Raw genomic sequence first — 107,394 nt, 5'->3', positions numbered from 1 at the left:
TGTGCTTTTTTTTAATGTTTATTTTTGAGAGAGAGAGAGAGAAAGAGAGAGAGATCGTGAGTGGGGAAGGGGCAGAGAGAGACAGAGACATAGAATCCCAAGCAGGCTCCAGGCTCTGAGCTATCAGCACAGAGCCCGACGCGGGGCTTGAACTCAGGAGCTGTGAGATCATGACCTGAGCCGAAGGTGAACACTCAACCAACCGAGCCACCCAGGTGCCCCAAAGTCCCCGTACTTTAATAAAACCACCTTTATGCACTGATGACATCTTTTTTTTTTTTTTTTAATGTTTATTTATTTTTGAGAGACACAGAGTGTGAGTGGGGAAGGGGCAGAGAGAGAGGGAGACACAGAATCCGAGGCAGGCTCCAGGCTCGGAGCTGTCAGCACAGAGCCCCATGCAGGGCTCAAACTCACAAATCGTGAGATCATGACCTGAGCCGAAGCCGGACGCTCGACCGACTGAGCCACGCAGGCGTCCCTCGTTGATTGTTGGTTTGCGAACTGGCCCTGTACACAGAGGACAAGGGGAGACCAAAGAAAGAGGCGGACCAGTCCAGATGGGTAGGTGGCAGGTTTAATAAGCAAGGGAACTCACTTACAAGCCTTGTCTTGGGCGCCACAAGAGGAGTGGGTCTCCCCACCCACCCACCAACATCTTAAACTGGACTCAGTCACGTATACCATCCACATGGTGGCAACAACACCTTACTCTGTCAAGGCTACGTCCTTGGAACAGCTCCCACTGTGGGAACAGCGGACAGAAGTACATTCCGTGGGGGGTGGGGGGTGGGGGGGAGGGAGGGAGGAGCCTCTGATTGGCTGAGTCCAGATCATGGGTCAACCAGCGGTCGTGTCCTCTTGATGACATCCTGGAACAGGCCTGCAAGCCACGAAGCATTAGCCACGATCATCTTGGGGCAGCCAGAGAATCTATAGGCAGAGCACAGGATGTTCTTCAATGGGGCGTGATGCGGTGGCTCATTGTGATTTTGATTTGCATTCCCCGAAAGATTGGTGAGAAACAGCATTCCCTCGTGTGCCTATTAGCCATTCGGGTATCTTCTTTGGAAAAATATCTATTTGAGTCCTTTGCCCGTTCTTAAATGGAGTGTCTGTTGCCGACTTTTAGGGATCCTGTGTGTATTCTGGATATTAACCCCGTGTGATTTGCAAATATCTTCTCCCATACAATGGGCTGCCTTTTCACTCTGTTGATTGTTTCTTCGGACGCACAGATGTTTCTAATATTACAGTCTTTGTTTTGTTTTAATTTCTTTCTTTCTTTTTTTTTTTTTTAAGTAATCTCTACCCCCAGCGTGGGGTTCGAACTCACCACCCCGGGATCCGGAGCTGCATGCTTCCCCGGACTGAGCCAGCCAGGCTCCCCACGCTTTTCACTTTGCTGTCGTCCAATTTTGTTTTTCTTTTGTTGCCTGGTCTTTTGGTGTCATATCCAAGAAATCATTGCCAAATCCTTTGTCATGAAGCTTTCCCCCTATTTGGTTCTTCTCAGGGTCTTCTAGTTTGAGTTCTTACATTTAGGTCTTTGGTTCATTTTAGGTTCATTTTTGTTTGTGGTGTTAGCTAAGGGGCCTCCTTCACACCTTCTCATGGGAAAAGGCTGTTCTTTTCCCATCAAATGAGCTGGGCACCCTTGTCAAAAATCGTTTGACCTTATATGCAAGGGTGTATTTTTAGAATTTGTGCTTTTAACAAGTTGCTGCCGGAGAACCGCTGATATGCATCTATAGTATCAGATTAAAAGTAAAACAGGAAGGGAGGTTATACTTTTTGAGAAGTCACAGACAGGGTGACCCCTCAACAAAACTTTGCCAGAAGCAAGAGAGTCAGAGGCTCGCATCTGGGGAAGATGTTCCAGGCAGAGAAGATAGCCACGCAAAGGTCCTGGGGTGGGTGCGTGCCTGGCAGGTGCGGGGAACAGCGAGGAGGCCTATTACAAGGAGTTACGTTTTCCTCCCAGGTTAAAATTTCCTCCCACCATGGTCAGACGCGGGCTCCAGTTAGATATCAAAAAATAAAAAATTAAAAAAAAATAAAAAGCTGTGTCTCTCACAAACCTAAATTTTGGCTTGAGAGGTGAACCTGTGATTTATTTTTAAAATTTCCTTCTGGCTGCCATGTGGGTGGGAATCGGAGGGGATCCTCTGGACTAGGAGCCCGGAGACAGTGGAGGCTGGGCTAGACCAGGATGGGGGGCCATGGAAGGGGAGGATGGGGTGCACGGGAGGGGGAGAGGGAGGTGTCCAGGATGAGGATCCGGGCTCTAGTCTAGGGACTGGGGGATCATGAGGGCCCCCTGTAATGGGGACTAGGAGGAGGAGCTGTTTTGGGGGAGATGCTGTGGCCGGTTTGGGACATCGTGGGAGTGGAACCCCAAGAGGAGGCGTCCAGCCCAAAGCCCAGAGCTCCAGAATGAACCAGACGCGGGGTGTGCCTCCACAGCCCTCCAGCAGGGGTACCCCAAACATCCACCACTTGCGTTTCACGTTCGCAAACGCTGCCACGTATCCACGCATCACCCACGGACTTCGTTACGGGGTAATTTTCTTGAAATCAGCTCAGATTTCTTGTTGTTGTTGTTGTTAATTCAACACATTTATTTAAACGGGAAATGTCAGGGGGCGCCTGGCGGGCTCAGTTGGGACAACACGTGACTCTTGATCTCAGGGTTGTGAGTTTGAGCCCCATGTTGGGTATGGAGGTTACTTAAAAATAAGATTTAGAGGGGCGCCTGGGTGGCGCAGTCAGTTAAGCGTCCGACTTCAGCCAGGTCACGATCTCGCGGTCCCTGAGTTCGAGCCCCGCGTCAGGCTCTGGGCTGATGGCTCAGAGCCTGGAGCCTGTTTCCGATTCTGTGTCTCCCTCTCTCTCTGCCCCTCCCCCGTTCATGCTCTGTCTCTCTCTGTCCCAAAAATAAATAAACGTTGAAAAAAAAATTAAAAAAAAAATAAGATTTAGAAAAATAAATAAAATAAAATAATAAGCAGGAAATGCAGGAAATGTCATTTAAATCTAGGAGGTGCAAAGTCAGTATCATCTGTCATAAATAGAATATGGCAGCACAAATACCCCAGTGACTCAGCAAGGACCAAGAAGAGGTACCGAAAGCATTGGGTGAAGGGCTGCTGGGGACAGATTCGTCACAGGGTCTCAAAGTATCACCCACAGGTGACATCATTCAAAGGGGGGCGGAGATCTGGCAGTCACTTCCTGTTGTGGGCAGAATTATGACCCCCCCCTCCATTCGTATTTTTTTTTAATTTTTTAAGTTTATTTATTTTGAGAGAGAGAGAGAGGGAGCACAAGTGAGGGAAGGACAGAGAGAGAGGGAGAGAGAGACAGAATCCGAAGCAGGCTCTGTACGGCCAGTGCAGAGCCGGATGCGGGGCTCCAACTCACAAGCCGTGAGATTGTGACCTGGGCCGAGATCAAGCATCAGATGCTTAACTGATGGAGCCACCAAGGCGCCCAGGAAATTCCTATGTTGGAGTCCAAACCCTCAGTTCCTCAGAATATGACTGTGTTTGGAGCAAGGATCTGCAGAGAGCTCATTAAGTTAAAATGAAGTCACACAGGTGGCCGTAATGCGCTATGAATGGTGTCCTTATAAGAAGACATGGACAGGGCGCCTGGGTTGCTCAGTTAATCGTCCTACTTCGGCTCAGGTCATGATGTCACAGTTTGTGAGTTCGAGCCCCGCGTCGGGCTCTGTGCTGACAGCTCGGAGCCTGGAGCCTGCTTCGGATTCTGTGTCTCCCTCTCTCCGCCCCCCCCCCCCGCCCCCCACTCATGTCTCTCCCTCTCTCTCTCAAAAATAAACATTAAAAATTAAAAAAAAAAAAAAAAGAAGAGACTGGGAACTAATGTAACATTGTGTATCAACTACACTTCAATGTAATAAACAAACAAGTAAATGTTTTAAAAAGGAGAAGAGATCAGGACACAGACACACGCAAAGGGAAAGCCGTGCATGTGAAGACGAAGGGAGAAAATGGCCATCCACAAGCCACAGGGAGAAGCCTCAGAGGAAACCAAACCTGCCAAGGCCCTGATCTTGGACTTCCAGCCTCGAGAATCTTTAACCACCCCATCCGTGGTTTGCTACTATGTCGCCTTGATCAAACCAATATTCTCCTAACTCCCCAATATTCTCCTAACTCCCCAATATTCTCCTAACTCCACGGGCACAGTTAGCATCACTGATCAGGGGTCCCCTGACGGGCTGCACTGAGAGGGACACGGGGTCCCCCCACAGAGTTGCTTCTCTGAACTGCGGGACTGGCATCTAATAAGGACCAGACAAATCCAGAAGGTGGGATGGCCCACAACACATACTCACCCAGAATACAAAGAACTTCTACAGCTCAACAACAACAAAAACCCAAATAACCCAATTTAAAACTAGGCAAAGGGTTTGAATAGATATTTCTCCAAAGACGATGTACGGATGGCCAGCAAACATAGGAAAAGATGCTCGACATCACTAATGCAAATCAGAACTACAATGAGACACCCCTTCATGCTCATTACGATGGCTACTCTACAAAAGAAACAAAAATGATCATGGAAAGTAGATGTCGGGAAGCATGTGGAGGAATCAGAACTCTTGTGTTTTGGGGACGCCTGGGTGGCTCAGTCAGTTGAGCGTCTGACGCTTGATTTCAGCTCAGGCTGTCATCCCAGGGTTATGGGATCGAGCCCGGCATGTGGCTCCATGCTGAGCAAGGAGGCTGCCTGGGATTTTCTCTCCTCTCTCTGTCCCTCTGCCCCTCTCCCCTGCTTGCACTCTGTCACTAAAAAACAAAAACAAAACAAAACAAAACAAAACAACAACAAAAAAACCCCACCCTCTTGTGCTTTGCTGGTGGGAATGTAAAATGGCACGGTTCCTATGGAAAAAAGTTTAGAGGTTCCTTTAAAAAATTAGACATAAAATTACCATAGGATCCGGCCATTCCGCTTCTGGGTATTTATCTAATAGAAATGAAAGCAGGATCTTGAAAAAATGTTTGCACCCCCTTGTTCATTGCAGCATTATTCGCAATAGCCAAGAGGGTGGGAACAACCCAATTTTCCATAGAAAGCTGGAAAAGCAAAATGTGGTATATACATACAATGGACTATCATTAGGTCTTTATATTTATTATTATTTTAAGAGAACAAGAAACTTTTATTATTATACATTTTTTTTAATGTTTTCTATTTTATTTTTGAGAGAGAGAGAGAGAGTGCGCACAGCAGGGGAGAGGCAGAGAGAGAGAGAGAGAGGGAGACACCGAATCCGAAGCGGGCTCCAGGCTCCGAACTGTCAGCACAGAGCCCGACGCGGGGCTCGAACTCACAAACTGTGACATCATGACCTGAGCCAAAGTAGGACGATTAACTGACTGAGCAACCCAGGCGCCAGTATTATTATTATTAATTATTGTTATTATTTTAATGCTTATTTATTTTTGAGACAGAGCAGGGGGGCAGAGAGGGAGACACAGAATCGGAAGCAGGCTCCAGGCTCTGAGCTGTCAGCACAGAGCCCGACGCGGGGCTCGAACTCACCGACAGCGAGATCATGACCTGAGCCAAAAAGTCAGAAGCTCAACCAACTGGGCCACCCAGGTGCTCCTATTTTTATTTTTTTCTTTAAGTTGGTTCCATGCCCAACATGGGGCTTGAACTCTCGACCCTGAGATCAAGAGTCGCATGCGTGCTCTACCGACTGAGCCAGCCAGTTTAAAGACCGCTATTATTTGGTGTTTAAAAAGAAATCCTGGGGCTCCTGGATGGTTTAGTTGGTTAAGTGTCTGCCTTCCGCTCAGGTCATGATCTCACGGTTCATGAGTTCGAGCCCCACATTGGGCTGTCTGCTGTCAGTGCAGAGGCTGTTTCAGATCCTTTGTACCCCCCCTCCCGCCCCTCCCCTGCTCCCTCGCTCTTTCAAAAATAAAAATCGGTCACACAACAATGTGAATACAGTTAACGCTACGGAACTGCACACCTAAAAACACTTTAGAGGGTAAATCTTGTATGATTTTTACTACAGTGATAAGAAATATATACACATGTACATAAGCGCATAATAAATAAACACAATACAATTCTCAGTGTCCTGCTTGCCCTGGAGGTTCTGGAAAAAAGAGATGGTCCCCTCACATCTCTTGGGTCTCTTGGGATGCAGCTACCCCACTGAGTTGTGTCTGAATCGTAAGATCAGAGGCCACATCCTGTAGCTCATCACCGCCCCCCCCCCATCCCTGCTTCCTGCCCCACTCCCCAGTGTAGCCATTTTAAGCTTTCTGGCTTTTAAAAACAATTGCAAAGAACTCCTCCCTGGCACGCTTTTTTTTTTTTTTTTTTTTTACTTGATGTCTAAAATTACAGAATTTTGATTATGAAATGCAAAAGGTGAAACGTAAAATTTTAATGGCAATACATCTCTTCATGAAATGGACTGAGAGGGATTTTCCTATTTTTCTAGTTAATTCCTGTTATCGGTAGACGCATGTCCTTTGTCGCTAGAACAGGACTGGTCTGGATATTCATTCTACTCCCTTTTTTTCTCTCTTAAAAAAAAAATTATTGGGGCGCCTGGGTGGCGCAGTCGGTTGAGCGTCCGACTTCAGCCAGGTCACGATCTCGCGGTCCGGGAGTTCGAGCCCCGCGTCGGGCTCTGGGCTGATGGCTCAGAGCCTGGAGCCTGTTTCCGATTCTGTGTCTCCCTCTCTCTCTGCCCCTCCCCAGTTCATGCTCTGTCTCTCTCTGTCCCAAAAATAAATAAACGTTGAAAAAAAAATTAAAAAAAAAATTATTTATTTATTTGGAGAGAGAAAAAGCACGAGTCGGGGAGGAGCAGAGAGAGAGGGGGGGAGAGAGAGAGAGAGAGAGAGAGAGAGAGAATCCCAAGCAGGCTCTACACCGTTGGGGCTCGAACCCACAAACCATGAGATCATGACTTGAGCTGAAGTCGGAGGCTTAATGGACTGAGCCACTCAGGCGCCCCAATTTTTCTCTTTTATACGAAGTGCTGAGTTACTGGTAAGTTTCCCGCAGCTGCTGTAAGAAATGACTACAAACTCAGTGGCTGACACAACAGAAATTTCTTCTCCTACAGTTCCGGAGGCCAGGAGTCTGGAATCAGTATCCCCAGATTGAAATCAAGGTGTTGACAGGGCCTCACTCCTTCTGGAGGCGCTAAGAGAGAATCAGGTGGGCGCCTCTCCCGGCATCTGTGGCTGACGCCTTTCCTGGGCTTGTGACCGCCCACCCTCCACCCTTCAAGGCCACGTCTTCAAATCTCCCTCTGCCTCTCATAGGGACACGTGGGATTGCATTTGGAGCCCTCCCCCAGACAATCCAGAATAGCCTTCCCATTTTAAGATCCTTGACTTAAAACATCTGCATAGGGGCACCCGGGTGGCTCAGTCAGTTAAGCGTCTGACTTCGGCTCAGGTCACGATCTCACCGTCTGTGAGTTCGAGCCCCTGCGTTCTGCTCCGTGCTGACAGCTCAGAGCCTGGAGCCTGCTTTGGATTCTGTGTCTCCCTCTCTCTGCCCCTCTCCCACTCAGGCTCTGTCTCTCTTTCTCGCTCGACAATAAGTAAGCATTAAAAATAATTTTTAAAAAATCTGCAAAGACCCTGTTCCAAATAGGTAACACTCACGGATTCCAGAGGTTAGGACATGGGTGTCTTTTGGGGAGTCATTTCCAGTGTACCACAGAAACTCTGTATTTACTGCACACCTACTATGTGCCAGGCACTTGTGTAGGCATGGAGAACACAGCTGTGAACAAGACAGAGATCCCTAGCCTCCCTAAGGCAGTCTAAGGCCACACTGTCCAAAATGGTAGCTCTCAGCCCCGTGTGGCTATTGAGCACTTGAAATGTGACTGGTCCCAATGGAGATGTGCTGAAATGTAAAATACACACTGGAGGGGCACTTGGGCGGTTCATTTAAGCATCTGACTCTTGATTTTGGCTCAGGCCACGATCTCATGGTCGTGAGATCGAACCCCACCTCAGACTCTATGGCGGGAGGGCGTGGAACCTGCTTGAGAGTCTTTCCCTCTCCCTCTGCCCCTCTGCTTGCACACTCTCCCTCCTTCAAAAACCAAAGAAAGAAAAAAGAGAAAAACATGAAAAAAGTACACACTGAGTTTGAATATTTAGCACGCACACAAAAAGAATGTTAGGGGCGCCTGGGTGGCGCAGTCGGTTAGGCGTCTGACTTCAGCCAGGTCACGATCTCGCGGTCCGTGAGTTCGAGCCCGCGTCGGGCTCTGGGCTGATGGCTCAGAGCCTGGAGCCTGTTTCCGATTCTGTGTCTCCCTCTCTCTGCCCCTCCCCCGTTCATGCTCTGTCTCTCTCTGTCCCAAAAATAAATAAACGTTGAAAAAAAAATTTTTTTAAAAAAGAATGTTAAATAGCACGATAATTTTTGGATATATTTTTTTAAAGATTTTTTTTTATTCAAAAAAAAAGTTTAATGTTTATTTTTTAGAGAGAGACAGAGTGTGAGCAGGGGAAGGGCAGAGAGAGAGGGAGACACGGAATCTGAAGCAGGATCCAGGCTCTGAGCTGTCAGCACAGAGCCTGACTCGGGGCTCAAACTCATGGATGGTGAGATCATGACCTGAGCCAAAGCTGGACGTTTAACCGACTGAGTCACCCAGGCATCCCGATATATTATTTTAATTTTTAAGTAATCTCTACACCTAACGTGGGGCTCGAGCCCACGACCCTGAGATCAAGAGTCACACGCTCCTCTGACTGAGCCAGCCAGGAGCCCCTAATTTTTGGATATTGATCACATGTTACGAGTGATAACCTTTGGGGTACACTGAGTTAAATCCAATAGGTTATTAAAGTTAATTTCACTTGAGTTTTTACTTTTCTGTAATGTAGCTACTAGAATATTTAGAATTGCATACCTAGCTTGCATTGTATTTCTCTTGGATGGTGCTGTGCTGTTCTAAGGGACGGGAGCCTATGGACAATTAACACAATAAACATGTACATTTTATGGTATGTTAGGAAGTGATCATTTCTATGGAAAAAAAATAAAGATCGGGGTAAGAGAGTATATCAGCTTCCTGTTGCTGCTGTAACAAATTACCACAAATGTAGTGGCTCAAAAAACCACAAATGTATTATCTTGCAGTTCTAAAGGTCAGAAGTCCAAAACGGGTCTTAGGGCCTAAATCAAAGGCCGAGTTCTTTCTGGAGGTTCCAGGGGGAAATCCATTCCCCGTCTTTTTCAGCTTCTAGACAATTCTTTGGCTCCTGGCCACATCACTCTGACCTCTGCTTACAAAATCACATCTCCTTCTCTGACTCTGACCCTCCCGCCTCCCTCCTAAGAGGACTCCTGTGATGTTACCGGTCCACCAGGATGACCCAGAATAATCTCCCCATGTCAAGATCATTCACTTGGTCACATATGTCAGGTCCCTTTGACCATGTAAGGTAACATATTCACAGATTTGGGGGATCAGGAGGTGGATGTCTTGGGGGGGGGCGCATTATTCTGCCTGCCGCAGGGAGGGTCAAGCCTGAGGAGGTGCAGCTTTACACAGGGTGTCTGGGAGAGCCTCCCCGAGAAGGTGACAGCCACCTAAAGACCTGAAGGAACGGAGGGACGGAGCGATATAAATAAATACTAGAGAATGGAGTAGCCAATGCAAAGGCCCAGAGGTGGGTCTCTTCCGGGGAACCTCGCCGCCTCCTGGCACCTAAACCAACAGGGGTCAGAAATCGGCGCCTCCCGAATCTTGCCTGAGGAACAGGAGGATGTGGGACCCCTTATCATAGTCCGTCTCTGGGCACAGGGTCTCTTGCCCATGGCTCCTCAAAGGGCAGTTGGACCTGTGGGGAGAGGCAGGAGCCTGGGTCAGAAGGGCAGTGGGTCCAGCGGTCCCCTCCACCCGCAGTCCGGAGGGGCGATCACCTGGGCTCCGCGGTCCTGTCTGTCCTGTCTGTGCAGCGTTCGCCGGCTGTGCCACTGGCGCAGGGAGGCGCGGGCCTCAGAGCTGAGCCCCTGGGGTGCGCGGCCCACATCGGGCTGGTAGTGAGCAATGTGATGCAGCGCCCCAAACCACGTGGTCAGGTAGTACCCGGCTAGGGGCAGGAAGGGGTGGTCAGCGCAGCTCTGGGGCTACGCTGGTGGCCCGAGGTCCCCCTGCAGTTTAACCCTTGCTGCAGGGCGAGGCTGTTTGGCCCCAGGGCGCCCCCTGTGGGGTCCCGGCGTTCCGGGGTGGGGGCTCACCTTCTCCCCGCAGCTCGTCCGGATCCAAGAGCTCCATAAGAAACTCCACGTCCAGCTGCGTCTCCCCAATGTGCGGACTCCAGATCAGTTCTTCCGTCAGCGCGGGCAGGAAGGCGTCGGCCCCCAGGGGCTCTGGCGGAGCAGGACGGGCTCCGAGGTGGATGGCGGGCGTGCAGACCCGTCCGTCCGATCCCCAGAACACGAGTGCGGGCTGCCCTTCCACCTCGCTGGGCCGGCAAACGCCTCTCGGCGGATCCCCAGGCCCGCGTAGGCGCCCCCTGCTAGAGCGGGTCACCCTCTCCCCTCGACGTGCACACTGGCCCCTCCCACCGCGCCTCCCCAATCCTCCAGCCACCGCACATCCGGGTAGACGCGGGTAGACCTTCTTTACCTTGGTCCTCGCCCTGAGCCAGGCCCGCGTAAACGTCACTGCACACCTCCAGCAGCAGCGCCACCTTGCGGCGTGGGGCGCAGGCGGCGTGGAGGTGCTCCAGGCGCGCGTGGATGCGGCTCCGCAGGGCGGGGGCGGGGCCCTGCCCCTCAGGCCCCGCCCCCGCCCGCAGGGCTGTTTGTCGCTGCCGCAGCCGCCGCAGCTCCCGGGCTCGCAGCGTCCGGAGTCGCGTCCACAGGGTGGGCTTCAGGGGCTCCAGCACCGCCCGGCACAGGGCGGCCTCCAACGCGGCGCCTGTGAGGGGTTGAGGTCGGTGAGCGAAGGGCCGCCAGGCTGACCCACGTCCACCCTCTCGCTCCACTTGACCGTACCCTCCGCCCCCCGCCCCCCCCAGCCCTCCCTGGCTTCTGGACGCCCACAAGTGTAGACATGGGTGGGAACACGTGTGCAAGAGGGAGCCTGGGTGTGGAGTATGGCTGTCGCCCATGTGAGAGATGTTCCCGTAGGGAAGGAAAAGCACGTGAGTGGAAAAGCAAACAGGTGCACACGGATGGAGAGAGAGACGTTGGGTGTGAAACACACACGTAAGGCCCGGAGATGGCAAACGAGAACCCGAGTGGGTCGGGGCATTGGCCATAAATTCCCTCCCAGTCCTCCTTATTACCAAGATCCTCCTCCTTCTGGGCGACCCCAGGCCCCCGGCTCCCAAAGACAGCCCTGACGTCGGGGTCCTTTGACAAGTGATCCTGGAGGTCGGTAAGGAGGTGCCGCACATCCTGAAGCAGCTCTGTGGCTGGGTCCCCGGGCCTGTGGGGCCCTCCAGCATTTGAGGTGAGGCGGGCTCGAAGGCCCTGGAACTGCCTGCCCACGTAGTTGCTCCGGGCCCTGGCCAGAGCCTGGATGTGATGGGTGAGAACATCGTCAGGTCCTTTCTCTTCATCTTTGTAGCTGTCCTCGTCCTCATCCTCGTCCTCCTTCTCTTTCTCCTCCACCAGGCTGGCTAGGGTTGGCCCAGGATGGTATCCTTCTGGGCTGAGCGGGCCTTCGACCCAGGAGACCCGGTGAGGGGCAGGGTTCCTGGGGGCTGGACGTGAGGAGAGAGTCGGGTCCCGCAGAACAGCGGCAATAGCTCCCTCATCCTTCAAGGGCCCAGGGCCCTGCCCCACCCAGCTAACCTGAACTGTGTCTTTCTGCAGTCCCTGGAGGTGTCTCTGCGGTGATCTGCTCCAAACCCCACCCTCCGTGGGTCTCCAGGTACAGCTTGTTCACCACGGGGAGCACCTTCTCTGAGATGTTGAGTTGGACGCCGCCAGTCTGTGGAAGACCTGGGAGCCAGCACAAGCGAGGTGTCCCAGATGTCCCAGGCGCCAGCCCTGGTTCCTTCAGGGTACCAGGAGAATTAATGCCCAGCCTCATTACTGAAGGAGCTGAGGCTTCGTCCCTGGTCCCTTGTCCTTCAGGCCCAGGAGTCGAGCCTCCCACAGCTCTCTCAGACCCCCATCCTATCCTCCCTCAAACACAGAAGTCTGGTTCCTGAAGTGCCATCCTTCTGGACCAAGGAGGCTGGAAGGTGGCCTCTCACCTGTTTGTTGGTCTCCTGGTCTTAGGGTGGGAGGGGGCAAGAGCAGTGTTCTGGGCAAAACATCCCTGAGAAAAGATAATGGGGAGCTGCAGTGGGTGGGATGCCTTAGAGATGGATCCCCCTTAGCCCTTTTGATGGGTAACCTGTACCTGCTGGCTGATAGGAAAGCCAGGAGATGGGGCAGGTCCGGCATACAGAGGTTAGAGTATTCCAGAGAAACACCTGAGGGTTGGGGGCAACAAAGGGCAAGGAAGAAAAGTTGAAGGGTGGCAGCCTCATCTTCCCTGGGACTCTCTCTTCCTCAGTTCTGCAGTCCCCCAACAGCCCTTCAAAACAGGGAAATTTCTACCCCTTGAAGTCCCCATCTTTTCCTGTGTCTTTAGGCTTGCATCCCACTTATGCCACCAAATAGGATTTGGGAGATTATTTTGGAAGCAAAGCTCACTAAATTTGCTGAGGACTGGAAACTCAGGAGTAGGCTCCTTACCTCCAGGAAGCTTCTGGATCTGGTAGGTGCAGACTTCTCCTGGTGAAGCTCCTGTCCTCAACACCAGGACCTGGCTGGAGTTGTGTCCTGTGACCAGGAAACTCTGGTTCGGGGGGTGGGGGAGGGGGTGGAGGCAAAGGTCATCTTGGAGAGGATTTGTGCAGATGTCTGTTACTTTTGCCTGCCCAGCATCCATTTCCCTTATGTTGGGTTCCACACGCCAAATTTCCTTTAGAGAAACCCACTTCCTCCCTTAGTGCCCGTGGGTGGGACTAACTCTGTCCAAGCCCTAGGGGTGGTCTGTGACCTGACCTAGCCAATAGGATGACAGTGCTTTCTAACCACTGTGATTGGTTCAGAGATGGGCATGTGAATCAGGCCCAGCCAATGGAAATCTTCCACGAGGTTTTTGCTGGAGCTCTTGGGCACAAGGACTCTTTTCACACTGGGATTGCTAAGCTTGTGAGATGTGGCCCTGAGCTGGGGACAGCCATCTCTGCCACCACAAGGAGGGAGCCCCCTCGAGAAGGAAGCTGTGTAGACCCTAGTTGCCTTATCCTAATCTGTTCCCTATCCCTTGCAGAACTGCAGGGTTGTGAGGGCCTCATCTGCCCAGCCGGAGAAGATGGGTAATGACGTACGTGGTGTTTCTCACTTCGGGTTTTATAACCCCCAGGGGAGCTTTACACAATGTATTGCTACCCGGGCCCCTCTCCGTATGTTTTGAATCAATTGTGAAGGCTTTTGGTTTTCCTGTTAAAAGAAACAGATATAACCGGCGCTTCCTTTCTCGTCTTCCTCCTGCCTGGAGCTCACACACGTGCTTGGACCCGGGGCAGCCACTGGGTAACCACGGAGGAAGTCCAAGAGAATTGCAAAAGCTGGCCTTGATGTCCCCAAGCTGCTAAACTAGAGCCTGCAGCTGCCTTTCTGGTACAAAGAGCAGTGCCTATTTGCCTAAGCTACTGTGTGGATCGAGTGTTTGTTCCTCGAAACCCCAAACGGTCGGCTTTCCCCACAGTTTAAAGCAAAGCCCAGGGGCGCCTGGGTGGCTCAGTTGGTTGAGCGACCGACTTCGGCTCGGGTCATGATCTCACGGTTTGTGAGTTCGAGCCCCGCGTCGGCCTCTGCGCGGACGGCTCTCTCTGCCCCTCCTCCACTCATGCTCTCTCTCTGTCTCAGAAACAAGTAAACATTAAAAAAAAATTTTTAAGCAGAGCCAAGACATGGGATGGAGAGAACTTTATAAGTCGTCTAATGCTCAGGATCCGACATTGCTGAAATTCCCTTTCTTCTGGGCTTTTCAGCCCACTTACTTTTCAGTAAGTGGCCTTTTTTGGTTTTCCCGGTTTGTGCTGTTTGTCACCAGCAAGCAGCGGAGTCCTGACTGACCCACGGTGTCATGGGGAGGGTCAGAGAGGGTCCCCGGCTGTGAGTACTCACCCCCGGTGGCCACAGCTCAAGAAGGGCTCCCGCATCCTGAGTATCCAGCTCTGGGATCTGCCACACCCCCCGTGTCCTCTGCAGGCGAAGGAGTGGCTCTGGGGTCCCAAGGACCCCTAAGGGGGTCTCACCTGCTCCATTCACCTGTGGCGGAACCATCCTGGGACACGCAGGGTCCAGGAGACCAGAGGTTAGAGGTGGGCAGTTGGACACTAAGGTGGGGTCCAAGGTGCAGGGGGCAAGGGGCAGCCCAGGGGCGAGACGAGATTCAGGGTCCTATGGGGGGGGGGTGTGGGCATTGGATGGCTGGAAGGGCCTTCTGAATCCAGGGGCAGGAGTTGGAGACCCCAGCCCCCGCAGCTCTCACCTCTCCCCGTCGATGAGGCCTGCAGAGGCCTTGTCCTCCGGCTGGGCCATCCTCAGGATGCGGGAGGCCAGCAAGCCATGGTCTGGCCTCTGGCAGGGAGGAAGGTAAAGTTCAAGGCTGCTCCAATCCAGGGGTAATATTCACGATATAGCAGAGACCCTGACCGATCAGAATGGGCCCAAGGCCCCTCGCTGTGCCAGGTGTCAGTTCTTTAGCGGCTGGATGGTGGGGAGATGTGGGGATCCCGGAAGGAAGGCCCGTGTGTCCTGGTGGGGAGGGGACAAGGGGAGGACCCAAACCGACAGCTATTTACCAAGTGGTACAGAAACACTTCAGATTTTGACAACCGGTGCTGCCATAATACAGACGCGGACCAGTTGAGTAACAACCCCGTGTCTGGACAAGTGCTCCGCCCATGGTAGGCACCCTGTAAACGTGCCATCATGTTACAGACGTCCTCTCTTCCTCCCTTCCCAGACCACAGAAGGGCTCTCGGATATTCCCGCCCCCGCCAACATTCTACTGTGAAAGTTTTCAAACGTTCAGAAAAAAGGAGAGAATTTTACAGGGAACATCCATATCCTCACTACCTAGATTTTATTGTAACCACTTTGCTTTTTGCTTTTTGCTTTGTAACACATCTGTCCCCTCTATCCACTGGACCTCAACTCTTAATTTTTTAAAAAGGTTTTTTTCTGGGCGCCTGGGTGGCTCAGTCGGTTAAGCGTCCAACTTCGGCTGGGGTCATGATCTCATGGTCCATGGGTTCGAGCCCCGCATGGGGCTCTGTGCTGACAACTCAGAGCCCGGAGCCTGCTTCGGATTCTGTGTCTCTCTGTATCTCTGCCCCTCCCCCACTCATGCTCTGTCTCTCTCCATCTCTGAAAAATGAATAAATGTTTAAAAAAAATTTTTTTTAAAGATTTTTTTAAGTGGGCTCCATGCCCAACATGGGGTTTGAACTCACAGCCCTGAGATCAAGAGTCGTATGGTCTATGGCTGGGCCAGCCAGGTGCCCCTATCAGACCTCAACTCTTTTTTTTTTTTTTTTTATAATTTTTTTTAACGTTTTATTTTATTTTTGAGACAGAGAGAGACAGAGCATGAACGGGGAATGGGCAGAGAGAGAGGGAAACGTAGAATCCGAAGCAGACTCCAGGCTCTGAGCTGTCAGCACAGAGCCCGACGTGGGGCTCAAACTCACGGACCGTGAGATCATGACCTGAGCCGAAGTCGGACACTCAACCGACAGCCACCCAGGAGCCCCTGGGCCTCAACTCTTAAAGCCAATACACAATCCTAGCTACAGTGGGTTATGACTCAAGGTGGGCATTTTTTTTTTTAAATTTTTTTTTTTCAACGTTTATTTTTGGGACAGAGAGAGAGACAGAGCATGAACGGGGGAGGGGCAGAGAGAGAGGGAGACACAGAATCGGAAACAGGCTCCAGGCTCTGAGCCATCAGCCCAGAGCCCGACGCGGGGCTCGAACTCACGGACCGCGAGATCGTGACCTGGCTGAAGTCGGACGCTTAACCGACTGCGCCACCCAGGCGCCCCACGGTGGGCATTTTTGACTATTTTCCCTGCGGCAGTCCCAGGAGTGAGACATCTGCGGCCATTCATCTGTGCACCCAACGAACACTTAAGAAGTAGAGGCCCAGACTGAGGTGCCAGCCCCGGGGGGAAGGTGACAGGACGGGCCCCTGCTCTCAGGGGCTTCCATTCTTGCTTGGGGTGGTATAGGAGGCGGGTAATAAATAGCTTGCTGACCAGAAACCCAGGGTTTGGGGAAGGGTGGGGACAGTGAGCAGGTGCTCAGTCCAGGGGAGAGCAGGCAGGAGGGGCAGGGGCAGGGAGGCAGATGCTCGCCTGGGTCCCACAGAGGAGAAGACGTGGAGGAGGAGGAGGAGGACGGAGAGGGGGAGGGGGAGGGGGGAGGAAGGGGAGGAGGCCGGTGGCGCATGGGGGCAGCGACCTGACACCGAAGGGAGGCAGTGGGGGGTGACGACGGCCAGCTGCTTGGTCCCTGGGGACCCCTACCTGTTCTTCGAGGGGAGGCCTGGAGTAGCAGGAAGTGAAAGTGTTCCTCACAGAGAGAGGAAGCTGAGCGGGTGGGGGAAGAGGCGGGGCTGGGGGGGGGTTATCTGAAACCAACCTTCCCCTCTTTTGGGGGCTCAGACCTTAGGTGACCAGGCTTTGGAGGAAGGGACTCTGGCCGTCTGGGGGCCCACGGGGAAGAGCCACGGGGCTGTCGCAGGCCCCGGAGTCCGGTCAACACCCTCTGCTGTTTCTCGTAAGAGCCTGCAGGTGTTCTAGTCTCCCTGCCGCCCGCCCTCCGGCTGCTTCCCCGTGTGCCCGCAGAAAGGAACTGGGAGGCTGGAGAGCTGATCGTTAGTTGTTTTTGTTTTTAATTTGTCTCCAATAAGCAACATTATCTGCCCCTCCCCGCATGGGAAGTGGGTCCCAAGGGAAGGGGACCGGCACCCGCTTCGGGCGTCGGAGGCACAGACCAGGGAGGCCTTCAGGCTCAGCTCCCCCCACTGAGTGGGAGTGATGTTTGAGGGGCCCGCCCAGGGTAGGTTGGACTGGCCCTACTTGGCCACAGGCCCCGAGGAGCAGTGGAGGGCATGGGGAGCCCTGGGAGCCCTGGGAGCCCTGGGGCCCGGGGCGGAATAGTTAGGAGTTTAGAGGCGGCCCTGGCCCGGGGAGCAGTTAGAGATGAGGGGAGGTTGACCCTCGGCCCTGCGGGTGGTTAGAGACCGCGGGCTGTTACAGCCAGGCTGCCCAGGCCTCGGCCCCTGGGAGGTGTTAGAGATCTGCCAGGGTCAGGGGGCTGGGAACCCAGTTTTGAGAGGAAGTGGTTAAGAGACTGGGATGAGGTTCTGAGCTCCCCAGATGAGAGCCGCAAGTTAGAGGGGGCCAGGGCTGGCTGGGGCTCTGCTGTCCCAGATTTGCTGGGCATCCTTCCCCGGGGGACGTGGCTGTCACTGGGGTTTCTCTCCCTCCGAGGTTCTGGCCTCCTCCTTGGCAGGAGGTGGGGACTTCCTGGGCGAAGTTGAAGGGTTGGGGTTAGGGCTCCCCGACCCCGCCTGCTGGGCATCTATGCTGGCATGCTCCTTCCGGACGAGGTCCTCCAGCTCCTTCTGCGGGGGGGCAAAGTTCACCGAGGTCAGAGGTCACCGTGCATCCTGGGGTCAGAGAACCTGCGGGGCAGGGGACTAGGGCCTGGGCTCAGGGTGGGCCGAGGTGGCCCAACTCCTTACCTTCCATCCAAGGAGGTCAGCAAGGGCCAGGCAGCCCTGGTCACAGTCACCCAGCCAGGCCACGTCCCTGTGGGTGGGACAGTCAGAGCTCCCAGGCTTGTCCCAGGCCCCTGCCCGCTCTTCCCAGTCCCTGTATCTTCACACCCTCCCTCTCACCTTGGCCCTGACCCTCACAGGCCCAGGACTCACCGGTAGGCCTTCTTGGAGTCGAAGTCCATGCCTCCTCCCAGGCCCATCATCATCCCCAGGAAAGGGTCAGTCTGTGGGGGCGGGGGGGGGGGGGGAGGGGAGGGCGGAGCTCAGAGCACAGACCCTGAAGCCAGGTGGCCTGAGTTTGTTCCCTGCTCTGTGACTTTGTTCAAGTGACTTGGCCTCTCTGAACCTCAGTTTCCTTATCTGTAGAGTAGGGGCAACTACCAAACCACTCCTAGCCCCGGATCATCAGCGGGTTAATACTTAGAAAGTCCTTAGGGGGCGTCTGGCTGGCTCAGTCGGTAGAGCACGCAACTGTCTTTTATTTTTTTTATTTTTTGATGTTTATTTATTTTTGAAGGAGAGATAGAGCACAAGCAGGGGAGCGGCAGGGAGAGAGGGAGACACAGAATCTGAAACAGGCTCCAGGCTCTGAGCTGTCAGCATAGAGCTGGACGTGGGGCTCAAACCCAGGAACCGTGAGATCATGACCTGAGCTGAAGTCGGACGCTTAACCGACTGAGCCACCCAGGCGCCCCTAGAGCACACAACTCTTAATCTCAGGGTCATGAGTTCAAGCCCCATGTTGGGTGTGGAGCCGGCTTAAGATAAAAATTTTTAAAAAATTTTGTTTTTACATTTATTTACTTTTGAGAGACAGAGAAAGACAGAGTGTGAGTAGGGGAGGGGCAGAGAGAGGGAGACACAGAATCCGAAGCAGACTCCAGGCTCCGACCTGTCAGCACAGAGCCCGACGTGGGGCTCGAACTCACAAACCGTGAGATCATGACCTGAGCCGAAGTCGGACGCATAACTGACTGGGCCACCCAGGTGCCCCAAGATAAAATTTTTAAAGATAAAAATAAATACAAAAAGGAAAGTGCTTAGGACAGCATCTGGCACATGGCATGTTTGGCCTGTTGGAGGAAGCAGCCCTCCCCAGGGATGAGGGAGGGAGGCCACCTCAGGAAAAGAGCCAAAAGAGGGAGGGGGCGCCTCCCGACCAACTCGCCCTGACTCTTCACTTGCAGGAGGCACAGAGCTCCTGTTCTGGCTCGGGTTGCTCTGAGTTGGGGTCTGTCACTTGGTTCAGAAGAGTCCCAAGTGACCCGGGGCCTGTAGAATCTCCGAGTCGAGGTGGCCTGGCCTCTGACCCTCCGGGTTCTGGAATCCCTGGCCTGAGCTGAGGGGTCCCAGGTCTCCAGGAAGGCAGCGAAAGGGAAAGTGGGACCGGGTGGGGAGGGGGAGGGGAGAGAGGGGGGGCTCCAATAAGAGCCAACTCACCTGCCCGGTCTTCTCCTTGTTGATGAGCAGGCGCGGGGTAGACAGGGGTGCCCTGGGGGGTGGCGAGCCGAGTGGTAAGGACCTGTCCCGGCTCCCCCCCCCTCCGCAGAGGCCCCCCCCCGGGGGTCCCCACTCCCAACCTACTTGCCGATGAGGGATGCAAAGGGCTGCACCTGCAGCGAGGTGCCCATGATGAGGAGAAGGTCCACCTTCAGGAAGTCCTACGAAGGGGGGGGGGGCCGGTGAGGGTTCCCGAGGCTCAACCGACTGAGGCTGCGCCGCCTCCCCCCGCTGCCCACCCGCAGCTAGTTGGGGAAGCCACCTGCCCCTGGGCACGCCCCGGCCGCCCCTGCTTCGGGGGAGCGGGGAGCGGGGAGCGTGGGGCGGGCCGGGGGTGGGGCGCTTACTGACTGCATGCAGGAGAAGAACCTCGCCGGGAGGTTCTCACCGAAGAACACGATGTCTGGAGGCAGAGTTGGATGGACACACGGACACAGACACAGAAAGAGAAGGTGAAACGGGAGGCAGAGACAGGCACATCGAGAGAGAGAGACAGAGAGAGAGAGAAACCAGGCAGGAGCAGGAGGCAGACCCGAGGGCAGCGGGGGCAGGGGCTACGGAACCCCTTCTCCGTGGGGGCAGATTCAGGGCACTGGTCAGGGACAGAGGGTGGCCAGGGGTGGGGTGGACGGGGCTCGTGGCGGGGGCGGGGGCGGGGGGGGGCCGGTCTCACCAGGCTTCACCACGCTGTGACATTTCTCACACTTGGGAGTCACCTCGGAGAAGATCTTCTCTGGGCGTGGGGAAGGGGAAGGGAGAGGACGACGTGAGCCACTCCGGGCCCCGGGGTGTGGGGCTGCAGGCTGCCCACCTCCTTCGTGGTCAGCAAACATGCCCCAGGCCCTGGGGGGCCTCCGGGGTGTCTGCCCTGCTCCCCTCTTAGAGAGCCGCCCCCACCTCCCCCAACCCCAGGATTCCCGGGGTGTCTCCGGGCACCAGGCTACGGCTATTGAATTAAGAATAAACACAAGAGGGGCGCCTGGGTGGCGCAGTCGGTTAAGCGTCCGACTTCAGCCAGGTCACGATCTCGCGGTCCGTGAGTTCGAGCCCCGCATCGGGCTCTGGGCTGATGGCTCAGAGCCTGGAGCCTGTTTCCGATTCTGTGTCTCCCTCTCTCTCTGCCCCTCCCCCGTTCATGCTCTGTCTCTCTCTGTCCCAAAAATAAATAAACGTTGAAAAAAAAATTAAAAAAAAAAAAAAAAAGAATAAACACAAGAACAGATGAACGAGCAGAAACTTGTCCTCAGAAGGGGCAAAGGAGCCCGCCCACCCCCACCTGGGCGAAAAAGCTCTCCCGGTGGGTCTGGGAGGGGAGCCCTATTTTCTCCTGGGTGAGAGGCCTAGTGCGTCCCAGGCCTGGTGCCAGAGAGGCAAGAATATGCAGATGACCCTGGGGTGGGGACACTTCCTTAGGCCCAGCTGCTTCCCGTCCCCTGGCTCTGTGACAGACACCTCCACACACACACACACACACACACACACACACACACACCAGCCTTATGACAACCACGCTCCTTACTGCTTATTGATTAAGGACGCTGGGACGCGCTGGGACACACTGTCACAGGCAATCCACAGAGCCCTAGCTGATTTGTCCCACTATTGGTTCCTTCCTTCGACACGTATTGACAGAGCACTGTTTTCTGCCTGTCATTTTCTGAGGGATGTCGGCACTGACAGCAGGAGATTGTGCGGGCGGCGCGTGGGCCACTGCCGCCAGCGACACGGGTCGGGGTCGCGTGCGTCGCCCCCGCCCTCTGCTCCCCCCCCTCCGCCCCGCCCTGCGCGCCGGAGCTATTCAAGAATCGGCGCCCCAGGGGTGGTCAGCTGGCGTTTTAGCAGAAAGGCCACACTCCGGAGGCCCCGCTACAAATGCTGCAGCTGTCCCGTCTCACACGGACACCAGGGGCTTTGTGAAACCAGCATAAAGAGTGTCACAAATGGCTTTCCCTGGGTGAAATGCATGACTTCTCAGCCGCACAATGGATGTCAGGCAAAGGCTCTCACTGGCATTCGAGAAATGTGGACTGGCCGAATTTTTTGCCGCCCCCCCCTTTTTTTTTTTTGACACGCTGCCCTTCCACGAACAGGGACTCGGACTTTAGCAAGCCCCATAGCCTGCGCCTCTAGGGCCAGCCCTCCGCCTTCATCCCTGACCGAGCCTCACACTCCATGGAATCTGCTTGCCCGAATCCGACTCACGGGCTATCGGTCCTGTGCCTCTAGCACAGGGCTGTCCAACGTGGTGGTCGCGGCCCTGGCTTTTAACGTCTCAACTCATAAAAATGACAAGAAAGATGAAAAATTCAGTTCCGTGGTCACCTTGGCTGCCATACTGGAGAGTGCAGATCGGGAATATTTCCCTCCTCTCACTCTCAGAAAGTTCTATCAGACGGCTCTGCTCTTTGCAGAATGTAGCTGCGTTTGCCTCCAGGGGCCCCTCGTGTATGGTCAGATCAGAGCCCCTCAAAGGGCAAAGGGCGAGGGTGTCATGACCGCAGGGAACAGACCAACTGGGGGCCTCTGTGCCAACGCGCATCTGTGCGGGTGGCTGAATTCGGTCCGGAGCTCGCTTCCGTTATAGCCTGGTTGTGAGCTGGCGCTGGGAGCGATGAAACCCCGCTGCCCCCTCCCATCTTGGGGGGCGGCCACTGTCTGCTAAGAAGAGCCACAGAGCAGGACAGAACGGGTGCCCGGGGGTGGGGGGGGGGTGGGGCGTGGAGGCCCCGTCGGTGGCTGCTCGGCAGGGGGCCTGCCCTCGAGGAGAGCCCGGGGCGCCTCACCTTTCATCCAGCTTAGCGTGTACTCCCGTCGGCAGAGGGCGCTGGTGCAGTGTGACGTGTAGAAGGTGCCGTGGGCCTCCACCAGGTCCTCGGGCTCCAGCCCCGCCACCCGCTCCAGGGTGTCTATGTTCTGCAGGGAGAGGAGGCAGCGGGAAGAGGCTCGGCAAGGAGACACATCCCTCCCGGGCAGCAGGCGGAGCGGGGCGTTGCCAGGGGAAGCCCGCAAGGGGCGGGGTGTGCCCGTAAACTCCTCCGGCCGCCCCGACAGTGCCACTGAAAGTGTCGAAGTCGCAGATGACTCAAGGTGGGGCCCAAACTCCTCTGTCTGTGAGCCCAGGCCCACGGCCACCGTCAGCCCGCGTGGGGTTCTTCTGCACACTCAGACACCTCTCCTAACGTCTTTCCGGAAATTTGTTTCGTCAGGGCCGCACAGCGTTAGTGCCACCTGCCAGAAATTTGTCGAAACTAACGTACAAACCTACAATGCCTCCGTTGTAAATAGAGCCCCCTCAGATGTGGCATCCTTGTGCAGTGCGCAACCTGCACAGCTGTATGTGGCAGGCCTGGCCAAGCAGCAATATAGATAAAGGAATCAGGAGGGTTTATTTGGTTCTTTGCCATCACTGTCTTCCTACTTAGCAGTCGGCTTTCTCGCCGGGGGCTGTTTCGGAGATGTCATATTAACTTGCGTTCTTTTAAGACACAGGTATTCTCCGTGTCAGATCAAGCAAAGCTATTCTTCTCTTCCACAGAGACATATGTGCTCTCATTTTGCCTCGAGCACGCAGCCCCTTGGGAGCAGCTTTTGTTTGCCCGCGAGGAATGCTGTAGAGGCAGGTGGTGACACAGCACACCCGCAGACGCCACACAGAGACGGCCGGTCACGTGCGGCCCGCAGCTGAGACTCCGCGAGCAGCCAAAAGGATTCTCTTTCAAGGGCAGACGGCCCCAGCCGCTCTCTCTGCTCCCTGCCAGCGATCAGCCTGTTCCCCAAATGCACAAACAAGAGCCACTGTTCCCAGACTCTCTGCAGCCTGTCCCCTCCCCCTGCATTAGTTTTGCCTTTGTTACTTGACTCAGTCTACTGCCTCGCTCGCTCGTGAGCCAGCAGTGTGCGTGCAAATAAATAAAGGACCTGTAAAAGAACTACTTAAATGCCTCTGTTATTCTCCCAGGCCACTTTTGATAGAGACACCACAAACAAGAAAACAACGAGGCTGACCTGTATGTTCCGATATGCAAATGATCTCTGCAAGATGTTAAAAGGCACAGAAGAACAAAGGCTATGGGAAAACTATAAATGAATGTGTCTATTTGTTTGCCTACGTATGGAATTTTTTTTTTGAGAGAGAGAGAGGGAGCAGGGGAGGGGCGGAGAGAGGGAGAGAGAGAATCCCAAGCAGGCTCCACACTGCCAGCGTAGAGCCCGACACGGGGCTCGAACCCACGAACCGTGAGCTCGTGACCCGAGCCGAAGTCGGACGCTTAACCGACTGAGCCAGGCAGGCGCCTCTGAAGTCTGGATTTTCATCTGGAATCTCTTGCTTTTTAAACTTTGGCTCACTTTTTGTTTCAAAACACCGTGTCCCCCCCGATGGACACGAGGGCAATGGCAGCTTTGAAAAAGCTGGGGCGCCTGGCTGACTCAGCTGGTGGAACGTGCAAGTCTTGATCTCGGGGTTGTGAGTTCGAGTTCTCACGCTGGGTGTAGAGATTACTTAAAAATAAAATTGAAAGAAAGAAACAAACAAACAGAGAAAAAGAAAGGAAGGAAGAAAAAGAAAGGAAGAAAGAGAAAGGAAGAAAGAGAAAGAAAGAAAAGAAAGAAGGAAAGAAAGAAAGAAAGAAAGAAAGAAAGAAAGAAAGAAAGAAAGAAAGAGAAAGAGAGAAAAGAAAGAAGTGGCTATGGAAGGGTCTTCCACACAAGAAGCTAAAGAAAGCCAAGTACAAGCCCTGTGTGGAGTGTAGGTGCCACGTATATATTTAAAGGACCAGAAGCTGCCTTGCTGTGGCGCTCACAGCGGCTTGAGCCAACAGGGCGAGCGTTCTCATGTTTGAACGGATCCTTGTATCTTGAGATAAAAATAGCGTCATGCGGAGCTCCGAAAGCGCTGTGTCATCGCAATTCAGAAAGAAGTGAAGACAATGTGTTCCAGAAAACTGGGTCAGTGACTCAAAAAGCGGCCGAGGTTGACGGAGAGGGTGACAAGTGTGAAAGGCAAAGGACGGTTTCGTGACACATGAGGGGGGAACATGGTCCTCCACGTTTACCTGTTTTCTGTAATAGGCCCTTCTGGAGCGGCAGGTGCAGTTAAATCCGTGCACGAAATACCGCGAGTAGGGGAGAACCGCCCGCGCCTTCCCCCGGACCCCGGCACGGATTTAAGCCGGTTTCCACGCGCGCACACACAGCCTGCAGTCCGCTTGCTTCCCAGGGAGGGCTCACGGGGTTCTGCCTCAGGCACAGCCGGGCAGTGAGCGCCCAGGGCGGCCTGCCGGCTCCACCTTCAAAACAGATTGGTAACCCGCACACTTCTCCCCTCCTTGGCCCCCACCCTGGGCCAGCCTCCATATTCTCCTGCTTGGACCGTCGCAGCAGCTTCCTCCCTGGTCTGTCCCCTATATGCAGCCGGAGGGACACCTGGCTCAGGTCACGTCCCCTGTCCTGCGGCACCGTCCTACTCAGCGGCGTAAAGGACAAAGCCCTTCCTGCGGCCCCCAGATCCCCCGCGGTCTGTCCCTGTCACCTCACTGAGCTCGCCTCCTCCATGCTCTACTGCCGTCCTCTCTGCTCATTCAGATCCAGCGTCTCGAACACGCCGAATACGGTCTCACCTCAGGACCTTTGCCCTGGCTGTTCCCTTCGGCTGGAACACACTCTCCCCTCCAGGTCTTTGTCTAAATGGCCCCTTCTCAGTGAGGCCTTCCCTGACACCTTGTTGACAAGATGTCCTCCTTATCCATCTTGCCCAGTGTCTCCCTCCCCACATGAGATGAGCAGCTCTAGGGGGGGTGGGGATGTCGCTGCCAGCAGGGCCTGGCACGGGGCCTGCGCTCTGTAAACACTCGTGGCGGAAGAGGACTCCGAGGGCCGTGCTGCAGATTTCAGGAAATCGTGCCCGGAAGGCACTGGGCTTCGAGTGAGCGTTTTGTATCATGTCTGAGCCACGTCCGGTGGATAAAACTGACTCTGGCAAGAGAGGTCGGGTTTTTGCTGAGCCGGGGGGGCCGGGGGGGAGGTGGTGTCCTCCTGGAAGGAGGCGGCTGTCCCTTCCCCAGCTGCCACCACCAGCCCTGGGCAGCTAGGCAGGAGCGCCTGACCCCATCTGAGAAATCTGGACTTAAAAATTCATCCTCCCCCTGGTGGCAGCCTCGTGAACTGCAGGCTCCACGCAGCCAGGTACAGGCAGAAGTATTAGGACTCCCGTTCACGCTCACGTATTCTCTCTCTCTTTTATAATTTTGGGTTCTGAGGTCTCACGTAGAGCGTGATATCACTGCTACATTACGTAATGGATTAAAAATAATTGTTTTAATGTCTTTATTATTTTTATTATTTTTTTTAAAATTTTTTTTTCAACGTTTATTTATTTTTGGGACAGAGAGAGACAGAGCATGAACGGGGGAGGGGCAGAGAGAGAGGGAGACACAGAATCGGAAACAGGCTCCAGGCTCTGAGCCATCAGCCCAGAGCCTGACGCGGGGCTCGAACTCACGGACCGCGAGATCGTGACCTGGCTGAAGTCGGACGCTTAACCGACTGCGCCACCCAGGCGCCCCTAATGTCTTTATTTTTGAAAGAGAGAGACGGAGGGAAAGCAGACCGGGGAGGGACAGAGAGAGAGGGAGACACAGAATCTAAAGCAGGCCTCAGCGCCGAGCCTGACGCAGGGCTGGACGCAGGGCTCGACCCCACGAGCCGGGAGATCATGACCTAAGCCAAAGTCGGACGCTTACCCGCCTGAGCCACCCAGGCGCCCCACATCGAGTAACTTCAATGCGTATTCACAGGCACTCGGAAAACACGTATTCATAAAACGAAGGTAGAGGCGCAGTTTTTACCGTTAGGGGTGCGAGACCCCCAAAACATCTTGCTGACTAGTCCAGAAGCCAACAAGGTGAGCCGTCCTTGCCAGAGGACCCAAGGGCGAGGCCTCGGCTAAGCACCTGACACGCGTGAGCCATGGCCCGTGGCACGTACAACGCCTTAGGGCACATTATTTAAAGGTGCCCCTTCCTAACGGCTCCGTGTCCAGCAGTTGGAAACGGTCATAATGCACAGATCCGGTTAGACCGAGTCACTCCGTGGCCGGGTGCGGAAACCCCTAACTAAACACGAGATCTACAGTGTCCGTGGCAACCCCCAGACGTGAGGTCCTGTCTCACTACGCACGGGATGGCTCCCAGAGGAGCTCGCTGTCGCGCCACCACGGACCCGAAGGGTGAAGCTGTCCTGGCCTCTGCTTCACAGAAGGGCAAACCGAGGTTGAGAGGGGGTAAGGGACGCACTGCGGGCCAGAGGGCGGGGCACTGAGGCTCCAGGACCACCCGGCCAGCCCTCCTCCCAGGGAGGCCCACGGCCGCCTACCTGCGTGTAGCAGCGCAGAAGCAGCCCTTTCTCCTTCAGCAGGCGGATGAAGTAGTGACAGACGGTCGGCTGCGGGGGAGCAATGGGAACATCGTGATAATGACACAGCACGTTCGGCATGAGCCAGGAACTGTTCTAGGCGCTCTGGCTGTTTTACCTCATGGAACCATCACACGTCGGCCTGGGGCGGGGGGGGGGGGGGTTGGGCGGGGGGGCACGGACCGACACCAGCCCCATTTCACAGACGAGGAAACTGAGGCACAGTTTGCCAGATCGCACAGGTGCAGAGTTGGGTTCCGTACACAATCGGCCTGGCTCCCGTCTGGGGTCTTACATGTACTGTTAATTCAGGTAAGCCTTCCAAGAGGTTTCGTAGGCTATCATCAGCTTCATTTTACAGATGAGAAAACTGAGGCTCAAGGTCACAAGGGCAGGAAGTGAGCGACCAGGAGTTGGACCCAGGCAGCCTAGAGCCCATGCGACATTTGTCTGAGAGGCCCCAGGGGAAGCCTTCCCATGCCTGGCTGTTCCCCCAAGCTTTCCTGTCCACCAGGGAAAAGAGAGCTCACCTTGAACTGTCCAGGGTAGAGTTCCTTGGCAAGAGCAAAGAAGGGCTCTGGATGTTTCTGTGGGAGAGAGAACCGGAATCCTGATGGTGAGCTGAGCCCTGCGGTCAGGGGATCCCTTCCCCCCAACCATTGCAGACGTTCCTCCCCGGGCAACACACACCTTGAAGTAGCCGATCTCAAAGATGGCCTCCGGATAGGGAAGGTGGTATTTCTCCAGGTTGGCGTAGAGGCCCGTGGATGGGGAGCGGAAGTCAGGGATGCCCGCGGCTGGGGGAGGAGGGGCAGGGAGCAATGGGTCAGGGACCTCGGCCCCACCTATACCACATCCTCCTCTGTCAAGGGCCCAGACGTGGCTCCCCCCAGCCTCTGAAAGGGGGGCCCCCAACGTGGGAATGGCTACTGGGGGAAGGGAGGCACTTACACGTGGAGATCCCAGCTCCCACCAAACAGATGACCCTGCGACCTGGAGGAAAGGAGTTTATGCATCATGTGACAGTGTGCTCAGCCCCCCAGTGACAACGTCGTCCTAGCCCCAGGCCCTGGGGCCAACATTTCGGATGCATGGATGGCCTTCCCAATCACCTCGAGGCGGGGGGTGGGGGGGGGGAGTTAACGCGCCCATTATACAGATGAGGAAACCAGGGCTCAGGGAGAGCAAGGGTCACACAGTCAACTGAAGGAAGAGCCGGCATGGGGACGAGGAATCTACGGGTTGAAATGATGCCAACTTAGATTCGAGAAAAGGCCACTCGGAGGGAAGTTTCTCCTCCTGACTAGTTCTAGAGAAAGCGCACGAGATCTTAGCGAGAAGGCTGGGGGGGCACAGGTGTCCTGGCGAAGAGCTACGGCTTATTGTAAAAAAACCTCTGGCCACACCTCACCTTTTTTTCCCCCCTTAACTGTTTGTTTGTTTTTGAGAAAGACAAAACACAAGCGGGGGAGGGGCAGAGAGCGAGGGAGACACAGAATCCGAAGCAGGCTCCAGGCTCTGAGCTGTCGGCACAGAGCCCGATGGGGGGGGCTCCAACCCGCGAACCGTGAGATCATGACCTGAGCCGAAGTTGGACACTTAACCAACGGAGCCACCCCGGCGCCCCCACGCCTCACCGTTTGGACACAGTCTTGGATGACCATCTATTTCTAGCATATCCTACACATTCTTTCCTGCTCACCGGTGAGGAGGGAGGTGTCTTAGTTCAGATCTCCCCTCTGGGCTTCAGCTTCCTGCTCTGTAAGATGGGCGTCCTTACAGGACTGACTTCACGGGGCCGTCGAGAGAATGAATTCATTCATGTAAAGCTTAGATCAGTGCCCGGCACTGGGCAAACACTATATACGTGTTTCTGTTGTTCTTTCGAGTCAATTGTACTTCGTGAGACCCAGGATTTGCACACGTGTAGGCACTTTGTTCCGCCATTTCCCCCAGCTTTCAGAAAAGAAGATAGGAAGGGGGGCCTGGGCGGCTCAGTCAGCTGAGCGCCCGACTCTTGATTGCCTGACTCTTGATCTCGATTCAGGTCATGATCTCCACTGTTCGTGAGATCAAGCCCTGCATTGGGCTCTGTGCTGACAGCGTGGAGCCTGCTTGGGATTCTCTCTCTCTCTCTCTCTCTCTCTCTCTCTCTCCTCCTCCCCCTCTCAAGATAAATAAATAAACTAAAAAAAAAATTATAAAAACAAAAGAAAAGAAGATGGGAAGACACGGTAGGAGTTAAATCATTTCAAAAAATACTCGGGGCTGTGCAGAAATAATCCTATCGCCTCGTCAGCGGCTGGCCGGCGGACAGCCCTGCCACGCGGTACCCTGGCCCCTGCCCATCGCTGATGGACAGACACAAGTGTGAGGCCCCTGAACCGGGCACCTCCGGCGTGTCCTGTGCAAAGGAGGACGGCAAGGGTGACGAGGCCCTCTGCTCCGGGATGCCCTCGGGCCAGGCACGGCTGGGGCCAGCTGGGGCCACACGGGAGGGAGCACGTGGTCTGGATTCAGGGGGCCTGGGGTCGAGTCCTGACTGCTGCTTGCCAGCTGTGTGACCCTGCAGCCAGTCACGGCCTCTCTGGGCCTCTGCTTCCTGCTCTGTCCAGATCACCCTTGTGATGACCTCACAGGTACAATGTGAAGATCAAATGACAGGGCGCCTATCAGGTGCTTAGCTCGGTTGCTGGCATATGGTGAGGGCTCGGTTAACTGCTGTCCTTTACTGTTCCCCCTCGTAGGCGGCCTTACAGACAACTGTCCTAAAACCCAGGTGCAGGAGGACGGAAGGAACGAAAGCTTTGTGGCCATTGCCTGTGTTCTGTATGGGGCGCACCCTGGCCAGGAGGAGCCCTGCAGACGGCTGGCCGGCCTGCCCCGGGAGAGGGAGGCTCAGGGCACGAAGCCTGGACGCCTGAGCAGGGAGCAGGCAGCAGCCCGAGGACAGGGAAATGGGAGAAGACGTCCTCAACAAAAGGCTGTTCAGGACCCTCAAAGGGTCGATTGTTCTAGTTGAGGACTGCCGAGGGCCCGGTTTCCCAGACTCTGGTGACCTCAACTTGCGAGAAATATAAATGACACTGACACGGTGACCTAGTAGAGAGGCACCCACGTACCAGCCCTGAAACATGCTTCCTATAATACTTGTCATGGGGTCCGCGGATCTTGCTCTGTTCTGGGCCCTCTTCCAGGCATTTCCATCTCTGTTAATTTATGGCACCCTAAGGACCCTACGAGGTATTCCTATTGGCATCACCTTCATTCTATCCAACAGGCCCGGCCGATCAGCAATGGACGTGTGACCCAGGTCTGGCCAATCAGAGACACGGAGATGGGTTTTGGGATAAGAGTCTGACCCAACGTGGCCCCAACTGGAGCCGCTCTCTCCTCTTTGGCCTGAACCATTTTGCTCGAACCACTGGAAGAAAGATGCCCTCTTCGGTGGGAGGGGCTAGTCCTGGCCTTCGGGACTGCCAGGTGCCACCTCTCCCTCAACATGAAGCCCGGACGGGGTCATTAAGGTTTCTGACATCATGGAAGCCTCTGAATCCAGCTGTGCTGGGTTTTACTTAGAGGGGCGGCACCTCTTTCCGGGGTAATAAGCCGTGTGCGTTGGGCTCCTCGTGTTACTTGCCAACAAAAGGTGTGAAGGGCGAATGGCTCAAGGGGCCGGGGCAAAAGCAAGTCAGGGGCAAGGCAGGCCCGGGTCTTACAGCGCTCGCTCTGCATGTAGCGGGTCACCCCTTCCAGGGTCAGCTCGTCCAGCAGCCGCTCCTTCTGGGTGCCCAGGCCCAGCGTCTGGGAGAAGAAATGCCGCAGGAAGTCCACTGGCCAAAAAGCAGAGAGATCAGCAGGGTGGGCGTTCGGTCCGGGTGCTCAGGGGCCCCGCCCCGGGATCCCCCACCCACCCTCCCGCAACCAGGGACCTCGGGCGCTGGCTCCGCACCCATCATGACGTACTTTGAACGTCACCTTCGGTGGCGGCGAGGGGCAGAAATGGGATCCCTGCCCGAGGCGGCTCCCCCGGGACCCCGTTCCCGGGGAAGATACTCACTCTCGGCCTCTCCGCCAGCCGCTCCTCCCTCAGTGTCTGAATCTGAGTCCTGGAAGGGGTGGGGGTGGGGTGAGCAGGCCCCAGAAGTGGGGTGAGGGAGGGAGGAGAGGGAGGGTGGCACCCGGGTCTAGGGGAAAAGCCTCCGGCTGGGAGTGGGCCCAAGGAAGTGAGGTGCGGTGGGGGGCCGGCGTGCGGGCTCTGGGGTGGGCTGCCTGGGCTGGAAACCTGGTCCTCCTACTCCCGAGGAGCGCGCAGCGGCCTGTGCGTTCTCGGCTGTTCTGAGCCTGACGCTCTGTATCTCGGGGATGGAGCTCGGAGGGCACTGCCTCGGAGGGCCACCTGAGATGAAGCGGTTAACCTACGAGAGGTGCTCCAAGCAGCAGCCGGCGGGGTTCCGGCACCCCTGCAGCCCTCCTCACTCCAGTCTTCTCCTGTGAACGATGCCAGTGGAAACGCCTCGGTCCTCACCCTGGGGCCCTGGGCTCTCCTGCTCGAAGCCCCGGACACCACCTTTCCGACACATCCATCTCATTGTATACTCCTCCCCTCGATCAGGCCCCCAGATGGCGGGTCTGAGACTCTGTCCTGGGCCTTCCCTACTTCCTCTCTCCACCTTTCCTGGGCTAGCTGCCTCGTGGCCTTGGCCCTGGCATTGATGATGCTACCTCTTTGTCCCCGGATACGGGGTTCCCGCAGCCTCCCGGATGCCTCCCCCGAAGTGACCCCTGCCCTCTCTTTCCCACCGCGTTCCAAACTGGCCTTAGCATCTCTCCTGAACCTGCTCTTCCTCCTAGGTCCTAGCTCAGTGTGGCTTCTGTCCCCGAGTCTTTGTTTCCTTCTCCTGCCCTCCTGCCACGATGTGTCCCCCTGCCCAGGGCTCCACCTGGGTCCAGCCTGTTCCCCCTCCGGGGTCCCTGTCCTGGCCTCCTCCCTGAGCTCCCAGCCTCAGCCTTCACCTCCGATCTACTCGACGGCCCTCAGGGTGATGGCCTGGCTGTGTCAGGCCACCACCCCCTCGGCTCCAAGGGCCCCTCTTGCTGGCTTCTCCAGTCTAACCGTCCAATCACCCCCGCGTATGGAGTCTGCCATGATGTTAGCTCCAAGATGGCAGGGACTTTTCGTGTTCACCGCCGGATGCCCAGCACCAACCAACAACAGGGTCTGGCCCCTGGCAGTTGTTCCAGAACCATCCACCACTGAACGAACGGATACCTGCTGTGCGCAGGGCTGGGTCCTGCAATGGACCTCGCAAAAACCACAGTTCTGACCAACTCATTCTCCTGCTTAAAACCCCTCCGACCAGCCCCTCCCCCATCATTCTCTGCTCTGGTTCCAAGCCTTTTTGAATAGGAACTGCCCTTCCAAACGTATTTAGATTTTTTTTTTTTTAATTATTATTGCTTTCTAAGATTACATAAGCTTTGCAAAAACTCTGGCCATTAGACAATGTACGACTTGAGGCGCTTGCCTCGAGTTCCCTCACCCACCCCGGGTCAATATAACCACTATTAACAGCAGAATGGCAATCGCTCTAGATTTTTTTCTCTGCCTATAAAACTCACTATTTTTCCAGAAATGGGTCCTACCATAGTACGATGCTGCACCTCGCGGTTTCCGCAGAACAATATACTATAGATCCAGCTCCTCCTTTAAAAAAGCTACATAGTGTTGCATTGTAAGGACGCACTATACTTCATTTAACCCGTCTGCTGACAGCCATTTGGGCTGTTTCCAGATTTGGCCTGTCACAGACAATGCTGCAATTTACATCCTCGGATCTCTCTTTCTGGGACTGAGGATCCCTTTTGAACATTAAACCTTTTGCTGTGACAGTGGTTGAGCCCTAGGAGCCAGGCGAGGGAGAAGCCCTGGCCTGGCAGGAGGCTTTTACCCCCTCAGCGTGGCTCTGCCCCGCATCTGTCAGGGGCTTTAAGCATTCCAGCTTTGGCGCTGCCCTACATCTGAACAGTGATCTCGCGTCTGTGGGTGGCCTGGCATTCTTTCAGCAGCGGACAGTGAGGTTCTGTGGAAGGACTCGAGGGCCCTGCCCCGTGTGTGGGAGCCACTTGGCCTAAGGGGGAGCCGGAGGTGCTGGTGGGGCCTTCAAGTCTCTGTGAGGTGTCCTGTCTACCTCTCCCTGAGGTGTCTGGAAGGCAACGTGCCGGGTGCTGTAGGTTGCAAAGCAGTCCCTGCTCTTCTAGCTGGGGGACAGAGGACAAGTCGTTTAACAGCTCTGCCTCGGACTCCTCATCTGTAAAATGGCCACAATAGGCCTTGCTCCCCCCAGGGATTCTGGGAAGACGAAAGGAGATGATGCACACAGAGCACTGAGAATAGTACCTGGCTGGAATAAGGACTCAATAAATGCTAACCTCGAATATAACAAGCTAACCACTCCCAGCCACCTGACTGCTGACCACATTACACCCTTCGTGTCCCCCAGTCTTTGCACAAGCTGTATCCTCTGCGTGGAGTGCCATTTCTCACTCTGCCTAAGAAAATTCTAGGTCACTCTTCACTCACTGTGATGTGTCTGTATCTCAGTCTGACTCCTAGCCCAGCCTGTGGATTCCTCCTGGGAAGGGACTGGCTGGAATCCCTGTGGCCCCACAAAGTTTACTCTTCCTTGAGCTACTTTCAGAATCACCCTGTAGGGTCATTTTCTAGTCACTTGTCCATGAGATCTGTGAGTTCTGTGATCAAAACTGGATACCTGTCTCTTCCATGCCCAGCATACATGAAGTTCAGAAAGGACAGGGGTAGGGGGCAAGAAAAGAGAAAAGTTTGGGAGGGCAGGCCTGGAGTTAAGGGGGCACACCCCTCTCTGACAATTCCCCAAATCCACCATTCCCCAGGAGACTGAACCGGGAGTTGGGGCAAGGGACTGGGGCAGTGAGCTGAGGGCCCTGGGGTAACTGTCTCCCCTCTGCCACCTCCCCCCCCAGTGTGGGGTGCGGGAACAAGTCCATCTCTCTCCTTCCCTCCACCCTTACCCAAATCTCACCTGAGCCTCCTGCACCTTCCCTGCCTGGGTCTCCAGAGGGTCAGAGGCTGGGGGAGGAGGGGGAGCAGACGTGGTTACAGTGCGGGGCACAGTTAAGGGGGAATGAAGGGCTTCAAAGCAGAAGGGCAGGGGGCAAGAAGACCCACCAACCTAATTATACTGGGATGGGAGTTGGTGGCAAAAATAGAGCAGAGGGAGGGAAGGGATGGAGGGGGAAGCAGATATTACAGTGGACAGTACTGGCAGGAGAGGTGGTTAGTGAGGGACAAAGAGCCTGGGGCAGGAAGGTTTAGGAGAGGGAGGAGAAAGTAAGGCATACAGGGCAGGGATGAGGTCTTAGGAGAAGTGAGTTAGGAAATAGTGAGTGAATGTGTGTGTGTGTGTGTGTGTGTGTGTGTGTGTGAGCGCGCGCGAATCCAGGGAGGGTTAGGTTTACAAACAGAGGGAAGTTTAAAAAGGAAGACAAGAGATAAGAAGAGATACTCTGACTAGAGACGAATTTAGAAAGGGAGGTGCAGTGGGGATGGTATGTTTAGGGGGAACGCAGGAACTAGAGGGAAGAGATAGGAAGGGACGCCAGGGGTCCCCTAGCATCCTACAGTTCCCCCTAACAACCAGGTACCCTTAGCAACCGGGTCTGCGGCAATCTAAATCCTTAGCAACGAGGGTCCCCAGCAACCAAGGTGCGAGAAACAGGCGATCGTTAGTAACTTGGGGGACGTGGCAAACGGACCCTCAAAATCTCGCGACCCAGAAACCCAACAATCTAGCAGGATGGATCACTTGGCAACGACCTCCCGTACCCCCAATCCCACTCTCCGCCATGCAGTCCCAACCTCCAGCCCCACCATGCCCATTCTCGGGCCCCGGGGCCTGCAGCCCTCAGCCAGGCCCCGGCGCGGCCCGACCCTCCCACCGGGGCCCCCGACTCACGGTCCGGCTCGGCCATGGGCGCGGGGCGGGGGCCCTCGGTGCTGTCACCGACTGCTCTGTCCCGTGACGGCACCGGAAACAGGAGGGGCAGAGACCAGGCAGAGAACTACAACTCCCGGCAACCATCGCGGATGCATACAGGCTTTCACACAACGTCCGGGGAGCGGTTCTTAGGTTAAAAAGACTTGCGGACAGGAGGACTACGAGTCCCAGAGGGCTCCGCGCTGGCAGCCATGTTGGTAAAGGGCGCCCGGAAAATGTGGGAATGGGTAGAGAGTCGCGGTCCATCTGAATACTCTGATTGGTCATGGTGTGGTAAGGGGGCGGGGCGCGTACTCTTTACCTCACTCTGATTGGATAAATCAGGGGGAGTGTTGGGGAATTCCCCGCAGGGCGGAAGCGCCAGGACTTCAGGCAGAGCTTAGTTATAGGCGGGCGGCCGCTGGGACCCCTGAGGCGTCGGGGGCTATGGCGGGGGTCGCGTGCTTGGGGAAGGTTGCGGAGGCCGACGAATGGTGCGACAGTGGACTGGGCTCTCTGGGTCCGGACGCAGCAGCCCCCGGAGGACCGGGGCTGGGCGCCGAGCTGGGCCCGGGTCTGTCGTGGGCGCCCCTCGTTTTCGGCTACGTCACTGAGGATGGGGACACGTGAGTGAACCTTAGGCTGCCAAACCGGGCCCAAGGATCCGACGTCTGATTCCTTATTAGTCTCTGAACCCGGCTTCCTAACCTTTCACTCCTAAATCTAACTTGTGATGCTTGACTTTCTGATCCCTAACCGCCAAGCCCTAACCTCAGTAAAAGCAATTTACTGTCCAACTTTGATCTTAGCGCCTTAATTTCTGATCTTCCTTTCTTGAACTCTGGTTCACAGAGAGCTCCACATCCCTATCCATTGATCCCAAAACTCTATTGGTCTTCCTGACCTTATTCCTGAGACCTTTGTTAGAGCTGTAGTTCAGACAGCCCCCTCCTGACCTCCTACCTCCAAATATGATCTTTGATCCTTAGCTCCTGCTTTATGAGCCTGGGACTTAGATTTCCAAAATTAATACTTGGCCTTGACTCCAAGATTCTACCTTCTGAGCACTGATCTTAAAATCTTACATTCAAAGAGAAAACGTAAGCTCCATTATAGCAGGGTTCACGTGTGAAATATTTATTGAACACTACCAGGTTCCAGGGCCTGTTTTAGGTGCTGTGATAAAGCAGTGAAGAAAACAGACAAAAGCTTAAACCCTTGTGGAGTTTGCGTTCCAAGGGTGGGTATATCGATAGGACAGATGGACTGACAGGAAGACAGGAAGGAAGCGGGGAGGGAAAAAAGGAGAAGGAAAGAAAGGGTCAGAGAAGGAAAGAAAGACACAAAGTGCGAATGAGCGAAAGAGAGAGGAAAGGAAGAAAGACAGAAAAATGAAAAACAATATAAAAGAAAGGCAGAGAAATGGTATGTCTGAAGGTAGTAAGGTCTTTGGGAAAAAATAAAGCAGGAAAATGAGACCAGTGAATTATTTGGGGGGGAGCACTCTATGTAGAAGGGACAATGGCTGTAAAGGCCCCTGTGACGGATTGTACTGGGTTTTTTGTTCATTGTGTTCACTCTTCTGTCCTCAGTGACCGAACAGTGCTTGACCCATAATACGCACTCAGGAAATAGTGATCTTTTTGAAGAACCAGCTTAGGTTTCATTAATTTTCTTTATTGGATTTTTGCTTTCTATTTCATTGATCTCTGTTCTGACTTTCATTCTTGCCCTTCTTTTGCTTACTTTGGGTTTAATTTGTTCTTTTTCTTTTTTTCTTTTTTTTTTTTTTTGTTTCTTAAGGTGGCAGCTGAGCTTATCCATTTGAGACCTTTCTTTTCTAATATAGGTGTTTCATGCTATAAATTTCCCATAGTACTGCTTTAGCAGTCTCACAAATTCTGATATACTGTGTTTTCATTTTCATTTAATTCAATATACTTTCTAATTTCTCTTTTGATTCCTTCTTTGGCCAGTGGATTATTTAGAAGTATGTTATTTAGTTTCAAGGTATTTGGAAGGTCTTCCAAATGTCCCTTTTTAAATTGATTTTTTAAAAAGTTTTATTTATTTAAGTAACCTCTACACCCCATGCGGGGCTTGAACTCATGACCCCAGGATCAGGAGTCACATGATCTTCTGACTGAGCCAGCCAGGTGCCCTTTTTTTTTTTTTTTAATTGCTTTTCAATTTAATTCCATTGTAGACTGAGAACATACTTTATGTGACTTGAATCCTCTTAAACTTATTGAGAATTGTTTTATGGTGGAGAACATTATGTGTGCACTTGAATGGATATTCTGTTGTTGGGTACAGTGTTCTCTATTTTTTTAAAAAAAAAACTTTTTGGGGCGCCTGGGTGGCGCAGTCGGTTGAGCGTCCGACTTCAGCCAGGTCACGATCTCGCGGTCCGTGAGTTTGAGCCCCGCGTCAGGCTCTGGGCTGATGGCTCAGAGCCTGGAGCCTGTTTCCGATTCTGTGTCTCCCTCTCTCTCTGCCCCTCCCCCGTTCATGCTCTGTCTCTCTCTGTCCCAAAAATAAATAAACGTTGAAAAAAAAAATTTAAAAAAAAAAACTTTTTAATGTTTATTTATTTTTGAGAGAGAGACAGAGACAGAGAGAGTGCCAGCAGGGGAGAAGCAGAGAGAGAGGGAGATACAGAATCCAAAACAGGCTCCAGGCTCCCAGCTGTCAGCACAGTGCCCGACGCGGGGCTCGAACTCAAGAGCCATGAGATCATGACCCAAGCTGAAGTCGGATGCTTAACCGACTAAAATTTTTAAGTAATCTCTACTCCCAACGTGCGGCTCAAACTGACAACCTAGAACTCACAACCATGCTTTACTGACTGAGCCAGCCAGGCCCTCTGGCTTTACTAACTTTCTCTTTGTTCTGTTATTTAAATGGTTGGCCAACTGTGGCCTCCAGGCAAAATCTGGCCAGCCATCTGCTTTCGTAAAGCTGTGAGCTAAGAATGGTTTTTACATTCTCAATGGTTGAAAAAAGTCAGAAGAGAAGAATGATAGTTTGCCGCAAGTGAAAGTTACGTGAAATTCACATTTCAGACTGCACAAAGAAAGTTATGTTGGAATACAGCCATGCGGGGTCATTTATATATTGCCAGTGGCTGCTTTTGTATCACAAGGGCAGAGCTGAGTAGATAAGAAGAGACACGGTAGGATCCACAAAGCCTAAAATCTTTAACTGGCCTTTATAGAAAAAGTTTGCTGACTTCTGCTTTTTTTGGCTTATATGTCATTTCACCTAGGGTAAAAGATGAAAGAACTTTAGAAGAGAATATATTTCCATCTGTCCCCTCCTGGCCTCGACGTTATTGTTGCCATACATTCAACAGTCAGCTATTTTTCCAAATTACCTTCTGAAGAGCCTTACAGGAACAAGAGAAAAAAAAATCTTCCATATTTACCCACATAGTTACTATTTTCAGTTTTCGTTATTCTTCTTTGTCAGTTCGTATTGTGGTCTGATGTCATTTTCCTTTTGCTCGCAGATTTCCTTTAATGTTGCTTTGGCGATATGGGTCTGCTGCTGATGAGTTTTCTCGGCGTCATTATTTTGTCTTCATGTTTGAAAGACGTTTTCGCTGGGTTAAAGAATTCTGGGTTGACTGTCTGAATACTTGAAAGTGGTGCTCCATTGTGTTCCCTTGCCTTATTTTTATTTTTCTGTACTTAAAGTAGTTTTGCCTCTGGCTCATGTGAAATTTTTGTTTTCATCATTGGTTTTGAACGGGACTTTTATGTTGGGCCTTTGCATAGTTTTTTTTTGTTTTGTTTTGTTTTGTTTTTTTCAGTATTTCTTGTTCTTGGGAGTCATTGAGCTTCTTGGATCTGTGGATTTGGAAAATTAAATTAAGTGTCTGACTTCGGCTCAGGTCACGATCTCGCAGTTTCTGAGTTCAAGCCCCGCAACTAGCTCAGTGCCAACAGCTCAGAGCCTGGAGCCGGCTTTGGATTCTGTGCCTCCGTCTCTCTCCGTCCCTACCTGCTCGCAGTCTGTCTCTTTCTCTCTCTTTCAAAAATAAATAAACGTTAAAAAAAAATGTTCTCTTGTGTTTCATTAAGAATAGCTCTTATTGTGAAGTCTTCAAGTTTGCTAATCTTTTTTTCCTGTGGTGTTTAATCTGCTACTAATCCCATCCAGTGTATTTTTCATTTCAGATGCTATAGTTTTTATCCCTAGGAGTTTGGTTTGAGTCTTTTTTTTTTTTTTTTTTTTATCATCCATGTCTCTACTTAACTTTTTGAATGTTTGAGATTCACTTATAATGAACTCTTTTAATGTTTTTGTTCGTTAATTCCAACATCTGGGTCATTTCTGGGTCAATTTCAACTGATTGATCATTCTCATTATGGATCATGTTTTCCTGCTTATTTGCCTACCTGGTAATCTTTGATTAGATGCCAAATATTGTGAATTTTACCTTGTTAGGCCAGCAAGTTGTGGATTCCTATAAATATTGTTGAGTGTTGTTTTGGGATGTAGTTAAACTACTTGTAAGCAGTTCGGGCTATCTGGGTGGCTTAGTTGGTTGAGTGTCTGACTTCTGCTCAGGTCACGATCTCACGGTTCGTGAGTTTGAGCCCCACATCGGGCTCGGTACTGATAGCTTAGAACCTGGAGCCTGCTTGGGATTCTGTGTCTTCCTCTCTCTCTCTGCCCCCCTTCCTCACTTGCCTTCTGTCTGTCTGTCTCTCTCTCTTTCTCTCTCTCTCAAAAGTAGATAAACATTAAAAAAAAAAAACCAACTACTTGTAAGCGGATTGATCCTTTGGGGTTTTGCTTTTATGATTTGTTGGGTGGGCCCTGAGCAGCCCTCATCTAGGGCTTATTATTCCCTACAACTGAGGTAAGAACCTTCCAGAGTATTCTACCCAAGGTCCTTGGGTTTTTCCTAGTCTGATTGGTGGGAACAGGCATTATTCCCGGTCTCCTGTGAGCGATGGGCATGTTTTCCTAATCTTTTTGGATGGTTTCTTCACACCCCTGCATTAAGCAGCACTCTCCCAAATACTCGAGAGGCCCCTCTGTAGACCCCCCAGGGTCTCTCCCTGTTCAGCCCTCTCCTCTTGGGTTCTCTGTCCTCTGACTCTAGCTGCCTGCCTTCCCCAGCCTCCACTCCTTGCCTCGTATGCAATCTGCGAGGCCCCTGTCTGTGCGGTGTCTACTCTCAAGACGGTAAACTTGGCAATCAGTTGAAGGGCTCACCTCATTTTGTTTCCTCTTTAGGGATCATGGTCATTCATTGCATGAGGACTAGTATCTGGAAAACTGTTGCTTCCTATACCATAGTTTGTCAGATTTTTTTGGTTGATTCAGATGGGAGGGAAATCTGGTCCCTGTTATTTCGTCTTGGGAGGCAGTAGAAGTCCTACTTAATACACACCGATTAGGGGTGCCTGGGTGGCTCAGTTGGTTGAGCATCCGACTTCAGCTCAGGTCATGATCTCGTGGTTCGTGGGTTTGAGCCCCGCATCGGGCTCCACGCCCACAGTGCGGAAGCTTGCTTGGGATTCTCTCTCTCTCTCCCTCTCTCTGCCCTTCCCCCACTCTCACTTTTTCTCTCTCTCTCTAAGTAAATAAATAAACTTAAAAAATTTTAAAAACCAAAGCACTGATTAAACAAATATGCTGACTTAACTGACCTGACCCTCCTAGATTCCTGACAGTTGGTTCCAGACTTCTATGCTCTGCTCCCTGTTTTTGTCTTCAGGGCATTGCACTTGGCAGTGATTCATCAGCATGAGCCCTTCCTGGATTTCCTCCTAGGCTTCGCGGCTGGCACCGAGTACCTGGACTTGCAGAATGACCTGGGCCAGGTGAGCCCCCCGGGGACAGTTTAGGGCTTGGGACTGGGTTCTCCGTGCACCCCCTGATCCCTGCCCTCTGCTCCCGCAGACAGCCCTTCACCTGGCAGCCATCCTGGGGGAGGCCTCCACAGTGGAGAAGTTGTACGCGGCGGGTGCCGGGTTGCATGTGGCGGAGCGCGGGGGCCACACGGCACTGCACCTGGCCTGTCGCATGAGGGCGCACGCCTGCGCCCGTGTGCTACTCCAGCCCCGTCCCCGGTGCGCCAGGGGAGCCCCCAACACCTACCTCGCTCAGGGACCCGACCGCACCTCTGACACCGACCGCCTGCCTGTCGCCTCGTACCCCGACCCCGACTCGGAGAAGGAAGATGACGAGAGCGAGGAGGATTGGAAGCTGCAGCTGGAGGCTGAAAACTATGAGGGTGAGGGGTTCTCAGGCACCGGGCAGGGCTCGGGCTCCCAGGCAGAGCGAGAATTCCTGGCTCCGGGCTCGGTTCTCCTGACTCAAGACCCAGCCCCTTGGGGAATAATACCGAGGCTTCAGGAGCCCAGGCATTGGGAACGGTCCCCAGTCGAGCCCCAGATTACTGAGACTTGGTCATGTGGAGCTCGGAACCCGGACCACTTGGGACCCAGACCTGTCACCCACAGGCCTGGAGCCACTAAGATCCAGTTGTTGGGTCCAGCTTGCCCAGCCTGAAGGCACAGCTCCCGCCCTCTCACCAGCCACAGGTTCCAGCCCGCCCGGGACGAGGGAACTCAAGGCCCAGGTTCCCAGAGATTGACACTGGGTTCAAGGATAGCCCTCAGCCAGGCCTCATGAGAAAAAAGGCATCTGAGTCTCGGCTCCCCCACCTCTAAGCCCGACTGCCTGGACCTAAGCCCCTTCCATAAAGGGACTGAGATCACCCAGGACCCCATGTCTAGGGCCCACTCCACCTTCCAAGGTCGCAGGCCCTTCAACTACTCGGGACCCAGTAATTTGGGGTCCAGGCCCTTTGTGAAGTAAAGACCAGAGACTCGGTCTCCTGGTCCCAAGATCCAGGCCTCCTGTCCAAAGCCCCCAGGCTCTTCATCCATAAGCCCCAGACATGCCACAAGCCGGGCATTGGCACCCCCAGTAAGTTCCAGACCACCGAGACGTAGGCATTTGGGCTGCAGAAGCCTCTTTGACATACCAAGGAAATCAGGAGCTGTACCCCAAACTCAGTCTCCTCAGGCCACAAAGCCGTCCCCTGGGACCTTGGCATTTGAGGCCCAGGCCCCTCACCCCCATCGTCCGACACCTGTCGCCCTATCCACAGGCCATACCCCGCTTCACGTGGCCGTCATCCACAAAGACGCAGAGATGGTCCGGCTGCTCCGGGAGGCTGGAGCTGACCTCAACAAACCGGTGAGCTGCCCTGGGGAGAGGCTGTGGCAGGGAGGCTTGGCCCCCAGAGTGGGGCAGGGCCTCCCTGACCCCTCTGTTGCGCCTCGCAGGAGCCCACGTGCGGCCGGAGCCCCCTGCACTTGGCAGTGGAGGCCCAAGCAGCCGACGTGCTGGAGCTTCTCCTGAGGGCAGGGGCCGACCCTGCCGCCCGCATGTACGGTGGCCGCACCCCACTGGGTAGTGCCACGCTCCGGCCCAACCCCATCCTCGCCCGCCTTCTCCGTGCACATGGAGCCGCTGAGCCCGAGGACGAGGACGACAGACCCGGCCCCTGCAGCAGCAGTAGCGACAGTGACAGCGGGGATGAGGGCGTGAGTGGGGGGGCAGGACCGGGCGGCCCAGCCGGGGGGTCAGGGTAAACAGGCAGACGGGAAGGGGGAGAAGAGACATTAGGCAGCACGTGGAGACTGACCTCGGGCTGCTGTGATTCGAGAACTCGGGCAGCTGTGCGGGGAGGCCTGGGCAGGGGTGGTGGGGAGCACGCGGGTAGTGGTGGTGGGGAACCGAAGGCAAGGGCAGAAGTGGAACTCGGGCAGAGTTAGAGAAAAGACCTCAATCGTGGTGACTGATAATGGTACTGGTTGGCAATGGTGGCTGACAGCGTAGGGAGTGATCTCACAGGGCAGGAGCCGGAGAACTCAGGCTCCGGGAAGCACTGATTCCAACCCTGGCAGCAGTGGGGAGAGACCTCCGGTGAGGAGGTTGCGTTGGAGAACCCAGGTGGCAGAGACCCCACTCTGGGCAGGGACGATGTTGGGGGGGTGGCGAGGAATCTGGGTAGAGGCAGAGGGAGGGGGTGGAGGAGGGAGACCCCAGTGGCTGTGGCTGCCTAAGTACTAGCAAAGCAGTGGGGCTGGAGCCCAGGCAATCGTGGTGGGAGAACACAGGTGACCTTGAACGTGGTGTGTGGAAAACTAAGAGCCGGGAAGCTGAAGGATGACTGGGCGAGCTGGGGCTTCGAGACAAGACCCAGCTGTCGGGGTGGGTGGAAGCAGCTGGACAGCAGGCGGGGTGACAGCCGCCTGAGCCCCTGTGCCTGCCCCCTTTGTCCCCAGGATGAATACGACGACATCGTGGTCCACAGTGGCCGCGGCCAAAACCGGCTACCTCCCACCCCAGCCTCGAAACCTCTCCCTGATGACCCCGTCTGACCTCATTGTTAATAGGATTTCCAATTTAATAAAATCCCAGTTCTGACCACCAGAGACCGTTCCCGGGTCCCCGTCTGTCTAACATCAAGTGCCACACGAGCCTTAGCGGTTTTCTTTGTGCTTTATTCACTCGGCAGGGTTGGAGTGGGTTACTTGGGTGGCCGGGTGTTTCCCGAGTCGGTTGGAGCCCAGCCCCTCTACCCAGCTCAGACTCGGCCCCTCGGGCCTGGTCGCGTGGCACACCTGCCCCCCCCCCCCGTTCCTTCAGGCTGGGGAACGGAGTGGGGTGTTAGGCGAGCTTTGGGGGTCAACAGTCATAAGCCATAGGGTGTGTCAGGAAGGAGGACGCGAGGTCGGGGGTCATCCCTCCCTCCTGATCTCCTCCCCCAGAAGCTCCGTTGCCTTCTTTAGCTCATCTCGCACGTGCTCCAGCCGCACCGTGTCATGCTCCTGGGGGGATCAGAAACGGGTTGATCAGCCCACCCACCTTCAAGGGCAGGCCCCCCTCAGGAGTCACCCATGAATGTGGGCCATGTCAGTTTGCATGCCGGCAGCCGGCAGCGGTCCTCTGGTCCTCGGACGGACCAGGTGGTGGACTGCGGTGGTGACCGCAGTGGAAGAGTTAGACCGGCCGACGTGGCCAGCGGTGCAGTCTGCGTGGACCGCCACGGCCAACGACAGCAGGTGGGGCTAGTAAAGGGGCCCTGACCCATTTGTGAGGTGCTGGCCGGTTAGGCTGCCGCCGCCAGTCATGGGGACGTCTTTCTTTCCACGGCCCAGCAGCGGTGTCCACCTGTGGTCCAGCGAACCGAGCACGGCAGCCACTTTTCACGTGGCCAGACGGCGCGTTACTGACTACGGTGGCGGCTAACTCGGACGCTTCCGCGCGATTCTGGTGGCCATCTTGGTTACTGTACTCTCGGTGTGGAAGCCATCTTGGCCAAGCAGGGGCCTTGCTCGGAGGTCGCTGCCCAGTCCTGGTGTCCGTTCCGGTCACCACGGTCCATTTGTGGTGGACAGTGGCCGTTTACGGCCCAACTGGTACCCATCTGGTAGTCGACTCCACTGGCCGTCTGGCCTACCCCGCTTGCCCGTGGCCTCCACTCACCTCCCTCTCGGAAGCCTCTTCCTTCTCCTCCTGCTTGGGCCCGGCTTCCGGCTGGCGGAGGCGGTGGTGATGCGGCGGGTCCTCGTGCCTTTCTCCTCCACCCGCCTCGGCCCCCTGCCACAGGCCGTGGCCCGCGCCCAGCACCTGCACACCCTTCTCCTCGGCCTCAAACTGGGCTGTCTCCTCGTCACTGGCCTGCTCTGCCACTCGCTTGTGGGGCCCCCCTCCACCCTCTGGGCGCCGCTTCCACGGGCCTTCGAAGGGTTCCACGGGCCCCCTCTTCTTCCTCTCCTCCTCCTCCTCCTCCTCCTCCTCCTCCTCCTCCTGGTGGAGCCGGCTATGGAGCTGCTCGCGGATGGTCTGTTCCCGCACCTCAGACTTGTGGGCCCTCTCGGCTGCCTCTTCCTCATCCCTCGCTTCCTGGCTGGACCTCATCTTCCCAGCCTCTTGCTTCTTGAAATCCCCAACCAGTAGGCCTTTCTCTTTGGTGGACACACAGCCGTAGGGCTCTGTCTCACACATCTCTGGTGGAAAGAGAGAGGATGCTCTCTGTGCAGCAGAATCGGGAACCGGACCTGGAGGAGTTCTGGGGCCTGCCCGAGGCCCCACAGGGGGGCTGCCCAAAACCGGGAGAGGAGGGTCAGGTCTGGGGGATGTTCTCTGCCCCCATCCCGTACCTCTGCAGGGACCCCCCCCCCCCCAGGGTGGGACTGGAGGCCGGACGGGACACCGGGCGTGCCGAGCCAGCCCAGGCAAGGGGGCCCTGGGATGAGACCACCTTTCCTCCAGGCAGCCCCGGCCGGAACCCCGGGTGGGGTGGGGGCTCCCAAGAGGCTCTGGGGCCTGGGCCCTCCTTACCTTTGTGGAGGAGAGCTGTGCAGGGGCTTCTCTGGGCCTGGCCCAGCGTCAGCACTTCTGTGACCACTTCTGCCAGACAGCGGGTCAGCTGGGCGTGAAGGGTCAGAGGGGAGGTTGAGGGTAGGGCAGACGGGAGGAATGAGAGCAGTGGGAAGTTTGGGAGGGAGATGATCATGGAGGCCGGTCAGGGAGGGCCAGGGTCTGGGGAAGATGAGGCAGGGCAAGGGGTCTGCACTCCTCACCTCTTCCTTGGAAGGTCTTGGCGCCAAGGGAGCAGCGGTGGCTGTGGGGGAAGGAGATGGGTGCTGGTACCCTCGGTACCCCGCGGGCACTGTCCTCGGTGCTGATCCACAGTCCTCTCCCCAGCCTACCTGCCAGGTGCACCGTCCCTACCTGGAAGCTCAGCCCGTGAAGTCTCTAGTCCAACCCCAATGGGAGCACCGTTCCCGCCCCCCGCACCCCCAGTCCCTGGTCCCTGAGCTGGCCGCAGAGGTGCCCTCTCCAGTTCCTGGCACTCACCGGCCCCCGGCAGCAGCGCCAGAAGCAGGGGCAGCGGCAGCAACAGCAGCACGGAGGCGGGCCCGCGGCTCTGCATGGTGGGGCGTCGGGACCAGGGTGCTCGGCGCCGCGCGGGACGGCGCGGCAGCTCCTTATAACCCGCGCCAGTGGCCCCGAGGGGGAGGAAGTGACGTCATCACCGCCCCTTCCCCGCCCGCGCCGGGGTGACAGCTGCCGGGCGGCCACCTGCCGGAGACCCTCAATTATTCATGGAGACCCACGTCCCGCACCCGCTCCTCTTCCAGTTAATGGTCCTGGAGCGTCAGCATGGAGGGAGGGTGCTTTCCCCAGAGAGACACGGTCTGTTGAGCTTAAGGCTGCACGGGGAGGGCGACCTGAGTTCGAATCCAGCGGCAGCCATTCACAGATAGACCTCAGGCAACTCTTTCCCTTCTTTGGCCTTTTCCTCATCTGGAGATCTGGAGGTCCTAAACCTACTTCCGCAGAGGTGGTGGCTGGGCTCCGCCTGAATTCCAGCTCCACCACGGCCAGCTGTGCAGCCTGGGAAAACTGCCAGACCTCTCTAGGATTGGTTTTATGCTTTGTGAGACAGCGCGGGTGGCCACCTGCCCCACAGGTGAGGGGTAAATACATAACGGGTGCGTAAGGTCATTTAGACAGTGTCTGGCCCTGGGAACTACACCCGTCCCAGCACCCTCAGTCCAGTAGCTTTTATTGAGCATCTACTATATGCCCCGCCCTCTCAGAAAGCCCGGGTGACAGCAGTGAACAAGCAGGCAAACTTCCCCGTCCTCTTGGAGCCGACATTTGAGAAGGGGAAGACACAACACTCAACTCCGCACCTATAAGGAAGGAGGAAATGACCGCAGACGCCTGCATCACACAGTGCGAGCGGCTTTTCCTCTGGCCGGCCAGGGAAGTCCTCTCTGAGGAGGTGATATGTGGGCTAAAGCCTGAGTCATAAAATGGAGGCAATCACACAAGATTGAGGGGAAGAGTAGCCACAGAAGGGACTAGCCAGCGCAAAGGTCGGAGTCAAGAATGAGTCTGCAGACTGGGGCGCCTGGGCGGCTCAGTCAGTTAAGTGTCTGACTTCAGCTCAGGTCATGATCTCGTGGTTTGTGAGTTTGAGCCTCACGTTGGGCTCTGTGCTGACAGCTCAGAGCCTGGAGCCTGCTTCCGATTCTGTGTCTCCCTCTCTCTCCCTGTTCCCCCACGCTCACACGGTCTCTCTCTCTCTCAAAAATAAAGATTAATTAAAAAAAAAAAAAGAGTCTGCAGAGTTAGGACAGCAAGACCACAGCACGAGAGAGAGGAGGTGGGTTGAAACGGAAGGCAGGGGGCAGACCACGCGGGGCTCTGTGGATCACGGGGACAGCTCTGTCCTTTCCCCTGAGATGGAGCTACACGAGGGCTCCAAGCGGGGGAGGGATGTGGCCAGACATAGGTGTCCGCAGGGTCGCTCTGGCTGCGTGGGGGCGGGGGAGCGAGGAGATGGTGGAGGGGCTGTCGTGACTCTCCAGATGGGGAGAAAACAGTGGACAGGACCGGGGAGGGACCAGGGAGGGACCGGGGAGGAAGAGAGTAAGGGCGGATTCTGGTAATGGTTTGGAGAAGGAGCCGCCAGGGTCTGACCTACGTGGGCACGAGGGGAGCAGAGAGTGACCGAAGGGCTGTGGCCTGAAGAACTGGGAAGGCAGTTCCATGTACCAAGACAGGCACAGCGAGGGGAAGAACGACTTCTGCTTCGTGGAGTTTGTGCTGCCTACTGGACCCCACCCCCCCAGCCCCCCGCAGTGGAGATGGGGGAGTGAGGTTGCAACTGGGGTCAGTGCAAGGTGCCCCTCGTCCTAGAGCAAGGGAGAGGCCTCGCACCCTCTCAGTTCCTGAGGTGGCCCCCAAGTTGCCCTCCGTGTGCTCTGGGGGCTGCTGGACATTCCTGGCCATGGTCCCTGTGGCCACAGACCCTATGATGGTTTAGTACCTCTGACCAACTGCCCAGCACCCCCGCAGGTCAGCCAGGGTCATCTCCCTTGCTCACAGATCCACAAAGGCCTTGGTTCTGACCATTTATTGGGGACTTTTCTGCTAAGTACTGGGGGAGGGAAGAAGGAAGGACGCTTGGAGGCCTCTTCCTCTCCTTCCCCCATCCCTACAACCTTTAAATCCCCAGGCGTCCTGCTTTCCGGTGCAGGCTGGGACCACCAGTGACAACAGGGTCACTGGCTGATTCTGAGGAAGTACGAAAGTAGGAAAGGGGCCCGGGCACGGAGCCGGTGTGAGGAATGCAGATGTCAGGACGGGCTTAGGAAAACGGGTCCCAGGTCTCCAGGGTCCCCTGAGCTCCAGGAAGCGGCAACAGCCCTGCTGACCGATGGCGGTGAGCTCTCAGCTCGAAGCGGGCCGGCCCGGGAGCCTGGGCTTCTGGGGCTGGTTGGGGCCGATGTACTGGAGAGGCACATGGGTGGGGGCCGTGATCCGATCGGTGCCAAGGTAGGGCTGGAGAGCAGGGGGCACGAGGACCGAGCCGTCCTGGGGACAGAGCAGGCCTCAGGATGCTGCCACTGACCCGGGCCTCCACCCTCGGCCTCCCTGGGTGGGATCCTTCCACCGCTCACCTCCCGCTGGTTGCTCTCCAGGAGGGCGATGAGCAGGCGAGGGACGGCACAGGCTGTGGCGTTCACCTGGGGGAGAGGCGTGCTCGCATCCGCGACGACCTCTCCTGCCCCGGAGAGGCCGAGGGGGTGTGGGCCTCAGGGAGCGGAGGCTCTCGGGAGGCTTGGCGAGGGGGGGCGGGCGCTTACGGTGTGGGCAAACTGCAGCTCCCCGGCCTCCTTCTGGAACATGATGTGCAGCCGGCGGCTCTGGAAGTCCGTGCAGTTGGAAGCACTGGTGACCTGGGTGCGGGGAGGGGTGGGCTGAGAGGATCACCTTTGGGGGGTCCGGTCCCGGTCCCCCACTGCGTCCCCACCGCGGCGGGGGCTCACCTCGCCAAAGCGGCCGCGGCCCGGCATCCAGGCCTCGATATCGAACTTGCGGTAGGCGGGGAGGCCCAGTTCCTGGGTGGGCATGTCCAGGACGCTGCGGCGGAAGAGAAAGTCGTGGCGAAGGTCAGTGCGAGGCAAGAGGAGGTGGTGGCAGTGGTGGAGGAGGAGGGGGAGGAGGGAGAAGGCACGGGGTGGGGGGTGATGGAAGAGAAGATAGCCAAAAAAGAGGAAAACGGAAGCGAAAAAGGAGGCAGAGCTGGTGGCGACGAGGGCACAGAGGCGAGGCACGGGGCAGTGGAGAAGGCGGAAGGGGAGCGGATGGGGGGGGGGGGAGGACGGGGAGGAGAGTGGGCATGTGGCCACTCTCGGCACCCTGGGTCTGTAACGGGTCACCGAGAGGAAAAGCCCACATCGCCCGGCCTCTCTGGAAGCCAGGTGTGACGGATAGGACGGGAGGGCGTGGGGCCACCCACCAGGTCCTGCCTGAAAGGGAAGGGGGCGCCCCCGCCCTCCCCGCCGAGCCCAGGCAGTGAGGAGCCCCTTGGGGTGAAGTGCCGATGAGGCAACACCGAGGGATGGGAGCCACGAGAGGGAAGGGGCCCGGGTCCCCATCCCCGGGGCGCCCTGTGCCACTCAGGCTGCTGTCACCGTCCTATGGTCCCACACGGGAGGTTACAGACTGACAGATACGTATCCCGCGTGTATTCCTGACACGGGGCAAGGGGGCGGAGGGAGAGGAGGTGATGAGGGCGTGTAAGGTGGGGAGCACCTAGCCAGCCCATCCCTCCTCCCTCACCCCCACCCTTCTCCGCACCGGAAGTGCAGGCCCAGCTCCGTCAAGATCTCCATCTGCAGGGACAGGAACTCCTCCAGCAGCTGTGAGCTCTGCTCCAGCCCAGGGCCTGTCACCCCGAACATCTCCACCTGGGGCAGTGCAGCGGGCACAGGAGTCAGAAGGCCCCCGGCCACTGGAGTGAGCCCTCCTCCCCAGGTCGCGGCTACACCAACCTTGGTGAAATGATGCACTCGATACAGTCCCCATGGCTCCTTCCCCGTGTCTGTCTCAGCCCGGTAGCAGGTACTGGAACAAACCATCCTGGGCGGGGGGGGGGGGGGGGGGCGGGCAGGGGAGGTAGAGTCAGGGAGGGGAGAGGGAATGTCACCTGGGGGACAAGACCTAAAGGAACCGGACATCGGGGCGCCTAGGTGGCTCAGTCAGTTGAGCGGCCGACTTCAGCTCAGGTCATGATCTCGCGGTCCATGAGTTCGAGCCCCGCGTCAGGCTCTGGGCTGACAGCTCGGGAGCCCGGAGCCTGTTTCGGATTCTGTGTCTCCCTCTCTCTCTCTGACCCTCCCCCATTCATGCTCTGTCTCTGTCTCAAAAATAAATAAATGTTAAAAAAAATTTTTTTAAATAAATAAATAAATAAATAAAGGAATTGGACATCACCTGATTGGCAGGTCCCTGAAGGCCACGGAGTGGTCCATGAAGTAGCCTGGGAGGAGAGAGGAACAGAATGTGTCAGCCAGGATGGGTCACCACCATCCACAGGAAATCTCTGTGACAATTAGAAAAGGTGTCCTCTCTGGTAGACACGACCATCCATCAGGGCATGGGGCTGGATCCTCACTGTACTGTTGTGCAGTAAACAACCTACACAACTGTACAGGCTGGCCCTGGGGGTCACTGAGACATCCTAGGCAGGCAGCTGTCACCCCCAGGATGCTCCTGGTTATCCCCCTACAATCCCTCCTGCTCTGAGGACACTGGAGGTATCCTCACCCCTGCTGCTGCCCCCAGGCAGGTGCTTACCAGCGAGCCCCACCTCTGCTGTCCCAGCCAGGTTGAGGTCTTCGAAGCGGGATGGGTCGATATTGTAAATTTGGGACGGATTGGCATTTGGTGTCATCCCACAGCCTTCCTGGGGAGGAGGCCAAGCCACACAGGTCAGGGGACAGATAACCTCAGCCTCCTTTTGCAGGAACAAGCCCCGCTCCTCCCCAAGAAGCACCTGGAGTTGCCCACCCTCAACCCAGTCCCAGGGCCGTCTCTGCAGGGGAGACAGGCTGTTCTTTACGCCTGGGGTCCCCGGAACAGGGCCTGGCACGCAGCTGGATGCGGGGGGCACTCACAAACACAGCTCCCCGGAGAAGGTCTGGCACTGTCATGGGAGTGAAGCCCTGTGAACGGGAAGGGGGCGGGGTGAGGGCACGGCCAGGACCCCCACCAGACCAGGGACACTGCAGAGTGGGCCAGTGGCTCCCGCTTGTCCTTCAAAACCCATTCCGCCTCAGAGGAGATTGAGGGAGGCTTCAACTGGCTTGGAGCCAGTAGGCTTGGAGCTGGCTTCGGGACCCTAGTGTCCCTGCCGCCAGGGCCCTCTCTGCCGGTGCTTTGCGGTTTCCTCTCACTGCATCCCACACAGGGTAGCGGGTGGTGTAGTTAGAGCTTTCTGTGGCTCCCCAGTGCCCTCAGGAAATGGCCTGAGGCCACGGTCAACAGCCCATGCCTTCAGCCCCCGCCAACCCCTCCCATTCCAGCAACACCTCCGTTACACTACGGCAGGTGGTGAGGTCCCAGGCACAGGCCCTAGGGCCGGCTCCAAGCAGCAGCCGTGAGATCTTGGGCTAGTTACGCCCTCTCCGGCCTGAATGTCTCCATCCCGGAAGTGGGGATAAGAGCATCTACCTCATAACGTTGCTATAAGAATTAAATGTGTCGGTAATACACGTAAAGCTCTGAAGTAATGGCTGGAGCACAGGGAACGCCCTCCTCCCCGTCTTGAGCCCTCTGAGTCACTGTTGACGTCACCCCCTCCAGGCAGCCCTCCCATCCCGACCCATACCCGCTGGATGAGCTTGTTGAGGGTGAAGTTGACCAGGCCGTGCTGCAGGAGGGCCCCAGCCCCACGGAGATAATAGGAGCGGTGGCCGGACACGTGGGACAGGCGCCTGGGAGACAGACGGGCAGACAGGCGGGTGTGTGTGGGCCGGGGCTGGTGGGGGAAGAGGGGGACCCGAGCACCCTGAGGCAGAGGCCAGGTGCCAGGCGGGGGACCGGGCATCAAACATTCATGCGGGGTGAGGCCCGGGCGGCTCCACACCTGGTGCTGAGCCAGCTGCTGGGGCGGGGAGGGCGGAGGGGGCGCGAGCGGGCGGAGCTCACTTCTGCCGGATGATGTCAAGTTTCTCCGCGATTTCCAGGTGGCCCCGCGGTTGGAAGGAGAATGCTGGATCCGGATGAGAAGCGGTGGAATAAGGAGTCGGGAGAGAGACACGGAACAGGGACACAGACAGGATGAGACAGCCAGCAGGAGGGAGAGGCAGTAAGAGGGAGCGAGGGAGACAGAGGGAAAGGGAGAGGGGAGAGAGAAGAGAGAGAGGGAGAGAGAGGGAGAGAGAGAGAGGAGAGGGCGGCAGAGGCGGGACTGGCAAAGGGAGAGATGGCGAGAGACGCGGAGCCGAGGTGGAAAAGGAGAGAAAAGGGAAAGGGAAGAGAACGTTAGGAGGAGGTGAGAAAGAGGTGGGTGGGTACAGAGAGTCAGAGCCAGAGAGAGAGAGAGAGAGAGAGAGAGAGAGAGAGAGACAGACACCGGAGTCAGGGAGGAAAACCCAAGGGAAACAGCCAAAGCGAGCCAGGGACGGACTGCCATACACACACAGGGCAGAAGGCAGGAGGAGGGGAGCACCGGCCACGTCCCACACCCCAGGGACACCACCCAGCCTCGGCTCTGGGCCTGGGGGCTGGCCCACCTGGCTTGTCTCCGACCACGTGGAGCACCCGGGCCTGGCTCTCGTCCCCGACGGGCTGCAGGGACACAGCGGGAGTCATGGGGAGGGTGGTCCCGGGCGGGCCCCTGGGCTCCCCCGCCACCCAGCACCGCGCTCACCACATCCGGGTGGGTCTGGTTGGGCAGCCTCAGCGCCCGCAGGTAGAAGTCCTCTTCAAGCTGAGTCTCCTTGGGGTACAGGACCATGAGCTGCTTGCGGATCTCTCGGCCGTGGGCCCGTAGACTCTGATACTGGGGGTCCTGGGCAGGGGGACAAGCTGGGTCAGTCCAGGAGAGGGCGGGGGGGGTCCCTCAACCAGTCTGACCTTGGGCCTTGCCCGCACAACCCCTGTGGTCGGCACCCACTCTCTCTTTGGCCCAACATCCTGAATTTCTGTTTGGGAAATTCCCTCACCTCACCTCACCACCACGTGGCAAGTCCAGGGGGCCGTGATTCAGGCCTGGCCTACCAGAACATTCTATTGCCTGGGCCACAGCGATTGGCTCGAAGACAGGCACGTGATCCGAGCCCCAGGACCAGGGGTGCAGCGATCAGGGAAGCGGTCCCCTTCGGGCCCCACCCCGCCTCCCCTTTCTCTAAGGGCAGAAAGCCGGTCTGGGAACAAGGGGGGACTAGAACCAGATATAAGCCAGCCTCTTAGGTTTCAGGAACCAACAGATTCACTTGGATCAATAATCCTGTTGTCTTCGGTCACCAGGTAGGAATCACGACCCCCGTGGCACCCGCCCACTCCCCCCCGGGGCAGGACACCGGCCCTGGGGAGTACCTGCTGCACTTGAGTGTTGTCCCGGTTGACCTGGCAGAAGAGAGACGGAGGGGGTGATCAAGTTCGTAAAGCTGGGGCCAGGGAGGAGGGAAGAAAGGAGGGGTGAAAGGTCAAACAGGGCCGGGTGGGGTGGGGTGAATTCCTTGCTCTGTGGGTGCCTGGCCGGACAGACCTTCCTCCCCTCCGTGCCTCAGTTTCTCAGTAAAGCCGGGAGGAGGCAAGATAATGGAAGAGTAGCCACACCCGCAGCTCTGTTCATTGAGCCCGTCCCTGCTCTCACATGGCTCTCACGCGGTCCTATTTCTTCACAACCTGCTCCGTGAGGTTGGCATCGGCGTGCTTCCCATTGCGTAGATAAGAAAATCGAGGCTAGGAGCGGTAAAGCTGGTGAACCTGAACCTTCCTCGAGCCAGAGCGGCAGGCGGAATCAGGCAGACCCGGGTCTGAATGTCGGGTGCCTACCTGCTCCGTGTCCCTTGGGCAAATCTCTCTCCTGCTCCGAGCCTCGCTATTCCCACCTGTGAAATGGGATAACAGGACCTCCCCAGCAGGGCTGTTGAATGGCTTCCCCGAGCAGACGAGTTGGCACTCATGGAATGTGAACCGTGACCAATTTTGTTGTGGTCACTGGCTGCCTGCCCGTGATGCACGTAGTCTGGGGCCTGGCACTTACGTAGGAGGGTCACTGGGAGGTGTAACTAGTTTTGCAGTCGGCCTTCGAGTGGACTGGCGAAAAGCAGCCCGGGTGCCTGGGTGCGAATCCTGCCTCGCCCCACTTTCCGGCTGCGACGCTCAGGCACATGCTAACCTCTTGGGAGCCTGGTTGTAAATTGGGTTTGTATTGTTCCTGTCTCACAGAGTTGGGAGGGTTCAGAGGAGGAAAGCATCTAGAACAGTGCCTGGCACACAGTGATTGCTATATAAACAGCTGCTATTATTTTTATGATTACTCTTTTCAGCCCCCTGAGGCAGATGCTCTTGGCTGTCTAGCCCAAGACTACTCAAGCCACAGAAGTCCTGTTTTCTGCCTCTGGCAGTCGTGTGAAGAGACACGGTACTACGCGGCCATCTTGGGCTGTGAGCGGGGAAACTGAGGTCAAATCAACATAGTGAAGCCTCACCCACCTAGGACCCCCTCCCTTCCCCTGCCGCTCACCATCAGGGCCCGTACTGCCTCAGCCACGGCCCCCTTCTCTTCCTCCAGACTCCGGATCTGCTCCCGCAGCTGCCTCAGCTCCTGCCATGCTGAGATCTGGGGGAGGACACAGGAGGGAAAGGGGTGAAGGGGCCACTGTCTCCTGCCCCTTCTCGCTGGAGCCTCCCCCTGCTGGCCACCTGGAGCCCAGCAGCCAGGCTCTCCTCGTTCCCTTCTGTACTAGGCTTCCTGATGTAAAGCACACGGCTGCCCAGACGTAAGACACGTTTCCCAGCCTCCTTTGCAGCTACTTGTGCTCACGTGTCCAAGATCAACCAAAGGACGTGAGTGGAAGGAGAGAGTGTGACTCTTGGGTCACCTCCTTGAAGACAAGCCCCCATGCTGGGCTTTCTCTCACTCCCCTTGGACTGGATGACAGGCTCTGAAGCACAGCCAAACAGGACCGCATCCTAAGGGACGCGGAGCAGGAGGGTGAAAGGACCCAGGCGCTGAGGGGCACAGAGCTGAGGCCCCGCCAGCACTCACCTCTGAGTCTCAGAGAAGAGAGAGGCAGCCTCTGTCCTATGGGGCTGCCGCGCTCAACCCGTCCCCTCCAACAAAGCAGGCTCAGCTCTGGTTCGCGGGCACACCTACTCCCGTGAGGTGCTTCTGTGAGCCCGCAGCCCTGGGCAAACCCCTCTGTCCTCTCTGGCTGCAGTTTTCCCTCTGATAAAATGGTGCAAACAGCACTGTCCTACCTCCCCGGGGCTGGCAACTGGGAGGGGGAGCAGGCCATAAGGTGGTTTGCTGCCCACTGGGTGGCTCCCCCGGATGTCTCCTGGACACTCACCATGCGCGAGAGTAACTCTAGGAAAAACATCCCCCTCCCGAAGCTGCTCCTCCTCCAGGGACAGCCCCACAAACTCCCATCCCGGCCACAGGACCCTGACCCTCCTGCCGGATGCCACCCCAGCCCTGTGGCCAGGTTCTACGTCCCGACGTTTCTGCCTCCTGAACGTCCATCGCATCTGTCCTCCTCCCATCCCCTGACTCCTGTCCCTCTCTACTCCAGATCCTGTCATCTGCCACGAGGACCGCTGTGCTATCCTCCCAGCCTTCAGGCTCACCTCCTCCAGTCCAGCCAGAGCTCTTACACAATCCCTCTCCTGCCTGGAGGCACCCATAGCCCCCCAGTGCCCCTAGGAACAATTCACGTGCCTTGTTATTGCCCATAAAGCCATATGCCATTTTCCTCTTCACATTTCATGCCCTAAAGAAGTGTTTTTCGAGCTTTGGGATGTGATCCATTAGCGGGTTATAAATAATTCAAGACTGCTAAACCAGCACTTTAAGAAATTGTGGTAAAATATAAAGTTCAGCATTTTATGGGACGCCTGGGTGAATCAGTCGGTTAAGTGCCCGACTCTTGGTTTCAGCTCAGGTCATGATCTTATAGTTTGTGGGTTCAAGCTCTACATGGGGCTCTGTGCTAACAGGGCGGAGGCTGCTTGGGATTCTGCCTCTCTCCTGCTCACTCTCTCTCTCTCTCTCTCTCTCTCAAAATAAATAAATAAACGTTTAAAAAAATACATAAAGTTGGGCGCCGGGGTGGCTCAGTCGGTTGAGCGTCCCACTTCAGCTCAGGACATGATCTTGCAGTTAGTGAGTTCAAGCCCCACGAACTCTGTGCTGACAACTCAGAGCCTGGAGCCTGCTTCCGATTCTGTGTCTCCCGCTCTCTCTGCCCCTCCCCTGCTCATGCTCTCTCTCTCTCCCAAAACTAAATAAACATAAAAAAAAATTTTTTAAAGTATATAAAGTGTAGCATTTCAACCATTTTTAAGAGTACAGTTCAACGGCACTAAGTATATTCACACTGTTGTGCAGCCATCCCCACCATCCATCTCCAGAACTTTATCTTCACAAACTGAAATGCTATACCCATTAAACACTATCTCCCTGTTCCCCTCTCCCCAGCCCCTGGCAACCGTCACTCTATTTCCTGTCTCCTTGCATTTGACCACTCTAGGTACCTTGCGTGAATGGAATTATCCGGCTTTTGTCTTTTTGTGACAGCCTTAGTTCACTTAGCGTCATGTCCTCAAGGTTCATTCATGTTCTAGCATGTGTCAGAATCTCCTTCCCTTTGGAAGGCTGAATCATATCCCACTGTGTGTACCGTAGGCCATTTTATTTTTTTATTTAAAAAAAATTTTTTTCAACGTTTATTTATTTTTGGGACAGAGAGAGACAGAGCATGAACGGGGGAGGGGCAGAGAGAGAGGGAGACACAGAATCGGAAACAGGCTCCAGGCTCTGAGCCATCAGCCCCGAGCCTGACGCGGGGCTCGAACTCACGGACCGCGAGATCGTGACCTGGCTGAAGTCGGACGCTTAACCGACTGCGCCACCCAGGCGCCCCTTAAATAATTATTTAAATGCTTGCTACCTGTGGGGCAGGTGCAGGGTTCTTACTCTCCAGAGGCAACCCCCTCTCCACCCTCGTCTAATTCACATCCCTGTCCCTCAATTTCTTCCCCCTCCCCTATTTTCTTTTGTGGTCTTCAGGAAGCCTGGCAGGAGGCTGGAGCACAGAGAACACCGGCACGTAGTTAAGTTCCTAAGCGCAAAGTAGGTACTCAGTACGCTTTACGGAACAGGCGCATGGTGGGTGGGTACACAGTAGGGCCCGAGCACTCCGTGGATAACTGGCACATCTATGGGTGCCAAGCACAACATACTGGCTAAACTTGGGAAGAAACGGAAATTCCTGAAGTAGTTTCGCCCCCTGCTGGACAGTATCTCGCAAGCCCCGTTCCGCCCCGCAGCTGACGGCCGGCGCAAGCGCACTCACGATCGCGGGCAGGTCTTCGGGCCGGAGCTCCCCCTTGCGGAGCTGCAGGGCGCGCGCGGCCTCTTCCGGGCATGCGCACAGAGGTTCCATGTCCAGATGAGGGAGCGCGCTGTAGCCCTCGCGCGCGTGCTCGTACAGGAGGTTCCGGTCTCGTCTCTCCGTGGCAAAAGTTCTTTTTGGGCTATGGCTGCGGATGCAGCCTCTCCGGGAACGAAGACCCCGACCAGCCACCAAAGGCCACAAGCGCCGCGCCATGGACGCCGCCATCTTGGACAGGGGACAAGGAGTCACGCACCCTTCGTCCCGCCCCCTCCGCGTTTAGACCAATTGCAAAGCAGCCGTCCTGCCAATCAGACCCTGGATGGGGTGAGCGCCTCTCGAGCCTCAAATACAGTTCGATGAGAAAAATCGGCTGTGATTGACTCTGTCGTTGACCAATCGTCATCTGTGCCCCGCCCCTTCAGCGTACACGGGAGGCAGAACCAGCCAATCCCTGCCGGGGTGACCTCCGGAAGGGGCAAGAGGCAGATTCAGCGTGCCTGCGGACCCTGCAAGGGTCGGTGAAGTTGATGGAAATCATTGGATTCTACCAGTCTCCCGGGCCTTCTCCTCAGTTTCCCTTCTGCTTCTGTGTGCGGGGGGCGGGAGAGGTTGTTGGGTGCCCACTCAGAGCGAAACTAAATTTACCGAGGGAATTTCTGTCAGCAGCGTGTGGGGTTGCGGTTAGACCGTCGAGGAAATTTCCTTGGATTTAATCAGAAGGCTCTGAGGACGTGGTGGGCAGAATTTGGGCCCTTGTCCGGCTACGGCCACTTTTTCCTTTTTCCTTCCTGATGCTCATATCCCCTCACACAGGGACCCTGCAGGCGGTGGGATGTCCTGGTCCGGTCTTCTCCGTGGCCTCAACACGTCCCTAAATTATGGTAAGTTAGGGGCTTGAGCTGCAGAGACGCAGCAGGATAAGGGCTATCCCCGCCGGGACTTGTGTGCCTCTGCCGCAGCCCCGGGGGAATCAGGGGTTAAATTAGGGATGGATGGATACACGGTGGGTTTTAGCAGAGCTCGGGCTGCGGGGGCAAGAGGTGGGAAGTGGTTGCCTTGGGGGCTACTATGCGTCGTCAGGGGGCATCAGGAGTTTGGGTCAGTTGCTGATTTCTTCAGCAGGTACTTATTAAATTCCGTGGGTGAGACATCCAAGCAAAGCGCTTGGCTCATTCATTCAGCTGATATGTATTTTTTTTTAATTCTTAATTTTTAATTTTCTTAAAGTTTAAATCCAAGTTAGTTAACATATAATGTAATAATGATGTCAGAAGTGGAATTTAGTGATTTATTACTTACATATAACACCCAGTACTCATCCCAACAAGTGCCCTCCTTATGCCCCTCCCCCCCATTTAGCCCATCCTCCCCACCCTACACCCCCTCCAGCAGCCCTGAGTTCTTTGTATTTAAGGGTCTCTTATAGTTTGTCTCGCTTTCTGTTTTTATCTTAGTTTTGCTTCCCTTCCTCTATCTTCATATGTTTTGTTTCTTAAATTCCACGTATGAGTGAAATCATATGATGTTTGTCTTTTTGTGGCTGACTTATTTTGCTTAGCATAACACACTCTAGTTCCATCCATGTTGTTGCAAATGGCAAGATTCCGTTCTTTTTGATCGCTGAGTAATATTCCATTGTGTGTATGTGTACATACCACATCTTTTTAAACAATTTTTCTTTAATGTTTATTTTTGAGAGAGCATGACTGGGGCGGGGGGGGGGGGGGGGCGCGGGGAGACACCGAATCTGAAGCAGGCTGCAGATTCTGAGCTGTCAGTCAGCACAGAGCCCGACATGGGGCTCGAACTCAAAAACCAAGAGATCATGACCTGAGCTGAAGTTGGACACTTAACTGACAGAGCCACCCAGGTGCCCCTTCTTTATCCATTCATCAGTCGATGGACATTTGGGCTCTTTCCATACCTTGGCTATTGTCGATAGCGCTGCTATAAACATTGGGGGGCATGTGCCCCTTCGAATCAGCATTTATGTATCCCTTGGATAAATACCTAGTCGTGCAGTTGCTGGGTCATAGGGTAGTTTTATTTTTAATTTTTTGAGGAACCTCCATACTGTTTTCCAGAGTGGCTGCACCAATTTGCATTCCCTGATGATGAGCATCTTCTCATTGTATCTGTTGGCCATCCGGATGTCTTCTTTGGAAAAGTGTCTATTCATGACTTTTGCCCATTTCTTCACTGTATTGTCTTTTGGGTGTTGAGTTTGATAAGTTCTTTATAGATTTTGGATACTAACCCTTCATCTGATGTGTCATTTGCAAATATCTTCTCCCATTCTGTCGGTTGCCTTTTAGTTTTGCTGATTGTTTCCTTCGCTGTGCAGAAGCTTCTTATCTTGATGAAGTCCCAATAGTTCATTTTTGCTTTTGTTTGTTTCCCTTACCACTGGAGACATGTCAAGTAAGAAGTTGCTGTGACCAAGGTCAAAGAGGTTGTTGCCTGTTTTCTCCTCTAGGATTTTGATGGTTCCTTTCATACGTTTAGGTCTTTCACCCATTTTGAATTTATTTTCGTGTATGGTCTAAGAAAGTGGTACAAGTTCATTCTTCTGTATGTTGCTGTCCAGTTTTCCCGGCACCATTTCCTGAAGAGACTGTCTTTTTTCCATTGGATATTCTTTCCTGCTTTGTCAAAGACTAGTTGGCCATCCGTTTGTGGGTCCATTTCTGGGTTCTCTTGTCTGTTCCATTGATCTAAGTGTCTGTTTTTGTGCCAGTACCATACTGTCTTGATGATTACAGCTTTGTAATACAGCTTGAAGTCCGGGACTGTGATGCCTCCTGCTTTGGTTTTCTTTTTCAACATTACTTTGGCTATTCGGGGTCTTTTGTGGGTCCATACAAATCTTAAGATCGTTTGGGGTGCCTGGATGGCTCAGTCTGTTAAGCGTCCAACCGGCTCAGGTCATGATCTCCCCCGTCTGAGTTCGAGTCCCATGTGGGGCTCTGTGCTGACAGCTCAGAGCCTGGAGCCTGCTTCGGATTCTGTGTCTCCCTCTCGCTCTGCCCCTCCCCTGCTCTCACTGTGTCTCTCTCAAAAATAAATAAACATTAAAAAAATAATAATACAAAGAAAATTTTAAGATTGTTCTAGCTCAGTGAAGAATGCTGGTGTTATTTCGATAGGGATTGCATCGAATATGTAGATTGCTTTGGGTAGTAGCGACATTTTTTTTTTTTTTTTTAGAGCTTTCAACGTTTTTTTTTTAATTTTTTTTTTTCAACGTTTATTTATTTTTGGGACAGAGAGAGACAGAGCATGAACGGGGGAGGGGCAGAGAGAGAGGGAGACACAGAATCGGAAACAGGCTCCAGGCTCTGAGCCATCAGCCCAGAGCCCGACGCGGGGCTCGAACTCACGGACCGTGAGATCGTGACCTGGCTGAAGTCGGACGCTTAACCAACTGCGCCACCCAGGCGCCCTGAGTATCGACATTTTAACAGTATTCGTTCTCCCAAGCTGACTTGATATGCGTCCCTCGTGGCAGCCTTTACACACCATACTCAGGAGGGAGATTCGATCATGGTGTTTGTGATACAGTGAGGCCACTGAGCGGCAGTCTTACTCAAGGGCACGCCACTAGGAAGAGACTCCTAGGAACGTCTCAGCCCCTTTGAGGATTCTGCTGTAATGTGAGACACAGAACATGAGCCAGGGCCTTCCCTGGATGTGGAGGGAGCATAAAGTTTGTGTGTGAAATGAGTGTGCCAGGGAGAAGGAGGGACACCTCCCGGAAGCACCCCACTGGGTTGTTGTGGAGCGGGCACAAGTTAATATAGGTACGATGCATAGAACAGTACATGACATGGTGTGAATCTGTTTGCTTTTTTTTTTAATCTTCATTTATTTTTGAGAGAGAGACAGAGCATGAGCAGGGGAAGGGCAGAGAGAGAGAGAGGGAGACACCGAATCCGAAGCAGGCTCCAGGCTCCAGAGCCCGACTCAGGGCTCCAACCCATCAACCCACGAGATCATGACCTGAGCTGAAGTCGGACGCCCCACCGACTGAGCCACCCAGGCGCCCCTGAGTCTGATTGTGTTTGTTACTGTTTGTTTTTTTTTAATTTTTTTTAACGTTTTATTATTTATTTTTGAGACAGAGAGAGACAGAGCATGAACGGGGGAGGGTCAGAGAGAGAGGGAGACACAGAATCGGAAGCAGGCTCCAGGCTCTGAGCCATCAGCCCAGAGCCTGACGCGGGGCTCGAACTCATGGACCGCGAGATCGTGACCTGAGTCGAAGTCAGACGCTCAACCGACTGAGCCACCCAGGCGCCCCTGTTACTGTTTTTAAACAGCATTAAAGTCAGTATCTTCCTTGCGAATAAAATGAGTTAATTCACGTTAAACGTTTAAGATAGAACCTGACCTGTGGCGGTTGCTCAGTAAACGTTATTGCTAATATTAGCAACCACCTCTGGACGTAAACAAATCTATCCTTGTAAAGTGCTGGCAACAGGGCCTAGAAGTCTTATGCGTTGCCTTCATTGGGATGATAACCCCCCTGCGCCCTCCCGGTTGTGTGTCTCCAGGCCTAGCCCTGGTCCCGCAGCTCGGGGCCGCCCGCCCCATGGCCACCCTGAACCAGATGCACCGCCGGGGGCTTCCGAAGCGGCCGCCTGCCCCTCCGGGCCCCACGGAGGGCCGGCCGCAGCTGAAGGGCGTGGTTCTGCGCACGTTCATCCGGAAGCCCAAGAAACCCAACTCGGCCAATCGCAAATGCTGCCGCGTGCGGCTCAGCACCGGCCGGGAGGCCGTGTGCTTCATCCCCGGAGAGGGCCACAGCCTGCAGGAGCACCACGTCGTGCTCGTGAAGGGCGGCCGCACCCAGGACCTGCCCGGCGTGAAGCTCACCGTCGTGCGCGGCAAGTACGACTGTGGCCACGTGCAGAAGAAGAAGTGACCGCCAGGGCCGCGGCGGCCGGGGCTGCCCCCAGAACGAGAACCTTCCTCTCCGGGTGCCTGTGGAGTCCTTGGGAAGCTATCCCAGCCCTGGAAGCACCTGGTCCTTGATTCAAATCCTGGCCTCGCCTCTTCCATCTGGAACGCTGCTTGCCTGTGGGGGTTCTGGGTGTGAATTGGGAAGAGGCACCCCTTGGCCACACCCTTGCCTTCCCTGTAGAGCGGTGGCTCAGGGGGGCCTCTTCTGTTGGGATAAGGCCCTGGCTCTGTACTGCCATCTGCTGGGGAGGAATGGCAATAAAAAACGCCCCTACCCCCATGGTTGTGATGCGAACCCTCCTGCACGGTATTTACCCGCTGCGTGGTATTAGCCTGTGACATCCCCCGTGGGCCTCGATTTCCTCCAGAAAATGGCTCCACTCACATATCCCCCTTCTTGGTATAAATTCAATGCTCTAAGTGCATAACACATGCTCCCCTACTTTAAGCTGCTGGCAGGCAGCGCTGGGTCCACCCTGTTCCCTTCCCCGCAGGCCCAGGATCTGTGCAAAGAGAGCCCGGCCCTCGAGCTTCCCCATCTGTGGAAGGGGCATCGAAAGGATCGGTCGGGATGCGCTGCCGCCCACATGGGAGCTGCTCTCCTAGGTTATTTTCAGACTCAACACCCACCTGGATCCGAATCCTGCCCCTCCCTCCTTGTTCTGTGACCTCGCGCTGTTCCCGCGCTGGGCCTCGGTTTCCTCCCTCAGGAAATGGCACTGGGAGTGATACTGACCTCACCTGATCACGCACTTGACCATGTTCGACTTTAAGATTTGGGAGTCGTCCTTCTCACGGCTCTGTGCAAGTCCTGCCTTCCCTGCTTACTGCCCAGGTGACCTTGGGCAGGTCATGTAAGCTCTGAGCCTGTTTCCTCCTGGACTAAAGAACAGGGCCTGCATGGAGCTTAGCATACCTCCTGAAGTTCTCACGGCTGGAAATATCCCACAAGGCCTCTTAGGATCAGGGCTGGGGGCAGACGGGGCATTGACTACAGACAATGGTCCCCCATCACTTCACGTTTCTCACCAATTTTATGGAGCCAGTGTGTTGGCTGTGCCCAGCTGGGGAGATGGCAGGAGACACGAGGGGAGGCTGGCAGGAGCGCTTTCCCTTGTGGCACGCTGGCTCCAGCGGTATGTTGCCCCGCAGGAGGGGAGCTGCGCCTGAGGTAGGAGGCGGGGTGGGGGACGTGGTTTGGGGATCCGCAGGGACACAGGAATTCTGAAAGGAGTGGCACCAGCCTGGTCCAAAGGGCAGGTGCCGATGGGTGGTGCCCACAGAGGTTGCCCAGGGCCCCACAGCTCAACCCCAGAGACTCCCAAAACTACAGAAAGGGTTCCTTTTGATGTCCCTGTTGGTCACCTCAAGGACAGACCACCCTGACTCCCAACTCCCTGCTAGCGATTGGCTTACCCCAGGCGGTCAGCAGCTTTGCCTACGATTAGAAATCCTGGTTTGGCCTGTTTTTTGACTCCGGCTACCAACTGATGTCCACGTATCTAAGCAAATAATTTGCAAAGGAAACCTCTCTGATTACCCCCTGACTCCCCACCCTCTACCCCAGAAAGCTGTGAGCCGTCTTGTTGGATCTCTGGTTTCTTTTTGTTTCTTTCTTTTTTATTTTATTTATTTTGAGAGAGAGAGCATGAGCGAGGGGAGGGCAGAGAGAGGGAGAGAGAATCCCCAGCAGGCTCTGCACTGTCCGCGCGGAACCCGACACAGGGCTCGATCTCACAAACCACGAGGTCACGTCTTGAGCTGAGATCAAGAGGCAGACACTCAACCTACTGAGCCACCCAGGCGCCCTAGATCCCTGGTTTCTTGCACAGCATGTGTGATACCGTGCTGAAGCAGCAGCAAGTGGGGTTCACTGGAGGTGTGCCAGGAATGGGCCGCATGGGACCCTCACTGTCCACAGGCATCCGGCTCCCGACTGCAAAGCTGTCTTTGACTGATGATGTCTGGCAGACGGCAGTACACTCTGGAAGGCTGGCTCAGGCTGGTCGGCTAGGACAGGCGGACCCTGACCCTCACACTGGAGTGGGTCACGAGGGCGCCGTAGTGCCCTACCCAGGAACGCGTGTCCCTCCCATACTGCTCGAAAGACACGTATCGGATGCCCTTGCCAAAGTTGGTGAAGACATGAGACACCTGTATGGGGAAGGAGAGCGGGAGGTTGAGGAGCTGTGGGGCCCTGTCTTCCTCCACCTCAACAGGCACTCCCCAAGGATCAAGTAGGTACCAGGCCCTGCTCTAGGTGCTGGGGCTACAGCAGCGAAGAACAACCTGGTGAACCTGACAGTCTAGTCGGGGACTCAGACCCTGAAGACAGCTGGGGGTAAGAGGCAGAGGGTAAGGTATGCAGGAGGGTAAAGTGAGTGAGCAAAGGCATCACTAAGGCAACACTAGAGCAGAAACCCGAAGGAGGGGAGAGAGCCATGCGGGGATTAGGACAGAGACAAAGCGTGTTTGGAACAGAGGAACGGTCAGTGCAAAGGCCCTGGGGTAGAAGTGTATCTGGAGCAAATGAGAGAACAGGAGATGGGTCAGCGAGGTAAGGGGCAGATCATGTGGGGCCTTGTGGGCCATGGAAGAACTTTGGCTTCTGGCGCTTCTTATCCTTTGCAAAACTTTTTTACGGAGGTAATATTCACCTAACAAAATGCACCATTTAAACTGCACAATTTAGTGGCTTTTACCTATATTCACAATGTTATGTAACTATCACCACTATCTAATTCTGGAACATTTCCATCAGCCCAGAAAGAAGACTCATATCCGTTAGCTGTCACTTCCAATCCCTCCCTTCCCCTAGCCTTGGCGATCACTAGTCTGTCTGCTTTCTCTCTGTAGGGATTTGCTTATTCTGGACATTTCATATAACTGCACTCCTACAAGATGTGGCCTCTTGTGTCTGGCACAAGGCAGTCTGGACCCACCTGTCGGCAGCCTCTCTCAGTCCACTGAAGGACCGGGTTGGGGGAGGCCGAGAACTTGACCACTTCGTGTTCGTACACGTCCAGGAGGCGGACCCGGAGCCGGTAGATGCAGCCACAGTTCTCGCGGGCACCCCACCTGCCAGGTCGTGGTGAGCCTTGATGTCCCCACCACCCACCCGGTCTCTGGGGCGGGGAGAGGGAGGCTGAGGACTAAGCCTCCCTGCACTTGGGTGAGGGTCGCACACACGCACCCTGCACATGGAGAGATCAAGTCCTGGGAATTTGCGGGGAAGAGCCTGGGTGCCCCTGGGGTGGATTCTAGAGGCTTTGTGGTGTGTGTGTGTGTGTGTGTGTGTGTGTGTGTGTGTGTGTCTGGGAGGAACCACCGCCCCCAAGGGAGGAGAAGCCTGGGTATTTCTGGGGAGGAGCCAGAGCCCCAGGGAAGAAACCAGACTCTGATGGAGGAGTGAGAGCTTGAAGTAAGAGCCCGAGTGCTCTGGAACCAGTGCCTCCATCCCAACTCTGCCCCCCTGAGTCTCAGTTCTCAGGGCACAGTGCTCCAAACCTTCCTGGGGCCTTGGGTGTCCACAAACCCTTAGGGTCCATACTGAGTGTGGACGATGAGGGAGGAGTGGGCGAGATGGGGCACCAGCCAATGGCCCCCATGTCAACAACCCTGGGGCCTGCTGACGGGGGACAGGGAAGAGTGCAGAGTGGGGGCTCTGGGCTCATCAAAACCCTGCCCCTCCCTGCCTCTGCAACTGTGAGAGCATCACTTCCCTCCCCGCCCCCCCCCCCCAGCCTCACTACAGGAGCACAGTAGCAGTGGCCAGCCCGGGGGGTTGATGGGGGCCCAGGTGAACCCCTTCTGCACGACTGCTGCCACCACGGGTGACGCTTGGGGCAGGTTGCCATTCTTTCCTCACCAGTCGGCCACACAGATCTCAATCTGGGCGCTGTCCAGCAGCTCCTGCCACACCCCCTCCATCACCAAGTCCACAAGCTGCCTCTTGAAGCACCATCTGGAAAGAGGAGATGGTGTAGGGATGAGGCAGAAAGTCACAGCCCAGAAATCACCTCCTCCAAGAAGCCTCCCTTGGGGTTTGCTCTACTAGACAAGATATATGATGGGCCGGGCAATCCCATCGGCCTCTCACATCCCCTCCACCATTCTCCACCAGGCTCTAGGCTCCGGATACAGGCTGACCTGTATGTCCCTTAGATTTGTGGGGACTGCGACAGGAGTACAAATGGATGCTCAACATTGAGCAGGCAATCCTGGAGTCTCCTAAAGTGCAGAGGCCCAAGTCTGAGGGTGTACTGCCTGTGTGGACTGGTCTCCCTTACTCTCCCCTTCCTGTTGGGTCCCAGATGGGTCCCACCTCCCAGATGGGAAGCTCCAGCAGGAGGGAAGGGAGAGAGGAGAGTAAAATCAGGTTATTTGGCCTCCTGGCTCCCTCCCAATGGATCACCGTGGGACTGCTATGTCTCTTCATGAAAGGATACAGCTCCACGGGACCCTCTCCTCACAGCCTTCTCTGTCTCAGGTTTAGGAGCTGCGTCCTCCCCTTACCTTTGTCAGGCCCAGGGCTGGTAATGCCCCTTCCCCTCACTGTTACTAGCCTAAGGTTCACGCAGTCTCCCCTGTGGTCTGCCTACCCCTCTGTAAACAGTGCCCCCCTAATTTGAACATGCCGTCATAATAGAAATAGCGTAGTGGAAGAGAACAGAGTGCTCGGGGACAGACCTAGGTATATTTGGCAACTTCGTCAGCGATAGAAGCAGCACGCCGTATTCAAAGGTGGATTAAAGATCTAAATGTGAAAGATAAAACTATGAGGCTACTAGAAGAGACTATGAGAGAATACTGTTGGGTAGGGACTGTTTTGTTTTGTTTTGTTTTGTTTTTTTAACGTTTATTTCTTTTTGAGACAGAGAGAGACAGAGCATGAATAGGGGAGGGGCAGAGAGAGAGGGAGACACAGAATGAGAAGCAGGCTCCAGGCTCTGAGCCATCAGCCCAGAGCCCGACACTGGGCTCGACCTCACGGACCGTGAGATCGTGACCCGAGCCGAAGTCGGACGCTTAACCGACTGAGCCACCAGGCGCCCCGGGACTGGTTTTTTTTTTACACAAAATTTCAAAAACGCATTCTAAAGCAAAAAAGCAATGCATTTGATATGTGAAAATAACAACCAAGAACACCAGGGACACAGTTGATACAGATGGTAGATGGCCAGGACGGACAAGGGGCTAAAATATACGAGGAATTCTCGTATAACAAGAATAAGACATCAACCCTAATAGAAAAGATGAATGGGCAATTTCCAAAAGAGGGATTCCAAAAGGCTAACAAGCACTTGGAGAGATGCTTAATTATTAGGAAATCAAAACATGCAAATTAAAACGTCAATGAGACATCACTTCATGCCCAATATACTGGCAGCTACTAGCGAGCTGGATGATGCCACATGAGAATGGTTGAATATGGGGGGAGGGAACAAGGAAAATGGGTAAGAGGTAGGAGAATAGAGAGAATCAACCAGTCAACTGTTCTGATGTCTTCATAGAACTTATCACCATCAGAAGCTCTGGAGCCAGACCACCTGGGCCCAGATCTCAGCTCCGCCATTTACTAGATGTTGGCTACGTTTTGTGCCTGTTATAAAGTGGAGATAATCATACTATTTGTGTCACAGGGCTGTTGCCAGGATTCAAAGAGTTATATGTAAATGTTTGTCGTTTTGTTGTCATTATTATTTCACTGTTTTATGTGTTTAATGTCTCCCCCACTGCATTTCTGAATTTTCCCGGTATCTCTCTGGCATATAAAACAGGGCCTGGTACTGGCAGGCCCTCAACAAATATTTGACTGAGTAAATCAATGAGGGAAAGAGAGGATGTAGGTAGGGTCCCCTTCCCAACTCAAGGCCCTTGCCCCAGGGATCAGGGGCCACTCACTGGAAAGAAGTCACGAAGCAGGTCTGGGAAGGAGCCCCCGGCACCAGTGTTAGGTTCTTTTCCACGGCCCAGCCATTCCCGCCGTGCTCCACCTCCCAGCCTCTGAAGCCCTCTGTGGGATACAACCACCTTGAAGTCGAGGAATTCACCTGCCGCTCGCCCAGCCGACCGCCCGCCACAGCTCAGCTTGCCCCGCCCATCGACTCCTCCCTCCTGCGCTCCGCCCCGGTTTCTTCCACTCTGGCCCCGCCTCCCAGACGCGGGCATTCCTGTTCCCACCCTACCACCGCGTCATTCAGCCCTGCCCTTCCACTCAACTCGTCCTCAGCCCCACTCGGCCCCGCCTCCAGTTCTGTCTCTCTTCATCTACTTCATTTACCCACTTGGGCTGCTCCCTGACTGCGGGCTCTTGCCATCAAGATCACATCATGTCCCTCTTAACAGCAGTCTCCTGGCTCCCCCTGCCTTGGGCCCGCCCACTCGCTCAGTTCCCCCTCCCCACAGGCTCTCAATGCGGCTTCATATTTCCATGCAAGCTCCGCCCCCGCCAGCCACCCAATTGGCTTTCCCCGAATCCTCCCCGGCTCCTCCCCCCCTTAGCCCCGCCCACTGTGTCTACAGTTCAAGCACGTGTCATTCCTGCCAGGGCCCGACTCTTGGCTCCTCCAGCTTTCTCGCCCATCCAGTTCGTCTCCCTTCACTGCCCACAGCACCTGCCCCCTCCCCCCCGCCCCGGTCCATCTCTTTCCCCCGCCCCCGGCCAGTTTCCCAGTCTCCTCTTCCCTCGGCCACGCCCCCTGGCTTCCTGCCCGGCCCCGCCCTGCCTCATTATCCTGACCACGTCCACTAATCCTCGCCCGGCCCCTCCACCCCACACAACACTCCTGTCTCCCCGGCCCCGCCCCTGGCCCCGCCCCTGGCCCCGCCCCCGGCACGCACGCTCTCCGCAGGAGTTGAAGATGAGGTTGCGGCCGAGGGGTGCGCGCAGGCAGTAACGCGCCAGGGCGCAGAGCGGGAACTCCTCGTCTTCGTTGTTGGGCGGGCAACGCTGGGCCACAGCGTAGAGTGCGCGGCCCTCGGCGCTGCGGTCGCGGGCTAGCTGCAGCAGCCACACGGTGGGCCCGTCCACCACGTCGCGCCAGGCGCGGCACACTGCGCGGCAGCGCGTCACTAATGCGCGCGGCGGCACGTGGCTCAGCACCTGCACGAGCAGCTCCGGGGGCAGCGCGTCCAAGGCTATGGGCTGGTCCGCGGGCAGCCGCCGCCGCGAAGGCCGGGCGCCCATCTCAGGCCGCCGGAATCCTGCGGGTTGAGAGGGGTCAGCAGGTCAGGGCAATTTGGCCTCCCTTCATCTCTCCCAGGACGCAAAGTCCCTGCAGCTTGACCATGACCCCACCAGCTCCGGTGGAGGACCAGGGGACTGCTAGGGCCGTGAAAACCGGGTACCTATTTCCTGACCGTTCATTGGCTCCGGGGCGATCGGTTTCCCACCTTTCCCCCTCGAGCAAAATACCCCTGGTCTGACCATGACCCCCACTACCGCTCACCACGGCTTCCATGTCTGGCCGGTGCACTTGAGTCAGGCTAGTCAGTTTACCTGTATGACCACGAACACACAGAAAAACCCACCGAGGAGGAAACCATCTCCACCCCCATCGCCCAGCCGGCTCCCAACTCCTTGGGCCTTTGGAACTTCTTAACTGTCTTCAGCAAAACCCATTTCCTCGCTCTCTTCGCTGAACATTCTTGTCATCTTGCTCTCACCAAAACCCAGCTCTCCTGTGACCCTTCCAAATGGGTGAATCTTGCTCCTTGGTGCTACTTCCAGACCATTCTCCCATCCTCCCCTCAAACTCCCCAGCTATGATTCCTGTGTCATCAGAATAGGCGGTTCATTAGGCCGCCTTGTGCATCATCTGCTGACCCAGATCACTACTCACTTCATGACTTTAGCTTCAGGCTCACTGCCACTCACGCTGCTCTTCTCAACATCCCTGGTCATTTCCACATCCAGGCATATGATCCTTCCTTGGGCCACCGGCCTCTCTGTTCTCTGACCTGCTCTCTTCTCCCTTCTATGGTCACCCCTAGACCTTGTCTCAATAACCACAGATTCTTCAAGACCTCAATCTCCTTGCCAACCATCACCCTTTCTCTCTCCAGCTCTTTCCTTCCAGTGTCCCAGACCCCCACAATCCTTCCAGCCCACTGTGATTCCCCCATCCTTTGTGTCTACCTCCTTTCCACTGCCCCTCACCCCCCCCCCCCCCAAGTCCTCGTGTCTTCCTTATCCAGTTTAAACTGCTTAGATACTCGTTAAAAACATTCTTTGCATACATCCTGGCCTCCGGCTTCCTCCGACACGTGACCTTGGTTCAATCAGCCCCCTGCCTACCCACTTGAAGGTCGCCAAAGAACACACAACTCCACTGGCTGGTCTCACTTCAAGGTTGTGAACTTGACCCACACGGGCCAGCCCAGCCCGGCAAGCAGAGACCATTTCTCTTATCCACAGGCTCCTCCTCTCTATACATAACTATTTCGCACCTTCTCCCCCAGCGCTAGCCTAGCTTATCACACCCTGCCTTCCACCTCTTCACTTTCCCCTTGCCTTCTTGTTTTGCAGAAAACAATACAAGCAATGAGAAGTGAACTTTCACAGGTACCCATCACCCAATCTACCAGCTACCTGCCCCGTGGCCTCTGTGCTTTCCCCTCTGATTGCCCTGCAAACGTCAGCCCCCGCCCCCAGCCCCCGGCTCAGGCTGCTCCCACCCCTCCCGCTCACTCCAGGCCTCAGTCTCAAGTTCTCCTCACTCTCTGCCACGCCTTGGATTCCCCCTTCGCACTGGACCATTCTCAGCAGTCCACACACAGTCATCCCTCTCGTCTGAAAACAAACCCTCTCTTCACTTCACCTCCCCTTTCAGCTCTGGCCCCATTTCTTTGCTCCTCTCTCTCTCTCTCTCTTTTTTTAAATTTAATTTTTAAATGTTTTTCTTTAAACAATTTTTTTAACGCTTATTTATTTTTGAGAGACAGAGAGAGAGACAGAGCATGAGCAGGCGAGGGGCAGAGAGAGAGAAGGAGACACAGAATCTGAAGCAGGCTCCAGGCTCCGAGCCATCAGCACAGAGCCCGACGTGGGCCTCGAACCCACGGACCGTGAGATCATGACCTGAGCCGAAGTAGGATGCTTAACCGACTGAATCACCCAGGCACCCCTCTTTGCTCCTCTTTATGGTAAAACTTCTCGAAAAAAGCTGTCTCCAGTCTCTGCCTCCATATTTTCTACTTCTGTTCTCTCTTAAATCTTGTCTCATCAGGCTTCGCCCCCCTGACATGCCAAGGTCACCAGTGACCCCCTCGGTGCTAAATCAAAGTCAGAGTTCAGTCCTCACCTTGCTGGACCTGTTGAGCAGCACTTGCCACCGAGGGTTATTCCCTCTTCACTTGGCTCCAAGCCCCACAACCTCTGAACCCCTCCGAGTTTGCCTGGTGGCTCCTGCTGAGTCTCCTTGACTGTCCATCCTCCCTCTGATCTGGCAACGTCAGGGACTGGTATTTGAACCTCCTGTATTCTCCATCACCACTCACCCCCTTGGGGATCTTGCCCATTCGTACACTTCCCACCTGGCTCATCACTGTCTCCCTGCTTCTTTCCCCGGGTGTCTGTTCCTCACTAGTAGCCAGGTCAGAGTGAGCACCTGAGTCAGGTCCTGTCCCTGTCCTGCTCAGAGCCCGCCCCGCCCCCGCCTTGGGCTCCACCTCACTCGGAATAAAGGCAGAGTCCTCACTGTGGCCCACAAGCTCCCACACAGTCTGCCCCCATCACCTCCTTGCCCTCATCTCCCCCTTACCCCCTCTGCCCAGCGACACCAGCCCCCACACCCCAGGCCCTTCGCATGGGCTGTTCCTGCCACCCGGATCCAGAGGATTTCTAGGCTCACCTCCAGACTTCAAGTCTTTGCTCAAATGTCAACTTCTCCATGAGACCATCCTTGGCCGCCTTGTTTACAATTTCAGGGCCTCCTGACCACCACCTACTCCCCCTTCCTTTGTCCTTATTTTATACCTCTCTAAAGCTCTTATCACCTCTTAACACACCACACACACAAGCATATATAACCTACTTTTCTTTCTTTATTGCCTGTCTCCCTAACTGCATTATAATCACCATGAGGAAGAGTTATTGTTTCTTTTGTATATTACACACCACACCGTCCACACCAGTGCCTGACACATAGTAAGTATTCAATGAACAGATGTTCATGGAATGAACAAATGAATCATCACATCAGAAACCCACTCCAGGGGCGCCTGGGTGGCGCAGTCGGTTAAGCGTCCGACTTCAGCCAGGTCACGATCTCGCGGTCCGTGAGTTCGAGCCCCGCGTCAGGCTCTGGGCTGATGGCTCAGAGCCTGGAGCCTGTTTCCGATTCTGTGTCTCCCTCTCTCTCTGCCCCTCCCCCGTTCATGCTCTGTCTCTCTCTGTCCCAAAAATAAATAAACGTTGAAAAAAAAATTAAAAAAAAAAAAAAAAGAAACCCACTCCACAGATGAGGAAACTGAGGCATGGCAAGGTGAAACACCTTTATTTAGCAAGAACTCAGTGATGGGGCTCAAGACCTAGTGGGAAACTCATTGCATTTTCTCCATCGGGGCAGAACTGCCTAGCGATGAACACCTTGTGGCTGGATCCTGGCCAGCCTGGGTTCAAGTTCTGGCTCTGCCGCTAGGTGGTTATGTGACCAAGGTCACATCACTCAACCTCTTAGTGCCGTTTCCTTCTCTGAGAACGAGGATGTTAACAGTACCTACTGCACGGGATTGTTGTAAAGACAAAACGGGTTCATGTTTGTAAAGCACTTAAGAAAAACCGATGGTGACTCAGAAATGAGTGACATTAAATTAATATTGAACGCCAAATTATGTTAGTTGCTATTATTATTACCCATCATAAAAGAATGACGAATAGCCATTTAGCTATGATTTTTTTCATCTGGTGACATTTATTGGGCCTTTATTAAGCGACTGTGCCGCACATTTAAGCTGGGTCATCTCACTGAATCTCATCATCTTGTGTAATGGGCAAACCGATCACAGGAGGTTGCCCCGGGTTAACAGGCTCCAACGATCTAATGCTTGTTATGTTGTTATGTTGTCAAACGTCGGGAGGTGCTCAACTCGTGACAGCTGTTATTATTTTTAAATAAGTTGATTAAGGTTTTGTTAAGAAGCCCGTGTCGGGCTAGTGATCCACCCACATGGGTCCTGATACCCCCCCTTCACCCTGATTCGGTGATTGGTTATAAGACAGGCTTCAAGAGACAGGGTGTGCTTTTCCCCAAGTGGTTCTTAGTTGCATTAATAATTAGCAACAATTTAATACCAAGCTTACCAATTTGCCTGTCATGGACGTGAAACTCATCAGAGTGTGGTTTCCTGGCTTGGCTCTCCTTAAGAATGTGCTGATCAAAAAAAAAAAAAAGAATGTGCTGGACACTGGTGAACAAGGGATCTCTGGAGCTGGGGTGGCCTCCTCACAAGATGAGTGCAGGCAGACTTTGCCAAGGAGCAAGGACCTTCAAGTGATGTACCTTATGAGCCCTGAGTATACAAAATGCTTGTCTGGGGGGGGGGGGCGCCTGGATGGCTCAGTCGGTTAAGCGTCCGACTTTGGCTCAGGTCATGATCTCACAGTTTGTGGGTTCGAGCCCTGTGCCGGACTCTGTGCTGACAGCTCAGAGCCTGGAACCTGCTTTGGATTCTGTGACTCCCTCGCTCTCTGCCCCTCCCCCATGTGTGTGTGTGTGTGTGTGTGTGTGTGCGCGCGCAAGCACTCTCTCTCTCAAAACTAAATAAATAAACATTTAAAAACAAAACAAATTGCTTAAAGGGCCATAAGGAGCCTTATGGCCATAATGTCCACACGGCTGAATGCCAACTACTGGCTGAGCCAGTATGGGACACGTAAGGCACAACAATGCCCTGCTGTCAGAGTGTTTGGGGCTGCGTATGTTGGGGGGGGGGGGGGAGGGGTGTGGTTATGTTACTGGCCGGCACAGCGACCAGGGGATGCTACTGGTAGGCAGTTTCCAAGACCCGTGACGCTCTGCAGACCACGATGGCTATAGTAACATATCCTACGTCATATGCTTTTCTGGGACTCGACTGCCCTCCATTAAGAGTCCACACCCCTCCCCTTGACACGGGCAGACCTCTGTGACTGCTTCAACTTTCAGAGCACCACAGATGTGACATCGCTAAGGGATTTCCAAGGCGGGTCGTAAAAGATGCAGGTCACTGCCTGGCTCTCTTGGGACAGGTGCCTTGGGAGCCCTGACTCCAGTGGGTGTGCGGGCTAAATGGTTAACAAGGAGGAGAAAAAGAGTCTGGGTCCATAGCATTTACTGACGTCTGGGTAAATGCACCTGCCGCCGCTCATCGCAAGCTACCAACATGAAGTCCCCGAACTGTGGGGCTGGAGAGCTGCCCACAGTCTTGCTCTCACAAGCCGGCTCCAGAACACCCCTGCCCGAGTCATTGCTTAAGTCTGGCTGCCCTGAAGTCATCGCACTGGAGAGACCCCGTGAATTCAGGCAGAGAAAAGTCTGGGGAGCCCCAGCTGTTTGAGTCACGTCCCGGGGGCTAGACACAGGGGCGAATAAGCCTTCAGGTGACCCAACCCCAGTCACTGTCAGACGGCACTGCGTGTGAGCCTCTAAGAACAGCTTAGCTGAGCCCAGCCAACCCCCAGAGCCGTGAAATAAAGGTTATTGTTTTAGGTCACTATGTTTTCAGTAGTCTGTTATGCAGCACTAACTAAATGGGACAAGGCTCAGTGACCTGGACTGTGTGGGATGGGTACCTTCCACAAAGAACTGTCCTGCCCCAAAAGCCAAAAGAGCCCCCGCCCGGTAAGAAACAGCGGGCACCCTGAGTGCAGACACAGACCAGTCTGGGTTCCAACCCCGACTACCCACTTCCTTGCCTATGAAACGTATTTATCTCCTTTGAGCCTAGGAAACGTGATTCGGGAATAGCATGTGTTTTTGGTTTCTTTGATTTTTTGTTTTAAGTTTACTGATTTATGTTGGGAGAGACAGAGGCAGGACAAGCAGGGAAGGGGCAGAGAGAGAGGGAGAATGCCAAGCAGGCTGTCAGCCTGCAGACAGCGCAGAGCCCAATGCGGGGCTTGAACTCACAAAATCAAGAGGCGACCCTTAACCGGCTGAGCCACCCAGGCGCCCTTGATTTTCTGTTTTCGAACAATGCTGTTTTTAAGGACTGACTACTAGCGTATTATCATTTTTTAATTCAGAAATCTACTTTATTTATATTTGTTGCCTGCTTATGGGGCTAATTCTTTTTCTCCACCGTTTTCTTTTTGGTGGTAAAACCCATGTAACATAAAGTTTAGCATCATAACCCTTTTTAAGTGTACAATTCAGTGATATTAAATATATTAACGTGTCACCATCCCTGCCATCCATCTCCAAAAGTCTTTTCACCTTGTCAAACAGTAATTCCCCACCACCCCCTTCCCTCTTGCCCCCGCTAACCACTGTCCTTTTCGTCTGTATGATTTCGACCACTCTAAGTAACTCACGTAAGAGGAATAATCATACAGCACCGGTTTGTGATTGGCCTGTTCACTTAGCGTAATGTCCTCAAGGTTCATTCGTGTTGTAGCATAAATCAGAATTCCTTTCCTTTTTTTAAAAAAAAAATTTTTTTCAACGTTTATTTATTTTTGGGACAGAGAGAGACAGAGCATGAACGGGGGAGGGGCAGAGAGAGAGGGAGACACAGAATCGGAAACAGGCTCTAGGCTCTGAGCCGTCAGCACAGAGCCCGATGCGGGGCTCGAACTCACGGACCGCGAGATCGTGACCTGGCTGAAGTTGGACGCTCAACCGACTGCGCCACCCAGGCGCCCCTTCCTTCCCTTTTTTAAAAAATTTGATGAGAGAGTGGGGCAGGGGCAGAGAGAGTCTCCAGCAGGCTTGATCCCCCGACCGTGAGATCATGACCTGAGCCAAAATCAAGAGTTGGATGCTTAACCGACTGAGCCACCCAGGCGTCCCAGAATTCCCTTCCTTTTTAGCTGCTTAATATTCCATTTTGCTGATCATTCATCGGCTGTTGGACATGGGCCGCTTCCACGTTTTAGCTATTCTGACGATAGGTATTTTTGTGGGTGTGATACCTTTATTTCATTTTATTTAACCATCCGGAGTCGTTTGCACCTTGAGATTGTGGTCGATGACACGATGGCTCACTTCATGGTGACCACATGTGCTGAACGGCAACAACAAATTCTCTGCCATTGGGGCGCCTGGCGGGCTCCTTGATCTCGAGGTTGTGAGTTTGAGCCCCACGTTGGGTGTAGAGATTACCTGAAAATAAAATCTTACGAAAAAAAAAATCTCTGCTAAGAGAATTTCAGGCAGCATTAAAAATTCTAACTGGGCAGGGGCACCTGGGTGGCTCAGTCGGTTGAGCATCCGACTCCTGATCTCAGCACAGGTCATGATCTCAGGGCTCGTGAGTTCAAGACCCGCATCGGGCTCTGTGCCGATGGCGCAGAATTCTGTGTCTCCTTCTCTCTGCCCCTCACCTGCTTGTGCGTTCTTTCTCAAAATAAATAAATAAACTTAAAAATACATATATGCTTTTCTCTTTTTTTTTTTTTTTTACATTTTTTATTTTTTGAGACACAGAGAGAGAGCACAAGCGGGGTAAGGGCAGAGAGAGAATGAGACACAGAATCCGAAGCAGACTCCAGGCTCCGAGCTGTCAGCACAGAGCCCGACGCGGGGCTCGAACTCACGAACCGTGAGATCATGACCTGAGCCGAAGTCAGACGCTCAACTGACTGAGCCACTCAGGCGCCCCCAAAATACATATATATTAAAAAGAAATTCTAACCAGGCAGAGATGTACTCATTTAGAAAGGATTTAGAAAGGATTTTGTTTCCGTTTCCTGACCCGAGGTCTGGCTATATGTGTGTGTTAAATATTCATCAGGTTGTACAGCTTGAGTCCTTTCTGTAAAAGGTTTAGGAGAAACCCTAACAATAAGCAGAGATGGTAGTCCATGGAAAGGGACAAAAAGATGTCAGAGAAGCTCTCCCCGGACTTGCCAAACAAAATATGGGACTATTTAAAGCGAAGGCGTCCCTGGAAACTAGTAAGCTCGCTTATCTCTCTCCTCAGCAGTTCCTCAAATTGTGTGGGGCCAGTGGCCTTTTTATAGTGACTGGAAAATATTGCCCCAAAATACCTCCATGACTCAGTGATGACACCATTGACATGGTTTGTTTGCTGGAGTCCACTCACAATAACCATTATTTTATGATTTTTTTTTTTCTGGCTCTGGGAGTTGCCTGGGTGCAGGCCGGCAGTCCTCGGGGGCTGGAGTGCAGTTGTCATCCGGCAGGGGTGCGGCTGGGTCATCTGAGGGCTTACTCAGTCCCCTGCCTGGCGCCTGGGATGGGGAGCCTCGAACAGCTGGGGCTTGGCAGGCTCTTGTCTGTCTCCATACGGTCTCTCCAGCTAGAGCCTACTTTTGCCAAAGGCCAAATAATACAATTTCATTTTCTTTCTTTCTTTTCCCTAAATGTTTATTTTTGAGAGAGAGAGGGAGAGAGAAAGAGAAAGCACGTGCACTGGGGGGGGGGGGTGCAGAGAGAGGGAGGTGGACAGAGGATCCGAACGGGACTCTGTGCTGATAACACAGAGCCCGATGTGGGGCTCGAACTCAAGAACTGTGAGATCATGACCTGAGCCAAAGTTGGACGCTTAACTGACTAAGCCACCGGGGAGCTCCTAGAATTTCATTTTCAAGGCTCATGATTCATTAAGTGGTCTTCATTTTATAGGATGTTCGTCCTTCATTAATTTTATTACTGAATTTGTATTGATTTTACCTTTATTAATTTTAGCATCATTTTTAAAGATTATTTAATTTTTTCAATTTTTATTTATTTTGAGAGAGATGGAGAGCAAGTAGGGGAGGAGCAGAAAGAGAGGGAGACAGAATCCCAAGCAGGTTCCACACCACCAGCTTGGAGCCTGACCTGGGGCTCGAACCCACAAACTGCGAGATCATGACCCGAGCTGAAGCCAAGAGTCAGGCGCTCAACCGATGAGCCACCCAGGCTAAAATTTTAGCATTTTAGCATTATTGTGAGAGGGAGAGAGAGGGCACAAGTGACTGAGGGGCAGAGAGAGAGAGAAGAGAGAGAGAGAGAGAAGACAGAGATAGAGAGAGAGAGAAGCGGGGCTCACCCCAAGCGGGGCTCGAGCCCACGAACCATGAGATCATGACCTCATGATCAGATGCTTAACATTCTTTCCTAGAATCCCATACAAATGGAATCATGTAACATACCCGTTCAGCGCGGGTGCTGTGGGGAGTTGGCAGAGCTCAGAGAGGGCAGGGAGCTTCACATGTGCCCACTCCCCTCCCCTGTGTACCCTCTCCCCAAGGCGAATCCACAGAGGCATATACTGCCTCATAGTTCCCCTTGGCCAAACTCGAGTTTGGCCATTTAAACTTTTCTGTGCCGGCTGACAGGTTGAATTTCCCCAGTAGAGGGCGCCAGAGGAACACGACATGAAGAAGGCTTTTTTTTTTTTTTTTTTTTTTTTTTTTTTTTTTTTCCAGCTTCGTCGCCCCAGGGCAGCTTCTCAGGCACCTGCAGCATGCAAGCTTCTCCAGTGCCTGCCAGCACCCCGCGGCCAGCGCCGTCCCCTGGCGCCCCCACCTCAGGCGGTTTCCTATTGCCTCGAGCGCCCCACTTCCTTGCGAACTGCATTCCCCAGCATCCCCCTGGACAGACTTCTGGCAAGTTCCAGAGGGGGGGCCTTTCCATCAAGTTCAAGGTGCAGCACGACCGGGGCGGGGGCGGCCCGGCCCCTATGCCCTTTGTGAGCCTCCTCCAGGAGTTCTCGAATGAGATCAGGGTCTGCGTCTGTCATCTTTCTCAAGCTCTCAGTCTTTTTTTTTTTTTTTAATGTTTATTTTTGAGAGAGAGCGTGCAAGTGGGGGAGGACTGAGAGAGAAGATCTGAGGCCGGCTCCGTGCTGACAGCAGAGAGCCTGATGCGAGGCTCCAACTTGTGGACCGCCAGACCATGACCTGAGCAGAAGCCAGAGGCTTAACCGACTGCGCCACCCAGGCGCCCTCAAGCTTTCAGTGTTGGATCACAGAGGTGGTACTGCTCCTGATCTCTGCTATTTCTATATTCTTTAGCATTCTCTTCATTTCTTAGTAGCTATTTTCCCTGCTGTAATTAATAATTCTATTAAACGTTCTCCCTTCAATTTACTGCCCGGTTTCTGTCTCCCGATTGGACTCTGGCTGATACATACAGTATGTTCCCCTATGTCTTCTTTCCTTCAGGATAACGTCTCTGTGATCCGCCCGCGTTGTTGCATGCGTCAGTCGGTACTTGGATCCTTTTTATCGCTGAGGAGTATTCCATCGAGCAGATAAACCACAATCTGTTTATCCACTCACCATGATGGGACATCAGGCTCTTTCCCGTTTGGGGCTGTTATGAATAAAGCTGCAATGAACATTCAGGTACGAGTGTTTGTATGGACATACATGTTCATTTTTCATGAGTAAATACCCAGGACGGACATTCTCGGATCATACAGTAGGTGTATATTTCACTTGACAAGAAAACACCCAATAGGTTTTCTCGGCAACAATGGGCCGTTCTCAGTCCCTTCAACGATGTGTTCTCAGTCTAGTTGCAGTTGCCAGGACCAGGTGTTGTCAATTGTCTTTTTAATTTTTGACAGAATGGCTTGTTTTTCGTGCCCTCGGGGGAGTTTCCTCTACCTGACATCTTCCCTTATTAATTTTAAGTCTTTGCTCTTGAACCATAGCGCTGATGCTGTTTCTCAATAAGCCGAGATCAGAATTCTTTGCTCTTAAGAATTACATGCAGGTTCAAAGATTTGATGTGGCTTCCCTTTCTTTTTTTTTTTTTTTTTTTTTAATTTTTTTTTAACGTTTTTATTTATTTTTGAGACAGAGAGAGACAGAGCATGAACAGGGGAGTGTCAGAGAGAGGGAGACACAGAATCCAAAACAGGCTCCAGGCTCTGAGCTGTCAGCACAGAGCCCGACGCGGGGCTCGAACTCACGGACCGCGAGATCATGACCCGAGCCGAAGTCGGCCGCTCAACCGACTGAGCCACCCAGGTGCCCCGTGGCTTCCCTTTCAAGAAGTCAGACAAGCTGCTGATTATCAGGGCCTATGCTAGCTTTTATCAGTCTTTGAGTTGATTTCAAAAAAGATTTTTTTAGTGTTTATTTTTGAGAGAGAGAGAGCAAGTGGGGGAGGGACAGAGAGAGAAGGAGACACAGAATCTGAAGCAGGCTCCAGGCTCCAAGCTGTCAGCACAGAGCCGGAAGTGGGGCTCAAACCCACAAACTGTGAGATCATGACCTGAACCAAAGTCAGATGCTTAACCAACTGAGCCCGTCCAGAAAGGATGCCTTTTTATTTAAAAAAACATTTTTTTTAATGCTTATTTATTTTTGAGAGAAATAGAGTATGAGCAGGGGAGGGGCAGAGAGAGAAGGAGACACAGAATCCGAAGCAGGCTCCAGGCTCCGAGCTGTCAGCACAGAGCCACACATGGGGCTCAAAGCCACAAACCGTGAGATCATGACCTGAGCCGGTTGGACACCCAACTGATTGAGCCACCCAGGCACCCCGAAGGAATGCCTTTTATTTTTATTTATTTATTTAAAAAAATTTTTTATGTCTATTTATTTTTGAGAGAGAGAGACAGACAGACAGAGTGTGAGCAGGGGAGGAGCAGAGAGAGGAAGACACAGAATCCGAAGCAGGCTCCAGGCTCCGAGCTGTGAGCACAGAGCCTGACGTGGGGCTTGAACTCACAAACCTCAAGACCATGACCTGAGCCAAAGTCAGATGCTCAACTGACCAAGCCACCCAGGCACCCCTGGAAGGGATGCCTTTTAAAAAAAAAAAAAAAAGAAAAGAAAAGAAAAAGAAAATCTTGGCTCAGTCGGTTAAGCAGCTGACTTTGGCTCAGGTCATGATCTCGAGGTTCATGGATTCAAGTCCCCCATGGGGTTCTGCACTGATATTGCAGAGTCTGCTTGGGATTCTCTCTCTCTTCCTCTCTCTCTGCCCCTCCCCAACATGTGCTCTCTCTCTCTCTCAAAATAAATAAATAAACTTTATTTTTTTTATTTATTTATTTTTTTCAACGTTTATTTATTTTTTGGGACAGAGAGAGACAGAGCATGAACGGGGGAGGGGCAGAGAGAGAGGGAGACACAGAATCGGAAACAGGCTCCAGGCTCTAAGCCATCAGCCCAGAGCCTGACGCGGGGCTCGAACTCACGGACCGCGAGATCGTGACCTGGCTGAAGTCGGACGCTTAACCGACTGCGCCACCCAGGCACCCCTAAATAAATAAACTTTAAAAATACTAAAAAAAATAATAATAAATAAAGCTTTAAAAAAAAGCCATCCCTTCTGGGTGAATCCAACCCTGGGGTAGCCTGGCCTGGCAATGAGAGCAAGGGCTGGGTTTGGGCCCCTACTCACACTGCTGCCCCTGGCTGGCCTCTTAACAGTAACAGTCCTATGTGCCTGATACTGTGCTAGATGCCCTGGAAACGGTATCCCAGGAAAACCAAGTTCAAATGCCTCCAACAGACAGGCAGTATCCTTTTCTTTTTTTTAAAGTTTATTTATTTTGAGGTACAGGGAGTGAGGGAGGGGCAGAGAGAAAGGGAGAGGGAGAGAGAGAGAATCCCAAACAGGTTCTGCCCCATGAGCACCAAGCCAAAGTGGGGCTCGAACTCACAAACTGGGAGATCTCTTCCTGAGCTGAAACCAAGAATAGGACGCTTAACTCCCAGACGGGCAGTATCCTTTTAAAAAAATTTTTCTTTAATGTTTACTTATTTTTGAGAGAGAGAGAGAGAGAGAGCGCGCGCATGAGCAGGGGAGGAGCCGAGAGAGAGGGAGACGCAGAATCTGAAACAGGCTCCAGGCTCCGAGCTGTGAGCACACAGCCCGACGCGGGGCTCGAACTCACAGACCGTGAGATCATGACCTGAGCCGAAGCCGGACACTCAACCGACGGAGCCACCCAGGCGCCCCTGAGATGGGCAGTATCTTAAACGAGGCCGCTGGGTAGGAGGAAACAGGGAGTGGTGGTGATTGGCAAACCAGAAGGTACAGCCAGCCTGAAGTCTGTGCCAATCTGTCCTCTGGCTCCTTTACCGCCAAGTAGCAAGGTTGGCCTGCTTTGGCCACATCTTCCAGTTTGTTCAAAAGAAACTGGAAACCCCAGTTTCCATGTGAAGTCACCCAATTTTTAAAGGTTAGCAATGCATTAGAAAAAAATTAAGGCACCGTATGGGCCAGATAACAGACAGATCTGCAGACCCAGGAACTGAATGGGTGTGGCCATTTGTGACTTCTGTATTATCCCAGTTGATCACACCAGGAGGAAACTGAGGCCGGGAGAGGCAAAATGACTCCCAAAAGGTCACACAGCAGTCAGACCGCGGACCAGGGATTGGAATCTGGGCAGCCTGCTCTCCCTCTCAAAGGGCGTCCTCTCTATGGACGGCAAAGAAATGCAAAGGCAAAGTAAACAGGAGGAAGCCCATCCACAAAAAAGGAATGCCACTATTTTCCAGAAAGACAGAAAGCAGACCCAAGTGTAGGGGCCAGGGTCAAACTCAAAGTGGGCACAATGGAGCCTCAAGGAGGCTAACCCTAACCTCAAGAGGCTTTGGACCCAGAGCCAGGGGTCGAGGGGGGCCAGGCTGGGGTAGGTGTGCAGGTGGAGAGTGAGAGAGCAGAGTCAGGACAGAGGTCGGCCCGTCTTCGCAACGACCGCGCCTATGGGCTCCCCACTCCCTCTCCTGCTCCCCACATGCTTTGCCACACAGGTCTCCGGCTGCCCGACATTCATCCACGGGAAAAACAAAACCATACCGGAGGACTGTTCTCTAAAGAAACTGCATGAAGGCGGCTCTTCCCGCCCACGGATCTTGTCCCCGGGCTTTCATAAAATCACCTTTTTGCACCAAAGATGTCTTCAAGAATTCTTTCTTGGCCGGAGCCCACGACCACCACCCATACCCCCCAAACCCCATCAATCACAACCTGAGCTAAAACCAAGAGTCGGACGCTTAACTGACTGAGCCACCCAGGCGCTCCTAGTTTTCACCATTCTAAATGTCAGCAAGGTGGTTCTTCTGTTCTAAGCCAGCTCGGTTGGATGGAATGGTCTGGAAAGGCCTTATTCAAATATGTGACGATTGGCAGACTGGATGTGCCGGAGAGACCTCAGTGGCGACTGCTCATTTCTACTTTATTATTATTTATTTTTATTTTTTTTTCAACGTTTATTTATTTTTGGGACAGAGAGAGAGACAGAGCATGAACGGGGGAGGGGCAGAGAGAGAGGGAGACACAGAATCGGAAACAGGCTCCAGGCTCTGAGCCATCAGCCCAGAGCCCGACGCGGGGCTCGAACTCACGGACCGCGAGATCGTGACCTGGCTGAAGTCGGACGCCTAACCGACTGCGCCACCCAGGCGCCCCCATTTCTACTTTAAAAGATCTCTCCGGGCGCCTGAGTGGCTCAGTCGGTTGAGTGGTTAAGCCTCCGACTTCGGCTCAGGTCATGATCTCACAGCTCGTGAGTTCGAGCCCCGCATCGGGTGCTGTGCTGACAGCTTGGAGCCTGGAGCCTGTTTCAGGTTCTGTCTCCCTCTCTTTCTCTCTGCGTGTCCCTCCCCTGCTCACGCTCTGTCTCTCCCTCTCCCTCAAAAATAAATAAACGTTAAAAAAAGAAATAAAGAAACTGCATGAAGCCTCTGGGAGTGAGCTCCCAGCAAAGACTGGCTTCTCCCTCCTAACACCAAGTGCTGTCCCCAAACACAGTTCTCAGTCATCCCTTCAACTAGACTAAGAAGCCAGTGGGAAAGCAGGACTATATTTATAACAGCCCCAAATTTCAAAACAGTGACTTATTTTTTAAGATTTTATTTTTAAGTAATCTCTACACCCAACGTGGGGCTCGAATTCATGACCCCGAGATCAAGAGGCATGTACTCTACCGACTGAGCCGGCCCCATCATACCAGTTACTTTGATTAAAAAACAATTTTTTTAATGTTTATTTATTTTTGAGAGGCAGACAGAGCGCAAGTGGGGGAGGGGCAGAGAGACAGGGAGACAGAATCCCAAGCAGACTCCATGCCGTCAGCACAGACCCCAATGCGGGACTCGAACCCGCGAACCGTGAGATCATGACCTGAGCCGAAACCAGGAGTCAGACGCTTAACCAACTGAGCCACCCAGGCGCCCCAGAAATTCTCAATCCTTTCTAAACAAGGGGCCCATACACGCATTTTGCATTGGGCCCTGCAAATTGGTACATTTGCCTTGGGTACGTTTAGATTAGAGAAGATACTCAAAACACAGTAAGAACAGGATATTATAAAAGGAAGAATGTTTTCTAGAAGAAAAAAAATTCTCCAAAAGTAGATTGGATGAGTTAGAACCCAGAAAATACCTCTCTCAAAAGGGAAAAATTAAAGGGGCACCCGGCTGGCTCAGTCAGTGGAGCGTGTGACTTGATCTCATGGTTTTGAGTTTGAGCTCCACGTTCTTTGGCAGAGATCGCTTAGAAAAACTTAAAAATATAAAATCCTAGAGACTCCTGGATGGCTCAGTCTGTTGAGCATCCGACTCTTGGTTTTGGCTCAGGTTATGATCTCGTGGTTTCATGGGTCCGAGCCCTGCATTGGGCCCTGCACGGGCAATGCAGAGTCGGCTTGGGATTTTCTGTCTCCCTCTCTGTCTGCCCCTCCCTTGTTTGCACTACCTCTGTCTCTCTCAGAATAAGTAAATACACTTAAAAAAAAAAATCTCAGAAAAAAAAGGGAAAAATTAAAGCTCTGACAAACTGCAGGAAAAACAAAAAACTGCTTAAGAAAATCATGGTCCAAATACATACACTAACTGTATCCATGTTATGTCAATTTGACAATATGCAAGAAAAAAGAATCAATTTGACCTGGAGGCTAGAGACATTCTCACTAAAATAGGGACATTCTTCTTAAAAAAAAAAAAAAAATATATATATATATATATATATGTACACACATGTATGTATATGTATATATATATATCTGAGCATATATATATATAAACATATATATATATATATATATATATATATATATATACACCTCACATATAACATTGTATAAATTTAAGGTGTATGTGTTGATTTGATACATTTATGTATTGCAAGATGATGACCACTTTAGCATTAGCTAGCACCTCCAATCATGTCACTTAATTATCGTTTCTTTTTTGTGGTGAGAACATTTCAGATCTGGTCTCTTAGCATAAAGACTGTCTTCTCAACAAACGGTGATGGGAAATCTGCATGCAAAAAGATGAGTTTAGGCCTTTACCTCATACCACACACAAATATCAACTCAAAATAAACCATACGCCTGAATGTAAGAGTTACAACCATAAAAATTTTCAGAAGAAAATAGGAGAAAACTCTGATGATCTTGGGTCAAGCAAAGACTTCGTAGATACGACACCAAACGTGTGATTTGAGAAGGAAAAAATGGATGAATTGAACATCTTCAAAATTTAAAACTTTTGCACTTAAAAGACACCAGTGAGAAAATGAAAAGACAAGCTATAGATTGGCGGAATTATGTCTGCAAATCATGTATCTGATAAAGGACTCGTATCCAGAATATATAAAGAACACTTAAAATTCAACAGTATGACAAACAAACCACTTTAAAAATAGACACAAAATTTGAGGAGACATTTCACCAAAGACGATATGTGTATGACTAACGAGCACATGAAAAGATGCTCAACATCATTAGTCATTAAGGAAATCCAAATTAAAATCACGATGAGACACCATGTCAGGCCCACCGGAATGGCTACTGTTCAAAAGATTGGCCAGTACCCGGAGAAACTGGAACCCCCGCATGTTGCTGATGGGAACGTGAAATGGGACAGCCACTTGGGAAAACAGGCAGTTTCTTTGAAAGGTGAACATTAACAAAAACAGCTCAGCAGAAACTTTCCACGAAACACAGCAATTCTATCACGAGACTACCTGCCCGCGAGACATAAAAACACGTGTCCACGCACAGGCTTGATTGCAAACGTTCACAGCAACATTATCTATTTGGAAACGATCCGAATGTCCGTCCGCTGGTGAAGGGATAAACAAAACGTGGTCTATCCGCACAACGGCACACTGATCGGCAGCACGAAGAACCAAGAATGGGTACACACTACGATATGAATGAACCCCCAAACAGCATGCTAAGTGAAAAAAAGCCAGACAGACACACACACACACACACACACACACAAACCCCACATACTGTATGATATATTTACATGAAATGTCCCCAAAGGACATATCTAAAGTTACAGAAAGATTAGTCGTTGCCTGGGGCTGGGCTGGGGAATGGGGAAGTGACCACAAATAGGCACAGGGGATATTTTGGAGGTGACAGAAATGCTCTAAAACTGGTGATAGCTGCACGACTCTGTAAATTCACTAAAAAATCACTGAATTGCACACTTTAGAGGGCTGACTTTTATGGTATGTAAATTACACCTCACTGAAGCTGTCAGGAAAACCCTGGAAACTCTACAGTGAAAGCATCTAAGACTTAAATATGGTAACAGAACAGACTGTAGATGTTATCAACCTTGACACTGTGAAAATAAATGTACAAGTAACAGAAGATGGGAAACTAAGGCGGGAGGAGGGGAAACCAAGATGCTTGGCTCACCTGCTTCACGTTACGGGACTCAAAAGTTGCCAGAATAAGAAAAAGAAGTGAGGCATAACATTTGAAGTTACAAAGGTCAATGGCGAATAATCTTTAAAAAGTACAATTATTTTTTTATGAGTTTTTTTTCAATATTTATTTATTTGTGTTGAGAGAGAGCACGCAAGGGAGAGCAGGGGAGGGGCAGAGAGAGAGGAAGAGAGAATCCCAAGCAGGCTCCGCCTGCCACAGGGCTCAACCCCACCTGAGCCAAAACCAACTGAACCGCCCAGGTGCCCCTAAAGCAGACTCCACACTGTCAGCGCAGAGCCCGATGGTGGAGTTCAAACTCACAAACCGCGAGATCATGACCCGAGCCGAAATCAAGAGTGGGACCCTCAACCGGCTGAGCCACCTGGGCGCCCTAGATGGGCATTTTTTACTGAAGTGGAAAATGTGTGCCTGCCCCAGGACCCAGCCATTTGACCCCAGAGCCGGGAAACACACACTAGAATGTTCATGACACAACTGTCTCTAACAGCTCCAGTCTGGAAATGACCCATCCATCCACTGGAGGATGTAGGAGTAAATTAAGGTGGTCACAGAACGGCGGCAAGGCACCTAGAACGTTGAGTCCTGGGACACCCGGGCAGCTTGAATTGCGCGGGGCAGCCCTGGTCTACGACACATATGGTCCCCAGGGTAATTCGGGTAATTCCAGACCTCCACTACTTCTAAAGTTTCCTGCTTGGATGATAAGCTATATACTCCCACCCATGGTGCTACTCTTAGAAAGTTCGAAAACAGGCTAAACTAATAAAGTGTAGTTAATATCCACACGTGGGTACTAAAACCATATAAAGAAGAACAAAATAGGGGCGCCTGGGTGGCTCCGTCGGTTGAGCGTCCGGCTTCGGCTCAGGTCATGATCGCACGGTTCGCGAGTTCAAGCCCCGCGTCGGGCTGTGTGCTGACAGCTCAGAGCCTGGAACCTGCTTCGGATTCTGTGTCTCTCTCTCTCAAAAATAAAAAAAATAAACATAAAAAAACCCCAAAAATAAAAAGAGCAAAATAGGAACGTGAGTATCGTAAAAGTCAGGGCGCTGGTTTCCCCTGTGGGGAGGGAAAGGGCTATTAACCAGGTGCCCACAGGGAAGCTTCTGGGGGCTGACGATGTTCTTGCTGCTGACCTGGGCCCTGGTTCCATATTTTACAATTATTTGTTAAACTGTTCATCTGTTTTATATACTTCTCTGTATGGATGTTATAATTCACCATTTAAAAAATATTAATGCTATCAATAAACACCACTGATGTTATTGAACCCAGATAGGAAACAGTCTCACTGCATCTTTGCGCAAATTATAATTCACATTTGCCAAGTGCTTTCTTTGGGTAAGGCACTCTGGAAAATTCTTTCTGTGCATCATCTCATTCCCAGGAGGCAGCAGTGATATTTCTGGGCGAGGAGGCATCACCAGGCTAGTAAGGGACATTGCTTTCGGAAGTTGCTGGTGACAGCCCGCAGAGAAAGTGGCATTGCGGGGAAGGTGAGTGTCACGGGTTCTATATGGTCAGTCGCTCCTGGGCCAGCCCCACCCCAAACTCTTGTTCATGACCTTGGGGGAACGGGCTTCCCTCTCTGAGTGGATTTTCCTCTCCGTAAAATGAGAAATGTGCAGGTCCCCATCTCCCCTCCCCAGTCCCCAAATCCAAAAGCCTGGAAAACCGGAAGTCTTTCCCAGACCCATTTGGTGGCAGGGCTGAGTCACACTGGTGTGAGATTTGACTATCCCGGTGAGTATGTCACGCATTGGTCACGATCTCACGGGTGGTGAGTTCCAGCCCCGCATCGGGCTCTGCTCTAATAGAGCTGAGCCTGCTTCGTATCCTCTGTCCCCAGCTCTCTCTCTCTGCCCCTCCCCCGCTCACACTCTCTCAAAAATAAACATTTAAAAAAAGAAACAAGAAAATAAATAAAGAAAAGGCCTTCATAAACTACCAGCTACGGTTAACCGCACAGTAACTGCTCTCGGCACGTGGCAAGGGCTTTATCAAATCTCACAGAAGCCTCACGAACAGCTCCAAGAGGGAGGTGCCATTTTTCAGCCGGGAAAACTGAGCCTTGGAGAAGGGGAGCCACGGACCCAAGGTCACCTGACACAAAAGCCCGCAGAGCCGGGCTTTGCACCTGCGTGTGGGGGACTCCAGGGCTGGTGCCACCATCTCCTTGTCTTACTTTATTTTCTCCGGATTTTATCCTAAAAGTTTCAGCCTTTTATTTTGCCGTATTCCCTTTCTCTCTTTCGATGAATTCTTAAATACTTCAACATGCATCTTCTAGGAAAGAATAAGGTCACACCATTGGGCTACATTTACCACTTAACACCGTTTCTTTAAAAAAAAAATTTTTTTTTCAACGTTTATTTATTTTTGGGACAGAGAGAGACAGAGCATGAACGGGGAAGGGGCAGAGAGAGGGAGACACAGAATCAGAAACAGGCTCCAGGCTCTGAGCCATCAGCCCAGAGCCTGACGCGGGGCTCGAACTCACGGACCACGAGATCGTGACCTGGCTGAAGTCGGACGCTTAACCGACGGCGCCACCCAGGCGCCCCAAGAAGGGCTTTTGTAGAGGTTTCTGACACCACTGGGGACTCACGCACTGCTGGGGATCATCATGGCTCCCTGATTCCTTTTCTTCTAAAACGCTGCCCCCCCCCCCCCCCAAGGGCACCTGGGTGGCTCAGTCCGTTAAATCCCTGACTCTTGGTCTCAGCTCAGGTCACGGATCTCATGGTTTGTGGGTTTGAGCCCCACATCGGGCTCCATGCTAATGGTGCGGAGCCTGCTTGGGATTCTATCCCTCTCTCTCTGCCCCTCCCCTGCTCTCTCTCTCTCTCAAAATAAATTAATAAACTTAAAAAATATTTTAAAAAGTAAAAGATAAAATACTGCCCCCCCCAAATAAAATAAAAAAGATCAAACACTGCTTCCCCCTTTCCGTGCTCTTAAAGATATTGCTTTTATATATATAGGAAATAAAAAAGGCAGACTCATTTCTATTTGATTTGTGAATCACATCTATAACTTGATTGGATGAAAAAATTCGTATTTAAATAAATACAAAAACTTTATTAAAAAATATTGGGGCGCTTGGGTGGCTCAGTGGGTTGGGCACTGGACTCTTGGTATTGGCTCAGGTCATGATTTCACTGATGGTGAAATCGAGCCCTGCGTGGGGCTCTGCGCTCACAGTGCAGAGCCTGTTTGGGGTTCTCTCTCCCTCTCTCTGCCCCTCCCCCACTTGCGCGCGTGCGTGTGTGTGTGTGTGTGTGTGCGCGCGCGCGCGCGCACGCGCGCGCTCTCTCTCAAATAAATAAATAAACTTACAAAATATTATTAAAGAAGGAGCGCCTGGGTGGTTGAACCCTGGCCTCTTGATTTCGGCTCAGGTCAGGATCCCAGGGCCCTATGTAAGCCCGGAGCCTGCTTAAGATTCTGTCTCTCTCCCTCTGACCCTCTCTCCCCTGCTCGCGCTCTCTCTAAAATTAAAAGAAAAAAAAATTATTAAAATAGATTCATCAGCCAGGCCTCACAAAATGAGGAGTGAAACAGATCCTATAAATATTTCATAGAACAAGAAAGACGTTTAAAACTTTTTTGACGTTATGAAAGCAGCCAATAGGGAAACTGCGAGCAATGTGCGATTAATTACAAATAATTTTAACTGGCCGTGGGGCCGGGGTCTGTTGCTTAAGGGGCTGTTTTTGCTGCAAAGCTTCGTCTGCCTCATTTGTCTTTTGTTCTTGGGTGGTACTGGGGCACTTTAAAAAAGTATTTATTTTAAAAGTAGGTGCCTAATATTGCAGCCTTTCAAAATTGCTAGTTAACAGATGCTCTCTAAACTTGAAGGATCCAGACTGAAAGAACAAGATATGGAGCGTTAAGAAATATTACTGAACGCTGCAAAAGTTAACTCAGAAGAACAAAATTTAAATCGGGAGGAGCGGCCGCAGCTAAAAACAAACTGTGCCCAAGTTGCTAAATCGAGAAACGGGGCTCTGAGCCTTCTGATTCACCGATTTGGCGAAGGGGCTGCCAGCCAGAAGAAACAGAAGAAACCAGAGCTGGTAAAAGGGGTCTGGCCTCTCGCCGGCTGCGGAGTACACGTGTTGGTCGGGTACGTTTTGGGGGGAGGGGGAGCTTCTTCCACCGTGGCCTCTGCCCAGGAGCAGCCGGGTGGAAGGCGTGGGCGTCAGAGGACCCGTTTTAAGCCCTTTCCGCACGACCTGGGGCTTTCAAACGTGCGTCCGTGCGACTCTGGACTTAAAGGGGCGGAAGTTGGCTGGGACAGCCTAGGACCCGGGCAGGGCAGGAGAAGGGGCGCTGGGGAACAAGGACTCCGGGGGGACCCGCCCCTCCCGCGAGGGCCTGGGGGCGTTAGTCCTTCCCCAGGCGCCCCGGGGGCGAGTGGGGACGGGACACCCGTCCCGACCTGCGTCCCTACCTGTCCCGACGCTCACCTGGCGGCCCGCTCGGAGGCGGCGGCGGGCTAAGATCCCTTTCCCCACCCTGCTCTGGGAGGCAGTCAGGGGGGCTCCCTGGGATCGGCCCCGCCCAGGGAGCCCCGGGACCCGCAGTCTGGGCAGTCGGTCCTCTGCGGGGGTCGGCGGCTCCGGGATCCGCGGGCGGGCGGCTGCGGCGGGCGGGAGCGAGGCAGGGGCGGGATCCGGGAGGCTGCAGGCGCCGGGGGAGGGCCCAGCTGCCGCCTGGCGGGGCGGGGAGGACGCGCAGCCCCCGCGCTCGGGGACCCGGGGGCCCGCCCCTTGGAGAGCTTACACTCCCCGCCCCCCCCCCCCCCCCCCACAACACACACCACGCGCGTCCCTGCTGCCAAGCGCCCGGCGATCTGATACCGGGTCCCGGTCCCCCACCCCCACCCCCCCAGCCACCTCCTCCCAGCGAGGTCCACCTCCCCAAGAGCCTCCGCCGCGGGAATGGTTCCAGCTGCTTCCTCCCCCCCAAATCTTGTTGCCTCCTCGTTCCGGCCTCCTTGCCTACAGCCGCCTCCGCCATTCAAAACGTCTCTCCCGCCATCTGGCCAGTGCTGTAAATGGCTTAGCTGTGACTCCGACCCTGGGCCTGGTTTTGAAACATTGGATCAAGTTCCTATCCCCAGGGATTCTCTCGCATTTACACTGCGTCCCCAGCGTAGAGTCTCAGAAGCCCGGCTTGTGCTTGAGGAGGACCTCTCTGCCACGCGTACTTCTCTGCGGCAACGACAGCCCGCGTGCCCCCACTTTGGAAACCTGCCCCCTTCCCTGAAAACCACTGAAATATCCGAGGTTCAGTAGCAGCAAGGATGGGACCACGACCCATTTCTCTCTTGACCTCCTGGGCAGTCACTTTCCTTCCGATCGCCCTAGATCGCCCAAGGGACCTCAAATGACTGACCTGAGACATCCTAGAGCCAGACTTCGGAACGCCAGGCCTTCCTCCCGCTAGCAAACCATTGCTGGTCCCAGTTCCCCCAGAGCTCGCTCACAGCAAGCACTGTGCTAAAAGCTTTATATGCATGACCCCAAAGACGCCCCTCGTGAGAAACTGAGGCCCAGAGTTAGGTGGTCTATGCACGCGTTGCAAGTCCCTTGTTTGGGGGTTCCCCAGGCCCCCTCTGCTAGAAGCCTCAGCGAGGCACCACAGCGCCATCGTGAGGATGGCGCGGATCCTGCGCGTGTAGCGCTCAATAAATGTGACCTCTTACTGTACCAACCGCCTCACCAAGCATTTCTACTGTACTCAAGCATTCTTAGTATCGATCCACACACGGTCCCTTACTTAAAGGGCTTAGGCTATGGTTGGAGTCCCGACTTTTTTTTTTTTTAACGATTATACCATATCCGGTGTTCTGCGGTATTCCCCGCAGGGGCTGGTGGGTGCTCCACATCACGTGATACTTCTGTTTCAAAGCGTATAGAGAGGGGAAGACACACTAGGTGGAATAGAAGTTTTAAATAACCTGATGTCAGTTTAGTCACGTCTTCCTGCTTGAAGAGTTTGGGGGCCTAATTCCTGAAGAAGGTTCGTTGGTGCATAAGAGATTGTGGTGGTGAGTTTTTACATGGATACCATTATTAAGCACCTACTGTGAACCAGGTACAGACTACATAGATTATGCAAGTTCACAGGCACTGGACAGTTTATTTCAACAAAGAATGCGGTTTATTACAGATAAATTAGAAAAAACACAGAGGGTCCCCAGTAAAATAATTGGATCATCAAAGGATGCTAAAAATCATTGGTAAAGTGTTGGAGAACAGTCCAGAATTATTACCCAACAGATGACTTATGCACTACAAAGGGGGAAAATGTACCTACCCACCCTCAACCAAATGATCAAACAAATCCGCAACAGTGGGACAGTAAGACATCAAGTATCTCTTTTTGGTTTTTCATGTTTTAAATGCTTATTTATTTTTGAGAAAGAGAGAGAGAGACAGAGCATGAGTGGGGAGGGGCAGAGAGAGAGGGAGACCCAGAACCCAAAGCAGGTTCCAGGCTCTGAGCCGTCAGCACAGAGCCCAACGAGGAGTTCGAACTCATGAACCTCTAGATCATGACCCGAGCCAAAGTCGAGATCATGACCTGAGCCGACCTGAGCCGAAGTCAGACGCTTAACCGACTGAGCCCCCCAGGCGCCCCGACATCAAGTATCTCTTGATGTGGCACTATAGGAAGTACACAAAATTGGGGCTCCTGGGGGGCTCAGTCACTTAAGCTTTCCACTCTTGATTTTGGCTCAGGTCATGATCTCACGGTTTGTGGGTTCCAGGCCTTTGTCAGGCACTGCACTGACAGCTCAGAGACTGCTTGGGATTCTTTCTCTCCCTCTCTCTCTCTCTCTGCCCCTCCCCTGCTTGAGCGCCCCCCCCTCAAAAATAAACAAATACACTTAAAAGAAAAAAAAAAAAGAAAGCACACAAAATTATCCATGCAGAATTCTTGTGGAAAAAAAAAATAATAAGTTAACCCTGCATTTAATAACAAGGAAACAACCAGACATGGAAAACGGGGAATATATACCAGGTAACTGGTCCGTACTTTTCAAAAAAGTCAACATGACAAACCAAAAAAGACACCAGAGAGGCATCACCCGAACACGGTGTATGCACCCTGACTGGATCCTGTCTGGTGAGGCTTGCTTGTTCCTTGTCAATCTCAGAAGAGGGACAAGGCTAGTGTCTGTAGGTGATGGGGGGAGGGGGGGGTGTTTCCTGCTATAAATGCTGGCCCGTTTCCCTCCAGGCCTCTGCCCTGAGTTGGAGCATGAATGGAAGCTTTGTGTCTGCGTGTGGGCCTTGCGTTCGGGCTGGCCCCACATGTGGGGGCGAGAGGCCAGGAGCCCCACTTCTGGTTGCCCCTCCCACCCTCCACGAGCACCGGAATAGGACCGGCTTTTTTCAGAAGCCAGCACCCACCCTAGTTAGCATCTCGGGCTGTCAGAGAGCTGGACCTCTTTGGGGAACCGCCCTCTGGTTCTGATTTCCCTGCATGTGAATGTTGGTAGTCGGGTAGAAGGGGGCAAGACGGGGTGCAGAAATCATGGACAGACTATCATCTGAGCCTGTCTTGGCTACGTTTTCTCACTCTCGTCTGCTCCCTATTACCCTGGTGGCGCTGGGCTCCCTCTCTCCTGCAGCTCTTTCCTGAATGCAGTGACCTCCTCACGCCATTCATGTCCCCAAGCCTCTACCTGATCTGTCTACCAGGAATGTGTTAGGATCTGTCGTGTGAGGATGGTGTCTGTGGGGCCGAATAATGACCCCCCTAAAGACTTAATCATGCCCTAGTCCTTGGGACTTGTGAACGTCACCTTCCAGGCACAAGGGATTTTGCAGATGTGATTGAGTTGAGGATCCTGAGATGGGGAGGTGGCCCTGGGTTACCTGGCTGGGAGTAAAGCCCAGGAGTGAAGGTGGCCTCTAGAAGCTGGAAAAGGCAAGGACGCGGCTCTCCACCCAGTGCCTCCGGAAGGGACCAGCCCTGCCAACGCCTTGACTTTAGCCCGGTGAAAGTGGTGTCGGACTTCCAACCCCCGGAAATGTACAAGAAGAAATTTCGTAGTTTTAAGCCACTAAAGCTATTGGCGATTTCTTGCAGAGGCTGCGGCAAATGAGTACAGCTTTCAAGCCCAAGCCCATCGCCATTGTCGGTTGATTTCCCTTTTTGTTCACTTACTTTACACAAATGAGGGTGTGTTAAGCATCTGACTACTGACTGATCCGAGGGGGTCACTTCGTGGTCTCACCGTGTGGTCAGTTCCCTTGTGGGTGAGGGTCGAAATGGACAAGGCGGGAGTCACAGACGGGCAGCTCTGGGTGGCATCAGGCCTGCAAGTAGGTTTCGTTCAGCTCCAGTGTTTTTAAGCTTCTCGTTGTATTCGTTTTGATCAGGATGATATATTTGCATTGTATAAAATTTTAAATGTATTAAAGAGGTTTCCAGTGCTAATTTCTATTCTTCTGCCACTGCCCTCAGCTACCCCCAGTTTTCCCCTGGATTCTGAGATTCTCGTGCAGAGATTTTTTCTATACATATACAAGGAATTTCATATACACACCCTGTAAACGAACAACAACATACCGTATACTCTGACACTTTGCATTTATCATTGAACAGTTTCATGGTCTTTCAATATCACTGTGTAGAGAGCTTCCTTTTTTTGTTTTTGGTAACAGCCACATAGATCTCCATTGTATGGATGTACCTGATACTTTTCTCTTGTCCCTTATTGACAGAAATATAGGGTGTTTCCAATATTTCATTATTACAAACGGTGCTACCAAACCCAGTGTGTGTCATCCAATATCTTTATGATCAATTCTACTATATCAAACAGTATACATTTCTAGAAATAGAACCGCCAGATCAAGAGGTATGTACATGGTTATAATTTGTATTTTATTTATTTGTTTCTTAATGTTTTTTAATGTTTTATTTAATTTTGAGAGAGAGAGAGACAGGGACAGAGCGTGAGCGGGGGAAGGACAGAGAGAGGGAGACACAGAATCCCAAACAGGCTCCAGGCTCTGAGCCGTCGGCACAGAGCCTGACGCGGGGCTCGAACTCACCAACCACAAGATCATTATGCGAGCCGAGGTCGGACGCTTCACAGACTAAGCCACACGGGTGGCCTTATTTATTTTATTTTATTTATTTTTTGTTGATTTTTGAAAGAGAGAGTGTGTGTGTGTTCGAGAGCAGGGGAGGGGCAGAGAGAGAGGGAGAGGGAGACAGAGAATCTGAAGCAGGCTCTGGGCTGACAGCAGAGAGCCCCACGTGGGGCTGGAACTCACACGAGCTGTGAGATCACGACCTGAGCCGAAGTCAGACCCTCAACCAACTGAGCCACTCAGTACCCCAAGGCTATAATTTTTAAAAGGCACAAATAGGGGCGCCTGGGTGGCTCAGTCAGTTAAGCATCTGACTTCAGCTCAGGTCATGACTCATGATTCGTGAGTTCGAGCCCCGTGTAACCAACCACCCAAGTCAAGAAATAGAACATTTCCAGGGGCGCCTGGGTGGTTCAGCCAGTTAAGTGTCTGACTTCAGCTCAGGTCATGATCTCCCAGTTCGAGAGTTCGATCCCCGCATCGGGCTCTGTGCTAATAGCTCGGAGCCTGGAACCTGCTCTGGATTCTGTGTCTCCCTCTCTCTGCCCCTCCCCTACTCACACTCCGTGTCTCTCTCTCTCTCTCTTTCAAAAATAAATAAACATTAAAAAACGTTTTTAAAGGCCCAATAGCAGTGTTGCTGAGGTTGTGGAGAAACGGAAACCCTCATACGCTAATCATGCTGGTGGGAATGTAAAATGGTGGGGATGCTTTGAAAAACAGTCTGGTGGGGCGCCTGGGTGGCGCATCGGTTAAGCGGCCGACTTCAGCCAGGTCACGATCTCGCGGTCCGTGAGTTCGAGCCCTGCGTCGGGCTCTGGGCTGATGGCTCAGAGCCTGGAGCCTGTTTCCGATTCTGTGTCTCCCTCTCTCTCTGCCCCTCCCCCATTCATGCTCTGTCTCTCTCTGTCCCCAAAATAAATAAACGTTGAAAAAAAAAAAAAAAAAAGAATACTCAACAAAAAAAAAAAAAAAAAAAAAAGAAAAACAGTCTGGTAGTCCCTCAAAAAGTTGAACGCAGAATTGCCATGTGACCTGCAATTCTCCTCCTAGGTATATACTGAAGAGAGTGGAAAACCTCCGTCCACACGAAAACACGTACACAAATGTTCGCAGCGAGATTGTTCATAATGGCCCAAGGTGGAAACGACCGCCACGTCCATAACGTTGCCACAACGTCCTGGCAGAATGAAGAAGTATAATGTGGGGGAGCCACACGGTGGAATCACCGGAGTGGATTATTCGCCCGTAACAGGGAAGGCAGTACCGATCCATGCTACAACACGGATGAACCTTGAAAGCACATGGCAAGTGAACGGGGCCAGACGCAAAAGACCGCGTGTTGTATCGATTCTTTTTATATGGAATGACCAGAAGAGGCAAATTCATAGACACAGAAAGTAGATTAGTGGTTGCCAGGGGCTGGGGGATTGGCGAGCATGAAGTCATAGAATGTTCCGGAACTGGTGTTGGTAATTACCCAACGTTGTCAGGGTACTAGAAACCAGTAGGTCATCCCCTTTTATTCTTTTTCTTTCTTTCTTCCTTTTTTTTATTGAGAGAGAGAGAGAGAGCAGGGTAGAGGGACAGAGGGAGAGAGAGAGAATTTTAAGCGGTCTCCATACTCAGCACGGAGCCTGACGCGGGGCTTGATCCCACAACCCTGGGATCGTGACCCAAGCTGAGATCAAGAGTCCGATGCTCAACTGAGCCACCCAGGTGCCCCTGAGTCATACACTTTTAGATGATGACATTTTTTTTGTTATGTGAATTATATCTCAATAAAAAAAAGTGATACTTACAGTATGTGCATAAAATATTGTTAGCTGCTGCAAAATTACCCATTCCCGACCAGTAATGCATGTGAGCAGCCATTTTTTGTTTTTGTTCTTTTTTTAAAGTAGACTTCATGCCGGGCCCAGGGCCTAAACTCATGACCCTGAGATCAAGACCTGAGCTTGAGATCAAAGCTTGGACATTTATGCGGCACCTGGGTGGCCCAGTTGGTTAAGCCTCTGCCTTCGCCTCAGGTCATGATCTCACAGTTCGTGAGTTTGAGCCCGGAGTCCAGCTCTGTGCCGACAGCTCGGAGCCTGGAGTCTGTTTCGAATTCTGTGTCTCCCTCTCTCTCTGCCTCTTCCCCTGCTCTCTCTCTCTCTCTCAAAAATAAATAACATTTAAAAAAATTAAAAAAAAAAAAGAGTTGGTCATTTAACCACTGAACCACCCAGGCGCTCCCGTGTTTCTGTGTTTCTAGATTCTCTAACATCCGCGGGGCTTGTGTCCAGACACGAATACTAACTAATCTTTGCTCTTGGGGGAAAAAGAAATCATTCAACAGTTATTCCTCTCATCCAGATTTCCCTAACCACTCAAACACCCCTTCCCGATGCAATCACTTAAACTGCTCGCCAATCTAACAGGAGACGCTTGCAAATGTTGTAAAGACCTCAACAGACAAACTGGTTGCGTGATCTTATGGCGATTACGAAACCAATTTCTTGTGCTGACACGTGTCGCGAATGCGCTGACGCCATGCGTTTACATTGGCTTCTTTGTTATTGTCACTCCAATTTGTATTCTTCTTTCCTCTGGGAGTTCGATTTTATTCACTCAAGGAGAAGAGGCAGGGTTACTGCCTCCGAGCTGCCGAGGTTCTGGGGGCAGGTGGGTGGCCAGTGATTCAGGATCAGTGATGAGAATAGGGCGGGAGGAGGGGAGAGGCGGAGGGCGGGGGGGCAGCGGAGGGGAGCGGGGGTAGTGGGGAGAGCAACGTGGTCGTTGCTCAGGGACTGTCCTCGGGTTTGGCTCTGAACAAGCAGATGGGTTTTGTTTACCGTCCAGGTCATGCCTCCTCTTAGTGTCGAGAGCACCTCGCACATAGCACAGGCTGGTGGGCCTACTCTGCTCTTTGTTCTTTCTTTCTTTCTAATATTTATTTATTTTGAGAGAGAGAGAGAGAGAGAGAGAGAGAGAGAGAAAGCATGAGCAGGGGAGAGGCAGAGAGAGAAGGAGACACAGAATCCCAAGCAGGCTCCAGGCTCTGAGCTGTCAGCACAGGCTCGAACCCACGAAGCGAGAGATCATGACCTGAGCCGAAGTCGGACGCTCAACCGACTGAGCCACCCAGGTGCCCCTGTTTAGTCTTTTTTAAGCGCAGGACGCAGAGGCATTAGCTGCGTTCATCATGCCTCCCAACCATCACTATTCTGTTTTCTTAAATTTTTCATTGCTTCACACGAAAACTCCATACCCGTGAATCGGTAATTCCCCATTCCCTCCTCCCCACGGTCCCTGGCAACCCCTGATCTGCTTTTTGTGTCTATGAATTTGCCTATTCTAGACAGTTCATGTAAGTAGAATCATGTGATATTTGTTCCTCTGGGTCCGGCTTCTTTACGTGTGAACATAAGGGAAGGGAAGCAAAAATAATATAAAAACAGAGAGGAAGACAAACCGTACGAGATTCTTAAATACAGAGAACAAACTGATGGCTGCTGGCGGGGTGTTGGGTGGGGGGATGGGCTAAACAGGTGAGGGAACACTAAGGAGGACACTTGCTGGGATGTGCAGTGGGTGTTCTATGTCAGTGATGAATCACTAAGTTCTATTCCCGAAAACATCATTACACTATACGTTAACTAACTTGGACTCAAATGAAAACAAACAAACGAACAAACAGCTGGCCGCTCTTGTCTTAGTGATGGCAGAGTTAAGGGACCAGTTAATAAATCAGCAACACATCTGCACAGGTGACAATGTGCAGATTTGCGAGGCGGGGAGTTAAATGTAAACACATTTCAGAGAGAGGAAGATCTTCTGAACGAAACAGGAAGTTGGCAGATGATGGGGTTCAGGACATGCTACCCCAAAATGTGGCACCTTGGCAGATGGAATGGTTTAAGCTGGAGTCTGAGACAATGGCAGGCAGGAAGGTCACTCCGACATCCTCCCCCTTTGCCCTTTTTGCCCGAAACAGCTCATAAAACCCCCATGTGAGGGCGCCTGGGTGGCTCGGTCAGTTAAGCATCTGACTTCTGCTCAGGTCTTGATCTCATGGTTCGTGAGTTCGAGACCCGCTTTGGGGTGAGCATAAGTCCTGCTTCTCTCTCTCTCTTTCTCTCTCTCTCTCGCCTTCTCTGCCTCCCCCCTACCCTCTCTCTCTCAAAAACAAAAACAAAAACAACATGTGACAGATGCTGTCCCTGTACCCAGAAGAAAGGAGCATCTATGTCACTTCTCTGAGGACAGGAAGAACCCTAACCAACAGGCCTTGCTAAGTCTGCCCCGGTTACCAGTTACCTCAGAGTCCTTGACCTACCACATCCCTCCACGACTGCCCTCCCTTCGTCAAATCTAGCGTAAAAAGGCACCAGCCTGTTTCTTGGGGGCCTCATTGTCTTATGAGGGTTCCCATGGCACATAAAACTGAACGCGTGTCCCCTTCTGTTAATCCGTCTTCGTCAGTTTAAATTTTTTTTTTTTCAACGTTTATTTATTTTTGGGACAGAGAGAGACAGAGCATGAACGGGGGAGGGGCAGAGAGAGAGGGAGACACAGAATCGGAAACAGGCTCCAGGCTCTGAGCCATCAGCCCAGAGCCCGACGCGGGGCTCGAACTCACGGACCGCGAGATCGTGACCTGGCTGAAGTCGGACGCTTAACCAACTGCGCCACCCAGGCGCCCCTGTCTTCGTCAGTTTAATCTCAGACCCTGCCAGGGACCCTAAGAGGGTCAAGGAAAACTCTCTCGTCCCCTACCTGAGAAACCCATTTCGGGGAACGGAGGGCACGAGAATACAGCTATAATAGGAACTGGCGTGGACAGTCAGGTAGCTTCGGGCTACAGGCAGAGGGACGCACACAGATCTGAAGGTACGCACGATGGGGTTTTGGGGTGACGGTGGGGTCCGGAGCCGACGGCCAAGAAAGAATTCTTGAAGACGTCTTAGGTGCCAAAAGGTGATTTTATCAAAGCGAGGGGACAGGACCCGTGGGCAGAAAGAGCTGCATTGGGGTCGTGACGGGTAACTGATTACATACCTTCAGGTTGGGAGGGGGTCAGGGATAGAGTGAGTCTCGAAGGTATTTGGGGAGCAAGGTTGCCGGGACCTTGAAGGGCTAGCTGTTGCTATGGAAATGCCATATCACTATTTAGTAAAACTAAATAGCATGGGACCCTTCAGATGTATATGTGGGGGCCATAAGCTTGGAGTATGATAGCCAGCATGTATCTTGGGGGAGTGGAGATAAAGGAAGTTTCCAAAGGAATTTTTCTATGTTAAATTTTTTTTTTTCAACGTTTATTCATTTTTGGGACAGAGAGAGACAGAGCATGAGCGGGGGAGGGGCAGAGAGAGAGGGAGACACAGAATCGGAAACAGCCTCCAGGCTCTGAGCCATCAGCCCAGAGCCTGACGCGGGGCTCGAACTCACGGACCGCGAGATCATGACCTGGCTGAAGTCGGGCGCTTAACCGACTGCGCCACCCAGGCGCCCCGGAATTTTTCTATGTTAAAGGAGACTTAGAGGAGCCTGGGGGGTCAGGATACTTGAAGCCAAGATTCCCTTTCGCCCCTGGCAAAGTGTCAGCATCAGGGCAGCTGAGCTCCTAGGGGTCACTCCCCCAGTTTCAAGGACTTGTCAATGGGCTGTGGGCAGTAAGGGAAGCTCATTTTTCATTCGCCTTAGTTTCCCACATCACGGTGGCAAGCACTTAAGCCCCTTTCCTGTGTTCTCGGGGAGCCAGGAGTGTCCGAGGAATATCACACAGATCCCCGCTGGGGGTGGGGGGGTGGGGTGCCAGCCTGCGTTTTGCCCTCAGCTCTGTCCCTCGTCATACACGTGGCGTGAGCACTGAGCAAATATTCCCAGGGCATGCACCGTCCAGGGTGTGCTTCTTCCCAGGTAGGAGCGTTGGCACTAAGGTCAGTGTCGCGGGTGGATAGCGGTGGATGGAGGGCGTGGGGGGAGCAGAGTAGCGCGTGGGGTGCTCCCTCCCTCCCTCGGTCCCACACAAATCTCCCCGCGTGGTCTCTAGCGGATCTTCTATGGCCGCTATAACAAATCGCCACACACTCAGTGGTTTAATGTTTTTTGGTTTGGTATTTCTGAGAGAGAGAGACAGAGAGTGTGAGTGGGGGGGGGGGGCAGAGAGAGAGAGGGGGGGGGAAACCCAGAACCCGAAGCAGGCTCCAGGCTCGGGGCTGTCAGCACGGAGCCCCACATGGGGCTGGAACCCACGGACCGGACCTCGAGACCATGACCTGAGCCAAAGTCAGACCCTGAACCGACTGAGCTGACCAGGCGTCCCAAACTTAGTGGTTTAAAAGGACCCATATGGGGGCGCCTGGGTGGTGCAGTCGGTTAAGCGTCCGGCTTCAGCCAGGTCACGATCTCGCGGTCCGTGAGTTCGAGCCCCGCGTCAGGCTCTGGGCTGATGGCTCAGAGCCTGGAGCCTGTTTCCGATTCTGTGTCTCCCTCTCTCTCTCTGCCCCTCCCCCGTTCATGCTCTGTCTCTCTCTGTCCCAAAAATAAATAAACGTTGAAAAAAAAAATAAAATAAAATAAAAGGACCCATATGTATTCCCCCACGGTTCTGGAGGTCAGAAGTCCAAGATCGGTTTCTCTGGGCTGGAGTCCAGTGTTTGTGCCTGCATTCCTTCCGGAGGCTCTCGGGGAGCTTCTGTTCTCTGCCTTTCCCGGCTTCTTCCGGAGGTGGCCCGCACTCCTGGCTTGTGGCCCCAGCGCTCCAGCCTCGGGTCCCTTCATCCCCCTCTAACCCCCTGATAAGGACACACGTGATTTCACTCAGGGCCCCCCTGGATGATCTAGAAGAATCTCCTCCTCCCAGACCCTGTAAAGTCCCTTTTGGCATATAAGGGACTTCTCAGTAATTTGGCAAATAAACATTTACAAGTTCCGGGGATTAGGACCTGGATGACTTGGGGCCCATTATTCCGCCTACCACAGGCTGTAGTTCTTTAGAGAGTAGTCTGGGCCCTAATAGTTATGACACAATCATCTGTAATAGTTATGACACAATCAGTTATGACACAGAACCGTGGGTTCTGAAATCTTAGGTGCCAGCTGCTGGGCTAAGAGTCCTATGTACATGGCTTCTTTTTTCTAATATTTATTTATTTATTTTGAGAGTGAGAGAATGGGGGAGGGGGAGAGAGAGAGAGAGAGAGAGGGAGACAGAGAATCCCAAGGAGTCTCCAGGCTGCCAGCACAGAGCCTAACGCGGGGCTCGAACTCACGAACCATGACATCACAACCAAAGGCCGAAATCAAGAGTCGGATGCAAATAGGGGCGCCTGGGTGGCTCAGTCTGTTGAGCCTCTGACTTCGGCTCAGGTCATGATCTCACAGCTCGTGAGTTCGAGCCCCGCGTCGGGGTCTGTGCTGACAGCTCAGAGCCTGGAGCCTGCTTCCGATTCTGTGTCTCCCTCTCTCTCTGCCCCTAACCCACTCGCATTCTGTCTCTGTCTCTCTCAAAAATAAATAAAGATTAAAAAAAAAGAAAGTCGGATGCAAACCGACTGAGCCCCCCCAGGCGCCCCGGTACATGTAAGGCCCCTAGCAACCTCTGAGGAAGGTTCCCCTGCTGTCCTGAAGGCACAGGCCCAGACAACTCTAGAAGGGGAGCCCGCACCTGCCATCCTGGGCTGAGCGGTCTAGAAGCAGGAGAACCACGATTACCCTCAGGTGCCCCTTCCCAGGACAGAAGTTTCCTGAGACTTTGTATGCGTGGAATCCTGTAAATTGGTTCGTGGAGCTGTTGAGTCTCCGCGAACTCCTCCCGATGTCACTTTGTGAAGTTGGCCTCCCCAGCCGGAGAGGCGCTGCTGAAGCAGAGGACTAAGACCCTGGGGTGACCCCGCGGGGGCTCCCTGAACACGGCGGGCTCGGGGCCTGCCTGCGCAAATCATACTTCCGGGGGAACACCGTGCATCGTTTTCTCTCAGGCCGTCTGGCCAAATATCGAGTGTCTGTAACCTGGATCTCCTTTGAAGATTCAGGCGTAGGAAGAAAGGCAGCCAGTAGCTTTCATCACGCTGACCAGTTGAGGCTGGGAGCCAGAGGCCCTGCTGGCCCAGGAGAAGGGAATTTGAAAAGAAATGTACGAGTCTGGGGGTGCCTGGGTGGCTCAGTCGTTTAAGCGTCCGACTCTTGCTTTCGTTCAGGTCATGAGCTCACGGTTTGTGGGTTCGAGCCCCACATTGGGCTCTGTGCTGTCAGCACAGAGCCAGCTTCTGATCCTTGGTCCCCCTGTGCTCTAGCGATGGTGTGTCCTATGATTTATATGAGAGAATATATATATTTATTGACAATTATAATATGTTTGGGGGGGGGAACCAAAGGTATGTACTAGGTAAACCAATTTATAAGATCTTGGTTATCATTTTATCATCCATCAGAATGGGGCTAAATAAAAAAAAAAAAAAAGAGGGTGTTGATTAGGAGATGGATGAAAAGATTGTTACATAATCTTTTTGGGTTTCGGAAAAGCTGAGATTTAGCTGTTCTCACAGGGACCCAAGTTAGAAGTTTATTTTGCTCTCCCTATTTCTTCCCACGCTGATAAAATGGCCTTGCTCCGTGAAATCAGCCGGGGACCTCGGTTCCTTTTAGGCGTTGGTCTCGGCTGTGTGATCATCACTACCACACTCCACATGACCCTGCGGCTGCAAAGGAATGTGGGAAATGTAGGGTTTCTTTTTTTGGGGGGGGTGTCTTATGCCTAATCAAAGTCTGTTACTATTGTGTTAGTTGGTTAGCTACTGCTGTGTAACAAGCTACCCTGCTCCCCCCACCCCAAACTTAGTGACTTAAAACAACAGACACTATCGTATATTTTCCGTGGTCAGGAACGTGGTGCCCCTGGCTCAGGGTGTCTCCCAGCAACTCATCCTGGGGAGGCAGATGGCTTCTAGACGGCCACAGAGGACACAGCGTCCGTGTGAGCGTTCTGGTGTCATTGGGGGAGACGTTCGTCCGTGGAAAAGACTGATTACTGTTTTCACTTAATCTTCAACCTGTTAAAATTACCAATAAAAAACATCATCTTCCTTAACCTTCGACACTTCGAATATTACTCGAATATTACTTCCGAATATTATTCTATTTAGAAATCTAGTAAATTTTAATGGTTATTTTTCGGGGAAGTGTTTGATTAATGTTCAACCAGTTCCAGTTTCAACGGCTTCATATCCCATTTAGAATCTTAATTAATTTCCCTTAAGTGTTCTGCTTTCACAAACTTAAACCATTCGATTTTCTTTGGACGCTCAACAGAAGCGCCTAAGAAACAAAACCTTCCCAGGGACTTAACTCTCGTAATAAATGATAAGAATATCAGGATCTTTTCAACATTCCAGTACTGTTTACTCACCTAGAACAATTCTCTTTCACGTTTCAGTGAAAAATTACAAGTCTGAAATAATGGATTACTCAATTATGCACTTTCTGTTGGAAGGCTTACATCTACAGGATAAATTTGTCACAGGTTTTGCTTATGCCAACTTCTCTTAAGCATTACAAATACTTTAAATGCCAAGTCTCCCGGATGATTCTTAACCATAACACAGAAGTATTAATTCTGTGGGCTCGAGTGACTTTCTCCCTTTATTAGTTAATTTATTGTTTAAGTAGGATCTCCTCCCAACCTGGGGCTTGAACTCAGGACCCTGAGATCAAGAGTCAGGTGCTCTACCTCTGAGCCAACCGGGCGCCCCAGCTTTCTCTTTTTAATTATAAGCCTGGCTTACAATTGAGCATTAGAAGACACTCGTAAGGAAAATTTTATTGGCAAGGTGAGGTTAAGTCTTGGCCAGAGGTTAGCCTGGCTTACAATTGAGCATTAGAAGACACTCGTAAGGAAAATTTTATTGGCAAGGTGAGGTTAAGTCTTGGCCAGAGGTTTGGGGCTGGAATGGAGCTCTGATTTTCTAGTTATGGGAAAAAAAAAAAAAAAAAAAAGGCAACAGAAAAACAACCCCCAAACAACCGAGCCCTTTTTAAATAGTTACCATAACAAAGGGGCTCTTGGGCTATAAAGTTTTGCATCTCAGCTCAGGGTGTACCATGACCTCATACGTGTCTATTTCACAGTAAGTGAAATCACAGCGAGTGAGTCCCCGGCACTACCCGCTTGCTCACGGCTGGATCGGCGTCAGCTGCTCTGTCTCCGGCCAGCTCCTTGCCGCGTTCTTTCCCCGGTCTCCAGTCTCTCCGTCAGGCCTGGCCACGAGGCCTGGAGACAGTTAAACGACCTCCAGTGTGCTGAAGGCATCCCTCACGCTCCCTCTGTCTGGTTCTGTCGGGGCCGGGCTGAAGAGGGGGTTGTGAACGGGGCGGTCCCGGAGGGTCCCTTGGGGATGAAAGATCAGGGATCTGGAGATTGTCCCCAGGATGAATCAGCTCTTACCACAATGGCACGCCGGGAGGGTGCACGTAGCCTGGAATTGACCAGCCTTGTGGTGGGGAGGTGGAGGGAGGGGGGAGTTGCCTGGGTCCTGCCTTGGAGGAGCTACCTGAGTCAGAACCAAGGTGAGAGGGGATCCTGCCCGACCCAGAACCCACTGGCCCCAGAAGTAGGGCGGATTCTGCGTACCTCTTGAAGGCAAGAAACTGCCTTTGAGTTGGATGCGGTGTAGGAGAAGGGGAGAGAGAGAAGTCCAAGGAGGAGAGAGAGAGGGAAGGCCAAGGTCTTGGATCCTTGGCTGTTGAACACAGGGGCCTTTTCCTGAAGGTGGCCTGGGGAAGAGGTGGGGGTGGGGGGAAGAGCGGGGGCCCAACAGCAGTTTTTTTCTGGGCGTGTGCTAGGAACTTCAAGGCACAGTGTCTTTTTTCTTTTTAAGTTTATTTATTTTGAGTGAAAGAGAGCGAAGAGAGAAAGAATCTCAAGCAGGCCCCTCCCTGTCAGCGCAAGAGCCCAACGTGGGGCTCGGTCCCATGAACCTTGAGATCATGACCTGATCTGAAGTTGGGCACTTAACCGGCTGAGCCATCCAAGTGCTCCTGGGTTTTACCTCTTTAAGATTTAGCTTGGGCTAGGGCGCCTGGGTGGCGCAGTCGGTTAAGCGTCCGACTTCGGCCAGGTCACGATCTCGCGGTCTGTGAGTTCGAGCCCCGCGTCAGGCTCTGGGCTGATGGCTCAGAGCCTGGAGCCTGTTTCCGATTCTGTGTCTCCCTCTCTCTCTGCCCCTCCCCCGTTCATGCTCTGTCTCTCT

General features: G+C 53.3%; 7 protein-coding genes and 1 long non-coding RNA gene across 18 annotated transcripts; 3 read left to right on the top strand and 5 right to left on the bottom strand.

The window, feature by feature from the left end:
- Positions 1-9,143: 9,143 nt before the first annotated feature.
- On the bottom strand, positions 9,144-16,831 carry RINL (Ras and Rab interactor like). Of its 2 annotated transcripts, none has more exons than XM_045442413.1 (12): positions 16,593-16,831; positions 14,552-14,817; positions 14,185-14,344; positions 12,742-12,844; positions 12,404-12,476; positions 12,255-12,319; positions 11,848-11,997; positions 11,337-11,756; positions 10,673-10,966; positions 10,282-10,413; positions 9,964-10,133; positions 9,144-9,881 (listed from the first exon to the last, which is right to left on the bottom strand). In XM_045442413.1, exons 2-12 carry the CDS (start codon positions 14,599-14,601, stop codon positions 9,822-9,824), a joined length of 1,677 nt encoding a protein of 558 aa, XP_045298369.1. In that variant the 5' UTR covers positions 14,602-14,817; positions 16,593-16,831; the 3' UTR covers positions 9,144-9,821. The 2 variants fall into 2 exon arrangements, with proteins under 2 accessions (XP_045298369.1, XP_045298371.1); XM_045442415.1 differs by having other exon boundaries at positions 14,552-14,640.
- On the top strand, positions 10,872-13,873 carry LOC123578988. Its single transcript, XR_006702583.1, has 4 exons — positions 10,872-10,981; positions 11,869-12,018; positions 12,638-12,763; positions 13,325-13,873. It is a non-coding gene; the product is annotated as an uncharacterized LOC123578988 (long non-coding RNA).
- Positions 16,832-16,942: 111 nt separating the features above from the next.
- SIRT2 (sirtuin 2) lies at positions 16,943-34,899 on the bottom strand. Of its 5 annotated transcripts, XM_045442418.1 has the most exons (17): positions 34,759-34,872; positions 33,826-33,872; positions 31,184-31,252; positions 30,822-30,870; positions 30,481-30,594; positions 27,713-27,754; positions 27,452-27,558; positions 27,292-27,348; positions 26,723-26,791; positions 22,135-22,264; positions 20,025-20,084; positions 19,699-19,754; positions 19,436-19,512; positions 19,292-19,343; positions 18,005-18,075; positions 17,816-17,882; positions 16,943-17,695 (listed from the first exon to the last, which is right to left on the bottom strand). In XM_045442418.1, exons 1-17 carry the CDS (start codon positions 34,772-34,774, stop codon positions 17,537-17,539), a joined length of 1,242 nt encoding a protein of 413 aa, XP_045298374.1. In that variant the 5' UTR covers positions 34,775-34,872; the 3' UTR covers positions 16,943-17,536. The 5 variants fall into 5 exon arrangements, with proteins under 5 accessions (XP_045298374.1, XP_045298372.1, XP_045298375.1 ...); XM_045442416.1 differs by lacking the exon at positions 33,826-33,872 and having other exon boundaries at positions 34,759-34,899; XM_045442419.1 differs by lacking the exon at positions 31,184-31,252 and having other exon boundaries at positions 34,759-34,869.
- A 234-nt stretch (positions 34,900-35,133) lies between these two features.
- Positions 35,134-43,247, top strand: NFKBIB (NFKB inhibitor beta). 2 transcript variants are annotated; one of them, XM_045442422.1, is made up of 6 exons: positions 35,134-35,405; positions 40,514-40,619; positions 40,906-41,032; positions 41,915-42,003; positions 42,093-42,353; positions 43,098-43,247. In XM_045442422.1, the coding sequence occupies exons 1-6, from the start codon at positions 35,227-35,229 to the stop codon at positions 43,191-43,193; spliced, it is 858 nt and encodes a 285-aa protein (XP_045298378.1). In that variant the 5' UTR covers positions 35,134-35,226; the 3' UTR covers positions 43,194-43,247. The 2 variants fall into 2 exon arrangements, with proteins under 2 accessions (XP_045298378.1, XP_045298377.1); XM_045442421.1 differs by having other exon boundaries at positions 40,699-41,032.
- Positions 43,248-43,295: 48 nt separating this feature from the next.
- CCER2 (coiled-coil glutamate rich protein 2) lies at positions 43,296-46,827 on the bottom strand. Its single transcript, XM_045442423.1, has 5 exons — positions 45,679-46,827; positions 45,402-45,442; positions 45,160-45,247; positions 44,302-44,825; positions 43,296-43,643 (listed from the first exon to the last, which is right to left on the bottom strand). The coding sequence occupies exons 1-5, from the start codon at positions 45,752-45,754 to the stop codon at positions 43,554-43,556; spliced, it is 819 nt and encodes a 272-aa protein (XP_045298379.1). The 5' UTR covers positions 45,755-46,827; the 3' UTR covers positions 43,296-43,553.
- Positions 46,828-47,734: 907 nt separating this feature from the next.
- On the bottom strand, positions 47,735-57,517 carry SARS2 (seryl-tRNA synthetase 2, mitochondrial). Its single transcript, XM_045442400.1, has 16 exons — positions 57,213-57,517; positions 54,380-54,475; positions 53,224-53,253; positions 52,556-52,696; positions 52,419-52,473; positions 51,832-51,895; positions 51,512-51,617; positions 50,799-50,846; positions 50,479-50,587; positions 50,116-50,161; positions 49,674-49,761; positions 49,480-49,589; positions 48,666-48,759; positions 48,483-48,575; positions 48,297-48,362; positions 47,735-48,210 (listed from the first exon to the last, which is right to left on the bottom strand). Exons 1-16 carry the CDS (start codon positions 57,477-57,479, stop codon positions 48,067-48,069), a joined length of 1,557 nt encoding a protein of 518 aa, XP_045298356.1. The 5' UTR covers positions 57,480-57,517; the 3' UTR covers positions 47,735-48,066.
- Positions 57,518-57,645: 128 nt separating this feature from the next.
- Positions 57,646-62,498, top strand: MRPS12 (mitochondrial ribosomal protein S12). 2 transcript variants are annotated; one of them, XM_045442406.1, is made up of 3 exons: positions 57,646-57,768; positions 58,068-58,135; positions 61,808-62,498. In XM_045442406.1, the coding sequence occupies exons 2-3, from the start codon at positions 58,087-58,089 to the stop codon at positions 62,176-62,178; spliced, it is 420 nt and encodes a 139-aa protein (XP_045298362.1). In that variant the 5' UTR covers positions 57,646-57,768; positions 58,068-58,086; the 3' UTR covers positions 62,179-62,498. The 2 variants fall into 2 exon arrangements, with proteins under 2 accessions (XP_045298362.1, XP_045298363.1); XM_045442407.1 differs by having other exon boundaries at positions 57,763-58,135.
- A 1,309-nt stretch (positions 62,499-63,807) lies between these two features.
- On the bottom strand, positions 63,808-91,747 carry FBXO17 (F-box protein 17). Of its 4 annotated transcripts, XM_045442403.1 has the most exons (7): positions 91,508-91,747; positions 79,503-79,699; positions 69,060-69,422; positions 68,121-68,232; positions 66,085-66,180; positions 65,159-65,294; positions 63,824-64,370 (listed from the first exon to the last, which is right to left on the bottom strand). In XM_045442403.1, the coding sequence occupies exons 3-7, from the start codon at positions 69,403-69,405 to the stop codon at positions 64,227-64,229; spliced, it is 834 nt and encodes a 277-aa protein (XP_045298359.1). In that variant the 5' UTR covers positions 69,406-69,422; positions 79,503-79,699; positions 91,508-91,747; the 3' UTR covers positions 63,824-64,226. The 4 variants fall into 4 exon arrangements, with proteins under 4 accessions (XP_045298357.1, XP_045298358.1, XP_045298359.1 ...); XM_045442401.1 differs by lacking the exon at positions 79,503-79,699 and having other exon boundaries at positions 63,808-64,370; positions 91,508-91,745; XM_045442402.1 differs by lacking the exon at positions 79,503-79,699 and having other exon boundaries at positions 63,811-64,370; positions 91,492-91,747.
- Between the last annotated feature and the right edge of the window lie 15,647 nt (positions 91,748-107,394).

The sequence above is a fragment of the Leopardus geoffroyi genome, chromosome E2, assembly GCF_018350155.1.
Source record: "Leopardus geoffroyi isolate Oge1 chromosome E2, O.geoffroyi_Oge1_pat1.0, whole genome shotgun sequence".
In the NCBI taxonomy this organism is placed as follows: Eukaryota; Metazoa; Chordata; class Mammalia; order Carnivora; family Felidae; genus Leopardus; species Leopardus geoffroyi.
Note: the sequence above shows the minus strand (reverse complement) of the source record. Positions and strands in the feature narration are given on the sequence as shown.

Coding starts and splice junctions, on each gene's coding strand:
- RINL (XM_045442413.1), bottom strand. CDS start 14,601: ATGGCCCAGCCGGAGGACAAGGCCTCTGCAGGCCTCATCGACGGGGAG. Junction 12,320..12,403: donor GCTTTCCTATCAGCCAGCAG/GTACAGGTTACC, acceptor ATCTTTTCTCAG/GGATGTTTTGCCCAGAACAC. Junction 9,882..9,963: donor GACAGGACCGCGGAGCCCAG/GTGATCGCCCCT, acceptor CTCTCCCCACAG/GTCCAACTGCCCTTTGAGGA.
- SARS2 (XM_045442400.1), bottom strand. CDS start 57,479: ATGGCGGCGTCCATGGCGCGGCGCTTGTGGCCTTTGGTGGCTGGTCGG. Junction 50,847..51,511: donor TCAACAAGCTCATCCAGCGG/GTATGGGTCGGG, acceptor TCCCGTTCACAG/GGCTTCACTCCCATGACAGT. Junction 49,590..49,673: donor GAGTGCATCATTTCACCAAG/GTTGGTGTAGCC, acceptor GCACTGCCCCAG/GTGGAGATGTTCGGGGTGAC.
- NFKBIB (XM_045442421.1), top strand. CDS start 35,227: ATGGCGGGGGTCGCGTGCTTGGGGAAGGTTGCGGAGGCCGACGAATGG. Junction 40,620..40,698: donor TGCAGAATGACCTGGGCCAG/GTGAGCCCCCCG, acceptor CTGCTCCCGCAG/ACAGCCCTTCACCTGGCAGC. Junction 41,033..41,914: donor GGAGGCTGAAAACTATGAGG/GTGAGGGGTTCT, acceptor CCCTATCCACAG/GCCATACCCCGCTTCACGTG.
- SIRT2 (XM_045442416.1), bottom strand. CDS start 34,884: ATGGTTGCCGGGAGTTGTAGTTCTCTGCCTGGTCTCTGCCCCTCCTGT. Junction 20,085..22,134: donor CACGCTAAGCTGGATGAAAG/GTGAGGCGCCCC, acceptor CCCCACGCCCAG/AGAAGATCTTCTCCGAGGTG. Junction 19,344..19,435: donor TTTGCATCCCTCATCGGCAA/GTAGGTTGGGAG, acceptor GCCACCCCCCAG/GGCACCCCTGTCTACCCCGC.
- MRPS12 (XM_045442406.1), top strand. CDS start 58,087: ATGTCCTGGTCCGGTCTTCTCCGTGGCCTCAACACGTCCCTAAATTAT. Junction 58,136..61,807: donor CAACACGTCCCTAAATTATG/GTAAGTTAGGGG, acceptor GTGTGTCTCCAG/GCCTAGCCCTGGTCCCGCAG.
- FBXO17 (XM_045442402.1), bottom strand. CDS start 69,405: ATGGGCGCCCGGCCTTCGCGGCGGCGGCTGCCCGCGGACCAGCCCATA. Junction 68,233..69,059: donor CTTCAACTCCTGCGGAGAGC/GTGCGTGCCGGG, acceptor TGTATCCCACAG/AGGGCTTCAGAGGCTGGGAG. Junction 65,295..66,084: donor GAGATCTGTGTGGCCGACTG/GTGAGGAAAGAA, acceptor ACGACCTGGCAG/GTGGGGTGCCCGCGAGAACT.
- CCER2 (XM_045442423.1), bottom strand. CDS start 45,754: ATGCAGAGCCGCGGGCCCGCCTCCGTGCTGCTGTTGCTGCCGCTGCCC. Junction 45,248..45,401: donor CAAGACCTTCCAAGGAAGAG/GTGAGGAGTGCA, acceptor CTTCACGCCCAG/CTGACCCGCTGTCTGGCAGA. Junction 43,644..44,301: donor AAGAGGCTTCCGAGAGGGAG/GTGAGTGGAGGC, acceptor TGATCCCCCCAG/GAGCATGACACGGTGCGGCT.